The 134,221-nt window shown below is 41.7% G+C and overlaps 2 protein-coding genes and 2 pseudogenes across 2 annotated transcripts; 2 read left to right on the plus strand and 2 right to left on the minus strand.

Annotated features, from left to right (window-relative positions):
* The first annotated feature begins 16,700 nt into the window (after positions 1–16,700).
* On the plus strand, positions 16,701–56,795 carry PPP2R1A (protein phosphatase 2 scaffold subunit Aalpha). Its single transcript, XM_063090266.1, has 15 exons — positions 16,701–16,912; positions 31,517–31,607; positions 36,250–36,350; positions 40,866–41,098; positions 41,995–42,142; positions 42,274–42,429; positions 44,150–44,264; positions 44,375–44,445; positions 44,919–45,053; positions 51,001–51,174; positions 51,473–51,533; positions 52,251–52,405; positions 53,599–53,741; positions 56,069–56,160; positions 56,320–56,795. Exons 1-15 carry the CDS (start codon positions 16,835–16,837, stop codon positions 56,334–56,336), a joined length of 1,770 nt encoding a protein of 589 aa, XP_062946336.1. The 5' UTR covers positions 16,701–16,834; the 3' UTR covers positions 56,337–56,795.
* A 10,530-nt stretch (positions 56,796–67,325) lies between these two features.
* Positions 67,326–68,190, plus strand: LOC134372938 (large ribosomal subunit protein uL10-like; annotated as a pseudogene).
* Positions 68,191–71,110: 2,920 nt separating this feature from the next.
* Positions 71,111–72,030, minus strand: LOC134372937 (vomeronasal type-1 receptor 4-like; annotated as a pseudogene).
* Positions 72,031–92,508: 20,478 nt separating this feature from the next.
* Positions 92,509–93,453, minus strand: LOC134372941 (vomeronasal type-1 receptor 4-like). Its single transcript, XM_063090284.1, has one exon. The coding sequence runs from the start codon at positions 93,448–93,450 to the stop codon at positions 92,509–92,511; it is 942 nt and encodes a 313-aa protein (XP_062946354.1). The 5' UTR covers positions 93,451–93,453.
* Between the last annotated feature and the right edge of the window lie 40,768 nt (positions 93,454–134,221).

A 134,221-nucleotide genomic window follows, 5' to 3' on the forward strand; every position in this document is an offset into this window, starting at 1 on the left:
TTGAGTGAGAATGGATGAGATCCTGATAGTGTAAGTCCCTGGAAAGTATTGAAAATTACTGGGAAAAGTTCAGAATTTCAGGGCTATGTAATTGATGGGGTCAAAGCTGAGATCTGTAAGGGGTGAAGAAAGACACAGCCAATATCCGGGTATGTTTATAAAAACTAGAGAATCATTCCACAGTATATGTGCATGATGAGAATGTGTAGGTGGAACAAACACAGGTCAAAGAAAAGTAGGGGGATTAAGCTGGCCCAGGATTGATGGAGGGTCTGCTTCACAGGCTGTTGGGGGGAGGGGCAGTGGGTTCACCTCCAAACTTTACCCTCCCCAACTCTAAACAGACTTTGGGACTGCTCTATCACTCCGTGATGCAGACGTGAAACTCTGCTCCAGAGTATTTACTTTCAATTTTAAGCTCTTTAAGCCTAAAAGTAGAGTCTTTCAAATAACGGAGAAGGATTTGTTGTTGTCGTTGTTGTTCTGAGGTCACTTAGTACACTGGGACTGAACTCGAGCGGGATTCCATGTAGCATTGATTCCATTTTCTGCTTTCTGTGTGAGTTGGTGCTCTTCCTCCTGCTTCCCTACCACCTTGAGGGGAAACCATTTTAGTCAATATTTGATAAAATCAGAGACATAAATCAGGCAAAGAAAACCTAGAATCTGTCCCATACAGGGTCTGACCTTTGCTTGTTTCTCTTCCCATTTCATAAAATCATTATGTTAATGCTGAATCACACAGTGAGATGAGAAATCTCAGGAGACAGTAGAACATTATCCTTCTAGAGAACCAGGTTGGGCAGTGCAGTTATCAGATTGAGAAACAGGGCTTTCGTCCCAAACTTGCAAGTTATTTGTGTGTGGTAGATGGCTCCAGGAAAATCCTAAAGAGTGTTTCAGTGGCTCTGAATGAGCTTAAGAGAGTGCAGGATCCCTACAGGAAAGAGTCTAAAAGCACTTAACAAGTCAATCTCCCATATGAAAGGTCTCTGGGGCCTTTGTGATAGGGCTGATATGAAGAGCAATATAGAGTCCTAAAAGGCTATGATTGCAGGATGAAGCCCTGGCCTCCTTGATATTTATCTGAGGTAGCTGAGAGGTTATAACCACAAAAAAAACCCTGCATATGAATGTTTGTAGCAGCTTTATTCATAGTTGCTAATACTTGGAAGCAACCAAGGTGTCCTTTGGTAGGTGATGAATAAATAAACTGTGATACATCCAGACAATGGAATAGTATTCAGTGCTAAAAAAAAATGAGCTATCAAGCCATGAAAGGACATGGAGGAACCAAAAATCCATGTTACTAAGTGAAAGAAGACAATCGGAAAGGGTACATACTATGATTCCAACTATATGACACTTTGGAAAAGCTAAAACTATTGGAGACAGTAAAACAATCCGTGGTTTCCAGAAGTTGGAGATGGGGGAGGGATGAATAGGCATAGCACAGAAGATTTTTAGGGCAGTGAAAATACTCTGTATGATACTATAACAATGGATACATATCATTATGCATTTGTCCAAACCCAAAGAAGTACAACACAAAGAGAGAACTTTAATGTAAACTATGAACTTCGGGTGACTATAATGTGTCACTGTAGATTCATCTATTATAACAATTGTACCATTCTCATATTGGGGAAGGCTGTGCATGTATAGAGGCAGGGAAATCTCTGTACCTTCCTCTCAATTTTGCTGTGAACCTAAAACTTCTCTAAGAAATAGTCTTTAAAGAAATGAATAGATAAGGGCTGCCTGGTTAGCTTAGTTGGTTAGAGCACGGTGTTATAACACCAAGATCGAGGATTTGGATCCCCCTACTGGCCAGCTGCCAAAAATGAATGAATGAATGAATGATTTGACAATCCATACAGATAACTTTCTTTATCTGAGTTTTTCAAGGAAGGAAAAATATAAAATATCTTTATCTGCCTTACAATGAATAATAGAGAAGGAACATAGACCTCCATTAGTTTATTGGAGAAAGACAGAGTATTCACGAGTGATAAATGTCTACAACTTGCCTAGAGAAAGGAGAGTGAGAATTGGGTCTTACTCTTGTTTTTTCTTTTCTTGTCTTTCAGTGCCAATCAGAGGCAAAAAGAATGAAACCTTGGTATTGTTTTTTCTTAGCTAGAGTCTTTGGGGTCCAACTGCCGTCTCATCTCTTATCATTTTCTTCCATTGCTCAACATGAAGTTAGCACTGTGTTGCCCTTTTGGGCCCCAGGATAGTCCCACTCTGCTAGATTTTGTCCACAATACTGGAAGTGAAGTGGTGGAAGTCTCTCTGCTCTCCTCCCTAGTCTGAGGGCCTCTGTGACCCCATGAGCTATGTCAGAGGAAATCACTTCAGGGTCCTTCAGCCCTCCTCACCCACAGGGAAGGGTACAGAGAAAGGACTATCAGTATGAGAACTGAGATGTCTAGGATCACCTAGCTTCCTGACCTACCTGAGGGTTTTCTCCAAGGAACTTGATAACATCCACTCTGGAGTCAGTCTCAAAATATGGGTGGGTGAGGAAGGAAAAGTAGATGGTGGAATGGGCCAGAATCGTCCTCTCAAATTAAAGTTTATATATTGTATTAGTCAGGGTTCTCCAGGGAGACAGAATCGATAGGATATGTTATAATTATATGAGAGGGATTTATTAGGGGAATTAGCTCACGCGACTGTGAAGAAAAGTCCCACGATAGGCCATCTATAAACTGGATGCCAGTAGCGTGGTTCAGTCCAAGTCCAAAGGCCTCAAAACCAAGGAAGCTGATGGTGTCCTTGGTGTAAGTCCTGGAACCCAAAAGCTGAAGAGTCTTGAGCTCTGATGTCCATGGATGGGAGAGAAGAGTGTATCCCAGCTCCAGTGGATAGAGAGAGAGCTTCACCTCTTTCCTCTGTTTTTTGTTCTCTCCAGACCCCCAGAGTCCACTCAGACTCTCATACTAATCTCTGCTGGAAACACCCTCACAGATGCTCCTAAAAGGATAGCTTTACCAGGTTTCTAAGCATTCCTTCATCTAACCAAGTTGGCACCTAGAATTAACGTTCACGTGTATTAAAGCACTTGGAGAGATAAATTCCACCTTTGCCACACACAGCACTATAGTTTGCTTCTAGCACCTGTCAAAGGGAGTGAACCAAGGAAGGGGAGTTCTGAAGAGGCATTAAAATAATATCACTGACCTGCAGGGGGAGCCAAATTTCGGGCTTCCAAGAGGGGATGAAACGTCCCAGAAAGGGGCAATGTATGTTTTACAGCAAGCCCTGAGTGATGCATAACCAAAGAGACCCCACCCTGATGAGTTGTCACAACTTCACGCCCAAGTGCACCTTCTGGGTGTCCTTCAGGTGCTTCTGACATATTTCTCCTTTGAGCTCCTTGCTAAGTCATTCCCTTAGTGACCAGTCAAGTCACTCTTTGTCTCCTTCTCAGAGTCATTTCCCAGACTCTTCACTAGGTAGGTTAATCAATCTCTTGATGAGTTATCTAATGGACCCTTCCCAAGGGGGGGAATGTTCTAAGCCCTTTCTCAGGTTCTTCCCTAGCTGGAAATTTGCTGCACTTCTCACATGGAAGCTTCCTGGGTTCCTTCACCCATTCTTCTTTAGATACTTGATGCTTCTGCCCTGAAACACACAGGGTCATGGTTACTTTCCCTGAGGTTGTATAAGTGCCCAAGACTCTTGGATCTTGCTGACCTAACCCCTCTGGTGATGAATGTATTACTCTTTTGAAAGTAATACTCCAGCTGCTTCCAGATCTCCTTGCTGATATGAAAGAGTACAGACAGGAAGAGTGGATATTGGCATAAAGATTGGGAGGCCCGGCTGTACTGGGAACAGTCAGCACCTGGAGGACTAAAGGTTTTCTGATATTTTTGGACCACAGAGAGTGAACCCCATAACTTTTCAGCTGCTTCTGAAACATTTGCCATTCCAGGTGTTAAATTTCAGTTGTGAGAGAGTCTTCTTCATTCTGTGCTCTAGGGAAAGATACTTCACAGGTCCTGAATGGATAGAGAAGTTAGAGGGAGTGAGACAGAGGATCAAAGGTCTATACCTGAGTTTGATGTAGAAGCTGTGGCAGTGGCAGTATTGTAAGCAAGAACTGGAGCTGCAGTTTAGAGTAAGGCAGGGCTGGGATTGTGAAAGTACTGGGTGGTTACTTAGCCTGTATTAGGACTGGGGGAATATTAGATATGGAATAGGGGAAGACTTCAGTGGAGAACAGTTACCAGAGACTAGGATGGTAGCCACCAATGACTTACTATGTAGAGGAAAGAGACACCTGAAGTTCTGCTATTCACAGTCTATAAGATTTTGGGACCTTGGAGTTACTAAGGACTGTGCAGCTGCTCTGGTTTTTCTAGGATTCTCCAGAAAGGTTGATGGCTGTGATGTCCAGCTCTTTGGTAAGTGACTCTAAATTATTTTCAGAATTCACATACCCTCAGTTGTTTTGCAAATAATCTCTCTTTCTATTATTTCCCCTTAAAAATCTGAAAATCCCTTCCCTTTATGTTTGTATTTCCAGGTGCTACTGGACAACAGAGTAAGGAAAAAGGAGTTACCAACTTTGATATGCCTGGTTGTAGCATCATTCCATAAAGAAGCCTCAGATGGACAAAGAATAAGAGCTGTTGCGGGCAATCACAGTGTATACAAGTGAGAAGGAACAAATCCTCGCTGATGCCTGCATCCAGGAGAAGGCTGAAATGGTCAGGCATTGATGGGCAGAACAAGGAAAATCAACAGGGGTTCTCAGGAGATAAGAGTTCAAGGACAATGTTCTGCAGGTTTGGAATCAAGGCAGACTGTGTCAGAGTTAAAGTGTGCCTGGCGATGGTGAAGCAGAGACTATTAGGGCGGTGAAAGGAAAAACCAGTCAGTGGGACCTGAGTGATAGGTCAGGTTGGGAAGAGATCAATATCATCAGAGAATGAAGAGTCAGGTGAAGAGGTGGGTCCAGAAAACAACGTGAGGTTTGGTTGGGTAATCAGATCCAGCAACTGAATGGACTCCCGAGGTAGAAGATGCTCTATTAAAATATGAGATCCAGTGTCAAAATGCGTTCTGATAGCAGAGAGGTGCCTCATGGTGAGCATAAATAAAAAGGAAATGAGGAGGTGATTTGGTCTTTGGCATTATAAAAAATATATATTTGGTCTTTGTCCCCAGTTCCTGGCATAGAGCTCCTAAAACTCTTGGAATCTCTTGAGTGATAAGAGTCTCTTTTGTATGCCAATGAAATGATTCATAAAAAGGAGGTCTAGATAGCCTTAAGATGGGGGCTGGTCACCAGAAAGACCAAGCCGTGATTAGAGGATTGGAACCTTCAGTCCCCACCTCCATCCCTTACCCCCAACCACTGGGGAGTGTAGGCAGCTGGAGATTGAGTTCAATCACCAGTGGACAACAATTTAATCAATCATAATGAAACATAATGAAACCCCCCATAAACCTCCTAAACTGCTGGGTTGGGAGAGCTTCCAGGTTGATGAAGACACCCATGAGTGCCCTGAGAAGGCATGGAAACTCCATGCACCTCCCTCTATCCCCATCCTTTAGTCTACGAATCTCTTTCATTTGGCCATTCCTGAGTTGTCCTTTATAATAAACCAGTAGATATAAGTAAAGCATTTTCCTGAATTCTGCGTGTCATTCTAATGAATTATCACACCTGAGAGGGGCTTGTGGGAACCCTTCCTTTATTGCCTGTTGGTCAGAAGCATGACTGGCCCCTGGAACTTGCTATTGGCATTGAAGTGGGGGCAGTGTTGTGAGACTGAACCTTTAACCTGTGGGATCTTGTACTAACTCTGAGTTAGTGTCAGAATTGAATTGAATTTTTGGACACCCAGTTGGTGTCACAGAATTGGAGGACTGGTGTAATAAGAGAGGGAAAAAAAAAAAAAAACCCACACAGGGTCTATAAGGGCAGATGACAGAAAGAAGTCAGAGTTACAGACAACCCAGACAGAGGAGCTGTGGAAGCCAAAGGGACACAGAGCATCTTGCGCTGGCTCTCCAAGAGCAGAAGATAAACTTCCCCAGACACCTACTGACCTCCTCACAGCAACAGGTGTCTTGCTGCAACTGTTGTGAAATGCCTGTCTCAACAGAAAGCTTGCCAAGTAGACTGAATGACATAAGAACAAGCTGCAGCCAGGAAGCAGAATGGAAAAGAGGGCCTGGCACACCCGCCAGAAGTCAATGTCCCACATCCTTGACCTCATGTGTGCCTTTTATCTATAACCTCAAGCTAACTCTCACTTTCTCTTTCCTGTAGCACCTCACCTAGGTTCCTCTCCCATGTCGACCCCAGGCTACAAAGAGGCCCTAGAACTGCATAGCCCCTGGTAGGTAAAGGGAAATAGAAGAGAAGTAGGAGAGATTAATCAGCTTTTTCATAGAGAAATCAGGTCCCTTGTTACCTCAGCTTTTTTTCAGCAAGCTCTCCAAGGTAGGATAAAGGGGCTCTGGTTACTTGTAATGAAGTTAGTGTTGGAGTCAGCAGGACTGAAACCATGTTGGGACTTAAAACCACTTGGGCTATAGGCAAATTTTAGAAAAGGCAGTTTTTTTTTTTTTTCTCCACGCTTTCTTCCCACCCCCTGACTTTCTTATCTTGCTTGCTAAATAGGAAAACAAGGCTGAGAAAGCTAATTAGTACTTTGCAAAGCTAACAGTTCTTTCTTTGAGACTTGTAGAGTATTGAGAAGTGATCAAGGCCAATGACTGGAAGCTTACCTTGGGTACCAGCCATGTCAACGAGAGCTCTGTGAAGCGAAACTATGCAAAAGACTGCAGAAAAGATGATTTTACTCCAGAGCAAATCAAAATCTTGCAGGGCCCTGAGATAACAGTGAAGATGAGAACAGAAAACCAGATGAGGCCTTGGCAAGACCTTGTACCTGACTCATAGACACAGACCCCTCGTAGCTGACATCTCCTTCTCTCCTGCTTTTCACTTCCCCTGTTCCATTTCCTCTGGCTCCATCTCCTCAGTAAACCTGAGTCTTTGAGATGGCTTTAGTCTGGCCATTCTCCTTCAGGTTTACGGGAGAGATGGGTTAGCCTAACATCTCTCCTCAGGTCAGCAGTATTCCTGAATAAAAGCTGACTTCTATTTTCACCAACATCTGGCTTTTGATTGGTTTGCTTTTGTCCGGGGGCAGGCAACCAGACCTGTGAGTTCAATATCAATTTTGGGGAGCCTCAGCCAGGAGCTAAGAGTGCCCTGTAACATTAGCAGCAAAGGAGTCTTATAAGAAAGTAAGAAGAATGGCCTTTTGGGAGTAGATTCTTGCAAGGTTAGACTTTGAGGGTCTGAGGAATTAGGATGCATCAAATGGTCTACACCTATAACAGGAAGGCTCACCCATGTACAGTGATTTATAGTTACTAAATTCCATCATATGTGGTATCCCCTGTGAGACTCACATTATGCCTGTAATTATACAGGCCAGGAGCCATATCAAAGGAAGAGTGTATGACTTAGGAGGTTAAACAATGTGCCCAAGTAAGGTCATGGAAGTTCTTTCTCCAGAACTAACCAATAGCCCTCCCACTACATCTCATGCTACCTGCTGACTCGTAAGACACATTGCAGGCCTCCATCATTCAGTTCCCATGGATGGGCATACCGCATAATGGGAGAACTGTCTCAAGTTCTGACTCCTTTCTATGGTCTGCCCTTTAAGGCTCTGCTTTCTGAGAGGGTCAGATCCAGAAGCTGACATCCTCAGATACAGGGAACCTGTGATCCCAGGAAAAGAGCAGATAAAGGGATAACCTTTGGAGAGCCCAGGGCCGAACATGCAGATCCACCTTTGTCATTCTGTTTTCCTTTTGTTGACACTGAAAGACAAGCAAAGAATAAAAAGCCGCAACCCAATTTTCAATTTCCTCTCTCTAAGCAAACTGCAGATTTATTATTTATAAATACACTGCTTTTCTCCATCAAAGTAATGAAGGTCTGTATTAGTTCCATATTATTTGTTTTCAAAGTAGATTTAAAAAATTTATCGTTGTCCTTCCTTGAGAAACTCAAATAAAAAGGCTGATCTGTATGTAATCCTCAATTGATTTTTCAGTCAGTGGTCCTTTGCTGTGACCAACAGGAATGCAATGCTCTGTAATATAGAATGATTTTCCCTGAGACCAGAGCTTCATGTTTCACATGTAATCATGGGCTTTAAGAGGTTCTGCATTGCTCCTTAGATCAGCACCATCACAGAGGCTTAGCCTAGAGACCCCTGACATGGAAAGGTGACTTATGAATAAATGGTGTTGGGCTCTGCTCTCTTGCAAGGATCCTGTACCCCCTTGCTAATCTTCTCCGGGAACCACTGAAACACTCTGAATTTTTCCTGGAGACGTTCTCTGCATATACATAAATTGAAAGTTTTGGACAAAAGCTCTGTTTCTCACTCTGAACCATGTCCTGCCCAATCTTATTCTCTAGGGGGATGATACTCTACCTTCTCCTGAGAGTCTGATCTCAGGTGTCTCTTGCACTGACATTATTAATTTAGTAAAGTAAGAAGAAAAACAGGTAAATGTCAGTTTAAGCTGGTTGCAAGGCACAGTGTTCTCTTACTTGACTGATGTCTCCAATTTTCTTGAATATTGATAAAAATTGATTCCTCTCTAGATGGTAGAAAAACAAAAGGAGATCCATCCCAGACATAAGGTAAAAAATGGAATATATACTACATGGAATCCAGATTGAGTTCAGCCATGGGGCACTAAGTGTCCTAATAGTTCTCCATTATCTGAAGTGCACAGTTGTTGGCTCTGCTGTGTGAAGCAGCCACACCCTGAAAGTGAGCATTCCAGGCTAGAGTTCCAGGCCTGCATCACAGAGCAGTGCAACAGTGAAGAGTTCTTCAGGGTGGGAGAAGAGATAAGAAGGAGAACGTGAGCCCTGCCTGACTCTCCTCCTGCCGTTGAGTCTAGCCAACCCCATCACAGTTCTGAAAACAACTCAATTCCTCCACTCTTCTCTGGGCCTCCATTTGTTTCACTTCCATCCTCTTATCAAACATATTCTTTGGTACAATCCTATTCCATGTATATAGCAAATATCATATAGGTCTGGCACTACTCTTAGAGAGCTGGCCTTTAACCCCTTCAATCTACAACCTTGAAAGTCTAGAGTTTTCTCACCAATTTTTACTATTTCCCAGGGATTTATACTCTCATGATCTACTATGTCCTCTATGCAGGCTTCCTAGTACATTATGTCTTTGCTTTAATTTAACACAGTCCATCCTTCTAATGTCCCCAAAAGAAACCTCTTTCATAGAAAAGATTTAGTGAGCCATGTAGGCTTTATTAAAGATCCTGTATGGCTGACAGAGAAAGAGAGAGAGAGAGAGAAAGAGTGAGAGAGAGAGATGCCATCCAGTCCCACGCAAAAAATTTAATAACGTCATAGTAATTATTTTTCTTCTAAATCTCTTCTGGGCTACTCTGCCAGTGAGAACTCACCACTCTTCCCCCTCTATGTATGAAGTCCCTCACCCTGCTAATCTTGCTCTTCTCTCTTCCATCTCTCCCCCAACATTTTATATTCTCCATTTTTATAGGTCAATTCTCTCCCAAATCCATCCCACAATCTGTACACTTAAACCCACATTGATTTGGAGAATGAAGGAGTCATCAACATAATTCAACCTCTTAAGAGTGCAGTTAGTTATACATGGCAGTATAATTTTGTTTTCTTTGAGTTTTTTTTTTTTTTTCTTTTTTGTGACTGGATCGCAACCCTTGGCTTGGTGTCGCCTGCACCACGCTCAGGCAGTGAGTGCACCAGCCATCCCTATATAGGCTCCGAACCCATGGCGGGAGCGCCGCTGTGCTCCCAGCACCGCACTCTCCTGAGTGAGCCATGGGGTCGGCCCTTCTTTGAGTTTTTTAAAACCACTTTATTGATGTATGATAGACATACAAAAAGCTGTAGATACTTAATGTGCATAACTTGATATGTTTGGAGGTAAATATACATCCACAAACCTATTATCACAATCAACACCATAAACTTACCAATCACTTCCAAAAGTTTCCTCCCACTCCCTTTGTTGTTTTAGTTTTGACAGACAAATAGTTTATGCTGGTGGCAGGATCTATACTTTTACGTGACTTATGTCTCTTCCTCATATATTGTTAAAAATCTCTTCTTCTCTAGATGATAAAAAAAACACAAGGAGCTCAGCCAACAGAAAAGATAGAAAATGGAATCTATGATATATGGAAACCAGCTTGAGGTCAGCCAACTTGAAAGCTCGTTTTTCCTTAACAACAATCTACCACATTAGAAAAATTTTAAATTTACGATACTATTATTAAGCATAAGCTCTATGTTGTACAGTAGATCTCCAGAGCTTATTTATCTTTCTTGACTGAAACCTCACCATTTTTGACCAACACCATATCATTTGCCCCTCTCCCCAGCCCCTGGCAACCACCACTTGCTTTCTGCTTCTGTGAGTCTGACTATTGTAGATTCCAAAATAAGTGAGATCATACACTATTTGTCTTTCTGTTTCTGTCTTATTTCACTTTGTATAATGTTCTCCAGGTTCATCTACGTTGTTGCAAATGACAGAATTTTCTTTTTTATGGCTATTCAATAATATTCCCATATTTATGCACAAGTAGACTCCAAAAAGTTTGTGAAAAAATAAAGTTAAAAGATAAAAGTAAGGGGCTGGCCTATGGCTCACTTGGGAGAGTGTAGTGCTGATAACACCAAGGCCGCGGGTTTGGATCCCTATATAGGGATGGCCGGTTAGCTCACTTGGGAGACCGTGGTGCTGACAACACCAAGTCAAGGGTTAAGAGCCCCTTACCGGTCATCTTTTTTTAAAAAAAGATAAAAGTAAAAATGTAAACTTTATTTCTCAACATAAGCTCCATCAAGTTCAAGACACTTTTCTAAGTGATGATAAAAGCCGTTTATTTAGTCTATCACTAAAGAACTAAGGGTCCTGGGAATTTAACCATGTCAGTGCAGTCTTTTTTACATTATTAACTGAATAAAAATGGGTGCCCTGTAAATATTAAGAATAAGAAACAAGAAGTTAGAAGAAGCCAAATCAGGACAGTGAGGTGGATGACTAATGATTTCCCATTATAACTCTTGCAAAATTGCCCTTGTTTGATGAGAGGAATGAGCAGGAGCATTGTCATGGCGGAGAAGACTCTCTGGTGAAGCTTTCCCAGGTGCTTTTCTGCTAAAGCTTTGGCTAATTTTCTCAAAGCACTCTCATAATATGCAGATGTTTTCATTCTTTGACCCTCCAGAAAGTCAGCAAGAGAAATGCCTTGAGTATCCCTAAAAACTGTTGCCATGATTTTGCCCTTGACTGGTCTGCTTTTGCTTTGACTTGACTACTTCCATCTCTTGGTAGCCATTGCTTTGATTGTGCTTTGTCTTCAGGACCATACTGATAAAGTCATGTTTCATTTCTTGTTAAAATTCTTTGAAGAAATGCTCCAGGATCTTGATCCCACTTGTTTAAAATTTCCATTGAAAGCTCTGCTATTGTCTGCAGATGGTCTGCAATGGTTTTGGAACCCATCAAGTGGAAAGTTTGCTGACTGTAAGTTTTCAGTCAGAATTGTGTAAGCTGAACCAATGTTGTGTCTACTGTGATGTCTACTGTTGAGATGTCTACTGTGTTGGCTACTGTTTCTGCTGTTAATCGTTGGTCCTCTTCAATTAGGACATGAACAAAATTATCTTTTTCCTTGCAAATTGATATGGATGATCTCGCTCTGGGGCTGTATCTTCAACATCGTCTCTTCCCTTCTCACAACAAGTTATCCATTTGTAAACTGCTGAATTCTTTGGGGCATTCTCCCCATAAGCTTTTTGTAAAGCATCATGATTTCACCATTCTTCCACCTAAGCTTCACCATAAATTTGATGTTCTTGCTTCAATTTTAGCAGAATTCATGTTGTTCTGATAGGGGCTCTTTTCAAACTGATGGCTTATTCTTGTTAGTGCCTCAAACTAGATCCTGTTCAGAGATGTTGTAACAAGTTAGTACGACTTTATTTTGGTGCGAAACATTTTTGAAACCTATGCACAGTTTTTTCATAATATGCATTTTCCATGAACTTTTTCAAGACTCCTCGTGTGTGTGTGTGTGTGTGTGAGAGAGAGAGAGAGAGAAAGTGTGTGTGTGTGTATTTTTTTCTTGACTCATTCATCCATTGATGAATGTTTAAGTTTTTTCCCACATTTTGGCTAGTGTAGCAATGAACATGGGAGTGCAGATATTTCTTCAAGATTTCTTTTCCTTTGAATATATACCCAGAAGTGGGATTGCTGAATCATATGGTAGTGAGAAGAACATGAGCTTTGGGGACCAAGGGTGGAACTTCATATCCCCTAAAGTTTCAGGTATTAGAAACTTAATCTCCACTGCGACAGTGTTAAGAGGGTGGGAAATCCTATTATGGTAATTGAAAGATTGGACCTTTAAGAGGTGATTAGATTGTGTGGACGGTACCCTTGTGAGTGGATTGATCCATTCACATATTAATGAGCGTGGTTCTAATGGCTTTATAAAAGCAGCGAGTGAAGAAGTTAGCTCTTTCTTGTTCCTGCCATTCTTGCCCTGTGATACCCTACACTGCTGTCACCACCCACCAACAAGGCCCTCCCCAGATGTGTTCCCTGGACTTTGAACTTCCCAGCCTCCAAAACTGTAAGAAATAAATTTTTATTATTATAAATATAAATTTATAAGTTATTTCTTTATAAACTACCCAGTTTCAGGTATTCTGTTATAAGCAAAAGAAACTAATACAATGTCTTTTAAAATTGTCCACACATACCTGATATTGTAAGAATATCGGCTAGTACATCTTTCTGTGCTATCCTTGGCTCTCCTCCAGTTCACTGTGGCTGGTTTTACATGAAAATGTTTTAAATATGCTAATTTCCCTCCATAGAATCATATTTCAAATGACTGCTATCACTTTAACGTGTAACATACAAAATTCATACCATGTCCTTCAATGCATCTACTCTCTGAAACTGAATAACTCTCCAGGTTCACGTCAGGCCACTTCATTATTCTGTGGGACAGTTTTTTCTTCCATTACTTGAATGACTATTTCACATGTAGTTCTATTTTTATGAAACTTTGTCCATGTCCAGTTAATTTCAGAAAAAATTTAATAAGTTAAATTTAAAGTTATATTCTCCAAGATTCCTCTGTAATCTCCAGATTGTTTCTGGACCTACTCTATTATTATGGTATAGACTTTATTATGAACTTCTTCATCGCAACTAACAGTAAAACTTCAATTATATAAGCAATTTCACAATAATTACATAATATTTCATTTACTATTGCTATTTGATGTTTATTATTGGGACAGAAGCTTAGTCTGTCTTGTTCTACCACTCTCTTGCGATGCGGCTGGTTCACAATTATGCTTAAGACTCAGATGAGCATGAGTGAATAAATGACTGAACATCACGCAAAACAGACAATTTATGTATTTTTGATAAGATTAGGGGATTTTGCATCCCTTATCCAAGCAAAGTAGATCTTGGATATAGTGGGGTCATAGCTCATGAGAAGAAAGGGGCTGACTGTTGGGAAACAAGTAGCGATTGGTACAGAGGTGTCCACCAGCCACTTTCTGGGATTACCAAACTGTATCCATCAGTCCAGATCCACAAGAATAATCCTCTTCTCTCCCATTCATCTGTGATTCTGTCTTTATCACATATGAAGTTATATACAATAGGGGGTGTTTCTGGGATTTCTTTCAATTCCCCTCTACACTATAGCCACAAATAAAGTGTATTAAAGAGACAAAAGTAAAAATATAATCATAATCATAAAGATTATAAAAAATATAATCATAGTGAAACTAGATGATAGAAAAAATATTTATCAAACACCTAAGGTGAGGGAGGAATTCCTAAATTCGTAAGCAACACAGAATATAAGAAGGGAAAGTGAAAGGGATACGAATAGGGAAAAAAAGATTTGTGTACAGGACAATAACAAAAATACCCAATATTAAACTGGTAACAACATATTTGCAGCAAAAGGGTGGTTAATGTTTTTAATGTATATCAAGAGTTCATGGAGATTGTTTGTTACTTTATTGAATTTTGTTTTAATTACAAAAGCAATATTTGCTTATTGTAAATGTTCAGATAAAGTAAAAATAAAATGAAGCTTTAAAAAAACAGAGCAATTTTTCCCTCAACCTTTTCAATTCCCACCACCATTACCCCCAAAGTAAGCAATACTATAATACCATGATTCGTAGTCTTCTGGAGCTGTTCCCATTATTATGGAAATATACACATGTACACACACATACATAATCCTTCATACCAGTCATTATTCTGTGATATAGACTTAGTGTTTGCATCTCTTAAAACTTTATATATTGAAGTCTAATCACCAACGTTGACGGTAATAGGTGGTGGTGAGACCTTTGAAGGTGATTGGGTCATGAGAGTGGTGCCCTCATGAATGGGATTAAGGTCCTTTTAAGAATCCTGAGAGATCTTAATTCTTCCTTCCATCATGTGAGGCCACAGCTAGAAGGCACCATCTATGAACCAGAAAGCAGACACTCAGCAGACATCGAATTGCTGGTGCCTTGATCTCAGACTTCCTAGCCTCCACAACTGTGAGAAATAAATTTCTGTTGTTTATAAGCCATCCAGTATGTGGCATTCCATTATAGCAGCCTGAACTAAGACACTCTGAACCTTCTATTTTTTCATTTAACATATATCGTCAATATTCCTTTTATTCTTCAATATTCCTCTTATTCCATACATATGGATCTAACTGGTTCTTATAAATAGTTGTTTAATAATCCATCATTGGCATGCTCCACATTTCACGCAACCATTTCTCATATGGTGGACTTTCCCATTTTACACACATAGAAACTGAGGATCAGGAAAGGAAAGCCCGAGACCTAAACTTAGGAAAGTTTCCTAGTCCCAGAATCTCTTGCTTTTGTGCAGCCCCCTCCTCACACACACACATGAACTCAGGCATAGTAAAACAATCTCAAATCCCACATTAAATATAATTTTTATATCATTATATAAAATTTGCATTTTAGTCAAGCAGGACTTTGGAGTCGGACTGCCCAGGTTCAAATCCTAGCACTGCTATTACTATCTATGAGATCTTGGATAAATTCTCCAACTTCTTCATGCTTCAGTTTCCTCAGCCATAAAATGAGGTCGATACTGGTACTTCACTTACCACACAGAGTTGTTGAGAGAGTTAAATGAATTAAATTCATTGAGTACATTTTACCATAGCTATTATCATCGGCGTTGATGATATACTTGTGCAGATATTTCTTAAATATTTATTAAGGTTTAGTTTTGTTCTGGCACTTTGGAGCCAATAATTTGTTCTTTTTGTTTCTGAGATAGTAAAACCTCATAGTCCCTTGAAAATTCCTAGGCCCTAGGCACTAAAAAGTCCCCTAGCACAAGATCCCAAGCAAACTGACACCAGAGCGGTCAACTTAGTTAACAAGATCCGTAGCCTCACTGGGCTGGGGTAGGAGTGGGTAATCCTTGAATATAGAGGGCAGGGACTGAAATATCCCAACACCCTCCCCGCTTTTATGTGAAGTAGTTTCGTACCTGGAGTGGGTAACGGTGATTGGAATAGATGCTTGAGATATTCAGACCTGCCAAGGAGTTCTAATTCAGCCCAGCCTTTCAAGTGCCGCAGTAAAGGGGAAAGGAGCATCCCAGACCTTCCCATCCCATCCTCTAACCCCCTCAGTTAAGGTTGTCCTAAGATTACGGGTGGGGGGCTGGGTTGAGTGAGGCTTGGAACAGACTAGTCAGATCCGTGCTACCACTCTGTGGAGGAGATAGGCATGGTTACAGCTCCAGCCTCAGTGATAATTTTGGGAGAAGGAGAAAGAAGAGGCCTCTGTGGCTCTGGAGGCCTAGAAGACAGGATGAAAAGAGGCAGGGAAGGCAGGGAAGGGGAGATATTTACGTAGAGATCTGACAAGTGAATAGGGGCTGCACTCCAAGCAGTTAAGTACGGCTTGGGCAAAGAGGTTTGTTGGCATGAAAAAGCAAGACGTGCTCAGGCAACTCTAATTTTCGTGGACAACTGAAGTGTGAAAAGGGGAGGTGGGAGATGTGTCTAGACAAAGACCAGCCCGAGAGGCTTGCCTTTTATCCTGAGAGCAAGCAAGTTACCCCCTTTTCTGGGTCTCAGCATAAACCAATCATAAACCAAGGACTCACTCCGTCCTCCTCCCGCACAAAGGTGCCAGGAGTCCGTCCACCAAGCACTCGAGCCACTGCCTTACAAACCAGAACCTGCAGGCCGTCCCACTCCCCGCATGACGTCACGTAGTACGAGCGACGCACGCGCAGAAGCCTTCTCCCGAACTCGCCGAATGGCAGGCTTCGATTCCTCCCAATTCCGCCCCTCATTAGATAGAATCAACTGCTCGTCTCGACTGTTGTTAATGGCAACGTAGGCGGTACAATCTTGGTTGCTAAGATACCGCATACTTCCGCTTCTTTCCCTCCTCCTAGACTCTGGCAAACCAAATCTCGTTCATTCGACCAATGGCAAATGGGCAGTGGGCGGGACTTCATTTTTCCGGACCAAAGAAACACGGGCTCTGCCCGGAGTTGCGTGGCCAATGACTGTGGGGCAGCCCCTGTAAAGAGGCTCGGACACCCCCACGCCTGTCTTTCCTTCTCACAGCCCTGCCCCTCCCTATCGCCGTTTCAATACAGTGCTGGCCGCAGTCTGACAGGAACGGGACGGAGCCAAGATGGCGGCGGCCGACGGTGACGACTCGCTGTACCCCATCGCCGTCCTCATAGACGAACTCCGCAACGAGGATGTTCAGGTCCGGAGGCTACAGGGAACTTGGGGAAGACAGGGAGGGGTACATGGGGGCACAGGAGGCCCTCGCGGAGAAAGCTCAGCGTTCGCTGGGAGAGGCGGAAGGGGATGGCGGCCAATCAGCGTCCTGCTCTCATCTCTCCGCGTCCTAGGATTCTAAGAGATGGCACCCCTGATTGGGTGTCGGCCCAGGGGAGGGCGGGGGCCAGGGCGAACCTCGAGGGTCCCGGGCCTGCAGAGTTCGCGCGGCGACTCCTGACTTGGTAGGCCACGGCCAGGTCGGGGGTCGGTGGGCCGGGTGGGGGAGAGGAGAGTGTCCATGATTGGCGGCGGCCTCCAAATGGCCCCTTGGGTATGGGAAAGGCGTTTGACCTGCTCCGAGTGGGGGAGGGGCCTCCTGTTTGGTACGGAACCGGATAGGTCTACTCTTTTCTGGGTTTCGACAGCTGGGCCAAATCGGGACTGAGAGGCGAAGGCTGCCATCCCAATTTCTGCCCTACGTCTCTAATTTTGGTGTAGATACTTTAAGGGGGACGCGAAACACTTCCTCCCCCAAGGGGGAAACTAGCCAGATTTAGGAGCGAATTAAGTTGTAGAAACCTGCCTCCCTCCCCCCCACCCCCACTTTGGGATCCTCCAATTGACTAGGGGCTGGGCAGTTTATCTAGCGCGCTAACATATTCCTGGTGAGTGAGACAGGGTTGCCCAGGGCCCTGAGACCGCCTGGCGTAGGATTGAGAAGAGTTAGGACTGCAGGTCCTCATCCCACCCGCTGCCTGACCTTGTGCAAATTACTCACTGCTCTGGGCTTCTGTATTACACGAAATATGGGTTAATAATAGTCCCGGTCTCGCTGGGTAGTTGTGAGGGACTGGCCGAGTTAATAATACAAGTAAAATAGAACGGTGTCTGGTCTACTGTAAGAATCCAATAAATGTTAACTGTAATTGTTGGGAGTGGTGATTTAAGAGCTCTCGTCCTCCTTTTAGGCCTCAATTTCTCTCTATATAAAATTGAGCTTGATGCACTGAGAAACCTTCCGAACCTGGGTGCACCCTCTGAGGTTCCGGTGTATGACTCTGGTTCTGGTGTCAGACAGGTTGTGGTTGTACTCCTGGCCCTTCCACGTCTTGCTGATTGACATGGGCAAGTTAGTTAATCTCTCTAAGCCTTGGCTTCCTCTTCTCTCAAATGGGGATAATTATCTAGTTCGTAGGGCTGTTGAAAAAATTCATTCGTTCAATAAATACCTGCCAGGTGTCACGTATGGTGCTGGGGATATAGTGGTGACACCAGTTGCTATACAGGACCCAGGTGTGAAACAGCTAAACAGAGCTAAATGTTATTAACATGCATAAGAAATGGTGGGAAGGAAACAAACAGGATGTTGTGAAAAATCAATATTTATTGGGCCTCTACTCAGCAAGACGCTGTTCTAGGCACTGGTGGATAGCAGGCAACAAGACAAACCAAAACTCCTGGCCTCAGAGAGTTTACCCTGTAGTGAGGGGAGACACAATAAACAAGACTTTAAGTAAAATGTGTACTTTGTTAGGTGGGGATCAGTGTTACAGAGAAAAATAATAAAAATAAGAGGGATGCACTTTTATTTTTTTATTATTTATTTATTTAAAAAATGACTGGTAAGGGGATCTTAACCCTTGACTTGGTGTTATCAACACCACACTCTCCCAAGTGAGCCACAGGCTGGCCCAGAGGGATGCACTTGTAAAGAGTGGTCAGGGGAGGCCTTACAGGGAAGGAGATGTTTGAGAAAAACACCTGATGGAAGGCAAGGAAAGGATCTAATGAGACTTGCTGGGCTGAGGGCACAGCAAGTACAAAATGGGGTAGGGAAGATCCATTTTAAGAAGGTCATTCAGGGAAGGTCCCTCTGAGGACGCAAAGTTTGAGACCAGATTGGAAGAACATGGGGAAGAAGGTGGTTGCCTTCCAGGAAGAGGGAGCAAATGTGTAATGGCTGTAGCTCTCAATGTAGGATGATTTTGCCCACCAGGGGACATTTGGCAATGTCTGGAGACATTTTTGGTTGTCATAACTGGGGATTGCTGCTGGCATCTGGTGAGTAGAGTCAGGGATGCTGCTAAACATCCTACAGTTGACAGCACAACACCCACACCAGAAAATGATCAGGCCCAAAATGTCCTTAGTGCTGAGGTCGAAAGAAGCTGTTTCAAGGGAAAACCTGAGGCAGGAACAAGCTTGGTATCTTTGGTCAGTGTATTAGTTTTCTATGACTGCTGTAACAAGTTGCCATAAATTTAGTGGCATAAAAACCCCACAGGTTTATTATACTACAGTTCTGGAGGTCAGAGGTCTAACATGGGTCTCAATGGTCTAAAATCAAGGTGTTGGGAGGGCTATTTTCCTTTCTGGAGGCTCTAGTGGAGAATCTGTTTCCTTGACTTTTCCAGCTTATAAAGGCTGCCCACATTCCTTGGCTTGGGGCTCCTTTATCTTCAAAGACAGCAATGTTGCATCTCCCTGACCATTCTTCCATAGTTACATCTCCTTCTGACCACAGGAAAGGGTCTCTGATTTTAAAGATCCATGTGATTACATTGGGTCCACACATAATCAAGGATCATTTCCCCATCTCGAGGTTCTTAACCTTAATCACATCTGCAAAATCCCTTTTGCCATGTGAGGTAGCATATTCACAGGTTCTGGGGATTAGGACATAGATTTCTTTGGGGGACATTATTCTGTCTACCACAGTTGCTGTGGTTGGAAATCAGAGATTGAGGGGGGAAAGTTGTAGGAGGTTAAGGATGGTGGTGAAGTGTTTTTTTGTTTTAGTTTCAAGTGATTTAACTTTCTTTTTGTTTATTCTTTTATTGTACTGAGGTCAGTGAAGGGGTACTACTCACTCAACAAATATTTATAAGTATCTACTGTGTGCTAGCTATTGATCTGAAGGATGAGGCCAAAGCAGTGAACCATAGGCAAAAATCTGCCCTCCTGGAGCTCACTTTCTTGTGGAAGCAGACAAGAAACAAACTAGTACAATGTAGATGACGGTAGATAGTGATAAGTACTATGGAGAAAAATAAAGCAAGGATGAGTATGGGGAGTATGGGAGAATGTATTACAGTTTTAGATAGAATGGCCAGGGAAGGGGACATTTGAACAGAGAAGTGATGGGAGAGAGAAGGCCCCCATGGATATCTGGGGAATAGCATTCCAGGCAGAGGAAACAGGTGCAAAGGTCACGGGGCATGAATATGCGGAGTGGGTTCTGGGAACAGCAGGAAAGCCATTGGAGCCAAGGGAATGAGCTGTTGATGCTGGGAGATGAAATTGAAGAGAAAGTCAAGGCCTTATCTCGGAAGGACCTTGGGATCTGTAATTTAAACCAGGGATTGGCAAACAGCTGCCTGTGGCCCTAGGCTTGCTTTTTTAAATAAAAGTTTTTTGTTTTTTTAAAAAAAACTCAGATAACACCCATTCATTTACTTATTGTTTATGGCTGCTTTTGTGCTACACAGCAAAGTTGAGTAGTTGTAACAGAGATGATCTGGCGCTCAAAGCCTGAAATATTTACTGTGTGGCCCATTGCAGGAAAAAATTTGCCAACCCCTGACTTAAACCATCTCTCTACCAAATTATTGGGTGCTTGCTCTATACTGGGTGCTGTACAAGGGCATAACATTTATGATCTTATTGAATTCTCACAACCATCCTTTGAAATAGGTCCCGTACTTATTTACATTTTCCAGATGAGGAAACTGAAGCACAGCAAAGGTAAATAACTTTGGCCAAAGCCATGCAGCTGAGAAGTGGAAGAGCCAGGAAAGAATACCAAAGGAAGTAGGACCTGAGGGTGGAATAGAATTTGGGGTGGGGAAAATCATTGCTGACTATATCCATGTGCCAGATGTTTTAATCGTGTCTTAATGTGACAGTTCAGGATACTAGAAAGAACATGGGATATGAAATGCTGTAGTCTTAATTTATTCTTTCTGCAGATATTTATTCAACATCTCCTAGGTGCCAGGCAATGTTTGAGATACTAGAGAGAGGTACAGTAGGGAGCAAAACGGTTAATCTGCTGCCCTTGTGGGGCTTACATTCTAGTAGGAGAGATAGATAGTAGTTCTATAACATGCCAGTAGCAGTAATTGTTAAGAAGAAAATAAGGCAGGGACAGGGAGAATAGTGAGCTCAGGGCTGCTGTTTTATTTTTATTTTTTATTTTTTTGGCAGTTGGCTGGTAAGGTGATCTGAACCCTTGACCTTGGTGTGATAAGCACCATGCTCTACCTGTTGAGCTAACTAACCAATCCCAGTGCTACCGTTTCAGATAGGAAGGTTAGAGAAGGTGTTTCTGAGGCAGTGATGTTGAGCAAGGACTTGAATGAAATAAGAGAGAATGAACAGGAGGAGGAAGAGCAGTCCAGGCAGAAGGAACAGTTGATGCAGAGGCCATGAGTGGGAGCATGCTTGATATGTTCAAAGAATAGCAAAAAGTCTGGTGTGGCTGAAGCAGAGTGATTCGAAAAGTGGTGGGAGGTAAGGACTAGGTTGAGGTCTGTAGGCCAGGGCAAAAACTGGCAAGAGGGGGCAGGGGTAGAGGAAGCCATTGCAAAGCTTTGAGTAGAAGAATGAGGTGTTCTGACTGAATTCTTAAGGATCCCTCTTGCTGTTAAGTAGGGGTTGGGCAGGAACAGGTAGAACCTATTGAGATGCCATTACAGAACACCCAGGATCCGTGTTAGCATATAGGTGGGGAAAGGTGGTTGGATTCAGGATGTATTGAGAAGGAGGGCTGATGGGATTTGCTGAAGGTTTGGATGTCATGTGGTGGGTGATGTAGAGGGAGGAGTTGAGAATGACTGAGGTTTGAACACCAGCTTTGCCAGTTCGGCCCCGTGTGCCCTTGGAGCAGTACGTTTCCTTCTTTTTTCCCCCATCTGCAAAAAACAGATAATGATGAGGAATAAGCGCCTACCTGGTTGTGAAGATACAATGAAATTGGCATGTTAAGTGGCTGCCTCAGAAAAGGCATTCAGTAAGTGATGACCTAGTTCAGTCGTCATGATAGGTAATGGTCTTATACTTGGGAAAGTGTGGTAGAGGATGATGGTGAAGAACATGGGTTGAGCTGGCCGTTCCCAGCTCAGTTGGTTAGAGCATGGTGTTGTAAAACCAAGGTCAGTGGTTTGGATCGCTGCACTGGCCAGCCACCAAAAAATAAAAATAAAAAGGAACATGGGTTCAGTTCTCCACACTGCCACAAATTCATAAGGTTTCCATCTCTTGCCTAAGCACTCCATCCCCCAAGCCAATAAGAGGCAGAGGCCAGATTGCAATATCCCAGGGGTGTTTTGGGGTGTTGTGTTTCTTAAAATGGGATCCACTGGTTGAGAGGCCAGGTTTCTGTGTTACTTACACTCTTTGAGCCTCAGTTCTCTCATCTGTAAAATGGGGATAATTTTGTAATTTAGCAGCTCCTGGGATTGTTGTGAGGCTTAAATGGGTTATCACATGTAAAGTGCTTAGATAACAGTGCTTGATATATTCTGTGTTCAGTAAATATTGGTCAGTAGCAGTTGTGTTGATGGTGGTGGTGAAATAATGGGGGCTTCATCTGTCAAAGGTACCTGGCGCATTTTTAAAAAAACGATTTTAATGCGTTACTGGAGAGCAGTGGTTCTCAACCTGGGGTAATTTTGTGCCCCGGGGGACATCTGACAATGTCTGGAGACATTTTTTCATGATCTTGACTGGTGAGGAGTGTTGCTGGCATCTAGTGGGTAGGGGCCGGTGATGCTGTGCAGTATCCTGCCGTGCGCAGGACAGCCCCCCACAATGAAGGATTATCCAGCCCCAAATGTCAGTAGGACTGAGATTGAGAAACCCTGCTATATGTTGAACAGGCTACTTTGTATGTATTAATTTTTTTTTTTATTTAACAGTTTAATTTGAGCAGAACAATTTGCAAATCAGGCAGCCCCCATTATCAGAACAGATTTGGAGCAACTCTGCTATTGCCACGTGGTCAGTTAAGATTTATAGGCAGAAAAAAGGGAAGTGACATACAGAAAATGGAAGTGAGGTACAGAACAGTTGGCTGCCTGTAATTGGCCGAGACTCAGCTGCTTGTTACAAGAGTAGGTTATAGTCTGTTTGCACAGGTTAGTTTACAAGAGTAGGTTAGTCCGGTTACACATCATTATGTCTGAAGACACCTTTAGGCCAAACTTAGCAATTCCCCCCCTGTTGGTTAACTTCACAATTTTGAGAGATTGACCAACCCTTAGGCACTGACATCACTCTGTCATCATTGTAAATGGACTTATTTGGTCTCAAATTCCACTGGGAAATAGCAGAACGGTAGGTTTTATAAGGTGGGATCAGGAAAACAACAATAGAAAAAAAAACAGATTAACATCAAGTTGTTTTTTCATAAGCATTAGAGTAGAGGGACCTTTCTTGTTATGCTGGACTCTCCTGTTTTCAGGAGAAAAAAATCGGTCTGTTTTGAGATCTGTCTGCCCTCTTAAAGTTTTTGTTTGATGATTATGTACCACTTAACATGAGCGACTCCATTTTGGTTTGGTCTGATGTGTTGGGGACTAGTGCAGTAGCTCAGTCCAAAACAATGGCTTTCCATAATTTTTATTTAATAATTCCCCCCTTTTGGTCAGGTTCTCACCTAGGTGAGAGTGTGACCAAAACTTAGGGCATTAGCACCACTCTCAGTTACCATCATTGTAGGTTTCCAGTCTCAACATGTCTTTTTTAGGGTACACTGTCCTCATAATCATGCTTTCTTTGACTTTTTGTCATTCCATTCAAAGAAAAATCATTTGACATTCCACAGATGGCTGCATGCAAACATTTATAATGCTAGAGAGAATACAGTATACCAGGGAGACTACTATTTTGACCATCAGGAGAATAATACCAAGGGTTTGGGGTATGCTCCTTAGCCAGGGTCTCTAGGGAGCAAACAAACCAATATCAAATAGATTAAAGAATAAGGCAGATGAAGAGTCTACTCATTTTAACCATTTTTCAATCCCCTGCAACTGAGTATAATATCCAATGTATTCATCCATGTGTAACAAGAAGTGTCAGCAACTGCACAGATTCTTACCTGTTTATTCAGTGGGCAATCTAGCACAACGTTTGTATTTATTAATTGATCCTCACAAAAGGCATCTGAGATAGGTGCTAATTCTTTTTCTCTTAATTTTTTTTTTTGTTAAATTTCAAATATATCCCTAATTTTAGAAAATAGTACCAAACACCCAGATTCAGAATTTTAAAAAATTTTGCTACATCTGTTCACTTGTTCCTCACTCTGCCTGCCCCTCTCTCTTTAATTTTGCTGAAGTATTTTTAAAATCTTACCTTCAAACATTTTCTCCTACATTCTTCAGTATGCACCTCTAAAACAATGGACATTTTTATAACTACACTGTCATGTTCCCACCTAACAAAGCGATTCCTTGGTATTGTCTAATATTCAATCCATAATCAGATTTCCGTGATTATTGATTATTTCAGAAGTGCCCTTTTACAGTTGGCTTGTTTTAAATCAGATTCTGGATTTAGCCACGAATCTTCAGTCTGAAATTCTTCCCATGTGTAAATGTCACACAACCTAGTAAGTGGTGAAACTGGGATTTAGCAGGGCACTGGGCTTCAGAGCACACTTCACCACTGAGCTACAGGCCCCCTGTAGAGACAGAATCTAGGCCTGGAGGTGACACAGAAGAGGCAGTGCCATGGGTGGAAGCAAACCAGGGTTCAAATCCTGGTCTGGTCACTTTAGAAGTTACTCAACCCTTTTGGGTCTTGGTTTTCTTATTAAATGATAAAAGGATGGAAGACATACCTGACAGGGTTGTGAGGATTAATTGCTGTAAAGATACAGCAGTTATGGACTACTGTCTAAGACATTGCAGAATGCCCCTGTGTCTACATCTTGGAAACATGATGTTATAAGCTCTGGCTTTTTGTAGAGTGTGTAGTGATTTAGTGAAGCAGAACTTAGGAATAAGGTTGTCCTCTGAGAGCTTACAAAAAAGAAATTGGTAGAGGACGATGGTAAAGAACATGGGTTCAGTTCCAGGCTGTGCCATAAATTGACTGAGTGACCTGCCTTCCTCTTTCTGTGCTTAGTTTCCTCGTCTGCAAAATGAATGTAGAGGTAGTATCTGCCTCATAATGTTTGTTATAAGAAAGAATATGTTTAAATACTTAGCTTTGTACCTGGCACATAGTAAGCACTCTCTAAAATGGTTGTTGGGTTTTTTAAAACCTTTAAAAATTGTTTATTTTTATGTTTTTTAATGTGCCCAGCCCTGTACCAGATTCTAGTTCAAGAATCCCCAGTTAAGGGACTGGCCGGTTGGCTTAGTTGGCTAGAACACATCCCAGAGACAAGTCACCTTCCAAATGGGGAAACAAGCACATCCATAAATAATTTTTTTTTTTTTTTTTTAAAGATGACCGGTAAGGGTATCTTAACCCTTGACTTGGTGTTATCAGCACCACGCTCACCCTATATGGGGCCATCCCTATTTGGGATCCAAACCCATGGCCTTGGTGTTCCATCACCACATTCTCCCGAGGGAGCTACGGGCCAGCCTATCTATAAATAATTATAATGCCAGGCAAACTATGAGAAGCATTTCTTATTGCAGTGGTTCCCAAGAGGATGGGGAAATTACTTTTTTTCCCCTTCTATTTACATTTTTCTTTCAGTACAAAAACATGAGAAATAATAACAGCTGACATTTGAGTGCTTGCTACGTGCTGTGTGTCTGTTTTCCTTATTTGATCATCCCAGCAGTCCTATGAAGCAGGCATTTTTGTAATTCCCATTTTACAGTGAGGAAACTGAAGCTCCAAGATGCTTAGGACTTGCCTGGGACCCTTAGCTAATAAGTGGTAAAGTCAGAGTTTAAAAAAAAATTTAAATGATTTAAATGCCGCAGAAATAAGAGATTGTGAGGCCCATTCTTCTCAATGATGCTAAACAGTTATCAGGTGGGTGATTAGTTTTTCAGACACATCTACACGTTATTTTCTTTAAAAGCGTGATCCTTCATGGAAGGAGAAGGAGGGTTTATAGACTTTAGGACTTTATGGGAAGTAGAGAGACACTTCTGTCATTCACTGAGTGTTTCCCTGGGCCCTTGTCAAAGCACACACATTACAGACCCCCAACCCATCCCCCTATTATCAGCTACTAGCTATACCAAACAGTAACTGTTTGCTTCTAGGTTTTTTTCCCCCATATATAACATCTATATTATTTTTATTTTACAAAAAATTAATCCTGCAAATGTTTATTGGGCACTTATTTTGTACCAGGCATTGTCCTAGGTTCTTGGGGCACAGAGTGAAGAAGACCAAACCCCTTGCCCTTGTGGAGCTCATATTCTAGGGGGGAAGGAGAAATAACAAACCAACATATACATGTTGGGAAGAAATAAGAGTTAAGATGTGCAGAGTGAGGGGGTGGGGGGTGGGAAGGAGGGTGCTGCTTTACCTATGATAGTCATATGGTGAAGATTGAGCAGAGACCTCATGAAGTAAGGAAGGGGCCCTGGAGCATCTGGGAAGAGTATACCAGGCTGAGTAAACAGCAAGTCAGCAAGTGTGAAGACCTGACCTGGGAATGCACAGGGCTTTTGTTTGTTTTGGTTGCTATCAGGGAAACCACTGTGACAGGCTCAGTGAAGGGGAATGGCAGGAAGTGAGAATGGATCAGTAGACAGGGGCCAGATCATGTTGGGCCTTGGCTTTTATTCTGATTTTGAAGGGAAGACATACGACTTGCAGGATCATACTGTGTACACTTATAAGGGAAGGCTCTGTGGATTGAATGCCAGGTGGGCCTCAGCACAGATGCATGTAGTGGGGAAGGGGAATTTTATTTATTGAGTCTCTGTGTACTAGACTCTGTGCTGAGGCCTGCTAGGGACACAGACAGTCCCCATCCAGGATGATGAGTGCTGTCATGGAACCATGTGGGTGCTTAGTTGGGGGCACACTTTGGAGATAGTGCACAGGGAAATCTTTTCAGGGCATGACATGATCAGGGACAGTAAAGGTTCTTACTGATGTTATTAATAGCTTATCTGTCAGGAATGTTAAAGAGAACCCATCCAAGAGTAGTTTAAATAAGTAAGAGTTCATTTTTTTCCCCTCATATAACAAGTTCAGCAGCTCAAGGATATCACAGAATTGGGTCAGAGTATGTCGTTCTTTTGACCTGCCTCATGTGGTCATAAGATTGCTGCAGCCATCTGCTGTCCTCTTGGAACCACACTGAAAGCAAAGGGCAAGCCTAGGACAGAGAGGTTCTTTCTCCTTTTATCAAGGAGGAAAATCCTTGAAGTTCCTCCGCTGATTTGCCCTTATGTCTCTTTGTCCAGAGCTAGGTAATGTGCTGAGTTAATTGGGATTAAGTTTGGCTGTAAGTAATAGGAAAACTTTAAATAAGAGAGCTTAAATGAGCTTGAAGTTTATTTCTGACTGATGATCAAAGTCTGGTGGCAGTCCAAGCTGCCGTGGCACTCCATGGTGTTATGGTCCCAGGCTGTAAACATTGTACTCTGCTTGCATATCTTCTATCCTTCCAGCTCTACCCCCTTGCCCCCCAGGTTATCTCAAGGCCCCAAAATGGCTGCTGAAGCCCAGTCATTACAGGCTCATTCCAGACAGGAAGGAGTGAAGAAGGGGGTGACCCCATCCCACCATAAGGACATTTCCTACAAGTTGCACATATCATTTCCACTTGGATTTCACTAGCCAGATGTTAGTGTCATAGTCACATCCAAATGCAAAGGTGATTTGGAAATGTCTTTTCCAAAAAAAAAAAAAAAAAAAAAAAGGAAATGTCTTTTCCAGGGGGTCATGTGCATAGCTGAAAACCAAGGTTTATGAATGGCAGTGTAGCCCAGTGCAGGAGCTCTTAATCTGGGGCTCATCTGTAAATCCCAGGCAGGTCTATGAATTTGGATGGGAAAAATAACATCTTTATTTTCACTAACCTCTAACTTAACATTAATTTCCTTCTATTATGAATTATATAGATATATTTTTATATTATGAATTATAATATCACAGTAGCATATTATCAATAGTGTTAGCAAAACCTATGACTGTCTCCAGTGTAAATAATGACTGTGTTCATGTCTTGTTTCAGCTGTTGTATATATTGCTTATGGTCACCTCTATTTGAAAATTGTGGTCATTATTAGATCTGCTAAAGGGGTCCATGGCACCACCACCCTCCCAAAAATTAAAAAAAAAAAAAAAAAAAAATTCATGGTACTGGTTAAGAGCCTGGTGGCTTGGGTTCATATCCTGGCTCTGCCACTGTGAGCCGTGTAAGGTTACTTAATTTCCTTGTGCCTTTGTTTTCACTGGCATAGATGGGTGATCCTGTATTTCCCTCATGGGATTGTAAGGATCAAATGAATTAAAACATTAAAGCATTCAGAACAGCTCCTGGAGCATAGTAAGTACTATGGAAATATGTGCTTTTATTGTTCTGTCATTGTGAAAGAAAGGAAAAGAGACATTGGTGGACAACTAGCCAGCTGCCACACATATCCTTGGTAATCCAAGCAAAATCAGGATGCTGTCAACAGGATGAAGTTGCCACAACATCCATTATTGATGTTCCTCTGGTGTTAGGGTGTGGCCTGTAGTATGTCACTTTGTACTCATGATAACCCTCTATGGGTAGGTATTACCATCATCCCCATTTCACAGATGAGAAAATTGAGGCTCAGAAAGTTGCAAAGATTGCCCAACATCCCATAGCTAATATGTAAACAGCTTAGCCTTGAACCTTGATGGCATGGCTCTAAATCACCACTTGATGCCACCTTTCTAGAGCATTCACAGTGCTGTCTGGTTCAAGAAACCAGTGGTCATTATTAATGAAACCAAAACTAGAATCTGCAAGGACAGCAGTGGAAGGAGGCTCTCCACCATGGGAGAGGCAGCCCGATTCTTATGGGCTCACCCTTTGGGCATTTTTCCTAAATGACTGTGTGATGTTGAAATTGAGTCAGACTGCCTGGTTTTGGTTGTGGCCCCGTTGCTTCCCAGCAAGTGACAGTTTCTCTGTGTGTCAGTATCCTTCACTTGTGAAATGAGGATTCTAGGAGCAATACCTCAGAGCATAGTTTCCAAGGATTAAATGTGTTAATTATTCATGTCAAGCACTTGGAATGCTGCCGAGCACATAGTAAACAATCAGTAAATGTTCGTTGGCATTGTTACTGGCATTATGATTATTATTATGATTATTCCCTGCCACCATCTCATTGTCCTCAGGGCTGCTGCTCACCTTTTCTGGCCCTGGCCCATGTGTACATTTCCTCATAGCCCAGCTGAGAGAAGAACACAAAGATGCAACTTGGAGAGGACAAAGAAGAAAGAAATAGGCAAATAGGTCAATATTCCCTGTAATATTTTCTTATGAAAATTTTCAAACATACAGAGCACTGAAAGACTAGTACGAGACTCAACAAACTACAGCCCATGGACCAAATCCAGCCCACTGCATGCTTTTGCGAGTAAAGTTTTATTGTAACACAGCCATGCTTGCTTGTTCACATATTTTCTCGTTCTGTAACTGCTTTTGTGTCACAAGGGCAGGGTTGAGTAGTTGGGACAGAGACCATGTGGTCCATGAAGCTGAAAATATTTACTGTCTGGCAATTTATATAAGTTTTACTGACATCTAGTGTAATACAGTGAGAACCTGTATATTTACCACCTGTGTATACCACCTGAATATTTACCACCCAGTATTTGTTAGTGTTTGCCCTATTTAGTTTTTTATCTCTATATATACATTTTATTTTTTGGCTAAAAATAAGTTGCAGATCTTGTAGTACTTTATCCTGAGTTCCTTTTACTGCCAGGAAGGTTAGTTTTTGGACCATCTGTATTCCAGGTGGTCCAAAAAGCCCAGTGACAATTGTATGAAAATTTTGGCGTGTGCTTTTTTTCTGAGGAGGGACCTCTATAGCATTTCATCAGATTCTCATCCTCGTCTGTGATCCCAAAGATATTCTTAAACCCCCAGACCCGAGAACCCAACTCATGTAGGAGCTCAGTCACTTGCACACCTCTAATCAGTTACATGGGACCCGGGGAAAAGAATAGGCTGAGGAGCTCCTGCCTGTCCCCTCCCTCAAGTCCCTTCATGTTCTGCTTCTCTTTCCAGGGAGAGGATTTCCCCTATGTGATCCTTGCTCATTTGCAAGGGTGTTTCCTCCCACTCTCACATGCATGATCTCATTACATTCTTGCGACAGCCCTGGGAGCTAGGTAGGAGAGGCCTGTTGTGGAGATGAAGAAACAAGAGGGGAGGGTTTCACAGCCTGCCCTGCAATCAGAGCAGCTGGATTTGGATCCCAGGTTCTCTCAGGGCTTGCTTCGGCCAGTGTCTTTACATCTCTTAGCCTTAGTTTCTGCAGTGATGAAAAGAAATTAGTCATGCTTTCCTCCCTAGGATCGAGAGGATCAAATGAGGTCTCAATATGTAAACACTTAGTGTGAGATCTGTTATGTGTATTAGCCAAATATATTAGTTCTCTATGGCTGCTGTAACAAATCACCACATACTGTGTGGCTGAATACAAATTCATTCTCTCACAGTTCTGGAGGCTGGAAGTCTGAAATCAAGGTGTTGGTAGGATTGGTTCCTCTGGAGGATCTGAGGGAGATCCATTCCATGTCGCTCTCTCCTGACTTCTGGTGGCTGCTGGCAATTCTTGGTGTCCCTCGGCATTACTTGATTTCTCCCTCTGTCTTGACGTGGTCTTCTTGTCTGTATATCTCTGTGTCTTCTCCTTTTCTGTCTCTTCTTAGGACACCAACATCAATTCAGGATGTTCTCATCTTGAGACATTTCACTTAAAGATATCTGCAAAGACCCTATTTTCACATTCACAAACACTGAAGGTTATTGTTTTTTCTTTTACCATCACTGTTAGCCAGCAGTCCTGGGTTTAAATCCCTGCTCCATGCCATTTTAACTCTCTGACCCTAAGAAGGGACTTTTGCTCCCTAAGTCTGTTTCTCTCTCTCTGTAAAATAGGACTTATAATAGCTTTGACATCATAGGGTTATTGTAAAAATTAAATGAGATTATGGATGTGAATGCTTAGCCCAGGACCTGGCACAGAGTAAGCATGCTATAAATATGGCTGCTGCTATTAAAGTACAGAACACATCATGTTACATGGTGCTAAGTGCAAGAGAGGGAGATAAATCAGAGAGGAGGAGAGGGAGTCCTGGGGAAGTGTGGTATAATTTTAGACAACATGGTCTTGGAAAGTGCAACTGAGTAGGTGTTGGCTCTGTGAGATTCAAAGGATGCTTTTGCTTTTTTTGTTGCTGCCACTGATTACCATTGTTGCTATCTAATGATTCACTCAAGGTCACAGAGTCTCTTGGTAGGTGTTTGCCAAATTACTATTAAGCATCTTCACACATACTTAGCAAGGCTTCTGGGGGCTGACTGGGTCCAGAGCTGTCAGAACTCCCTTGAGTCTGAGATTTCTAACATTCTCCCGTCCTTTTCTTACTCTCTCATTAGCTTCGCCTCAACAGCATCAAGAAACTGTCCACCATCGCCTTGGCCCTCGGAGTCGAAAGGACTCGAAGCGAGCTTCTGCCATTCCTTACAGGTAACAAGGTGGACTCCTGGTACCCAGTTGGAATGGGGACTACTGGGGGGATTCCTGCTAGATAAGAGAGAGCCGTCACTGTGGATTCAACAAATTTTAAGTGTCTGCCCGGCGCTAGACATGGAGTGGGGATAGGGATTTGGAGGAGAAATGCAGTTCTGCTCTGAGAGAATGGTCTGGAATGATGGAGGCAGGCATTGGTGAAAAGGTCCTGGAGGCAAATAGAGCCAAGTTTGGATTGCAACAGTTAGAAACGGGTGCCTTTAGACAAGTTACTTTACTTGACTATTTCTTACATTTTTCATCTATAAAGTGAGGATGATCATTCATGTGCTATAGTGTTGATGTGATGTGAGCATTAAATATTAATAATAATTGTTAACATTTATTATATGCTTACCATGTGCCAGGCAGTGTTCTAAACCATTTCTTGTGAGGATTGAGTGAGTTCACATAGTGTTTAGAATGGTGCCTCTACTCAGTTAATCTGTGTCACCATCATCATTAACCGAGTTAACCTCACAGCAGATTAACTTTAAGATTAAGATTGCCTTAAGGGTGATAATACTACTGTCCCCATTTTATAGATAAGAAAACTGAGGCATAGAGAAGTGAAGTTATTCACTTATTTGCCAGAGGTCATACAGTTAGGAGGTGACTGAGGGGATATTTATCTAGTTATTCTGGTTCCAAGCTCAACAGCGTTGGTTAATGATTAATAGCACAGACCCCAGGTCCCAACTATTGATTTCAAATCCCAGCTCTACCACTTTCTAGGGCTGTGACTTTGGACAAGATATTTCATACCTGCCCGCCTCTGATTCTTCATGGGTAAATGGGCATAGTAGTATAACCTAATATGAAGAATAAATAAGATACCTGTAAAGTACTTATAACCGTGGTAAGTGCTGCTTAAGTATTTGCTATTAGACTGTTACTAAACACTGCTGTCTGTGATGATGTATGTAAAGAATTTAGTACAATGTCTGACACAGACAGACCACCAATTAATAAATCCTCTGTTATCATTATTCTCATTACTACTTTATGCTTTATACGTAATACTAGTTAAAATCACATCTTGAGATTTAGAGTACTTTATCACTAATGACACTCTTTCGTAACTGATCATCTCACTTGGATCTAGTGATGATCCTGGGGAGGAAGGAGGCCGAGATTGTTACCCTCTCACATATGGACACATGGGGAAATTGAGGCCTAAAGAGGTACAGTGACTTGCCCACAGTGACACAGTGAATGACTAAAGGGCACGGGTGTGTCTGACTCTGAATGCTATATAAGGAGTAAGTATCTACACATGTGACTCTGAACAGATGATCCCAAACCAAGTAGCTTCTACTGGTAAACTGTTGGAGAAACTTGGAAGTTTTAGAATGCTGAGACAGGGAGAACTTCTGGGGCAAGGGAGATGGCATGGCAGGATAATAAAGTGGTTAAGAAGTTGCAGAGAAAAAGAAGTTGGAGGGACCTGGGTTTGAAACAAACAACTGTGCCACCCCCCCTGCTGGGAAAACCCGGATATGCCACTCCACCTCCCTTAGCCTCAGTTCCCTTCATTGTAAAGGGGTACACAAGTACTACCTAACTCAAAGGGTTATTGGGAGGATTAAGTGCTCCACACAGAGCCTGGTCTGTAGAAAATGCTCAGCATGTGCTACTGGTGATTCTGTGGTGTGGTAGTGGGGAAGGCAGCCAGGTGCGGAGGACTGGCATGAGTAAATAGCAAATAGAGGCAAGGATGACCTGGGTGATTCACCAGGATGAGAGATACAAAGAGAGCCTTGCGGGAGGTGGGTGACGGTCGGCTGGAATTTTGCTGGCCTTAAGTACCAGATGGAACAATTTAGGTTAAATTCAATAGATGAAGCAGGTCAGCCATTGTAGATAGCTGCTGGAGGGAAGAGTTTAGATGTAGAAAAATAAACCTTACATGCTTACAGAATTTGTGCTGAGGGTGTGGGGTGGGCAAGAGAAGGGCAGAGGCAGGAAGTCTGCTTGAGAGACAGCGGCCAAGAGCAAAGACCCTTGGGTCAGCTTGCCTCAGTTCAGTCCTGCCGTGGTGTACTTTGTTTCCTTGTCTGTAAAATGGTAATAATCATGTAATATTTATTAGGGTCATTGTGAAGATTCAGTGAGTTTAATACATAACTTATCTTCATTTTATTATAGAATCGCATATAATATTATAATATTAAAAATACAAATGGGAAGAACTGTGGTGGGCCAGAGTAGTTTGGGAGCCATAAGATTGAATAAGAGCCAGTGATTCAGAGAAAGATTTCTTTGAGCTGTTGAAGTAATGAGTAATGTCAGATATTTCTGGGCTTTGGGCTTCATTCAAGCCCTTGTAAAATGTTCAGAACAGGAAATGGCAGATCCACTGTGTCTTTCAGAAAAGATGGTACTGTTTCAGACAGAATAAGCTATAAAAGCCCTCTGACTTCACACCTACATTCAGAATCAGTTTTATGAGGGGAAGATTGCCATGTTATATTAGTTTGTTAGGGCTGCCATGACAAAATACCACAGACTGGGTGGCTGAAACAATAGAAACATTTCCTCACCATTCTGGTGGCTAGAATTCCAAGTTCAAGGGATCAGCAGCAAGGTTAGTTTCCTCTGAGAACCGTGATGGAAGGATTTGTTCCAAGCCTCTCTTCTTGGCTTGTAGATGGCCACCTTCTTGCTGCTTTGTTTTCTCATGGTCACATTTCTGCTATTCTCTGGGTGTCCTAATATCCTCTTCTTGTAAGGAACACCGGTCCTATTGGACTAGGGCCCACCCAAGTAGTCTAATTTTAATTTAATTACCTCTTTAAAGGCTCTGTCTCCAAATACAGTCACATTCTGAGGTACTGGTGATTTGGGCTTCAACATATGAATTTTGTGGCTACACTATTCAGCCGCATAATACAAGTATTATCCCCACTGGGTTAAAAAGACCAGGTCTTTCTATTTATAATTTGCGAAATGTGGGTAGGTTCCACAGCGAGTCAGGTCATCTGTGTCTGCAGTCAGTATGTAAAGGAGCCTGCCATTTCAAGACTCAAGTAAACACTGATGAAAAGTAGTCTCAGAAGTCTCAGGTTTGCCCTTGTGGTTTTGCTCCAGAGGCCTCTCAATGCAGGTTCCCTGAGCTAGAAGAGAGTAATTTTGAGATGTGTCTTTAACTTTGCTGTGATGTTTTTTCAAGTTCAGGAAAAAGGAGTCTGGATTAGAGATGAAGTTGAATAAGAGTTGAAGCTGTGGATATGCATGAAGTCTCCAGGAGATAGGCGAAGAAAACAGGGAGGGTGATCTTAACTGTGTGCAGAGGGAGCCAGGGAAACAGGCTGGGAGGGAGCCCAAGAGCGTGGTGTACATGTAGCCACACTGGTGAAAATTTACTGAAGGAAGAGTAATAGGTGCTAACCCTTTTTCTGGGTCATGGGCTGTGCTCTTTACAGAAGCGTTTATTTCCCTTCAGTCTCAGAACAACCCTGTGAAGTGAGAACAGCCCTGTTGTGATTTGGGGGATGAGAAAGCAGGCTCAGAGAGGTGAAGTGAGTAGCCATACAACCAGTCAACAATAGAGCAGGATTTCAACCTACCATAAAACAGGGAGGACGATGACTACACATAATGAGAAGTTGTGGTAAGAAAGTGACCCAGCAGTTGAATCCACTACTTCCACTCACATCCCATTAGCCAGAGCATGGTCACATGGCTGTGCCGGCTGCAAGGGAGCCTGGGAATGTAGTCTGGCTGGATTGCCATATTCCCAGCTTAAACTCAGGAATTTTAAATGTTAATAGATGCTGGGGATTGTAGTATCTTCTGCAGCAGAGATCAGCAGTTCCCATCACCTTAGGGAAGCTTTAGGAGAAAGGCCTTTGGATTTAGGCACTGGGACATAGCATTAGTTCTCCCTTCATACAGTCATTCATTGTTTCAGAATTGAGCTCCAACTGTGTTCATCTCTGGAAGGGACTAGGGCACAGAAGGGATCCAGTCCTGGTCTCAGGTAGTTATAGCTTATGATAAAGACTCTGGTAAAGGTGGCATGGAGGGAGATGGAGAGTGAGCCCAGAGAAGGAGATTAACTTGGTCTAAGCGGCATCCTGGAAATCTTCCTGGAAGCAGTAGCTGAACCGAGTCTACAAGGATGAAGAGGAATTTCTCAGGCAGAAGAGAAAGAATTTCTTGGCAGAGAGAACAGTGCTAAGGATCGGAACTGAACAAAAACATAAAAGCTCCCATTTATCATGCTCTGTACTCTGTACACATGATCTTAATTGTTCCTACTTCAATTGCCATTAAGGAGTAACTCACTCAGAGGGAGAGATGATTAGCACTATTTTGAGGTACAGAAATGGGCTCAGAGAGGTGATATTACTCACCTAGTATTGCGTATCTAGCAAAGGACAGAAGTGGGACTTAGGGGTCTATTATCCCACCCCAGCCTGTGTCTTTATTTCTTTGCCAGACCAGGTAGAGGGTGGGGAGGGGATGGGCAGGTAGGGAGACTGAATGCTGACAGCTTGGGAAGCAGAGTGGAGCTTGCTTCTTCTGAGCTTGGGTTACTGAGGGGCTGGAATCAGGCTTTGTTGGGACTATAACGGAGTCTGTCTTGGTCCCACAGACACCATCTATGATGAGGATGAGGTCCTCTTGGCTCTGGCGGAACAGCTGGGAACCTTCACTACTCTGGTGGGAGGCCCGGAATACGTGCACTGCCTGCTGGTGAGTGTAAGGCGGGGAAGTCCCCTCGGGGTCAGACCCGTGGTCCTGAAAGCCCAGGGCAGGGAGGGGAGAATGTTGAGAACCTGGGGATAACCTCGCAAACAGATGGGCCTTGGACATTCACTTTCATCCAACAAATCAATAGTTGGCATTTAATACAATAATGCTGAAAATAGTTACCTTTACTGTTTACCGGGCTGTTTGACTGTTACCTGACCAGTGACAGGTCCCACCTAGGACTGACTCTACACATGAGGCGTTGGGTTTGGAGGCAGGCTAGGTTCTACTACTTATTTGCTGTGTGACTTGTAAGATAATTGCTTAACTTCTCAGTGCTATACTTTCTCATCTGTAAAATGGGAGTCATTAAGCAGTCACCCCATGGCTCACTTGGGAGAGTGTGGTGCAGATAACACCAAGGCCACGGGTTCAGATCCCTATATAGGGATGGCTGGTTGGCTCACTTGGAAGAGTGTGGTTCTGACAACACCAAGTCAAGGGTTAAGATCCCCCTACCAGTCATCTTTAAAAAAAAAAAAAAATGGGAGTCATTAAAATCTACCTTTACAATTGACTTAAAAAGCCCTAGCATAGTACTTGGCACTTAGTAAGTACTAACAGATGTTAGCTGCAATTGCCATTATTGTTATATTGAGTCATGTCCACCTTTTGGGTAGGGAGGATTCACTTTTTATAGATGAGCCACCTGAAGTGTCAAGAGGTTAAGCATTTCAAAGTTGCACGGCTAGGAAGTGGCAGAGCTGGGATTCCAGGTCTGTCCGTTTGACTCTTCTCCAGGTACCCCCCCCCCCCCCCCCAGTGCCCACTGCATGTTTGTGTGTCCCTGTGCTGGCTGATAGCTGGGGACACAAAGATGGGTCTGATACTAACAGTAACTGCTGTTTGGGGGAAGATAAGGGAAGGCTCCCTGTTATCATCAGGAAAATACTCTAGTGCTGTGATCTGGGAAGAATGAGCCTTGGAGGTTGCCCAGTTCCTTGGTTTTCACTGTTCTTCAGAGCCCTGGGCCACTACAGCCACCTCCCACCCACCCACCTGACCTGTAGCAATTCTATAGTTCATTGTTTCAAAAGACACAGTGTTTTCATACTTTGGCATCTGCAGCCCCTCTTTGTTTTAGTGGTGTGTAAAATAGCAGTGCTCCTGATAATTGTTGGGATCTTGAATTTGAACAATTTTTTTTTTCCCAAACAGCATTAAGTCTAAGGAAACTTTATAATTACCATTAAACTCTGTTATCTCAGCTTTCATCTGCGCATGTGTGTATGGTTTATGTGTATTATACACACAGAAAATTCTGTGTAAATGAGGTCATTTCATACATTTTCGACAGAACAGATCTTGTTAACATGAACATGATGAGGTCTGTGGACCAGCCTGAAAGGGATCCCTTGAATTTCATGAAACTGTCTGCAGCACCTAGTGTTTGTCAATTAAAATTTCTGAAGAGAGAATCATAGCTTTTAGCAGCTTCTCAGAGGACTCAGAAGCAGAAAACACCTTTAAGAACCCCAGGGCTTCAACAAGAGGTCCCAGGGCCCACAGATTGGGTCAGGATTCAGGCTTGCTGCAGAGCCAGGGCTGGAACCCAAGGATCCTTCTCCCACTTAGGCCAGTGTTTCCCCACAGAACATTCTCAGTGAGGGAAATCCTAGTCAGCCCACATTTCCTACTGGGCAGCAGTTCACATGACCTCTGAGACTGATGTTCGTGATGTTCACATCAGCCAGTAGACACATCCCAAGGCCCTCTATGGGCTGGGCAGTGCTGGGAACCCAGAGGTGAGTCACATCAGAATAGCTGGTGCTCACTCAAAGCCTGCAATGCACATTCCTAGTGCCTTACACACAGTTGTGTGCTGGTGTTGGCCCCATTTCACAGGTTAGGAAACTGAGGCATATGCTGGTTTATGTGAATTGCCAGTGCTGGGAAGAGGCAAAGCCCAGATTCTAACCCAGGCTCCTGATTCTTAACCACTCCTCTGTACTGTCTTCCTAGTTGCTGCACAGGCTGACTAGAGCTGTAAACAAGGGAAGTATGGGGGCTCTTAGAACCCAGAGGAGGCACCTAACTTGGTTTACATAGGATAGGGAGTTGTCAAGGAACACTTCCTGACGGAGGTGGCAGTTAACTTGTATTTCAACAAGTAATGGGAAATGGAAAATGGTTATTGTGCAGTCTGTTCATTCCACAAACATTGAGCAAGGTCTCCAGGCTGTGGGAACTCAGAGATGTGTCAGTCTTAATCCTGGCCCTCATTCTCTGCAGTGGTGAAATGGAATTGTTTACACAGGGACCTGTGTAGCTGCAGCTTGAGGATCTTTTATGTATCAATAGCTCTTAACTCTTTGTGAATTGTGGATGCCTTTGAGAATCTGGTGAAAACTCTGTACCTTCTTCTCATAAAAGTACACAGGATTTTAGGAAGTTCACACTTCTTCCCCTCCCCTGTGTGGTCGTTAGGTATGAGAACCCCTGCCCTCCTGACTTCAAGAGAGGGCTCACATCAGTGGGTCTTCGCTGTGCAAAAGCATCACTTGAAGTTTCTTAAACTTGCCCGAAGAGGTTCTAATTCTTTGTGTCCATGCTGGGATAGGCTTCCTGGGTGATCCTGCACGGGGTCATCCAGGGACTGCACTTTGGGAACCATTCCTTGCAGTAACCACTGGGAAAGAGACCCTTGGGTCACATAACTGCTGCTCAGCTTTGGCCCCCAGGCCTCCATTATAACAGATTACCATAAGTTCCACCACCTACAGTCACTCAGCAAGTATTGATTCAGTGCCTCCTCTGTGCCAGCCGACATAAAAAGAGAACAGAGATGAATAACACGAACTCAGTCTCTTCAGTAGCCCGGTATCACTAGACCTAAACAACCACACCCCATGAACCAGTCCTGAACCTGAAACCTTAATAACAACATGAGGTCCTATGACAGAGGCCCCACACTGGTGGCCCCCTGGCTTACATAGCATTAAATTTTTCTTTTGAATCATTCATTGCCAACCCTTTTTTTTTTTTGACAGCTGACTGGTAAGGAGATCCAAACCCTTGACCTTGGGGTTATAAGGAACCTTTTTAAAATGAGATTTTTTAAATTCCTGTTTTTGTTTTGTTTTTTATTATGGTCAAATATACATAAAATTTGCTATTTTAATGATTTTTTAAGAGTACGGTTCAGTGGCATTACGTACATTTACAATGTTGTGCAGCCATCACCACCATCTATTTATCTCTAGAACTTTTTCGTCTTCCCAGACTGAAACTCCATACCCATTAGGCATTTACCCTCTGTTCTCTCCTCCCGTAGCCCATGACAACCACTGTTCTACTTTCTGTCTCTGTGCATTTGACTGTTCTAGGTACCTCATGTAAGTGGAGTGATAAAGTATTTGTTCTTTAATGACCACTGGCTTATGTCACTTAGCACAACATCTTCAAGGTTCATCTGTGTTGTAGAATCTGTTAAATGAGACTTCTCATATATCAGACTCTGGGGTTTTTTGGCTGCTTTTGGAAAACCAGATTTGCTTTTTACTATCTATGTTCACCCTTAGTGGAAGTTGATGGAGCTGGGAAGCAGCTGCTGTCCTCCCAGGGTCATGTGCTCTCCAGTTTGCCAAAGTTCCTGTCTCTCCCTTTGGTTCCCCACCCCTCTGTCTATCACCTTTGCTCATTGTTTCCTTCAGTTACCTGCCTGGGGCCCTGGAGGCATATCTATATATGATTTCTTTCTGCCTTAAATACCTGTCAGGCTAAGTTAGATTTCAGACCAGAGACCTCCACACCTTTATTTGAACCTGTTGGTATAAATTGAGTGTCCCTTCATTAGGTCAGTAATTACTGAGTTCTTGCTCTGGCTAGGAATGCTGCTGGGCTCTGGGGACACAATGGGGAACGACTCAGATGTCTGTAAAGGAACACAACCATCCCAGGGTCCCCCAGTAATGTGAGGTCCTGATATAGTCACTGAAACTGTGTCAGAAACCACAACTGTACTTTTCAGTTGGAGGCTCTAGAGCCGAGTGGCCTAGTTTTAGATTCTGGCTTGTAGCTTGGGTAAGTTACTTAGCCTGTCTGTGCCTCAGTTTCCTCTTTAAAGTGAAGACAGTAACAGGACCTGCTGTATAAAGCATTCAGTGAGATAGAATGAGCACCCCACAATTGTGTGACGCAGTGGCCTGCTTAGAACACATAGTAAGTAGATGTTCCAGTCAAAGTCAGTGATGATGATGGCACTTTGAAAAGCCAAGGACAGGTGGGGCCCTCTCCTCAGAAAGTGACATTTATAATTTTAAGGTTTTTGGTTGCCAGTGAAGTTCTTTCAAAGACCCCTAAATAAGAACCTTCATGGAAGGCACTCTGGATATGAAGGCTGGGATGGGATGATCAGAGAAGGTTTTATGGAGGAAATGACCAGGGGGCACAGGGTGAGGCTCTAGGGCTGAGATGGTGGGGAGGGAGCTGTCCAGTGACCTCATGTTCTCTCCACAGCCACCCCTGGAGTCACTGGCCACGGTGGAGGAGACAGTGGTACGGGACAAGGCAGTGGAGTCCTTGCGGGCCATCTCACACGAGCACTCACCCTCTGACCTGGAGGCCCATTTTGTGCCACTGGTGAAGCGGCTGGCAGGTGGTGACTGGTTCACCTCCCGCACCTCAGCCTGTGGCCTCTTCTCCGTGTGCTACCCCCGAGTATCCAGTGCTGTCAAGGCAGAACTTCGACAGTGAGTCCCCAGCCTCTGCCCCCTTGGAAATCCCAACCTTCTCCCTTTAACATGTTCCCTTTCTCTAAAGCCCCAGCCCCCTTTAGGTCTACCCAGGGCTCTCCCAGCTCCCACTCCCGCCTTAGCACCCATCAGAGAGGCTGTGTCCTCGAGAGTGTGGTCTTTGGACATGGTCGGGTGTAAATTTACCCAGCTCTGCATCTTGCTCATTTAGGAAATAAGTTAATGATAGTTCTTTCCTCCCATTGGTTATTGAGAGGATTTAAAAGAATTATCATGTATCAAGTGCTTAGAACAAAATCTGGCACATAAAAACACTCAAGAAATGATGTCTGATGTTATCTCAGGCCTGGGCCAGGTCCAGAACTCTCAGCAGATATACCTTCTCAGTTTTCAGCCTCTTCTACCACTCCCCAGACTGTTAAGCATCAAGCCTAGGCCCTGAGCTATTACTCATTCCAGAATACTGGTTTACAACTGTGCACACATGCTTAGATATTTACATTAGTCCCCACACATCTCTAACTAAAGCAATTGCTACTGAAAAATAAAACCTTTCAGTGGCTCTAGACCAGCATCTTAGTTAGGCAGTTGTATATTGTCGTAATGTAATCATTGGCATCGACCATTGACTGTAGATTTATTATGTGCAGATGGCTGCCAAGTGTCTCACACACATTATCTCATTTAAACCTCACAGTGACCCTGTGGGTAGGCACTGTTAGTATCAGCTCCATTTTAAAGGTCTGGGAAGACTCAGCGAGAGATCGTCACCTGCCCAAGGTCACCCAGCCCCCACATGACTTCAGATTCTGTGCTTACTCCCCTCCACTGTGCTGCCTCCTGTCTTGGGACCCCAGGGGTTCTTCCTCCTGAGCCTCATCCCTGACTCTCAGGTACTTCCGGAACCTGTGCTCAGATGACACCCCCATGGTGCGGCGGGCCGCAGCCTCCAAGCTGGGGGAGTTTGCCAAGGTGCTGGAGCTGGACAATGTCAAGAGTGAGATCATCCCCATGTTCTCCAACCTGGCCTCTGACGAGCAGGTGGGTTCTGCCCTCTCCACCTTCCCTTTCTCCACCATCCCCTTCCTCTGGTGAACTCTGCACCGAAAAAGGGTATTTCAGCACTCAGCAGGGCCTCTGCTGCCCTCTCTCTTCTCCAATCCTCTCCCCAGGACTCAGTGCGGCTGCTGGCAGTGGAGGCATGTGTGAACATTGCCCAGCTTCTGCCCCAGGAGGATCTGGAAGCCCTGGTGATGCCCACCCTGCGCCAGGCTGCTGAGGACAAGTCCTGGCGCGTCCGCTACATGGTGGCTGACAAGTTCACAGAGGTAGGGACTGTTGACTTTTTCTCCACAGGTGAGGACGCTGAGGCCCTGAGAGGGGAATGGGTGGTGCCATGTATGGGAGCTGGGGCTTTTCATTAGTCCGGTGGAATCAGGCATTTGAGCAGTAAGATCTCTGTGATTATCCAGTTGTATTTCACTTCACATGCCAACCCTGTTTGAATGATGTGGCAACTTGAAGTGTTGTGTTTAAAGGGATTCTGAGGCCAAGTTTAGGCCCTGTGGAGGAATGTGCCACAGGAGCAGAGAAGGGTAGCACGTGTGGGGTGTTCCTGACCTAATTGAGCTTTCTTTACTTTTGCAAAAGGGAAGACACAGCCTGAAAAGTTCAGTTAAGTGGTCAGAGTGACACTACCAGCCAGAAAGAACAGGGACAAGATCCGAGGTTGATGTCTCTCCCAGGACAATGCTCTTTCCATGGGGATTCAAATGTCCTTATCCCACAGACATATTTGTTGAGCATCGACTACTTTCTGGGCACTGGGAGTGCAGTGAATTCAGCAGATTCCTGCTCTTCAAGGAGCAGGCAGTCAGAGGGGAAGGCCACCTTAGAGATTTAATGAGGTGTCACAGGTGTGGGGGCAGACAGATGAACATGGGGCCTTGAAGCATTGAGGAGAGCCTATGGTGCTCCAGCTGGTTCTAGATGTGTGAGTGAGAGCTAGGACAGGACCTGTGTTCCAGCAAAAGGACAAAAAACCCTGGGAGGCAAGAGCAAGCACAAGCAGGAACGAGCATTCAGGGCTGATCTTGGGGCCCCAGCAAGAGAGAAGGCAGGAGAGATGGGCAGGGTCCCATCAGAGGCCTCAAGTGCCACTCTGTCCTGTGGCTCCCTTTTCCTGTGATTATGCTTATTTCCACTGGTGGTTGCTGGAAGGACTCAGTGCCTCAGGATACCATTTCCCTGGACCATTTGTTTTCCCTGTGGCAATGTTAGAGAATGGTAGCTGTGCAGACATGGATGTGCCTAGGATGCTCAGCATGATAGTTAAGGACAGTTCTTCCTATCCCTGTCTTTTGAGCAGCATAAACTGGATCACACTGGATCTTAGAATAAAATCTCCATGAGGACAGGGGTTTTAGGCTATTAAAATGGTTCTTGACACACAGTAGCATTCCTTAAGTACTTGTAATGTGAATAATATTTGTCCAGGATAACTTCAAGGTTTTTGTTTATTCCCTTCTTAGTAATAAACCGTCCTGCTTCCTACTATGTCTTCAGGAATCAGCTTTGCAGAAGGACCTTGGGCACCTTTCCTTGCTGGTCCCATGAGACAGGCAGGGCCTAGTGTGCCTTCTTCCCTCTCAGTCTTTGTTGTTATATTTTACTTTTAAAAGTAACATATCTTTCTGGTAACCAATCTTAAAAAAGTACAGACATATATAAATCAAAAAGTGAGAGCCACTGTATCATTAGAATGTTTTTGGATCAGGTAAAAGAAAACCCAGCCAAATAGCCAGAACAGGAAGGAGGTTATTATGCAGTCAACACTGTGAAGTAGGTGCCCTCGTGGTTCTCATTTTGCTTCCAAGAAACAAGGCTCAGAGAGGTGAAGAGTCCCAGTAGTGGGATTATATCTCAGCAGTGATTCCAAGGCCTGTGTTCTGGCACCAATTCTGGTGGCTTTATTTTGATTTTGGCCTCATTAGCCCAGAGTACCTGCTGAACTTCTCACTCTCTCCACCCCCCTCTCCCTGTCTGCAGCTCCAGAAAGCAGTGGGGCCTGAGATCACTAAGACAGACCTGGTCCCTGCCTTCCAAAACCTGATGAAGGACTGTGAGGCCGAGGTGAGGGCCGCAGCCTCCCACAAGGTCAAAGGTTGGTGCTGGTGACCAGAACACAGCAAATTGAGTGGGTGTCTGAGGGGCTGGTGGTGCAACCAGGATATCAGGTCTCACCTCCCCCTGCTTCCCTCTCCCCACCCACAGAATTCTGTGAAAATCTCTCAGCTGACTGTCGGGAGAATGTGATCATGACCCAGATCTTGCCCTGCATCAAGGTAATGGTGAGGTTGGTGGTAGGAATGGAGCAGATCTGAGCATGCCAGAAAGAGGGCATGGAGACTGGGTTTTGGGGACAGCCAGATGCAGGCTAGCTTTCCAGCCCTCAAGGTTTGGGCAGCTCTTGAATTTGAAGTAATTAGGGGTCCAGACTTCAGGCTAAATCTAAGGCTTGGGGCTGACTTTGGAATTGGGAGTGCTTCCTGGAACTTCAGAGGTCACTTAGTCCCCTCATCCACAGAGCTTTGGGATTGGGGTAGGGCTGCTGGGAGCAGGGGTCACTTAACTCTAAGCAGGCAGGACACTTAGGGAACTACAGTTTCCCCCGTACCCTAAATTGTCCCCTGCTCCATGAGTGAGAAACAGGTTGTTGTCTCAGGGCTTCTTAGGAGTTGGCGTCTGCTTGTCTTCTTGCTGCTGCCAGGGTTGTCCTGACCCCATTGCCACTCACTCACTACCTTCTGTCTTCCAGGAGCTGGTGTCAGATGCCAACCAACATGTCAAGTCGGCCCTGGCCTCAGTCATCATGGGCCTCTCTCCCATCCTGGGGAAAGACAACACCATTGAGCACCTTTTGCCTCTCTTCCTGGCTCAACTGAAGGATGAGGTAAGGGCACTAGAGGGCTCTGAACTCTGGGTTCACAGAGCTGACAAATGGGCCAGCTGCTTACCCAGATTGGCTAGGAATCTCCTAGAATCTCAGCAGATTCCCAGGTTTCCACCAAGTTGAAGGTGGGCGCAACTGTCTATGCATTCCCGCATTCATTTAGCAAGCATTGTTTTGCATGTCATTAACTGTGCTAGTCCTTTTCCTGGGCATTAGGGATACAGAAAAAAAAAAAAAAGAATAAGACAGTTTTGATCCTTAAAGACCTTCAGAGACTGGCATGATTCCATTAAGATGCTATAGGTGTTAGGATGAATGGGTTCCTGTTTTTTAGGGTTCAGGCTAAGATGCTATATTAGAGATCCCAAAATATAGTTGCTTGTATAAGGAGGTTTATTCTTCTCTCACAACAGTCCAGGTGGTCCTACATTACTGGGTTAGCCCTGTCAACATCAACTCTCTCAGGGTCTGAGGCAGCTGCTCTGATTTTTATCATCTTCCAGGCCCCATGAAGGGGGGGAAGGCACCAGACAATAATAGGCCTACTCCTCTTAAGGACGAGACACATCATGTCTGCTCACACCCCATATACCCATTGACCAGGGCTAGTCACATGAATACACATAGCTGTTCTGGTTGCCTGAACTATAGTGCACAAGAGAGGGTGCTGGATAATGATTAGAGAGGTCACTGGGGTGACCACTGGGGAAAAAGTTTGGACTCATCTGTGAGCACATGGGAGGAGCTGGAACAGATGTGGGTGTTAGAAAGGAACCCTAAGCCCGGTGTGAAGGAAAGATTGAACTGAGATGGCCAGAAGAGGTGCAGGAGACCGAACTCAAGGCTGCTATGCTACAGGAGTCTGGGAGAGAGCATGAGGCTGAGCTAAGTAGTAGAGATGAGGCTGCAGAGATGTGGAAGGATTCAAGATCAGTCTGGGGGTGGAAGGGCCATGTGCATGTGTGGGTCTGATTTTTGCCTTGGTGGTGACTGGGAAGATGGTAGGATCCTTTGTTGGTGTGTATGACCTGTTTTGTGTGCCTTCTGTGTTCCCAGTCAGTATCTCTTGCCACACTCTTTCTGACTTTCTCTCTTACATACACAAACACATATATAGTGTGTGATAGGAAGTTGGAGGAAACACTGTAACAGAAAGTGTTGCATCATGTTTGAGTCCCCTCTTCCCCCCCAAAAAAATCACATTATTTTGCTATAGTGTGATGATCTCTTAGCCCCAGAATTACCTACCAATCAAGGTTTTTTTAAACAGCGAACCTTTTAAAGAAAAACTTAGTAATCTTATTTTTGATCATTTATTTACATTATTTGCTAACAGTTTGAACCATCATTAATTTTCATAATCACCAAAATTTTGTGACCTAAGTAATTTATCTGAACTCTGCTTCACAAAACACACATTTTCTTTTATAATCATGCTTTAGTAGGTGCGACTTGTTATAAATGTAATTTTTAAAAAATTTTTGATGCTTAAATGGGTGTAACTTGGCTGGTGAGAGCCCTTCAAGTTGTCTTTTATGTCCTTTAACACTGCTCCAAGGTCTTGGATAGCATTTTGCTTTCTGGCATCAAGAAAGGATCCAAGTTCAGCCTAAGTGTGAAGATGAGTCCATATGTGCTAAAAAACAATGCTAGGACCGGAGCGTTTTTCTGCTGGAGTTTCACTTTTAGCAAGCACTTTAGGGTGTCCATAGCCACAGTCTGTCTCAGGGCAGCTTCTCTTGCAAAGAAGAAAAGAGAAGGACCAGCATGGTTTTCTTGATGTGAGATACTCATCTGACGTATATTTGGAATTTCAGTTTTAGATCTATAAACTTTATATTTCACATTTTGTCTATGACCAAGATGTATAGACTTGTCTAAATAAAAAGGGCTTACCTTTTTCTTGGTATACCGAAACAGAAGTCTTTTTAAATAGATTGGGCATATTCTTTGAGCCTTCTCTTAAGCGCTCAGCACACTGGCTTACATACCAAGCGCTTAGGAGTGATCTCCTGTAGCCAGGCAGGGACCTGTCCTGTCTTTGAAATATGCCGGGGTTTGAACAACCCAAGTCTGCTTAATTTATATTTTGTTGCTCACTTGGTTCATTGTTTCATTTCAGTGCTCCTTTTTCTTTTTTCTTTTTTTTTTTCCTTTAAAGACCAGAATAATTTCAACAAGGGGCTGGCCTGTGGCTCACTTGGGAGAGTGTGTTGCTGATAACACCAAGGCCATGGCTTCGGATCCCATGTAGGGATGGCCGGTTTGCTCACTGGGTGAGCGTGGTGCTGACAACACCAAGTCAAGGGTTAGGATCCCCTTACCGGTCATCCTTTTTTTAAAAAAAAGAATAATTTCAACAAAGAAATAATTTTCTTCCCTCCCCTCTCACCGTCCCTGAGGTGATTTCTGGGAAAGCCATCATCTGAGAAATGCTTCCCCTTTTGGTCCCTGGCTGACATTCACTGAGATTGTGCCTGACTTTTTCAGATGGCCCCAACAAAGGCTGCTCTTGAGGTATGGTCCAGAGTTACTCATCTGGGCTTTGTGAGCCAGCAGGGCTCCCTCAGTTGCCCTACGCCAGTGAGTTAGCATTGCAGCTTGGGAAGTAAGCCTGTTGAAACAGGAGGCTTTGTTTGACTTCTCTGCTGCTTCAGAGCCCTATCCAAATGGCCAATGTGCTTTTCTGGGAACATGGTTTTCCCTTCTTTTCAGAAGTGAGACCTCCACACAGGTACACACAACATTTCCCCCATCTGTCTTGCTACCCTTCTCCTTCAGGGAAAGGAAAGAGGCCCATTCACTGTGGAGAACACTTGGACTCGCAGTCCTGGGTGTGTGCTAAGTCATTCTTCACTCTATTTGAGAAGTGAGGCCAGCTCAGCTCGTGGGTCTTCAAGCAGTTCAGAAGGTCCATCAAATTGGTTTTAAGTGCACTTAAGATGGTTTTTTAATCCAATTATGCTTCAATCCAGTTAATTTTCTTTCCTTTTTTTTTTTTTTTTAATTTTCTTTTTCTTTTTTTTGATGGCTGGCTGATACAGAGACCAGGGATCCAAATCCGTGACTTTGGTGTTATCAACACCATTATTCTCCGAAGTGAGCTAACCCGCCAACTCCTCAATCCAGTTAATTTTCATATTATTCAAGAAAGAAATCTCCCTTCGGGTATTGTGGTTGTATTCATACAGTTCTAAGGGAAGAAAGCATGTTTCCTTCAGGCCCTCTAATCTGACAGCATCTGAGCCTGCCCAGTTTGAGTCATCTTTTAACTCTAATTGAGTACTTTCATTACATTACTCAGTTGTAGAGTCTGACACATAGACATGCACCTTAATTCATTTTCCCATACTGGGGTTAAGATGGTAGACATAGGCCATCTCCCACCCCAGAAATCTTATCTTAGAGAAAGAAAGAAGAATGGGTAAACAGCTCTTATTTATGATTGTGGTATTTTTTTCTAAGAAGAATCAGTCTTCAGAGCACCTCTCTTGAGCCCAAGTCCTGTAGAACCATTAGTCATGGAAGCCAAGGTGGAACTGACCAAAAAGGATTATGTTAGGTTTTGGTTTTGGGGGTAAAACTACTGGTGGAAATCATTTTATTAAAAGGTTTTGCTTTAAGAGGACGAGAACACTGAGATGGCTCTTCTGATACCATTATGACAGTTGAGGGTTTTGTAAACATTGGATACAATGTCCCTTTTAAGAAAAGCTAAGTAAGATCACAGTTGAATCTTTTATATCAGTTTATGTAGCTTATGTGAACATTGTTTCACAAACATTTGAAGCAACTATATCTAGTGGAGTGTTTAAAGGAATGTAATAGAAAACTAAGTTGATGAGCACTTTGACACCTTGGTGTTATCAGCACTATGCTCTCCCAAATGAGCTAACTGGCCAGCCCTGAAGGAGAATCTTGTTATTTTGATAAGGAGGGACTTACATGTTTTTGACAAAGGAATTGTTGGGGAAGGGGGGCATTTTGGGGAATTTACTTTGGGGTTGCCAACTGTATTAGTCTATTTTTGTTGCTTATAACAAAATACACAGAACTGGGTAATTTATAAGAAAATGAAATTTATTTGCTTACAGTTTCTGAGGCTGGGAAGTCCAAAGTTCATCTGACAGTGGCGACAGCAACCCAGGGGTCTCACATTGCAAGACAGTAGAAGCAGAGAGAGAAGAGAGAGAGAAAGGCAGACTCTCCTCTTCTTTTAAAGCCCTCAGAACCACGCCCTTGACCACCTTTTTTAATCCATTCACTACTGTACAGTCCTACAATCCAATCACCTCTTTAAGGCTCCACCTTTCAATTACCATAACAGGATTTCCCACCCTCTTAACAGTCACAGTGGGGGCTAAGTTTCTAATACATAAAACTTGAGGAACACAATTCAAGCTTCAGTGAGTTTCAGGGGGGTACATAATTCAATACACTACACCAACGGAGGCCATCTTGTCCTCCCAGCAATTGCTAGTTGTGTTATTCGTTGCTTGCTGTTTCTGGCTCCTTGATGATTTGCTAGAACAACTGTAGAACTCAGAAAAGCTGTTATATACTCACAATTCCTGTTTATTACAGTGAAAAGATAGATTAAGATCAGTAAAGGAAAAAGGTGCATAGAAGAAAGAACAATTGTGAGTTTCCAATTATCTTCTCCCAGTGGAGTTATATGGGCAGCACTTAATTCTCTCAGCAATATAACACAAAGTATTGCCTGCCAGGGAAGCTTACCCAAGCCTTGGGGTCCAGGGTTTTCATTGAGGGTTGGTCACCTAGGCATGGAGTGCCTGCATGGCTGACCTCAGTTACTGTCTCCAGACCCTCAGAGATCAAGTTGATACTATGTGGCCCAAGACCATCAGCATAAATCACATTGTTAATATAGACTATCCAAAGTCCCTAGGTAAACCAAGTACTCTTATCAGGCAGGACGTTCCAGGGACTTAGTGGTTACCTCCCAGGAACTGGTCAGGGGCCGGTCCTGCCTTTGGAATGTGCAGAATTTGAACAGCCTACACCTGCTGACCCTTTACTACACACTTGCTTACTTGGTTCAGTGATTCATTTCAGTGCTTGCTCCTTCACCCCGCAGCTCCTGAGGGAGTAGTAGAGAGGAGTAACTTAGGGTGTCTGCCATTGGGAATATGTTAGGATAAGGGTCTTATAGAGCTCGTGTTTCAAGTAACAAGAACTAACTGTTTATGTACCTTTTCTTATAAATTTCTTTGTATGCTTTATGGAAGTAGATGGGGTGGGTATCTATATATATTGTAAATCAGAGCTCATAATACTGGTAACCAAAAGCAGTTCAAAAAAAACTTCTATATTCCTTCATTCTTTCTTTCAGCAGACATGTATTGAACACCTACTATGGGCCAGAGTCTCTGCTGGGTACAAGAGACATAGGATGAATGAGAAGTGCTCAGAGACTAGCAGAGAGAATAAAAGTAATAGAAATGATAAAAATAAGCTCCCACACATCATTCCCTTTGTGTGTCAGACATTGTTGCAGGCACTTCACTCTAAAAGCCTCAACTACCCTTTGAGGCTCAATGGACACTTCCATGATAACGTTTGATACCCAGAAAGGAACCCATGCCACAGAGCTCCGGCTAGCAAGCAGCAGAGCTTGGATTAGAATCATGTTTGCATGACTCTGTTTTTTCCAAGGAACCATATTTTCCCTCAGTGAATCCTGAAAGTCATTTCAAAATGGCTAAACATTTCTTGTGATGCTGTTATAAGATTTAAAAAGCTGCTTCACTTAATAATCCATGTTGTTTACTTTGTGTGTGCCTTTAATGTGTCTCCAGGTTCGGGAGCTGGGCTTGGGCAGTAGTAGGCCTTCAGGAGATGTTCATTGTACAAAGTACTCTTTTCACCCTGTCCTGGGTTGCCATGTGCAGTGCATTCTCTCAGAACTCTCCTGTCCTGTCCCCAGTGCCCTGAGGTACGGCTGAACATTATCTCCAACCTGGACTGTGTGAATGAGGTGATTGGCATCCGGCAGCTGTCACAGTCCCTGCTACCTGCCATTGTGGAACTGGCTGAGGATGCCAAGTGGCGGGTGCGGCTGGCCATCATTGAGTACATGCCCCTGCTGGCTGGACAGCTGGTGAGTGCAGAGACCTGGGGGCCAGGCATTGCTGCCACAGGGGAGGTAGACTGCAAGTATCCAGGACTGTGATCAGGAGACTAGGGGACTTGAGGACTCAGTGGAGGCTGTGATGATTGCCTGGGGAGTCAGAGAAAGGGACCCAGGAGATAGAGTCTTAAAGGATGAATGGAACTCAGTAAGAGAGAAGAGGGAAAGAAATACTTCAGGTGATGTTGGGAAATGTCTAGTATCTCTGGGGTGTTGCTGGCAACTCTTCCTGCCCACTCTCCCTGAGCCCTAACCTTTTCTCCTGCAGGGGGTGGAGTTCTTTGATGAGAAACTCAACTCTTTGTGCATGGCCTGGCTCGTGGATCATGGTGAGTACCTCCAGCACGACAACAGGAGGAGACTGGAGTTCCAGAAAGGATGGGTGGGGTGGGGCTGGTTGGATGGATGGGGGTGGTTGGGGAGGCTGGAGTTATTCCCCACACCATTGGATGCTCACATGGGCCAGTTTCCCCGCTTGTTAGAATTGTAGAGGAGTGTAGAATAGGAGGGGGCTGTAGCAGGTCACAAAGGGGCTTCCTGTTATAGCAGTGTCAGAGGGCCACTGAGTAGACAGACCGGCTACCCTCTTGACTGTTGAAGCTTAAGCAGTTAGCTTGCCATCTTTTACCCACACTCATAGTGCAAAACATGGGACTTTTCATGCCAGTCTCTAAGGACCATTGTGAGGATTGCTCATTGTTTTCGTTAAGAGTGGTAAAAAATAAAAGTTCACATTTATTTCTGTCAGGTGCTGCTCAGTGTACTAAGTACTGTGTAATTTGCTCAGGTAAAATCACTTCTTAGAGCCTCAGTTTGTCCATCTGTAAAATGAGGGCAACAGTGGAACCTACCTCTTGGAGCTGTTGAAAACAAAACACTAGGTATAACACAGTGAGCCCTTTATCCTCTTTGGCTGGAATTTATTGGCTCCTGTGTGGCTTGGCACATGGAAGCTACTCAGTAAGTGGTAGCAAGTATGATACTCCCCACCCATGTCCTTCACCTCTGGAATCACTGCCCCTCTCACCCTCACCCTGCTTCTGCAGTCTATGCCATCCGCGAGGCAGCCACCAGCAACCTGAAGAAGCTGGTAGAGAAGTTTGGGAAGGAGTGGGCTCATGCCACTATCATCCCCAAGGTCTTGGCCATGTCTGGAGACCCCAACTACCTGCACCGCATGACTACACTCTTCTGCATCAATGTGAGGACCTCCACCTGCCTGCTGTCCCATCTCTGGGGAACTGGAGTGCCTGGGAGTTGGTGCTGGGTCACCAAGGGAGACCATAGCTTGGAAGGAGAAATGACAGGGTTCTGTGGTTATAGAGTTGAGTCCCTGGGGAAACTGCAGGCCAGGGGTGGGGTTCCTAGGGTCAGGGTCATAGGGCCTCTGGGGGTGGGGACTTGCATGGTGGGAAACCCAGGGCTGGCTAGGGAGATTTGAACTGTTCAAGCAGTGATCTCTAAAGCTTTTTGAGCTTTCCCTGCAAAATATGTATGTATGTTTATGAGACAGTGGTTAAGTGTGTAGGCTCTAGAATCAGACCAAGTTTTAAGTTCTCTCTCTGCCATAGATTAGCTGTGGACCTTAGGAAAATTACCTAACCACTTAACGCTTTTGTTTTCTCACCTCTAGGGACTTCATACTGGTAATCATGGTACCTAATTCATCAGTTGTGAAGATTAATCTAGTTATATGAGGGTACTTTAAAAAATTCATGGAAAAATGGAATTAAAAGATAATATGAATCTTTTCATGAATTTTTTGAAGTACCCTCCTACATAAAAAGGACTTGCTTTTATTTTCATTATAATTATCTCATGTACTACTGTACTTACATATAAACCACACACATAGCTAGAAATTAAAGGAAGAGATTTAAAAATAAAACTAGTTTGGGCCGGCCCGTGGCTCACTCGGGAGAGTGTGGTGCTGATAACACCGAGGCCACGGGTTCGGATCCCATATAGGGATGGCTGGTTAGCTCACTGGGTGAGCGTGGTGCTGACAGCACCAAGTCAAGGGTTAAGATCCCCTTACCAGTCATCTTTAAAAATAAATAAAAATAAAACTATTTTGATAGTTTCTTCCCATGCCACACTTTAGAGACCACTGTGCTAAGGAGGGATCACAGAGAATGAAGGGAAGTCTGAGGACAGAAATAATTAGGATATCCCAGAATGGAGACATGGTGTTAGGAAGGTGTTAGGGGACTTAGGAGCTTCTGGAGGTTAGACTATCCTGTGGTGGGTGAATCTGGACTCAGAGTTCCCCGTATTGCCCAGCCACCCCCTATGGCCTAATGATTACTGAGGTGGCCTGGTCAGAGGCAGGTGGAAATAGGTGTTAGCCACAAACTTTGCATGATCACTTCTCTGCCACTTACCGGCCCCCAGGTGCTGTCTGAGGTCTGTGGACAGGACATCACCACCAAGCACATGCTGCCCACGGTCCTGCGTATGGCTGGGGACCCTGTAGCCAATGTCCGCTTCAACGTGGCCAAGTCCCTGCAGAAGATAGGGCCCATCCTGGACAACAGGTGAGGCCTGGGTACTTTCACACCAGCTGGGTCTTGTTCTGGGCATCTTAATTTTTGCCTTTGAAGATAGAGCCCAGGGTTTGAGGCCCTGCACTGCTTTTTGCTTGCTCTGTGACCTTAGCCTGTCCTTCCCCCTTCCCAAGATCTCAGTTTTCTCAACTGTAGAATGAAAATTCACATGGCCTACATCACAGAATGGAATGGAAAAGGGACAACAAATCATTAGTAGATGAAATTTTTTGTGTGTATGCACGTCTGCAGGCATGTGCGCGTGTATAATTTATAATTGCACGAAAAACATCAAAAAGCAAGGAATAAATTTAATGAAAGATGTTTAACACCTCTAGTGAAAACTGTAAAACATTGCTTGGAGAAGTTAAAGAAGACCTACGCAATATTCATGGATGGGACATTTCTTTGAATACATTTGTAGATTCAGTATAATCCCATTAAATCTCAGCAGGCTCTTCAGTGGAAAGTGATTCTGGAAATAACATGGAAATGCAAAGATCTGAATTAGCCAAGGCATTCCTAAAGAACAAAGTTGTACAACTTATACTACTAGATTTCAAGACTTATGATGCCACATTAATTAAAATAATGAGGTGTTAGCACAAGAATATTCAAATAGCCCAGTGGAACAGAATCGAGGCACAGAAAGAGACCCACACACATGTAAAAATAGGCACCACTGTAGTTCACTGGGGAAATGTACATATTTTCTAGAAATGGCTGGGTCAATTGGATATCCATGTAGGAATAAAAGAACTCCTGCTTCAGTATATAAACAAATTAATTTGAAGTGACAGACCAGAACCATAACAATAAATAAATAAATAAAGCTTCTAGAAGAAAATGTAGGCAAATATCTTCATGATTTAAGGTAGGCACAGATTTGCAGCAAACCAAAGGAAATGATTGATAAGTTGGCCTTTAGTAAAATGGAGAACTGTTGATCAAAAGACATTTTGAGAGTAAAATGGCAAGCCTCTGACTGGGATGAGGTATTTGCAATACATATATCTGATAAAAGACTCATCCAAAATATTCGTCTGTAAATCAGTAAGACAAGGAAACCCTAAGAAAGAGATGGCAAAAAGACTTGAACGGGCACTTCAAAGAGAGAATCTCCGAAGAGCTAGTAAGCATATGACAAGGTGTTCAACCTAATTAGCCATTAAGAAAATGCAAATTAAAACTCAGTGAAGAATCAGTATGCACACCCCAGACTAGCTAAACTTAAAAAACTCAGCGGAGCAAGTGTTGGTGAGGACGTAGAACAGCTCTGTAACTCTCATCCATTGCAGGTGAGATCCAGTCACTCTGAAAACTGGTGGAATATGAAGAAGCCAGTTACGTGTACACCCTGTGAAACAGTCCTTCCACTCCTGGGTCTGTATCCAAAAGAAATGAGGGCCGTTTCTGTTAAAAGAATGTTCATGGTAGTTTTTATTCATAATAGCCATAAGAAAAAATAACCCAAATGCCTGTCAGCAGTACAGTAGATAAATTGTAGCTTATTCATACAATGGAAAACTATTCAGCAATGAAAAACCAGATGCCTGCTATAAGCAACAGAACAGGTGATTCTCACAGACATTGTGTTGAGTGAGAAGTCAAACCCAAGAGGCAAAACAATTCTGGATGATAGAAGTGAGAGTAGTGGTTATTTGGGGGTAAGGAGAACTGTCAGCTGGAAGGGATTTACAAAACCTGCACGTCTTATTTCTCTCTCTGTCTGTGTTCAAGGACACAACTTCACACCTTCAGTTTTTCTCTGAAGTCCACATTCATTTCTGAAAACAATTGACTTTCAGTGCAAGTGGGTTTCCCTGGGCCCCTTAGGTGAGAGTAGATGTCTCCTCTGGGTTCCTGCAGAGCCAAGAATTTATCGTTTGAGCCACTTACCACGCCCCTGTTACTTATTACCAGTTTGGTCTGTATCTTCCTCCTGGCCGCCCAAGCACCTCATGGGCAAGAATCAAGAATGATTTACCACAATATTCACACGTAATACCAAAACGATATCCATTTGCTTGGCCTCAAGAGACTTGTGAGTTCTGTGGGTCCATGTTCCATTTCCCAGACTGCTCTGACCTCCCTATTTTGGACCCCAAAGACGTCTGTGTTTGTCAAACTTTTGGCCTTCAAAGTAATTGTATCCTGGGTCTCAGAGACTTCTGATTTGTGTGTATGTGTCCTGGATTCTTGTGACTCCTGCCACCTTGTGTTTGTTTACACCTCCTTGCTCAGGAGCCTGCTGTTTGCCTGTTGCCCCCAGCCCAGCCTGATTCATCCTTTCCTGACCCTTCCCCTTTTCCCTCCAGCACCCTGCAGAGTGAAGTGAAGCCCATACTAGAGAAGCTGACCCAGGACCAGGATGTGGACGTCAAGTACTTTGCCCAGGAGGCTCTGACTGGTAAGGCCTTGAAAGCTCAGAGCCCCCAGCTGGAGGGTGGTCTGCAGGGACAGGCACTAGGCCTGTGGGCAACAGCTCCTGGGGAAGGGGAGGTATCACAGCAGTTGTGGGCAGAGGGAGAGCTGTGGTATTGATTCCTGTATGTTCCTCTTTCCCTAGTTCTGTCTCTCGCCTGATGTTGGAGGAGGAGCCATTGCCGGCCTGTGATGTCCACCCTCCAGTCCCAATAAGTTCCTCCCTGGGGAGACAGTGGGGAGCATTTGGCTGTCACTCCCTGTGCATGGTCTGACCCCAGGCCCCTACCCCCAGCACGGTTCCTCTTCTCCCCAGCCTGGGAAGACTTCTCACTGTTCACCTCCCAGGGGGCTGAGGGAGCATGAGGTGGGACAGGGCAGCGACCCTGGGAGGAAGGGGCCACTCCTGCCCATGTCAGAGGAGCGATGTGAACATCCCAGGTCACTGGCTTCTGCTGCTGTTCTGGGGAACCCCTTCCCCATCTACATCTCCACCTCCCTTTCTCCCTTCCTTCTCAGTGATTTTTTTGTGTCAACTGTGCTGTTTGTATTTTATTCCTTCCCCGCCCCTCTGCCCCCCCCCCCCCTTTTCACAGAGAAATAAAGGTCTAGAAATAGTTATTCCTCTGGTCTTAGTCATCATCATGGAGGGGGCGCCACCTCAGGGCCATGCTCTCTGCCTTTCTGTCTGGGGAAGACCTAATTTACAGGACCCATTAACATCCATATGTCCCTAGAGTGAGAAGGATTGTCTGGGGAGCCCTAGGAGTGCAGCTGGCCTATGGGGTAGAGGGCCCATGAGGTGTTTCTGGCCAGCAGAATCCTATGGTGCAGTTTAGTTTCACAGACAGTGGCTGGGTGTTTGGTGGTTAAGAGCAGGTGCCTGAATCTAAATCCTGGTTTCTTCAGTTAAATAGCTGCATGACCTTCAGTAGGTTACTCAGTCTTCTGAACTCCTCTGAACTCTATTTTGTACTCTGTAAATGGGGATGACAGTAGTACTTAGATTGCAGGGCCACTTGTGAGGACTAAATGTGTTAATCCTGTAAAGTGTGTAACAATGCATGGCATACGATAAGCAATCACTCAACTCTAAATTGCCAGGGACCCCTCTGTGAGCCAGCCCCTGGATGCTGGGAGAAGACTTGGAGTTGGGCTCTGTCTCTGAGGAGGTCTCAGGGCTTCTCACTCAGGGCTATAACAAGGAGCAGTAAAGAGGACTGTAGCCACAACAACATGAGCCTAGGTCAGTTTATTTTTGTGTGTGGGTGGTGAAGATGAGAATGATGGGGGTATTTCCATTTGTTCCCACGGGTCTGGCTATTCTTTCCCCTCTTCATTTCCCACTCATCCTACCCCAACCTCTTCCTCACTGTCTGCCTCCTTTGTCCTGAGGCAGCATGTGGTTGCACTACAAACATTCCCACCATCAATGTAGAGCTGTTTTGCACTGCCATGAAGCCACGAAGCCAGGCACTAGGTGGAGCCTCCATAGAGATGGTGTCATCTTTCCCAGGTGTCCACCGTGAGGGAAATGTCAGTGTCAAGTTCTTCTTTCCAGACAAAGTAACACCATAGACAGGACAAATCTGCCAGCAGCACCTGCCATATTTCCAAGCCTTTCCCTGTTGTTCCCAGGGTCCACATCAAAAAAATCTGTAAATACATACCTCTACCCAATGCTCTTCCAGTTCTACTTCCACTGGACACTGATTAGTTTCTAAACTGCAGAAAACGGCCACTGTTTCCAAGAAAATGTTTCTGAATCTTTCTTCAGAATTGGGCTGCCTTGTGAAGGGTGGGAATGTGGAGAACTTGCCCAAGCCAGTGGTCGGTTCACATCCCCAGCTTGAAAGCCAATTCCATCTGGTAGCTAGAGAGAGATGTGAGTGCTGCTTGAACATATGGAGAGACTCTCTGCTCAGGCCTGAGGGTAGCATGTCCTCCTCCCCTCCCGACAGTGGTAAGGCCTGCCTTGGCCATAGCGTTCAGATAGCGTTCAGATAGCTGAGGTCACTACAGACATATTCATGCACTGGTACTCGTCTCTCAGAACTGTTTGCCCACACTCTAGGTTCTGAGAAAGGAAGGAAAGGGAAATAGCACATGAACATTTTTCATTTGGGGTAGGGAGGTGAGTAAAACCCCTAGTAGTGTCCCCAGTAGCCACTCCACTTCCAGTCACTCAGGGAAGGTCTTTTTTCTCTGTTACTCTAGAATATACAAGAATAGAGGAACAGTGGAGTGGGTACTAAGGCCAAGACTAAATTAAAGAATGAGGAGCAGTTTCCAGCTCCTCAGCCTCCCTTGAGAAGGGAAGGTGCTCTTGGGGGCAGGGGGGCAGCTAGCTATTCCCCATGAAGACCCAGGGTCACAAGTTTCTCCCCACTCCTGAGGTCAGCATCTAGCCAATCTAAACTTCCAGTTCCCACTTTTGTGACTTGTATACCTATTCGTCTCTTACTCTTGTCGTAGGATAAGAACTAACACATTTTTAGTCTTTCTGGAGGCTGATTGGGGAAAATCCAGCCTTGTGAAGCTTGTAATGCCCTTCACTCCACATCTCTAATGTTTAAGACACTGAGGGAGCAGGGGAAGAACTGCTTAAGTCAGGTACCAGGTTGTGTTTTCATTGGGTTTTCTCATTTTGACAAGTCCCCAAATGTTTTTATTTATTTTTATTTTATATATATAAAATATATATAAACATAGTTTAATGGGACATCTGAGCACATGAACACTAAGGAAGCTGAAGTGCGGATGTATGTGCCACTGTCAACCATAGTCCATGGCCCTGGGCAGCATTTAGAAGCAAGGGCAGGGTCTTCTGTATATGCTGAAGTTGACCTCATCCTTTCCCTAAGGCCAAACTCCTGGGATGCCCTTAACCTGCACCCCAAATCCCAAATATGGCCCAAGCAGAAGACTCCACTCTCTTTTTGGAAATAATTAGATATATATTTCGGAAGAATAAACATCCTTGGTTATGAGAAACAGATGCCTTCCTCAGAAGATGTCCTAGGATGAGAACTAATAGATTTTTCTCTGCCCGGACTGAATCTTTTTGTGAGAAATTTGTCTTCCTAGGAGGGGATAGAGGAGGACTTTCTGGATGACCAGAGTATGGAGCAAGATGCAGGTGCCTGGGGGTCATACTTGAATCTTACCGTGTTTCAGAATGTCTGTCCCTTTCTCTGGTCTGCCTGTCAGTAAACAGGCAGATATCATGGCCCTCAGAGGTGATTGGCTGGTTGCAGGATTTGGCATTTGTCACAGGTCATTTGGTCTTTGCTGAAGGTGGAGAAAGAACTATAGTTACAGGCATGTCCGCTGATGGACTCTGCCTGGGCTGGGATTTCCACCTTGTGCTGACGACTCGTAGGCCTGACGTCTAGACTAAGCCCCATTTTCATCTCTAAGATTGGGATCTCCTGATCTTCAGAGTCCCCACTGCTCATGAAGACAACTCTGGTTTGAGCATGTCCTGGGATCTCTCAGAGGCTCACACTGACTTTAATTTTTGCAGGGGATCTTTTTGCCTTTTGTCTCTGAGTTGAACCCACTGAAACAAATCATTTTCCTCCTTTGGACAAACCTTTCCCTTCTGTGGCAGGAACTGAGTTGTCTCGTTCACAAGCATTTCTGAGAATATTCTCTTGGCTCTTCATAGTGGGGTCAGCAGACCCCAAATCTTGTATCCCTCCTCAATGCTCTCCAATTCTTAGGGTCCCCTCTCTCCTCACTTGGGGCTAAATTCTTATTCTGGATCTTAGGCCTTATCTAAGTCTGTTTGGGCTACTATAACAAAATACCATAAACTGGGTAACTTATGAACAACAGAAATTTATTTCTCACAGTTCTGAAGGCTAGGAAGTCCAAGATTAGAGTGCCAGCAGATTCAGTGTTTGGTGAAGGCCTGCTTCCCAGCTCACAGATGGTGCCTTCTGCCTGCGTCCTGAAGTGGTGGAAAGGGTGAATGAGTTCCCTTTGGCCTATTTTTATAAGGGTATTTGATCTCATTCGCGAGGGCGAAAAAACCATCCAGGGTGAGACTGAAATTTTTGTGATCACCTGTCTTACAGACACACCTCAGGGTTTCCTCCATGGAAACTGACAACCTTGAATATGGAGACAGTCCCAGGAAATTGGTGGCTAGGTAGGAAAAGTGGACTGGTGAAGAAGCCAGGATTGAGCCCCTCTTGACTTCAATAGCTTATGGAGTCATGGCTCTTGAGTAATAGGCCCAACTTTTGCCACACTCAAAACTGTGTAATTGGGGTTCTAACACTAGAGTCCGGATCACTAAAGGAGAACTCTTGAGATGCATTATATTCCTGACCCACAGAGCTCCCTCTGTAGAGTTCAGATGTCCCAGAGAGATGTGACTTACCAGTAGGAGACAATGCATAGTAAGCAGCAAGCCCTGAACAATTTTCACCCACAACGCCCCACTCTGATCAATCTGCCCATAACTTTTCTTGTTGACCTAAAAATAAACAGGCCAAATATATATAGCAATGAGTTTACTTGAGCATATATAAGGAACTGCAGTCCCTGAAGACACAACCAGGTTGCTTTGAAATGTTCTTTGTAGGAGCTCAGCAGAATTCAGCATTTTATAATTATACAAAGGGAGAGAATCAAAGGGGAGAGGAGAGGACAGCCTCCCAGTCATTACATCAGTTTTTGTATTGATTTTACATGATACATAGATTTGGAATAGTTACTAGATTACATCCTACATGCTGGGATCTAGGGTAAGAGTTACAAGAAGCATTCCAGGTTATTTTATTACTTCTGGCGCCAGTATGTCTGCTTTTAAGTAAAAATGGTCTTGTGATAACATTTTCCAGGACACAGGACATGACTACTGACTCATCTGAGATTTCCCAAGACACTACAATTTAGCTTACCTGGTCAGAGCAGAGTTTTGTTAGTTTTGTTTTGAAGTACAACCTCTGGTTGTTCTCCAGTTGCTTCTGATCTAGTTCTCCCTGGGCTCCTTAATAACTCATTAAACCACTCTTGGTTTCCTCCTCGGTCATCCTCCAGAATCTTCACTAGTTACATTTGTGAGCCTCCTGGTAGGTTATCTTGTGACCCCTCTGCAGACTATGCTCCAAGACCTTTCCCAGGACCTTCCTTAGCTGGAACTCTGGTGCACTTCTTTCATGGTAGCTTCCTGGGTGCCTGAGTCTACTACTCATCCTTAGACCCTTGCTGCTTTGGCCCTTAAACACGGGGCCATCAAGTCCCATATTTGCCCTTTGACTGAGCTGACCTTGGTGATTTTCCCTGAGGTTGTATGAGTGCCAGCGACTCTTTCAAAGGTTGTGCTCCAGTTGCTTCTAGAACTATTCACGGATAGAAAGTTTTCTAGGAACAATGAAAACGGATTCCAGGCTGCAGTGCAGAACCAGGCTGCAGTGCAGAAAGGTGGGAGCTCAACAACTAAAGGCTTCCTGAGATATTTCAACCACAGAGTGTGAAACCTGTAAGTTTCCAGCTGTTTCTCCAACATGCACCACTGAAGATGTGAATTTCAAATAAGGTAAGAGACACTTCCTCCTGTGCTGTAGTGTGGGCTACTCCACAACCTCTAAACTGAAGTGTAGAAGTTAGGAGTGGGAGACAGGATTGGAGGTGGCTGTACCTGAGTCTGAGAATGAAGCTCAATTGGCACCTCAAAGTGAGGAAGGGCTGGGGCTTCTATTGGCACATTGCATAAAACAATGTAGATACGTGTGGGGAATAGCTAGAGATCAAGCCATGAGCTTCTCAGGACTCACTGTACAGATAGAGGAAAACCCCAGAAATTCTGCTACAAATTTCTGTGATCTGGGAGCTGATGAGAACTGTGCAAGCCTCTGGTTTGTCTTCAGTTCTCCAGGATGGTTGGGGGCTGTGACATCCTGTTCATTGGCAAGTGACTAAGTTATTCCTAGAATTCGATTGCATTCAGTTATCTTGCAAATTGTTCCTCTTCCTTGAATATCCCTTTTTGAATCTTCAAATCGATGACTCTGTTACTGTATCAACAGGTGCTCCTTGATTTCAAGGCTAAGACAAAAGAGGAAAAGAGAGTTCACTTGCCAGTTGTAGTATCTCTACGTATTGAAGCCTCAAGTGGACAGAGAGCAGGAAGCTCTTGTTGGATAGCTGAGTGTGAGATGGTGGAGAGGAACTAGTGCTTGGTAGATGTTTGCATCCAGGAGAAGGCTGATGTAGGCAGGTATTTTGGAGATAAAAATTACAAACCAATGAGACCTATCTGGGATGAACTCTTGGGTACTGTCTTCAGTGGGATTGGAATCAAGGCTCACCAATTAGGTGAGCGTTAAAGTGAGTCTGCAGGAGTGGAGCAGAGAGCATCAGCGGTGGGAGCAGACCAGCAAATGAGTCCGTGGATCCTGGAAGTGGATCAAGTTCAGTGAGAGGTTGACAGCCTCACAGAGTGATGGGTCAGGGAGAAGGCATGTCCTGGCCCAAGGTGAGGTTTGCTTGGGTAATTGGATCCAGTATCTGAGTGAACTCTGGGGGTGAAAACTGTCCATTAAGAATGTGAAATCTAGGGCTGGCCAGTTAGCTCAGTTGGTTAGAGCATGGTGTTGCTATCACCAAGGTCCAATCCCTGTTACTGGCCAGCTGCCAAAAAGTAAAAATTAAAAAAAAAAAATGAGAGAGAGAGAGAGATCTAGTATCTAAATGGGCCCTGGGGCAAAGACATGTCCCATGGTGAGGGTGAATAAAATGGAAGGAAGTGGGGCTAGAACAAGTGAGAGGGTGAGAACCAGAGCTGAAGAGGCCAGGGTTACAAAAGACCTAGAAGGAGGAGTTGTGGGATGTAAAGGGACATCGAGGGAGTAGTGTCTTCCAATAATTTCCCAAAGAACAGAAGGTCAGCCTCCTCAGTCCCTCCACTGCACACACTCAGCAGGGAGATTGCCTAGAAGGCTTCGGGAGACAAGAGGAACAATTTCAGCAAGGAGTAACAGGAGTGGAGGGCGTGGCTGGGATCACTGTCCCATAGCCCTGAATTCAAATCACACCTTTTATTCTGCCACCCAAAGCTTTCTTTCAGATTACTTTCATTATTGGTTCTCTCTTTTATGTTAATTCTAGGCTGCTCTTGGGCCTTGAAATTGCACAGGCCAGTCTGGGAAATGGAATGAATGAAAGAAGAGGAAAAGAATATTCAGCTTCTCTAAGGAGAAAGCAGGACCTTTACTTAATCACATTTTTTTCAAGCAAGCTCTCCAAGCTGGGGAAATAGGAATCTGGGAAACATGTGGTGAAGTTAGAAGCAAAAGGATCTTATAGGAGGCAGAGAAGGATGGCCCTGTGAGGGTAATGCTTGCAAGGTTGGACACAGAGAGCCCCAGGAATTTAGGACACAAGGTGAAATGGTTTATGACTTAGTCAGTAGGCTTGTATATAAACAGCATGGTGTATATACCAAGTGAATTCATCCAGGATCTCATGCAAGTCTCACATCTTTGTGGAGTGGTGCAGGTGGGTGCCATCTCACAGGAAGATTCTGATGTCCAAAGTCAAGACCTGGAAGTTCTGCCTGCAAAACCAACTAGTACTCCTGCCACTACAGCTCACACACCCCCAAAGTGAATAGACCCAATGAAAACCTCCATCATCTTTTAATTTACATGGAAGGACAGATAATAGAATAGGACAAGTGACCCATAGCTGGGTCTCTGATGAGCCTTCCCCTGAGGGCTCTACATTCTGAGAGGGAAGGACTACAGCTTCTCTCATGCTCAGACTGTGGACCCAGGACCTCAAGAAGAGATTACAGGTCACTCTTGGAGCCCCTGGGGTCAAACAGACCCTTAATTTTCACTGTTCCACCTTTACCACCCTTCTGGCCTCTGCACTGATGCTGAAAAATAAGAAAAGAATGAGGGGCTGGAACTCCAATCTCACTCTCCTTCCTACTTAGGCAAATGGCAGTCATTCATTATTCATGAATACTCTGGCTTCCTATACAGAGTTAATTAGGGTATGTGCTCCTCAGCTTTTATTCATTTTTAACATGGATAAGAATATTTTCTTTTTCTTGTTTGGGAAAATCAAATAAAGGATTTGTGATCCTTAACTGATTATGCAATCTCCACATTACTCTCCAGATCAACACTATCTTGGAGGTTTGGTCCAGAGGCCCTGACATGGAAGGCAAATGATAAACAAATGTCAGGGAGCTCTAATCTCCAAGGATCCTGCCCTTTCTTAATCTGCTCTAGAGCCACAGAAATACTCTGGGATTTTCCCAGGAGCCATCAAACACACACAGATAAACTTTGGACAGAAACCATAGCCCTTACTCTGATACCTGTCATGCCCAAACTAGTCTCCTCAATGGATAATATTCTGATATTTCCTTAGACATATTTCAGTGTGTCTCTGTGCCAACATAATTCATTTAGTAAAGTGGGAAGAGAAACAGGCAAAAGTCAGGCTGTGCTGAGGGCTGGGTCTAGGGTTCACTTACCTGATTTATATCTCTTATTTTCCTGAATAGTGATAAAAATGAACTCATCTCTAGGTAGTGGAGAAACAGGAGGAGCCCCAGACCACATGTAAGTAGAGAATGAAATCAATGCTGCATGTCATTTAGATTGAGTTCAGCCATGAGTTGCTGTCTCTTCACAACAAAGAAACAGTTCTCCTTTATCTGAAGCACGCTGTGGCCTTGGGAGCCTGGCATTGAGAATGTGTGCTCATCTAGAGTTCCATGCCTGCATCACAGAACAATGGAACAGTCTCAAAAGACTTTTAAGGGCAGAGAAATGTGCAGAAAGGATGAACCCATAGCCCCTGCTATACCATCTGGTCCTGGCCCTGCTCGATCTTTTCTGGGCCTCTTTATTTTGTATCTTCATTCTCTTACCATATTTTATAATACTTTAGGATAATTCCCCTGCTAGTCTATTGTAGCCCAAATATCAGATGTGTCCTTCTTCACCTCTTAGGAATCTCGGCTCTGATCCCACCAAAGCCATATCCTTGAAAGTCTTAAGTTTTCCCAGGATTTTTTGCTAATTCCCAGGGAATTACACTCAGGCTGTCCAGTGTGCTCCATTTAGGCTCTCCTGCAATATCTGTCTTTGCCTCATGTCAGCGCAGACATAGAACTCAGTTCCTGTTCCTTAGTGATCCCACAAAGAATCTGGTTTTACAAATAAAGCCTCACTTCATTTGTGCCCCTTTGAAGACAAGAGCCTCATGAAACCAGCAACTCTGTTTTAGGCAGCAGATGTCCACCAACACTACCTACCATTTTTTCCGTCAAAAACTTTTCTGGGGCCAGTCTGTTTTTTTCTGAACATACCATTTCTTTTTGACAAGCAAAGTTTTGGGGGCAATTTCATACCCCATTAGTTGTGGAATTCCAGTTGCCATACCAAAATGGGAGTGTCAAATCAGAGAGTCACATGGCTTGTATGGTTCAGGATTCAATTTTTTTTTTTTTTTTGAAGCATTTTGGAAAATATAATTTTAATAGTTATTCAACCAATTTGTTTTTTTTTTTTTTTTTAAGTTTTATTTTGTCGATATACATTGTGGCTGATTATTGCTCCCCATCACCAAAACCTCCCTCCCTTCTCCCTCCCCCCCCAACAATGTCCTTTCTGTTTGCTTAATTTTGACAAGAGCTCAGTAGTAAGCTAATCACTGACTTTCAAAAGCAATGTACCTACTTGTGTCAGGATGGTTATGAGTCCAAAACCCAAGGAGTATCTCTAGGGGAATGCTGCCTCCCTTTGCTAGATGCTCCAAAATGTGAAATCATTATTTTAGAGTTTTCTTCATTGTTGGAAGAATTGAGCATTGTAAATCAGAGATGTGATAAATTCAGTCAGAGCCCATGAGACTGAAGCTTCTCACTCACCAACAGGGCATCATTTACATGGTAAAAAATTTGGACATAGAGGATAGAGGCACTCATGGCAAATGGCATAGGAGTTTTAACACCTTTCTACCTGCATTTTCTCTAGATCAGGATAACATAAATTAGGAGTTGGAATTGATTCTTTGGATTTTTCTACAAACAAATTCACAATTCGATCCAGGTTCACTATTCAATCACCCCCAATATTCAAGTCAGGGATTAGAGCTGCAACGGTAGGCAACTCAGACTACATACCCACCCAAACTCATTTACACACTAATACGGAGATGTAAACACACATGGGCACAAACTCAGATACACAGTCACATTCACTCACGTATTTATGGACATACACAGTCACTCGTGTATCATACAATTTCAGTTGCACACTTGCATTCATGCACACACTTAGCACATACACACTCACACTCATTCATAAATACTCCTAATGATACACACTCCCATAAAATCAACTTACACAGTCATGGTGTATGTATCTTGATGACATATTTATATACTGCCAGAGAAGAATAGTTGTATCTCTATATCTCTGGATGCCAAAAAGGGGGGCCCTTTACATCATTTGTAATCCTTCCAAGTCCATACAATAATCCACCAAGACAACATTTATAATATGCAGCTTTAAAAATCGCCGCAAGTATTACCACTTTACATTGGGATGCATGGCGAGGAATTTGGAGTGTTCAGAGGACTGACAGTGCCTGGGTTGTATGATAGAAAGGGGTAAGAAAGAGGGGAAAGGGAGACATATAAATAAGATGGTGGTGCAGAGAGTCTGGAGGCATGGGGGAATACAAAGTGTGGGAAAAAAAGAGAAGGTAGAGGGATAAAAGGTAAATGGATGTTGAGAGAGGTTAAAGTGCATTGCTGGATTGAGGGTATAAGGGGGCAAAGTGTGCAGGGGAGAAGTTGAGGGTATGGGACATTTGGGGTTCTGAGGATGCAGGAGTGCAGGGTTTCATTGAACGGGAAAACAGAGATGGGGAATTATTGGGCAAAAGTGGTAAGGTCAGTGGTCGGTAAAAGTCACAGAAGACTTAATGTCTACAAGGAGGTTTAGAAACTAGGTGGGGTAGGGGGTAGGGAAATATGTGTGCGGAAGGCAGATCTTGGAAGTAGATAGTGGTCCAATGCAGATTAAGAGTGTGGTAGGTTCTCACCAGGTATCCTTGTGAAAGTGACATCGTTTCTAAACCCTGCATGGCAATCCCCGACGCACCGCTGTGATGCCCAGGGAAGACAGGATGACCTGGAAGTCTTCCTTAAGAACATCCAACTTTTGGATGATTATCCAAAATGTTTCGTTGTGGGAACAGACAATGTGGGCTCCAAGCAGATGCAGCAGATCCACATGTCTCTCTGAGTAATCAGAGGGCATCTGGAAAACAACCCAGCTCTGAAGAAGCTGTTGCCTCATATCTGGAGCAATGTGGGCTTTGTGTTCACCAAGGAGGACCTCACTGAAATCAGGGACATGGTGCTGGCCAATGGGGTGCCATTGCCCCATGTGAAGTCACTGTGCCAGCCCAGAACACTAGTCTGGTGCCCGAGAAGACCTCCTTCTAGGCTTTAGGCATCTCTATTAAAATCTGCAGGGGCACTATTGAAATCCTGAGTGATGTGCAGCTGATCAACAGTGGAGACAAAGTGGGAGCCAGTGAGACCACACTGCTGAATATGATGGACATCTCCCCCTTCTCCTTTGGGCTGATCGTCCAGCAGGTGTTCAACAATGGCAGCATCTACAACCCTGAAGCGCTTGACATCACAGAGGATACTCTGCATTCCCACTTCCTGGAGGGTGTCCACAGTGATGCCAATGTTTGCCTGCAGATTGGTTACCTGGCTGTTGCATCATTACCCATTCTTCATCAATGGGTACAAGCAGGTCCTGGCTTTGTACAGACTGATTACACCTTTCCACTTGCTGAAAAGGTCAGGGCCTTCTTGGCTGACCTATCTGCTTTTGTGGCTGCTGTCCCCGTGGCCCCCACCACCACTGCTGCTCCTGCTGCTGCCTCAGCCCCTGCCAAGGTTGAAGCCAAGGAAAAGCCAAAGGTGTAGGACAAAGATATGGGATTTGGTCTTTGACTAATCCTCAAAAAGCAACCAACTCAGCCAGCTTAATTTGCAAAACAAGGAAATAAAGGCTTACTTGTTTTAAAATAAAATTTTTTAAAAATGTGGGAGGAGGAGATGGAGCCTGGGGGAAATAAGCAATATGGGCAAGGAGGCAAAATGGGCACAGGACAGTGAAGGAGCTGGGGAGGACAATGGGCTGGAGTGAGCCAAAGAACCCAAGAGAAAGTGTTAGGGATTATAGGATTGGGCATACTGGGTACTCGGTGTGGATTGTGTTCATGTTGTAGTTGAGGCTGCCTGATAGTTGAGGATGGGGCATTTGATGGTATGAGTCACAGAAGACTCAGGGAAAGGCTGAGTTATTAGAATTGCGAGTGGATGCAGGACAAAACGGAAGTTGCTTGCAGGTGTGACAAAGCTGAACAGGGTATCCCTGAAGTCCCTAGAACAGTGGTCCCAAAGTAGTGGACATCAAAAAGGTCACAGGACACAGGTGGAAGGCGCAATGTAGAAAACAGATCCCTGATGATTGCTGGACAGTATCCTTACTGCTCACCATGGCTCCTGCAAACAGCTTGCAAGCTGCTCCAGGAACGTGTTCATGGCTGCCTGCCATGGAGCTGGGGGCTGCATAGCTGCTACAGTGTTCAGAGCTGAAATTGACCTAAATTAACTGCAATTTACCCTCCAAGATTTTCCTTGGAAGTCTCAATCCTTGGGAAAGACTCCAAAGTTCCAAAATAGTTACACAGGATAGGTAATGCCAGTGCAATTGTTGTGTAGGTGAGGATATGAATTCCTGTTTCCTATTCCACCACCTTGACTCAGCTGGTTAGAGTGTGGTGTTATAACACCAAGGTCAAGGGTTTGGATCCCCATACTGGCCAGCCACCAAAAAAATAAATAAAGTTCAACCTATTCTACAACCTTCCTAGAATCCCCCCCCCCAAGGGGATTTTTGACACCAAGACTAACCTTGACTGTGTGATGCAGTGGGATTGTAAAGAAACACTGAAAGAGGCAAGAAAAAAATAGAATGACCAGAGGACTTAATATAAAAGTCAACTCCGAAGATGAGGTGATGTTAACTTGGATGAGGCAAGGACAGGTACAAAAAGTAAAAAGAAAGCCAAACACAACATTATCAGAAAAAATTAAATTTATTAGCTTAATGGGGTAAAAAAGATTTAAGTCACTACCATACATAAAACAAAATGATCCTGAGTGGATTGCTGATTTTAAATTTTAAATATATAAAATGTTTTTAGAAGAAAGCAAAGAAGAACATCTCTGAGATCACAGAATAGGAAAAGAGTTCTTAAACGCAACAAAACATGTTAACTAAAGGGGCACATGTCAAATGATATTGTATTAAAATAAAGAGCTCAGTGTGAAATGCATACAAAAACTTTGGAAAACTGACTGAAAGTATTTTCTAAAGCTGGGTAGATGTAAACCTGTAAACCTGTGACCCAACAATTCCACTGCTTACATACATACCCAACAGAAATTCATATATATCTCACCGAAACTTCCATCCCAGGACTATTCATGATAGTCCCAAACTGAAAACCACTCACATATGTATCAGGAGAGGAATGATTAAATTAATTGCTGGATATTCATCCAGTGGAATTCTATCAGTAACAACATGAAAAATGCAGATAAATTCACAAACATGGAATTTAAAAAGCCGAACACGAAAGAGTTCATGCTGTATGATTCCATTTATATAAAGTACAAAAGAGATGAAAGGGATCTGTGCTATTAGATGTCACTCTTGGGGACAGTGACTGGAAGGGGCATGAAGAGGCAGCTGAGAAGCTGACAATATTCTGGTTTTTGGTACAAAATCTCCATATAGGGATGTGTTCAGTTTGTGGAATCTTATTGAGCAGAGTGTTCATGACCTGTTCATAAGCACTTTAAAAAATACGTATCAGCAATTAAAAATAGGTTGAAAGAAGGTAAATAAATTAGTAGGCAATACCTGATATTGTCAAGGTGGAGGTTAAGAGTTTTAAATAATTCTGGGTCAGTCCGTGGCTCACTCGGGAGAGCGTGGTGCTGACAACACCAAGTCAAGGGTTAAGACCCCCTTACCGGTCATCTTTAAAAATAAATAAATAAATAAATAAATAAATTTCAGTGTGATTAGTTTTCAAAAGTGTAGTGTAATTTCTAAGTTGAAATCTAGGAGACAGTAAATATATACCACCCAAAGGAAAGGGGTAAAATGTAGAAATATGATAATAAGGTATCCAGAAGAAATCAAGACATAAAGAATAGTAAAATAGAACAGGTGTCATAAGGACACACACTATGTTGGTAAATGCTTCCCAAGTATGTCCATTATTATATTTACATACTTATAAAACACTAATTACTCTTTGTAAAGTCAAATATTAGTTGACTATATTCATTTGGATTTCTTTTTCCGGAAAAAATAGCTAAGACATTAGAATTAAAGTAGGTAAATGAAAAACACATTTCATATATTTTAACAAGGTAATCAGCTAGAATAGCAAGAAAATATAAAAATGTAGATTTTATGTTAAAGCAGTTTGTCATTGTTGTAATTAGTAATATTTTTACATCTGATATTTACATTTCTTATGTCCGATTTTCCAGTTTTACTGCTTGGTGAATAATAAACAATTTGAATGAGATGCTTATACCACACACACGAACACACATACATACGAGGGGACTTTAAAAAGTTCATGAAAAGATTTGTATTAACTTTTAATCTAATTTGTCCACAAACTTTTTGAAGCACCCTTGTACGTATATAAACATGCACATGTTGATAATATACAAATGTATGAGTGTACCACCGCTTCCTGGTGATCTGACTGTTTCATAACTGTGCTTACAGTTCTGTGCGATAAGTGAATAAACAACTGAATACTGTGCAAAAGGCTACTATTTACATGTTTCTCATAAGATTAGGGGGTTTTCTATTTCTTATCCAGACAAAGCAGAGCCTGGATACACTGGAGCCCTGGCTTATGAGAAAAAAGGGACTGACAGTTGGGAAACACTCAATGACTATTGTGGTGGTTTTCACCAGGAATCAGTTAGGAATCCTAAAAAGAGACAAACTTGAAAGATGCAGGAAAGGCTGTAAAAACAGACAAATGTGCTTACCATGAGAAAAATAGATTTAGTAGCTCAAGACTCAAAAGAGGATCTGGGGGAGGCGTTGGTCCTGTGAATGTGTTGGACGTGCTCCTTGTGCCTGTACAGGACAATAACCATGGAGCTGCTGGCCTAGAGCATGAGCCCCGATTACAAAACATCAGGGAATGACAGCAATGCTGCATACAGTTACTCTGTGGTTTTATCATGATGAACAGAAGAACAGTATACAAAGTATTTTTGGCTTGTGCTGTTCTTGTTCCTCCATTTTCCAGTCATACACATGCGAAAAATGACATTTAGAAGCATGTACAGGATCCAGGTTAGGTATATGGAGGAGCCAATGTACTTGGGAGCTTTTAACTCTGCCAACCTGGAGATACTGGGGCTGATTGTGATGGCCTGGAAAACACTCAACAGGCAGGTGCTGCCCATGGACACTCCCCCGCCCACTCTGTGAAGAGAGAAAAGAAGTTTTCCTCAAAATCACTGAGGAAACCTTCCAACCCAAAAGCTGCCATTGTCTCTCCTTTACAGAGGAGCATTAAGAAATTGGCTGAGGTGCTTTAGAATCATATCTGTAGACCTTAATGTGCACCCAGTGAAGTAAAGGAAGAGAAAATGGTAAAGAAGATGAAAGTTCCCCAGAATTCCAACCATCTTCTGGGATAAGAAGATGATTCCTATTGCCACATCACTGGTGGCCATCCCATCAGTTCCCAGCCTTCTGAGCCACAGGGTCCTGCACGTGAAGAGGCAGGGGCTAGAGGTATCATGCGAATGGAAATCCAATAGTCTCCATTTACCATTAGTTTCCACTGAGAAATATTTACTTAATGTTTTTATTTTACTAACAGTTTCCAAGAGTTGAATGTATAACTTTTAAAGAGCAGTAATAATGTATAATTCAGTGCTATGAAGGCAGATCACATGGTAACATCTTCCTTCATAATCTATGAGGCAGGCAACACTAGGAGTTTAATTATAAAGATGAGGAGAACTTAGGCACAGAGAGGTGAAGTATTTGTCTAAATTCATGTGCTGATTAGGGGTAGAGCAGATACTTGGAACTATTCAGGTGGTAACAGAGAGAATGCAGAGGAGCACCAAGGTCTAGTAAAAAGCGACTTAGCTTTGTTCTTCAAATAATTCATATCTATATTTAGTTTTGTTTTATACATTGTCATTTTCTTCTAGACTGGTGGTGTTTTATACTTTCTCTTGTAGCAAGTTTCCATTTCTACAGATTTATAATCTAATATCAATTATGGGTGACGCTTTAGATATCTTAATAAATGTAGATGCACTGCCAACAATATAATACTGCAGAAACCTGCCTTATGACAAGTTTTGTGTAATAATGCAACAATGGCTCAATATTAGTATACCTACAGAAGGACTCATTTGCTTTTATATTAGGAACACAAGTACAATGACACCTATCACAAGAATTATTGAATAATCACATTCTATGTCCTAAACTTTGGAACATGAAATACCAATACATGATAAAATAGTGCAGTGTAGAAACAAAATGATTATTAAAAAAGATTTCAGGACAAATATTTATCTGATTATTAATACCTAAGTAAAACTATTAGCATTGAAGCAGGATTTGAGAATGATATTAAAATAGAAGCCATATATGCAAAATGGCAAACGTATGGCACCTAATCTTTTGCATTTAAACAAACCTGAAATTTTAGGTTTTAGGCTGCTATTAGAATACATATATTTAATAGACTATTGTTTAGAGCCGTTTTAGGTTCACAGCAAAATTGAGCAGAAGGTAAAGAGATTTCCCATGTACCAACTGCGTACACATAGACTCCTTCACTATCAAATTCCCAAAACAAAGTGATACATTTGTTACAAGTGAAGAGAATATTTTTTAGAAAGTGAAAACAATATGATATATATGTGGCAGATTCTATCAGAAAAACAATTATCATGTTGTCTTTTCCTTAAATGTCCTTTAACTAGTTTTTAGAGGGAACTGGCCTCATCATAATCACACACTAGTGATGTTTTCAGTATTGATATAAAATTATTATCTTCATTAATTTCATCATATGCCCAGACTCAGAGACAACTTTCTATTTAAGAAATTACCATTCAGACACACTTTCTACACAGGACTAGATGATTCCTGCAGATTCTAACTACTCTTTAGTACAAGCATGGAGAGAATATAGGTACATGCCTCCAGTAATCCTGAAAATTTAGTCTGGGTTCCCTATAATGTAGGCTGATCAGCAGATTGATTTTAGAACATCATCAAGCACCTTAAAAATCAGGTTTACTTATTACTGGAATTAAACCACTACAATCACTGTCAGTGAGGATTACATTAAGGTAGGAGCCATCGGGGATTGGTGTAGGGTCTAGGACCTCCATTTCTCATTACCAGGTCAGCCCATTTCCCAGGAACATTTTCTCCTTCCTGTGTGGCTTTAGCACTTGACCAGGTTCAGTCCAGAAAAATCTCTTTTCCCATATGATCACTTATTCAGGCTCTTGACACTGGTTTTATTTTACAGACTTTGCCTCTCACATACAAAATAGAAATACTCACCGACTCTATTTTAGAATAGCGAGCTCTGTGTGATGGTCACTATGGCCAGTGAGTGTGTGGCAAGGAGGCAGCCAGACCCTGAAATATGGCTTTTGTGATTCTGTGACTTCAACTCCCTTCAGAACTGCAATTATCATTCACCTGTGGCAACAATGGGAGTGCAGGCTCAGGAACTGAGAATATTTTTGAAAACTATTTTTCCAGTTGGTAATTATGAAAACCAATTAAAGCTTTCTCGCTAGCATATCTTAAGGTCTATTGGAGTATTTGTGAGAGGTTCTTACTTTTTAAAGATTCCTAAAGGCATACAGGGTCTCACATGGAGGGACGCAGGAAATACTGAGGTGGCAGGTGAGGGACTGGCAGTGAGGTATTGTAAGTCCCGTTGTATTCTTTGCCTCCCTGAGAAATTTTTCTGCTAGAAGTGTACCTCTTGACTAAACTTTGTTTTGCTGACCTGCACCATCATACAAGTTAATAGCCAAGAAATGGGTTGAGAAAATACCTGGGAAGGATGTTCAAAGAGATGCAAGTAAATAAAAGAACGTGATGCTAATAATTTGCGCTGGAGGCCATTGGACTCTTCTGAACAAATCCAAGTCGATTGATTTGGACTCATTTTTCAAAATTCAATGTCAATTAATTTGGGAATTTGGTAGGAAAATTTTTTACCATTTTTATTTTATTTGCATGTCTATATTTTATTTTCTGAATGTATGTATGAATAAGTCTATTTGAACTCAAATAGTTTAACGTGATAACATACATGTAAACTTTAAAGACTCTGAATGAGAATGTTAATTGACACTCAGCTAATGCAATTTTGAACAGTATCTTTCATCCCTATGCGTTAAAATGGCAATAATATCATTTTTAATAAACAAGACCATGAGTAATAGACAAAAACAAAACAAACAAAAAAAACCCTTAAAGTCTTAATGTCTTTTTATATAGAGCCCACTTTTTAAATTCATATCTGCTTCAAAAAGTATCTGATGACATTTAGTGGCTAGATGACAGATAGAAAAAGAATAAAAACTTCCTTGATCACTGAGATTTAGAAGTGAAATCAATGAAAATCTATCAAGTACTCAGGGTGATTTAGTGGGCATCAAAAACCATAATGACAGGTTTCAAGATGGCGGTGGCTACGGCGGCTGGCGCGGAGTAGCTGAGGTGGAAAAGGCGGCCGCTGGGCCTCAGGCAGCCGGGAAACTTGTGGACCTTCCTCTTGCCATCTCTTAAGGGAGGACTGCTGCTGCTGGCTGGTTGTGGGGGGGTGACTGCCACTTTGCCCCCGGCAGGAGAGGCTGCCTCATTTACAGGCAACAGCTTCGAAGTGTGGAGCAGGAAAAGAACTGTTTCTTAGCTGCAAAAGCGAGTCTCTAAACAGGGAACACGGCGCCAGGGCTGCTGTGGATGCAGACAGGATCCCTGAGGCCGGGGCCGCGCTGAAGGCGGCCAGCTGCCCTATTCAGGATTCGAGGTTTCAGGCCAGCATTAAAGAAGATTCCTGGGAGCGCCCAAGCCACGCCGCGACTGAACAGCCCGAGGCGGCAGCAGCCGAGAATGGGGAAGGTGGGAAATCAGAGACAGAGAGTGAGCGCCTGACCTGGCACAGCCCTGTGAGTGACCCCTGGCCAAGCCCTGTTGGGGGGCTGACGCCCACCCAGCTCCGGCCTGCATCACCGGTTCACTCAACACCCTGGGGCTGCCTCCATTTTCCCAGGTGATGGCAGCTCCACCTGGCTCGGCCGTCACTGAGCCGTCACACTTGCTTACCCCGGCACGGGGCTTTCCGGAGCCTGCAGGCTGGCCTCCCCTCCCACTCCCTCTGTGGTTCTCTGGCGGGGCTGGTGGCATGGGGCATCCCAGGCCAGTGTCGGGAGGGCAAGGAAGTACGGGCGGGCTGACTGTCACTCCACCACACCCTGGACTCTGCCCCCGGTAAACTTCCTGTTACTGGGAGGCAGTTACCATCTCTGCGGCCACCAGTTTGGAAAAAAGCCTAACCAATTTCTGGTTGGGAATAGTGTGGTAGGAGAGTTCCCAGGTCCGCTTGAACTTGCCGGAGAGCTGGCTGCATGTGGGCGCTAGATTCGGTCTATGCCCGGGGGATACAAAGGTGAACAAGACCTGAGAAAGATCTACACAGTGCTACAAAGGCACCCAGAGGGACCGGTCATCTGTGCCTAGCAGGAACCTGGCAGACTTCCTGGGCGAGGTGGTGCCGAGCAGGGTCTTGAAGGCCCAGCTGACAGACGAGGGTTGCAGAAGACATGTCCCAGCCCAGCACAGTGTGCACAGAGTGGGGAGACGTGCGACCTGGGAGACGGAGACTTGACAGAAAACACACACCCGGTGGGGGCGCCACTGCACTATGCAACAGCCTGGGCCTGAGCACAGGGAACAGGGAGAAGTCCTGCACAAGAAGTGAAAGCTCAACAGAGATCACACACCCTGTGGTATGTGATCCAGCAGCCCAGCAGAGTCCAAGCTGACCAGAAAGGTGGCTCCCTGGAGAAGCCCAAGACCCGAGGCAACCATACACACAAGGCACTAGAGGCCAACTGAGCAGTCACGGAGGGAGCCATACGAAATAGGCAACCACAGCAACATCCTAGTTAGTCATTAGTCTCAAACCGGTGGACTGTGAAACCCCCAGCCACAATGAATAAACATAAAAAAAAAGATACTAGAAATACAAAAAATCAAGAAAATACACCACCAAAAGTTAATAAATCTCAAACTCTGGATCCTATAGAACAAGAAGCCCTTGAAATGACTAACAAGGAATTTCGAGTGATAATTCTAAGGAAACTGAATGAGATACAAGAAAACTCAGCTAGACATCATGATGAAATGAGGAAAAGTATACAGGATCTGAAAGAGGAAATGTACAAGGAAATCAATGTCCTGAAAAAAAATGTAGCAGAACTTGCGGAACTGAAGAAGTTATTCAGTGAAATAAAAAACACAACGGAGAGTTTAACCAGCAGGCTTGTTGAAGTTGAAGAGAGAACCTCTGAAGTTGAAGATGGGCTGTTTGAAATAACACAAGCAGACAAAAAGAAAGAATAAAGAATCAAAGACATTGAAGAAAATCTGAGAGAGATATCAGACAACCTTAAGCGCTCAAATATCCGAGTCATGGGTATTCCAGAAGGGGAGGAAAATGGAGATTCCAATGAAAACATATTCAACAAAATAGTGGCAGAAAACTTCCCAGGTATAGGAAAAGTCACAGATCTTCAGATCCAGGAAGCTCAACTATCTCCAAACGTATTCAACCCAAAAAGGCCTTCTCCAAGACATGTCATAGTCAAATTGGCAAAACTCAGAGACAGAGAATCTTAAAAGCTGCAAGAGAGAAGCATCAAATCACCTATAAGGGAGCCCCAATCGGGCTAACATCAGACTTTTCATCACAAACCCTAAAAGCCAGAAAGGAATGGGATGATATTTTCAAAATACTAAAAGACAAAGATTGCCAGCCAAGAATACTCTACCCTGCAAGGCTATCCTTCCGAAATGAAGGGCAAATAGTATATTTCTCAGACAAACAAAAACTGCGGGAGTTCACTACCACACGACCACCCTTACAAGAAATCCTCAAGGGAGTACTGGGTTTGGTTCCTGAAAAATAACTACCAATGAATAAAAACCCAAGAAAAATCAAAACCCACTAGTATAATAAAAATGGCATTCATGAAGAGAAAACAATCAAACAAAAACGCTATCTACAACCAAAGGAACCAATAAACACAGAAACCAAACAGTAAATCAGAAAGCAAGGAACAAAAGACACCTAAGACAACCAAACAACCAATAAAATGCTAGGAATAAATCAACACCTATCAATAACAACTCTTAATGTAAAAGGCTTAAATTCCCCAATCAAAAGACACAGACTGGCTGACTGGATCAAAAAGGAGGACCCAACTATATGCTGCCTACAAGAGACCCACCTCACCCATAAAGATTCACACAGACTAAGAGTGAAAGGATGGAAAAAGATTTACCATGCAAACAGAAAAGAAAAACGAGCTGGAGTAGCTGTACTTATATCTGACAAAATAGACTTTAAACTAAAAACCATAAAAAGAGACAATGAGGGACACTACGTAATGATAAAAGGACTGATCCATCAAGAAGACATAACAATCATAAATATGTACGCACCCAATGTTGCAGCAGCCAGATTTATAAAACAAACTCTATTAGACCGAAAGAAGGAAATAGACACTAATACCATAATAGCAGGGGACCTGAACACCCCACTGTCAATATTAGACAGATCATCTAGGCAAAGAATCAGTAGAGAAACACAAGATCTAAACAAGACTCTAGACCAATTGGAATTGGCAGATATCTACAGAACATTCCACCCAACAACCTCAGAATATTCATTCTTCTCATCAGCACATGGATCATTCTCCAGGATAGATCACATATTAGGTCACAAATCAAGTCTCAATAAATTCAAAATAATTGGAATTATCCCATGTATTTTCTCAGACCACAATGGATTAAAACTAGAAATTAACAACAAATGAAACACTGGAAACTATACAAACACATGGAAATTAAACAGCATTCTACTTAATGACATATGGGTCCAAGAAGAAATCAAGCAGGAAATCAAAAAATTTATTGAAACTAATGAAAACAATAATACATCATACCAAAACCTGTGAGATACTGCAAAAGCAGTATTGAGGGGGAAGTTTATTGCATTAGACGCTCACGTCAGAAGAATGGAAAGATGGCACGTGAACAACCTAACACTTCACCTTAAAGAACTAGAAAAACAAGAACAATCCAAACCTAAAGTTGGCAGATGGAAAGAAATCATTAAGATAAGAGCAGAACTGAATGAAATTGAAAACGAAAAAACAATTCAAAAGATCAACGAATCAAAAAGTTGGTTTTTTGAAAAGATAAATAAAATTGACAAACCATTAGCATGGCTAACAAAAAAAAGAAGAGAGAAGACTCAACAAAAATTAGAAATGAAAAAGGCGATATTACAACTGATTCATCTGAAATACAATGAATCATTTGAGACTACTATAAACAACTATACACCAACAAATTTGAAAATCTGGAGGAAATGGATAAATTTCTGGACACACACAAGCTCCCAAAACTGAACCATGAAGGTGTAGAAAATTTGAACAGACCAATAACAATAAAGGAGATTGAAGCTGTAATCAGAAGGCTCCCAGCAAAGAAAAGCCCAGGACCAGATGGATTCACAGCACAATTTTACCAAACATTCAAGGAGGAATTGACACCGATTCTTTACAAACTGTTCCAAAAGATGGAAACGGACGCAAATCTCCCAAACTCATTCTATGAAGCAAACATCATCCTGATACCAAAACCAGGTAAAGATATAACCAAAAAAGAATACTACACGCTGATATCCTTGATGAATATAGAAGCAAAAATCCTCACTAAAATACTAGCAAATAGAGTACAGCAACACATACGTAAAATTATTCACCACGATCAAGTGGGATTCATCGGAATGCAAGGTTGGCTCAACATATGGAAATCAATAAATGTGATACACCATATTGATAAAGTCAAACACAAGGACCATATGATCATCTCTATAGATGCTAAAAAAGCATTTGATAAAGTTCAGCACTCATTCATGACAAAGACCCTCTATAAGTTAGATATAGATGGAAAGTATCTCAACATAATTAAAGCCGTATATGATAAACCCACTGCCAATATCATCCTGAATGGGGAAAAGCTGAAAGCTTTTCCTTTAAGAACAGGAACTAGACAAGGATCCCCACTCTCACCACTCTTATTCAACATAGTGTTGGAAGTACTAGCCAGAGCAATCAGAGAAGAGAAGGAAATAAAGGGCATCCAGATTGGAAAAGAGGAAGTCAAACTGACCCTGTTTGCAGATGACATGATCCTATATATCGAACAGCCTAAAACCTCTACAAAAAAACTGTTGGAATTGATAAATGATTTCAGCACAGTAGCAGGATACAAAATCAACACACAAAAATCAGTAGCATTTCTTTTCTCCAATAGTGAACATGCAGAACGAGAAATCAAGAAAGCCTGCCCATTTACAATAGCCACCAAAAAAATAAAATACTTAGGAATTGAGTTAACCAAGGAGGTGAAAAATCTCTTTAATGAGAATTACAAACCACTGCTGAGAGAAATTAGAGAGGATACAAGAAGATGGAAAGATATACCATGCTCTTGGATTGGAAGAATCAACATTGTGAAAATGTCCATACTACCCAAAGTGATATACAAATTCAATGCAATCCCCATCAAAATTCCAATGATATTTTTCTCAGAAATGGAAAAAACTCTCCAGTCATTTATATGGAACAATAAAAGACCATGCATAGCCAAAGCAATGCTGAGCAAACAAAATAAAGCGGGAGGCATAACACTACCTGACTTTAAGCTATACTACAAAGCTATAATAACCAAAACAGTATGGTACTGGCATAAAAACAGACACACTGACGAATGGAACAGAATAGAGAATCCAGAAATCAACCCACACACTTACTTCCATCTGATCTTTGACAAAGGCACCAAGCCTATTCACTGGGGAAGGGACAGCCTCTTCAGCAAATGGTGCTGGGATAACTGGATATCCATATGCAGGAGAATGAAACTAGATCTATACCTCTCACCGTATAATAAATCAACTCAAAATGGATTAAGGATTTAAATATACACCCTGAAACAATAAAACTTCTTAAGGAAAAGATAGGAGAAAAACTTCAGGAAATAGGACTGGGAAAAGACTTCATGAATACGACCCCAAAAGCACGGGCAACCAAAGGAAAAATAAACAAATGGGATTATATCGAACTAAAAAGCTTCTGCACAGCAAAAGAAAGAATTAACAGAGTTAAAAGACAACCAACAGAGTGGGAGAAAATATTTGCAAAATATACATCTGACAAAGGATTAATATCCAGAATATATAAGGAACTCAAACAACTTTACAAGAAGGAAACAAGCAACCCAATTAAAAAATGGGCAAAAGAGCTAAGTAGCCATTTCTCTAAGGAAGATATACAAATGGCCAACAGACATATGAAAAAATGCTCAACATCACTCAGCATCGGGGAAATGCAAATCAAAACCACATTGAGATACCATCTAACCCCAGTTAGGATGGCTAAAATCCAAAAGACTATGAACGATAAATGCTGGCGAGTTTGCGGAGAAAAAGGAACTCTCATACATTGTTGGTGGGACTGCAAAATGGTGCAGCCTCTATGGAAAATGGTATGGAGGTTCCTCAAACACTTGCAGATAGATCTACCAGACAACCCAACTATCCCACTGCTGGGAATATACCGAGAGGAATGGAAATCATCAAGTCGAAGGTATACCTGTTCCCCAATGTTCATCGCAGCACTCTTTACAATAGCCAAGAGTTGGAACCAGCCCAAATGTCCATCGTCAGATGAGTGGATAAGGAAAATTTGGTACATCTACACAATGGAATACTACTCAGCTATAAAAACGAATGAAATACTGCCATTTGCAACAACATGGATGGACCTAGAGAGAATTATATTAAGTGAAACAAGTCAGGTACAGAAAGAGAAATACCACATGTTCTCACTTACTGGTGGGAGCTAAAAATTAATATATAAATTCACACACACACACACACACACACACACACACACACACACAACCAGGGTGGGGGGGGAAGAAGATATAACAACCACAATTACTTGAAGTTGATACGACAAGCAAACAGAAAGGACATTGTTGGGGGGGGAGGGGGAAGGGAGGAGGGAGGGAGGTTTTGGTGATGGAGAGCAATAATCAGCCACAATGTATATCGACAAAATAAAATTAAAAAAAAAAAAAAAAGAATAGGATGTCTCATCCAAGTTGTAAACACCCTCTTTAAGGCCAGGAAAATTTAGAGAACTACTTTTATACAGAAGACGTTATTTCCCCCTTTATGATCAAGGCATTTGTCATAAAGGCATTGATGATCAATATCTAGATTGAAAAGGTCTTACTTTTTGTTGCATGAATCTCTTGGTGTTGGGAAGGCTCTTTCCCAGATGATGATAGAAAGAAGCATCTCAGCTCACTTTCTTTCAGTGATCTCTCTCACATTGATGGGAAGACTGTTTCCTAGGTGAAGATCTGTCTGTCCCACATCGGTGGGGGGGGGAGATGAAAAGCACGATGAAGCAGCAGCTTGGCCAAATTTACAGCAACATAAATAGAGATCAGCAATTTGGAAATGAAACATGCTGTCTTATAATCAAAGTTATAAATTATATCCTGTTATAAAGAGAGAGAGTTAATTTTCATTGAACTTATAAAAACAGCCACATTGCCGTAATGATCATAAGGATACTTAATGTTATTAAATTTGGGGGGGGATCAAATAAGGAGAAAACAAATACTTTTATCTCTGTTTTAAATAACATTTTACCAAACTGTTGTTAGTTATAGATAGCTTAAGAGAGAGTGAGTTTTCTTACATTTGGAAAACATTAAAAGAACCAGTAGTGTTTTACAGGAAGAAAATTATAAGAACCCATAATACATTTTAATTAGTTTACCAGTTAACTTTTTTTTCTTTCTTATTTTATTTTGTCGATATACAATGTGGTTGATTATTGTGGCCCACTACGAAAACCCCCCTCCTTCCTCCCTCACCCCCCTCCCACCCAACAATGTCCTTTGTGTTTGCTTGTCATATCAACTTCAAGGAATTGTGGTTGTTAAGTCTTCTTCCCCCACCCCGGGTTTTTTGTGTGTGTGTGAATTTATTTATTTATTTTTAGCTCCCACCAATAAGTGAGAACATGCGGTATTTCTCTTTCTGTGCCTGACTTGTTTCACTTAATATAATTCTCTCAAGATCCATCCATGTCGTTTCAAATGGCAGTATTTCATTCGTTTTCATAGCTGAGTAGTATTCCATTGTGTAGATATACCACAATTTCCATATCCACTCATCCGATGATGGACATTTGGGCTGGTTCCAACTCTTGGCTATTGTAAAGAGTGCTGCAATGAATATTGGGGAACAGGTATACCTTCGACTTGATGATTTCCATTCCTCTGGGTATATTCCCAGCAGTGCGATAGCTGGGTCATATGGTAGATCTATCTGCAATTGTTTGAGGAACCTCCATACCATTTTCCATAGAGGCTGCACCATTTTGAAGTCCCACCAACAATGTATGAGAGTTCCTTTCTCTCCGCAACCTCGCCAGCATTTATCATTCAGGGTCTTTTGGATTTTAGCCATCCTAACTGGGGTTAGATGGTATCTCAATGTGGTTTTGGTTTGCATTTCCCCGATGCTGAGTGATGTTGAGCATTTTTTCATATGTCTGTTGGCCATTTGTATATCTTCCTTAGAGAAATGCTTACTTAGCTCTTTAGCCCATTTTTTAATTGGGTTGCTTGTTTTCTTCTTGTAAAGTTGTTTGAGTTCCTTATATATTCTGGATATTAATCCTTTGTCAGATGTATATTTTGCAAATATTTTCTCCCACTCTGTTGGTTGTCTTTTAACTCTGTTAATTGTTTCTTTTGCTGTGCAGAAGCTTTTTAGTTCGATATAATCCCATTTGTTTATTTTTCCTTTGGTTGCCCGTGCTTTTGGGGTCGTATTCATGAAGTCTGTGCCCAGTCCTATTTCCTGAAGTGTTTCTCCTATGTTTTCTTTAAGAAGTTTTATTGTTTCAGGGTGTATATTTAAATCCTTAATCCATTTTGAGTTGGTTTTACTATATGGTGAAAGGTATGGATCTAGTTTCATTCTCCTGCATATGGATATCCAGTTATTCCAGCACCATTTGCTGAAGAGGCTGTCCCTTCCCCAGTGAATAGGCTTGGTGTCTTTGTCAAAGATCAGACGGCAGTAAGTGTGTGGGTTGATTTCTGGATTCTCTATTGTATTCCATTGGTCAGTGTGTCTGTTTTTATGCCAGTACCATACTGTTTTGGTTATTATAGCTTTGTAGTATAGCTTAAAGTCAGGTAGTGTTATGCCTCCCGCTTTATTTTGTTTGCTCAGCATTGCTTTGGCTATGCATGGTCTTTTATTGTTCCATATAAATGTCTGGATAGTTTTTTCCATTTCTGAGAAAAATGTCTTTGGAATTTTGATGGGCATTGCATTGAATTTGTATATCACTTTGGGTAGTATGGACATTTTCACTATGTTGATTCTTCCAATCCAAGAGCATGGGATATCTTTCCATCTTCTTGTATCCTCTCTAATTTCTCTCAGCAGTGGTTTGTAGTTCTCATTAAAGAGATTTTTCACCTCCTTGGTTAACTCAATTCCTAAATATTTTATTTTTTGGGTGGCTATTGTAAATGGGCAGGCTTTCTTGATTTCTCGTTCTGCATGTTCACTATTGGAGAAAAGAAATGCTACTGATTTTTGTGTGTTGATTTTGTATCCTGCTACTGTGCTGAAATCATTTATCAATTCCAACAGTTTTTTTGTAGAGGTTTTAGGCTGTTCGATATATAGGATCATGTCATCTGCAAACAGGGACAGTTTGACTTCCTCTTTTCCAATCTGGATGCCCTTTATTTCCTTCTCTTCTCTGATTGCTCTGGCTAATACTTCCAACACTATGTTGAATAGGAGTCGTGAGAGTGGGCATCCTTCTCTAGTTCCTGTTCTTAAAGGAAAAGCTTTTAACTTTTCCCCATTCGGGATGATATTGGCAGTGGGTTTGGCATATATGGCTTTAATTATGTTGAGATACTTTCCATCTATACCTAACTTATAGAGGGTCTTTGTCATGAATGAGTGCTGAACTTTATCAAATGCTTTTTTAGCATCTATAGAGATGATCATATGGTCCTTGTGTTTGAGTTTATTAATATGGTGTATAACATTTATTGATTTCCTATGTTGAACCAACCTTGCATCCTTGGGATGAATCCCACTTGATCATGGTGAATAATTTTACGTATGTGTTGCTGTATTCTGTTTGCTAGTATTTTAGTGAGGATTTTTGCATCTATATTCATCAAGGATATCGGCCTGCAGTTTTCTTTTTTGGTTATATCTTTACCTGGTTTTGGTATCAGGATGATGTTTGCTACATACAATGAGTTTGGGTGATTGGTGTCTGTTTCAATCTTTTGGAACAGTTTGTAAAGAATCGGTGTCAATTCCTCTTTGAATGTTTGGAAAAATTGTGCTGTGAATCCATCTGGTCCTGGGCTTTTCTTTGTTGGGAGCCTTCTGATCACAGCTTCAATCTCCTTTATTGTTATTGGTCTGTTCAAATTTTCTACGTCTTCATGGTTCAATTTTGGGAGCTTGTGTGTGTCCAGAAATTTATCCATTTCCTTCAGATTTTCAAATTTAGTGGCATATAGTTGTTTATAGTAGTCTCAAATGATTCCTTTTATTTCAGATGTATCAGTTGTAATATCGCCTTTTTCATTTCTAATTTTTGTTATTTGAATCTTTTCTCTTCTTTTTTTTTGTTAGCCATCCTAGTGGTTTGTCAACTTTACTTATCGTTTCAAAAAACCAAATTTTTGATTCATTGATCTGTTGAATTGTTTTTTGGGTTGCAATTTCTTTCAGTTCTGCTCAGATCTTAATGATTTCTCTCCATCTGCTAACTTTAGGTTTGGATTGTTCTTGTTTTTCTAGTTCTTTAAGGTGAAGTGTTAGGTTGTTCACTTGCCATCTTTCCATTCTTCTGAGGTGAGCATTTAATGCAATAAATTTCCCCCTCAATACTACTTTTGCAGTATCCGACAGGTTTTGGTATGATGTATCATTATTTTCATTAGTTTCAATAAATTTTTTGATTTCCTGCTTGATTTCTTCTTGGACCCATATGTCATTAAGTAGAATGCTGTTTAATTTCCATGTGTTTGTATACTTTCTAGAGTTTCGTTTGTTATTAATTTCTAGTTTTAATCCATTGTGGTCTGAGAGAATACATGGGATAATTCCAATTATTTTGAATTTATTGAGACTTGATTTGTGACCTAATATATCATCTATCCTGGTGAATGATCCATGTGGTGATAGGAAGAATGAATATTCTGAGGTTGTTGGATGGAATGTTATGTAGATATCTGCCAATTCCAATTGGTCTAGAGTCTTGTTTAGATCTTGTGTTTCTCTACTGATTCTTTGCCTAGATGATCTGTCTAATATTGACAGTGGGGTGTTCAGGTCCCCTGCTATTATGGTATTAGTGTCTATTTCCTTCTTTCGGTCTAATAGAGTTTGTTTTATAAATCTGGCTGCTCCAACATTGGGTGCGTACATATTTATGATTGTCATGTCTTCTTGATGGATCAGTCCTTTTATCATTAAGTAGTGTCCCTCATTGTCTCTTTTTATGGTTTTTAGTTTAAAGTCTATTTTGTCAGATATAAGAATAACTACTCCAGCTCATTTTTCGTTTTCTGTTTGCATGGTAAATCTTCTTCAATTTTTTCACTCTTAGTCTATGTGAATTTTTATGGTGAGGTGGGTCTCTTGTAGGCAGCATATAGTTGGGTCCTCCTTTTTGATCCAGTCAGCCAGTCTGTGTCTTTTGATTGGGGAATTTAAGCCTTTTACATTAAGAGTTGTTATTGATAAGTGTTGATTTATTCCTAGCATTTTATTGGTTGTTTGGTTGTCTTAGGTGTCTTTTGTTCCTTGCTTTCTGATTTACTGTTTGGTTTCTGTGTTTATTGGTTCCTTTGGTTGTAGATAGCGTTTTTGTTTGATTGTTTTCTCTTCATGAATGCCATTTTTATTATACTAGTGGGTTTTGATTTTTCTTGGGTTTTTATTCATTGGTAGTTATTTTTCAGGAACCAAACCCAGTACTCCCTTGAGGATTTCTTGTAAGGGTGGTCGTGTGGTAGTGAACTCCCGCAGTTTTTGTTTGTCTGAGAAATATACTATTTGCCCTCCATTGTGGAAGGATAGCCTTGCAGGGTAAAGTATTCTTGGGTAGCAATCTTGGTCTTTTAGTATTTTGAATATGTCATCCCATTCATTTCTAGCTTTTAGGGTTTGTGATGAAAAGTCTGATGTTAGCCTGATTGGGGCTCCCTTATAGGTGATTTGACGCTTCTCTCTTGCAGCTTTTAAGATTCTCTCTTTGTCTCTGAATTTTGCCAATTTGACTATAACATGTCTTGGAGAAGGCCTTTTTGGGTTGAATACGTTTGGAGATAGTTGAGCTTCCTGGATCTGAAGATCTGTGACTTTTCCTATACCTGGGAAGTTTTCTGCCACTATTTTGTTGAATATGTTTTCAATGGAATCTCCATTTTCCTCCCCTTCTGGAATACCCATGACTCGGATATTTGAGCGCTTAATGTTGTCTGATATCTCTCTCAGATTTTCTTCAATGTCTTTGATTCTTTATTCTTTCTTTTTGTCTGCTTGTGTTATTTCAAACAGCCCATCTTCAAGTTCAGAGGTTCTCTCTTCAACTTCTGCAAGCCTGCTGGTTAAACTCTCCATTGTGTTTTTTATTTTGCTGAATAACTTCTTCAGTTCAGCAAGTTCTGCTACATTTTTTTTTCAGGACATTGATTTCCTTGTACATTTCCTCTTTCAGGTCCTGTATACTTTTCCTCATTTCATCATGATGTCTAGCTGAGTATTCTTGTATCTCATTCTGTTTTCTTAGAATTATCACTCAAAATTCCTTGTCAGTAATTTCAAGGGCTTCTTGTTCTATAGGATCTAGAGTTTGAGATTTATTAACTTTTGGTGGTGTATTTTCTTGATTTTTTGTATTTCTAGTATCTTTTTTTTGATGTTTATTCATTGTGGCTGGGGGTTTCACAGTCCACCGGTTTGAGACTATTGACTAACTAAGATGTTGCTGTGGTTGCCAGTTTGGTATGCCTACCTCCGTGACTGCTCAGTTGGTCTTTAGTGCCTTGTGTGTATGGTTGCCTCGGGTCTTGGGACTCTCTGGGGAGCCATCTTTCTGGTCTGCTTGGACTCTGCTGGGCTGCTGGATCACGTACCACAGGGTGTGTGATCTCTTTTGAGCTTTCACTTCCCGTGCAGTACTTGTCCCTGTTCCGTGTGCTCTGGCCCGGGCTGTTGGATCATCCAGTGGCGACCCCACAGGGTTTGTGGTTTCTGTAGAGTCTCCGCCTCCCTGGCCGCCCGTCTCCCCGCTCTGTGCGTACTGGGCTGGGCTGGGACGTGTCTTCTGCAACCCTTGTCTATCAGCTGGGCCTTCAAGACCCTGCTCATCACTGCCTCACCCAGGAAGTCTACCAGGTTTCTGCTAGGCACAGACGACCAGTCGCTCTGGGTGCCTTTGTAGCACTGTGTAGATCTTTCTTGGGACTTATCACCTTCCTCCTGGTATCCCAGTTATGTGTGTACTTGTCTTATCTCCCACACCAGAGCATGGGCTCCTTGCGGGAGGAGCCCGCAGCACACGGTTCACCTTTGTATCCCCCCAGCCCAGAAGAGTCCAGTGCCTGCCTGCAGACAGCTCTCTGGCAGGTTTAATCGGACTTGGGAACTCTCCAACGACACTATTCCTAACCCAAAATCGGTTAGGCATTTTTCCGAACTGGTGGCCGCTGAGATTGTATCTGCCTCCCAGTAACAGGAAGTTTACTGGGGGCCGGATTCCAGGGTGTGGTGGAGTGACAGTCAGCCCCGCCCGTGCTTCCTTGCCCTCCCGACACTGGCCGGGGATGCCCCACGCCACCAGCTCCGCCAGAGAACTGCAGAGGGAGTGGGAGGGGAGGCCAGCCCGCAGGCCCCGGGAAGCCCCATGCTGGTGCTAGCAAGTCGGAAGGCTCAGTGTGGAGCCGAGCCGGGCCGGAGCTGCCACCACCTGAGAAAATGGAGGCAGCCCCGGGGTGGTGAGTGGCCCGGTGATGCAAGCAGAAGCTGAGTGGGCGTCAGCCCCCGAAGCAGTGCCGGGCCAGGGGTCACTCACAGGGCTGTGTCAGATCACGCGCTCACTCTCTGCCTCTGGTTTGTCACCTTCCCCGTTCTTGGTTCCCGCCACCTCAGGCTGCTTGCTCGGTCCCGTGGCACAGCTCGTGCGCTCCTGGAATCTTGTTTTATGCTGGCCTGAAGCCTCGAATCATGAATAGGGCAGCTGGCCACCTTCAGCGTGACCCTGGCCTCTGGGATCCTGTCTCCATCCACTGCAGCCTGTGTTCCCTGTTTAGAGACTTGCTTTTGCAGCTACACAACAGTTCTTTTCCTGTTCCATACTTCAAAGCTGTTGCCTGTAAATGAGGCAGCCTCTCCTGCCGGGGGCAAAGTGGCGGTCACCCCCCACGACTGGCCAGCAGCTGCGGTCCTCCCTTAAGAGATGGCGAGAGGAAGGTCCACAAGTTTCCCGGCTGCCTGAGGCCCAGTGGCCGCCTTTTCCACCTCAGCTACTCCGTGCCAACCACCGCAGCCACCGCCATCTTGAAACCACTTATATGTTAGTGTTCTTAATGGTGTCCCACAGGTCCCATAGGCACTTTTTATTTTTCTTCAGTCTTTTTCTGTTCTTCAAACACAATTTTCACTTGCCCTTTGTTCAGGTTTGCTGATTTTTGTTTTTGTCTGCTCAAATATGCCTTTGTATCCCTCCCATGAATATTATACTTAAGTAAATGTACTTTCACCTTTAGATTTTGTTTTAGGTTTTATTCTCTAATATTAATATTAATATAAAATATTAATATTTTATTAATATTTCAATTTTATTCATACACTATTTTATTTACTTTCTGCATGTTTTCAATTAGTTCTTTGAACATCTTTAAATGGTTTTTAAAAAAATCTTTTTCTACTGGGTTCACCATCTGGTCTTTCTCAGAGATGGTTTCTGTTGGTTCATTTTTTTTTTTTTTTTTTTTTTGTCTTTCAATGTGTCATACTTTCCTATTTTGTTATATGCCTTAGAATACTTTTGTTAAAAACTTGACATATAAGTGCTGGCTGGTTAGCTCAGTTGGTTAGAGTGCAGCCTTATAACACCAATGTCAGGGTTCAGATCCCTATATTGGCCAGTCAACAACAACAAAAACTGAAACCAAAAAAAGAAAACAAAACAAAACAAAAAAACCAGCAACCTTGTCATTTGAATCTAATAATATAACCCTGAAAATCAGATCCTTCCTCTTTCCCAGAGTGTGCTGATTTTTGTTTTTGTTTTTTGAGTTTTGTGTGCTGTGTTTTTACTGGGGTTTAGCCTGGTGAGTAAACTTAAGGTCCCCTCACGTCTTTTCAGAACTTTGCCTTCCCTGTGCATGCACAATGATGTTTCAAATTGTACCCTATATGTAATTGCTTTCGAATGTCTGAGCTCTTTCATGGCTAGCTGCCAAAGGCTGAAAAGGGGAAAAAATGGAAGGATGACAGGAAGAAAAAGAGAAAAAGACACTGGCCAATTAAATTCCAGAGGAATTGAAGAAGGCACTTGTAATGGTGTGAGGAGAGGTGTAACAATGGCTTTCTGCCTCTGTTGGCACCTCCAAGACCACAAGGAGCAATTAGCAATCAAAACACAGGTCCCCAGTATTTGGAACAAAGAGTTTTTATTGCCCACCACGACTCCTACAAGATGTGTGCAAGCTGCTCCAGAAAAACACACATGGCTGACTGTCATGGGATAGAGGGTGGGTAATGGATAGATTCTACCATGCTAAGAGCTTAAATTGACTGTGTTTAGCATCCAAAATTTCTCCTGAAAGTTGCGTGCTTTCGAGAACCTCCAGAGTTATGAAACTGTTCCATCAGACAGATTCTGCCCATACAATTACTGTTTCAGGAGAGAGAGAAAAATCCATGGTGCTTCCTGCTCTACAATGTTCTTAAAATCCCCAACCACTGAAGATTTTTGACACTATGACTACCTTTAATTGTGAAGTTCAATGACATTGTATAGACAAAAGGCAAGAAGAGATAAAATAAGCAGGAGACTTGACAGGAAGTCTCCAGAGGGTCAGGTGGTGGTGTCCTCAGTGAGGCAATGACAAGTGACAGCAAATAAAAGGAAAGCCAAATACAACAATTTCAGAATATTTTGAACTTTATTGCTTGATTTTTTAAGAGAGATTAATCACTATCAACACATACAACAAGTTGAATCTGGATAAATTGTTCATGTAAATTTGAAAGTTATAATTGATATTTCAGAGAAAAACAAAGAACATCTCTGAGATTTAATCATAGGAAAGTCTTTTTAACAGAACAAGAAATATTAACTATAAAGGGAGACTTGTCAAAAAATATGTTACTAAACTAAGAGCTTCTACTGGTTTGTAATTCATTCATACATTTTTAAAAGCTGTTAAGCAATATCTCCTAAAGCTGAGTATATGTAAACTATGACTCACCACTAAAAATATATCCCAACAGAAGTTCATCCACGTATCATCAAAACATGTTGCAGAACTTCAGTGAAAGCACTATTCATGACACCCCATATTTCAATATGCTCACATGATCATCAAGAGAGTAATACTTAAAAATTAATTGTTTGATATTCACACAATTGAATTCTACCACCACCAATGTGTGAAAAGGCAAGTAAGTTTTAAAACAAGGAATTTTAAAAGCCAGATATAAAACAATTCATGCAGTGTATTTCCATTTATATAAGGTGAAAGTGATCTATGCTGCCGGTTGTCATAATAGTGAATATTCCTGGGGATAGAATTTGGGAAGGGTAGAAAAAGGCATCTGGAAGGCTGACAATATTGTTTTCAGATATAGGAGCTGCATACAGAGGTGTGTTCATTCTGTGAATTTTATTGAGCAGTACAGTGCACACCTGACTAGTGCATTAAAATTTTTTAAAAATACATGTCAGCAATTAAAAAGTCAGCTTGACAAAAGTAAGTAGACTGGTATTCAATGCCTTATATTATCAGGGTGGAAGTTAAAGGTATTAAATAATTTTATACTGTGATTAGTTTTTCAAAATATGTTATAATTTCCAGGTTGAAATCTAAGAGATACTAAACATACATCACTCAAACAAAGAGGGAGATACAGAATTGTGTAAGTAAATTAACACAGAAGACATCAACATAGAAAGAAAAGAAAAGAAAACAGATGTCATAAAGAGCACATAAGTTGGTAAATCCTTCTCAAATATGCCTATAATTATATGAAACATATAATATTACTTTCTCCTGTTAAAGTCAATTATTGTGTGAGTATATTCATTTGGATATTTCTTTAAAATATATAGCTGAGACCTAAAAATAAATGTAAAAAAATACTTTCCATGTATTTTCACAAGTTAATCAGCTAGAACAGCAAGAAAATGTAAAATAGATTTTATGTTAAAGCAGTTTGTCATTGTTGAAATTACTATTATTTTTTATTCTGAAATTTACATTTTGATGTCCAATTTTCCAGTATTTTTGCTTGATGAATAATAAACATATTCTAAATAATACACCATGTACATGCACATATACATATACATATATACACATGCGCTTATTTATAATATACAAATGTATGTGTGTATATACCACTACTTTCTTGTGAAATGACTGTTCATAATTACAATTACAATTATGTGGGGATGAGTGAATAAAGAACTGTACAATATGCAAAAGCTTTCAATTTATATTTTTCTTATAAAATCAGGGGTTTTTCTGTTCCTTACCCAGGCAAAGCAGAGCCTGGAGGCACTGAAGTCACACCTCTGGAGCAGAAAGGGGCTGACAGCTGGAAAACACCCAGCAAATAGAGCAGCACTATTCACCAGGAACAAGTTGGGATTATTAATAACAGACAAACAAACCTGAAACATGCAGGAGAGGATATAAAAGTAGACAAAGGTGCTCACCAGCAAAAGGATGTTTTTGGTCGCTCTAGACTCAGGGGAGGACCTGGGGGAGATGTTGGTCCTGTGAATGTGTTGAACCCACTTCTTGTGCCTGAACAGGATGAAAACCATAAAGCTGGAGGCCCAGAGCATGAGCCCCAAACATAAAACATCGGGAAATAACAGCAGTGCTGCATACAGAATGTCTCTGGTTTTGCCATGAGAAATGGAAGAACAGTATCCAAAATCTTTTTGGCTTGTGAAGTTTTTATTGCTCCATTTACCAGTCACATACAGAGGAAAAGTAACATTTGTAAGCATGTACAGGATCCAGCTTAGGTATATGGAGGACTCAATGTACTTGGGAGCTTTTACTTTAAGCTCTGCCAACCTAGAGTTACTGGGACTGATTGTGATGGCCTGGAAAACACTCAACAGGCAGGTGCTGCCGATGGACACTCCCCTGCCCACTCTGTGAAGATAGAAAAGAAGTTTGCATCCAAAATCACTGAGGAAATCTTTCAACCCAAAAGCTGCCATTGTCTGGGTCACTCCTTTACAGAGGAGTGTTAAGAAATTGGCTACACTGAGGTGCTTTAGAATCAAATCTGTGGACCTTAACTTGCACCCAGTGAAGTAAAGGAAGAGAAAATGGTAAAGAAGATGAAAGTTCCCCAAAATTCCAACCATAGTCTGTGATAAGAAGATGATTCCTATTGCCACATCACTAGCAGCCATCCCATCAGTCCCCAGCCTTCTGAGCCACAGGGTCCTGCACGTGAAGAGACAGGGGCTAGAGGTATCATGCCGATGGAAATCCAATAGTCTCTATTTACTACTAGTTCCCTTTGACAGATATTTACTTATTTTTTTTAACTAAGAAGAGTCCAAGTGTTGAATGTATAACTTGTAAAGAGCGCTAATAACGTATAAAGTGTTATGAAGGCACTTCACATGGTCATTTCTCCATTCTTCATAATCCATGAGGCAAGCAACAGTAGGACCTCTCTCCTAAGGAGAAGGAGAATTTAGGCACAGAGAGGTGAAGTATTGGTCTAAATTCATACACTTATTAGGGGACGTGGGGTCTTGGACTATCCAGGTGGTACCAAAGAGAATGCAGTGAACCACCACGGTCTAGTAAAAAGCTAGTTGTCTCTGTTCTTCAATAATCCAAATCTATATTTACTTTTGTTTTACACATTGACATTTTCCTTTAGATTGATGGTAGTTTATACTTTTTGTTCAAATGAGTTTCCATTTGTTAAGATTTATTCTAAGGCCAATATCAATTATGAGGGTAGCTTTAGACATCTCAATCAATGTCGATGCACTGATGACAATATAATAACTACAGTAACCTGCCCTATAACAAGTTATCTGTAATGACGCAATAATTGCTTGACATCAGGATAGCTACAGAGTCATTTACTTTTACGTTAAGAACATATTTAAAATGGCACCTATCACAAGAATTATTGAATAATCACATGCCATGTACAGAACTTTGGCACATAAAACACCAACCAGTATGTGATGAAACAGCATAGGGTAGAAACAAAGTGATTAATTTCAGGACACATATCTATCTATTTACTAAGACATGAGTTAAGTAAACTATTAGCAATGAAGCAAGATTTGTGAATGATATTAAAATAGCAACCATATATGAAAAATGGCAGATGGATGGTATATAATCTTTTGCATTTAAAAATTTGAAACAGCAGATTTGGGGCCATTATTAGGATATATATATATATTTAACAGACTTATCATTCAGAGCAGTTTTAGGTTCACAGTAAAATTGAACAGAAAGTAATTTCCCAGGTAGCCCCTGCAAATACACCTTCACTTTCAAAGCCTCCTTCACTTTCATATTCCCATACCAGTGTGGTACAATTGTTACAAATGAGGAACATGTTATTAACAGGTGAAAACAATGATATATTTCTGACAGGTGCTGTCAAAAACTCAAAAACATGATATTACGTTTTCCTTAAATGATCCTTATCTAGCTTTCAGAGAGAAATGGCCTCACCGTAATCACACACTAGTGATGTTTTCAGTATTGATATAAAATTACTGTTTTCATTAATCACATCATAAACCCAGACTCAGAGACAACTTTCTATTTAAGAAATTACCATTCAGACACACTTTCTATATAAGACTAGATGGTTCCTGCTGATTCTATCTACACTTTACTAAAAGCAAGGAGACATCATAGGCACACCTCTAGTAATCCTGAAAATTTACTCTGGGTTCCCTGGAATGTAGGCTGAACAGCAGATTGATTTTAGAACAACATCTTTAAAATCTTAACACCTTAAAAATCAGTTTTTATTATTAATCAGATTAAACCACTACAATCATTGTCAGTGAGGATTACATTAAATTAAGATAGGAGCCAACAGAAATCAGTGAAGAAACTAGACCCTCATTTCTCTTTAGCAGCCAAGCCCCTTCCCCAGGAATATTTTCTCTCTCCAGTGAGGCTTTAGACTTGATAAGGTTTAATCCAGAAGAATCCCTTTTTCCCATATGATCATTTATTCAGACTCTTGACATGGGTTTTCATTTACAGACTCTGCCTCTAACACCAAAATAAAAAATACTCACCAACCCTTTCTCTTTAACAGAGTGGTGATGAGCTCTGTGTGATGGCCAGTGATTGTGTGGGAAGGAGGCAGCCAGACCTTGAAATATGGCTTTTGTGATTCTGTGACCTCACCTCGCTTCAGAACTGCAATTATCATTTCACCTGTGGTAGCAATGGGAGTGCAGGCTTGGGAGCTGAGAATATTTTTGGAAACCATTTTCACAGTTGGTAATTATGAAAACCAATTACAAGTTTCTCGCTAGTATTTCTTAAGGGACTACTGGAGTATTTGTGAGAGACTCTTACTTTTTTGTGATTCCTAGAGGCAGACAGGGTCTCACACGGAGGGATGCAGGAAACACTGAAGTCTGGCAGGTAATGGACTGGCAGTGAGGTATTGTAAGTCCCATTGTTCTTTGCCTCCCTGAGAAGTTGTTCTGCTCAAAGTCTAGTTCTTGACCATTTTTTATTTTACTGACCTGCACCATCATACAAGTTAACAGCACAGAAATACAATGAGACAAACACCTTGGAAGGATGTTCAAAGAGATGAAAGTAAGTAAAGAACATGATTCTGACCATTTATACTGGATATCATTGCACTCATCTCCACAAATCCAACTCAATTAATTTGGATGCGTTTTTTATAATTCAACGCCAATTAATTTAGAAATTTTGTAAGAAATTTTTTTTTTTGTCATTCTTGACCCCCATTAGTAACAGGAAGTAGATGGGACAGTATTCATAGAAGAAACAGAAAGTTATAAAAGAGTCACTCACCAATAAATACAACAGGATCAGATGTTTTAACAGGTCAAGTCTACCACTTCTCTATCAGATAGGATACCACTACTTAATTTAAGAGTATCAAATGGATACCACAGAAAACAGACTCCTTTCCATGATTTGTAATTCTTCCAACCCTGCAATAACCTAACAAGGAAAATATTTGCAATATATAGTCTTAAAAGTTAATGTGAGCTTCACCAACTTGAGTCAAAACCTGTGGTTAGGAAGTGAGAGTGTTTAGGGGGAGTTACATATCGTTGTGTAAAAGAAAGAGATGAAAAAGAGAAAACAGAAAAGGGTGGCTTAGGAACAAGATGGTGGTGCAGATCTTGGGTTGTTGAGGGGACAGAGAGAGCAGGAGAAGAGAGAAGGCAGAGAGATAAACAGAAAAATGTTGTTTAATACCAAAAAAGGGCCAAAGTGTATTGCCAGGTTTGAGGAGACAAGGGGGCAAAGTGTCAAGGAAAGTTAAGGGTAAGGGGCCTAGTAGGTGCTGGGGAAATAGGGGTGAATGGTGTCATGGGAATGAAGGGGCCAATCGGGATAGGAAGCTGTGAGGAAAATGGAGTTAGTTTGGTCACGCCCCCTCGCCTCATATCCGGCTGGGTGTGATTCAGCACATCCTCTGTAAACAAGTTACGTGAGAGTAGAGTTAGTGCGCATGCACGCCCAGGTACCCCTTGGCATGTTGCCACCATTTTGTGTACCCTTCGGTATGGAAGGCAGCTGCTCTGAACCGCTGGTCGGCAGAGCTCGCATCTAAAAATAAAGCACGTCCACTTTGCCAGCAGCTGCTCAGTTTGTCTTTCAAATACTTGGCTCAGGACCTGCACAGGATGGGGTAGAAGAGTCTGTGATCCAGCCAGAAAAGAAGTCAATGGGCAAAAGTGGTAATGGTCAATGGTTGGTAAAAGTCACAGGAGGTTTAATGTCTATGAGTTATTAAAAGACATGGTTGGGGGGACTAAGGGGAATATATGCGGAGTAGGGAGATCCTGGAAGTAGATTGTGTGGTCCAAGACAGATATAGAGTGTGGGAAAACAAGGTACAGCCTGGGAGAGATAAAGAGGATGAGTGAGCTAAAGTGCCCAGGAGAACTAAGAGTAGCAAAGGCAATCCAAGAAAAGCTGAGTTAAAGGATGTGTACTACGAGATTTCAAGACTAATTATGAGGCTACAGTGACTAAAACCATGTGGTATATGAGTAGGTGCAGAATAGGCAAAGACATCGGAGGAACAGAAGAAAGAGTCTTGATTTAGGTCTACACATATAAAAAATAATAATTACTACTGTTATTATTATATGTCCAGGAGAAAGAGTCAGAAAAAGTAAGGTTGGGTGTAATGAGTTTGGGGTGTGGATTGGGTTCGTGGGCAGTTGAAGACGCTTGAGAATTGAGATTTGGACATTTGGTGGTGTGAGGCATAGAGGACATGAGGAAGTACTGAGATATTGAAATTGGAAGTGAATGTACAGCAAGAGGATAAAGGTAATGAATGATTTGCAGGGGTGATGGAAGGCCAGAGGGTTGCACTAAGGTGCTTGGTATAGGGATCACAGAAGGAAAAATTTTGAAAAAGTCACAGGGTTGAGGTGTGTTGTGGAGGGGAGACAATATAGAAGTCTAGGATGGTTCGATGGAGGTGAGGAGTGGGTGGGATTTAGTAGATGGCTAAAACTCACAGGTGGAGGGATGGAGGATGCAGAGGGAGTGATAAATGTTGAGGGAGAGGAGGGATGGTGCTGATGATGATGAAGGTGGCAGAGGGCAGGTTGGAGGCCACTATTTGATTTCCCTGTTGATTAATTTGCTCATTTATGGTCAAATCTCAACAGTCATGGACAGTTTCTATTTGCAGCTCAGGAGGCAAAAATCTTGCTTGTACAAAAGTCCCCTGAAACCCCTAAAATAGAACATACAGTAAGGACCAACATTTAAAATTTTGGGTAAACAACACTCAATAGCATTTTTTCTCTTCCTTCAGTATGGCTGTCCAGGATGAGTCATTGGCAGGTCTGGCAGAACAGGTTGTTTATTGGTATCTTGTATGCATGTGTAGGAAATAGGTGCCAGTCCATCCTGTCCCAACTTCTGCATACTTTTGAAGAAATTTTACACCTCAACAACTTTTGAATCCCAGCACTGACAGAGTGAAAATGTATATATATTTTTTGTTTTGGAACATATAAAGTATGACATAGGTGGAGTGACATTAGCAAGATGGTGCAATAGGAGATTGCTGCCTTCATCCTCTGCAAAAGCATTGGTTTTTTAAAAAGAAAATGTAATTTTATTAATATTATTTTTTTACATTCTAGGATGTTCTTGTGGAGCAGTTGGGAGGGAAGAGGAGAGGAGAAAAGGGAAGGAAATGGGACGAAAGAAGGAAAAAGGAGGAAGAGTGGGATCGAGGCATGTGACACCTCCCTCATTCCCACATGGGAGACTAGGGGGCTTCCAGCAGTGGCTTGGTCATTGCCAGGCTGTGTGCAGATGTCAGGGGGGTGTGGCAAAAGCCCCCACCCCCCACCACCCCAGCTCGGGAACCCAGGGCCCTTCTTGGTGTAGCTTGGTGGTCATTGCTGGGCTGGTTGCATGTGTCAGGGGGGTGTGGCCGAGGCTCCAAGGCCCTCCACGTCCTGGCTCGGGAGAGCCCAAGGAGCTTCCTGCTTGTCACTGGGCTGGCTGCAGGTGTCAGGGGGTGTGACCAAGGCCCTTGGCCCCCTACCACTCCGGCTTGGAAGAACCTGGGGCACTTCCTGCAGTGGGTCACTGATCATCGCTGGGGTGGTTGCAAGTGTTGAGGGTGTGGCCCAGGCCTTCAGCCCTCACCCTCGGGACTGGTTGTGGGTATCAGGGGGCATTGCTGAAACCCCCAGGCCTCCCCCTTTCTAGTTTGGTAGTCCAGGGAACTTCTAGTCCTTCTAGGTGTTATAGGTTTTCTTTGGTGAAATGAGACCTTTACTAGTTAGTATCAAACTTTGTCTCCAGTTGTGGGTACTTAGTTTTTTCTTTCAGTTCTGTGTTGGATTATTTGCTGTTCCCATCACTTAAACTCTGTGATGGAACTAATTTGTTGTCCTTTGCTTGCTTCTAAAATGGGGGAACTTCCTGTGGGGACCAGTACTTGAGCTGTGTGGTTGAGCTAAATTGCTGCTTTGCTGCTGATTCCCTGGGGAGGGCTTTTTGTACAGCTCAGGTTTTAATGGTTGATTTATAGGTACCTCTGGGTCTGGGTCTAGAGAAATCTGGTACACCTGGGTTGTGTAGAAACTCTGGTCTGGGAGAACACGGAAGGCAACAAACCAGAGACAGAGCGAGCGCCCGACCTGGCACAGCACTGTGAGTGATCCCTGGCACAGCTCTGTTCGGGGGGGTGGATGCCCACGCGGCTTCCGCCTGCACCACCAGGCCACTCATTGCCCCGGTGCTGCCTCCATTTTCCCAGGTGCGGGCAGCTCCGCCCTGCTCGGCCATCACTGAGCCCATTTGCTTGGCCTGGCGCGGGGCTTTCCGGACCCTGCGGGCCGACCTCCTCTCCCACTCCCTCCGCGGTTCTCTGGCAGGGCTGTGGGTGTGGGGTGTCCCGACCAGTTTTGGGAGGGCTAGGAAGTACGGGCGGGCCGACTGTCACTCCACCACACCCTGGACTCCGCCCCGGTAAACTTCCTGTTACTGGGAGGCAGATACCATCTCTGCGACCACCAGTTTGGAAAAAAGCCTAACGAATTTCTGGTTGGGAATAATGTGGTAGGAGAGTTCCCAGGTCCGCTTGAACCTGCCGGAGAGCAGGCTGCAGGCGGGCACTAGACTCGGTTTATACCGGGGGGATACAAAGGTGAACAAGACCCGAAAAAGATCTACACAGTGCTACAAAGGCACCCAGAGAGACCGGTCGTCTGTGCCTAGCAGAAACCTGGTAGACTTCCTGGGCGAGGCGGTGCTGAGCAGGGTCTTGAAGGCCCAGCTGATAGACGAGGGGTGCAGAACACACGCCCCAGCCCAGCACAGTGTGCACAGAGGGGGGAGAAGTGCGGCCAGGGAGGCGGAGACTCGACAGGAACCACACACCCGGTGGGGTCGCCACTGCACGATCTAACAGCCTGGGCCAGAGCACACGGAACGGGGAGAAGTCCTGTACAGAAAGTGAAAGCTCAACAGAGATCACACACCCTGTGGTACGTGATCCACCAGCCCAGCAGAGTACAAGCTGACCAGAAAGGTGGCTCCCCGGAGAAGCCCAAGACCCGAGGCAACCACACACACAAGACACTAGAGGCCAACTGAGCAGTCACGGCGGGAGCCATACCAAATTGGCAACCACAGCAACATCCTAGTTAGTCATTAGTCTTAAACCGGTGGACTGTGAAACCCCCTGCCACAATGAATAAACACCAAAAAAAAGACACCAGAAATACAAAAAATCAAGAAAGTACACCACCAAAAGTTAATAAATCTCATACTCTAGATCCTATAGAACAAGAAGCCCTTGAAATAACTGACAAGGAATTTCGAGTGATAATTCTAAGGAAACTGAATGAGATACAAGAAAACTCAGCTAGACATCATGATGAAATGAGGAAAAGTATACAGGATCTGAAAGAGGAAATATACAAGGAAATCAATGTCCTGAAAAAAAATGTAGCAGAACTTGCTGAACTGAAGAAATTATTCAGCGAAATAAAAAACACAACGGAGAGTTTAACCAGCAGGCTTGTCGAAGTTGAAGAGAGAACCTCTGAACTTGAAGATGGGCTGTTTGAAATAACACAAGCAGACAAAAAGAAAGAGAAAAGAATCAAGGACATGGAAGAAAATCTGAGAGAGATATCAGACAACCTCAAGCGCTCAAATATCCGAGTCATGGGTATTCCAGAAGGGGAGGAAAATGGAGATTCCATTGAAAACATATTCAACAAAATAGTGGCAGAAAACTTCCCAGGTATAGGAAAAATCACTGATCTTCAGATCCAGGAAGCTCAACGATCTCCAAACGTATTCAACCCAAAAAGGCCTTCTCCAAGACATGTCATAGTCAAATTGGCAAAACTCAGAGACAAAGAGAGAATCTTAAAAGCTGCAAGAGAGAAGCGTCAAATCACCTATAAGGGAGCCCCAATCAGGTTAACATCAGACTTTTCATCACAAACCCTAAAAGCTAGAAAGGAATGGGATGATATTTTCAAAATACTAAAAGACAAAGATTGCCAGCCAAGAATACTCTACCCTGCAAGGCTATCCTTCCGAAATGAGGGGCAAATAGTATATTTCTCAGACAAACAAAAACTGCGGGAGTTCACTACCACAAGACCACCCTTACAAGAAATCCTGAAGGGAGTACTGGGTTTGGTTCCTGAAAAATAACTACCACTGCCATAAAAACCCAAGAAAAATCAAAACCCGCTAGTACAATAAAAATGGCATTCATGAAGAGAAAACAAGCTAACAAAAACACTATCTACAACCTAAGGAACCAACAAACAAAGAAACCAAACAGTAAATCAGAAAGCAAGGAACAAAAGACACCTAAGACAACCAAACAACCAATAAAATGCTAGGAATAAATCAACACCTTTCAATAACAACTCTTAATGTTAAAGGCTTAAATTCCCCAATTAAAAGACACAGACTGGCTGACTGGATCAAAAAGCAGGACCCAACTATATGCTGCCTACAAGAGACCCACCTCACCCATAAAGATTCACACAGACTAAGAGTGAAAGGATGGAAAAAGATTTACCATGCAAACAGAAAAGAAAAACGAGCTGGAGTGGCTATTCTTATATCTGACAAAATAGACTTTAAACTAAAAACCATAAAAAGAGACAATGAGGGACACTACTTAATGATAAAAGGACTGATCCATCAAGAAGACATAACAATCATAAATATGTACGCACCCAATGTTGGAGCAGCCAGATTTATAAAACAAACTCTATTAGACCTAAAGAAGGAAATAGACACTAATACCATAATAGCAGGGGACCTGAACACTCCACTGTCAATATTAGACAGATCATCTAGGCAAAGAATCAGTAGAGAAACACAAGATCTAAACAAGACTCTAGACCAATTGGAATTGGCAGATATCTACAGAACATTCCACCCAACAACCTCAGAATATTCATTCTTCTCATCAGCACATGGATCATTCTCCAGGATAGATCACATATTAGGTCACAAATCAAGTCTCAATAAATTCAAAAAAATTGCAATTATCCCATGTATCTTCTCAGACCACAATGGATTAAAACTAGAAATTAATAACAAACAAAACTCTGGAAACTATACAAACACATGGAAATTAAACAGCATTCTACTTAATGACATATGGGTCCAAGAAGAAATCAAGCAGGAAATCAAAAAGTTTATTGAAACTAATGAAAACAATGATACATCATACCAAAACCTGTGGGATACTGCAAAAGCAGTATTGAGGGGAAAATTTATTGCATTAAATGCTCACTTCAGAAGAATGGAAAGATGGCAAGTGAACAACCTAACACTTCACCTTAAAGAACTAGAAAAACAAGAACAATCCAATCCTAAAGTTAGCAGACGGAAAGAAATCATTAAGATCAGAGCAGAACTGAATGAAATTGAAAACCAAAAAACAATTCAAAAGATCAACGAATCAAAAAGTTGGTTTTTTGAAAAGATAAATAAAATTGACAAACCATTAGCTTGGCTAACCAAAAAAAGAAGAGAGAAGACTCAAATAACAAAAATTAGAAATGAAAAAGGCGATATTACAACTGATTCATCTGAAATACAAGGAATCATTCGAGACTACTATAAACAACTATACGCCAACAAATTTGAAAATCTGGAGGAAATGGATAAATTTCTGGACACACACAAGCTCCCAAAACTGAACCGTGAAGACGTAGAAAATTTGAACAGACCAATAACAATAAAGGAGATTGAAGCTGTTATCAGAAGGCTCCCAACAAAGAAAAGCCCAGGACCAGATGGATTCACAGCAGAATTTTACCAAACATTCAAAGAGGAATTGACACCGATTCTTTACAAACTATTCCAAAAGATTGAAACGGACGCAAATCTCCCAAACTCATTCTATGAAGCAAACATCATCCTGATACCAAAACCAGGTAAAGATATAACCAAAAAAGAAAACTACAGGCCGATATCCTTGATGAATATAGATGCAAAAATCCTCACTAAAATACTAGCAAACAGAATACAGCAACACATACGAAAAATTATTCATCACGATCAAGTGGGATTCATCCCAGGGATGCAAGGTTGGTTCAACATACGCAAATCAATAAATGTGATACACCATATTAATAAACTCAAACACAAGGACCATATGATCATCTCTATAGATGCTGAAAAAGCATTTGATAAAGTTCAGCACTCATTCATGACAAAGACCCTCTATAAGTTAGGTATAGAGGGAAAGTATCTCAACATAATTAAAGCCATATATGCCAAACCCACTGCCAATATCATCCTGAATGGGGAAAAGCTGAAAGCTTTTCCTTTAAGAACAGGCACTAGACAAGGATGCCCACTCTCACCACTCCTATTCAACATAGTGTTGGAAGTACTAGCCAGAGCAATCAGAGAAGAGAAGGAAATAAAGGGCATCCAGATTGGAAAAGATGAAGTCAAACTGTCCCTGTTTGCAGATGACATGATCCTATATATCGAACAGCCTAAAACCTCTACAAAAAAACTGTTGGAATTGATAAATGATTTCAGCACAGTAGCAGGATACAAAATCAACACACAAAAATCAGTAGCATTTCTTTTCTCCAATAGTGAACATGCAGAACGAGAAATCAAGAAAGCCTGCCCATTTACAATAGCCACCAAAAAAATAAAATACTTAGGAATTGAGTTAACCAAGGAGGTGAAAAATCTCTATAATGAGAACTACAAACCACTGCTGAGAGAAATTAGAGAGGATACAAGAAGATGGAAAGATATTCCATGCTCTTGGATTGGAAGAATCAACATAGTGAAAATGTCCATACTACCCAAAGTGATATACAAATTCAATGCAATCCCCATCAAAATTCCAAAGACATTTTTCTCAGAAATGGAAAAAACTATTCAGACATTTATATGGAACAATAAAAGACCACGAATAGCCAAAGCAATGCTCAGCAAAAAAAATAAAGCTGGAGGCATAACACTACCTGACTTTAAGCTATACTACAAAGCTATAATAACCAAAACAGTATGGTACTGGCATAAAAACAGACACACTGACCAATGGAATAGAATAGAGAATCCAGAAATCAACCCACACACTTACTGCCATCTGATCTTTGACAAAGGCACCAAGCCTATTCACTGGGGAAGGGACTGCCTCTTCAGCAAGTGGTGCTGGGATAACTGGATATCGATATGCAGGAGAATGAAACTAGATCCATACCTCTCACCGTATACTAAAATCAACTCAAAATGGATTAAGGATTTAAATATACACCCTGAGACAATAAAACTTCTTAAAGAAAACATAGGGGAAACACTTCAGGAAATAGGACTGGGCACAGACTTCATGAATACGACCCCAAAAGCACGGGCAACCAAAGGAAAAATAAACAAATGGGATTATATCAAACTAAAAAGCTTCTGCACAGCAAAAGAAACAATTAAAAGAGTTAAAAGACAACCAACAGAGTGGGAGAAAATATTTGCAAAATATACATCTGACAAAGGATTAATATCCAGAATATATAAGGAACTCAAACAACTTTACAAGAAGAAAACAAGCAACCCAATTAAAAAATGGGCAAAAGAGCTAAGTAGGCATTTCTCTAAGGAAGATATCCAAATGGCCAACAGACATATGAAAAGATGCTCAACATCACTCAGCATCCGGGAAATGCAAATAAAAACCACATTGAGATACCATCTAACCCCAGTTAGGATGGGTAAAATCCAAAAGACTATGAACGATAAATGCTGGCGAGGCTGCGGAGAAAAAGGAACTCTCATACATTGTTGGTGGGACTGCAAAATGGTGCAGCCTCTATGGAAAATGGTATGGAGGTTCCTTAAACAATTGCAAATAGATCTACCATACGACCCAGCCATCCCACTGCTGGGAATATACCCAGAGGAATGGAAATCATCAAGTCGAAGGTATACCTGTTCCCCAATGTTCATCGCAGCACTCTTTACAATAGCCAAGAGTTGGAACCAGCCCAAATGCCCATCATCAGATGAGTGGATACGGAAAATGTGGTACATCTACACAATGGAATACTACTCAGCTATAAAAACGAATGAAATACTGCCATTTGCAACAACATGGATGGACCTTGAGAGAATTATATTAAGTGAAACAAGTCAGGCACAGAAAGAGAAATACCACATGTTCTCACTTATTGGAGGGAGCTAAAAATTAATATATAAATTCACACACACACACATACACACACACACACACAAACGGGGGGGGGGAAGAAGATATAACAACAACAATTATTTGAAGTTGATACAACAAGCAAACAGAAAGGACATTGTTGGGGGGGAGGGGGGAGGGAGAAGGGAGGGAGGTTTTGGTGATGGGGAGCATTAATCAGCTACAATGTATATCGACAAAATAAAATTTAAAAAAAAAAAAAAAAAAAAAAAAAGAAACTCTGGTCTGGGCTTGAGTCTTTTCATCAAACTGCACTCCATGCAATTCTATATTCCTGACCAGTCTCCTCTGAGTGTTCCTACACTGAATGGAGTGCAGATCAGCTGTCCTTGCTGTGCCCCGGTGTTCTCCTGGTGGGTCCGTCTCCCCCACTGCCTGTGCTGCAAACACTTCCCATGGGATGAGCCATGCACTGGTCCCCTGCAGTGACTCACCAGCTTCTGAGTGGCTCCTTTTTTTCAGCTGTTGTGGCTTCTCGCTCCTATGTGAGTTCACGGGAACCCTATTAGTGGTCTTGCTGTCTTGGGGGCCACCAAGGCCCTCTTCTCCCCTGCCGCCTCCATGCAACTTCACCTGAAGGGCACAGCTGCAGCTTTTGCCAGCTCTTGCTCCATGTGCTCCAGCAGCTCCAGCCTGGAAGCAGCTGGGGATCAAAACCGTCAGAGGATTTTTTTCTTTCTCCCACCTTCATGCACTCCATAGGTCTCTCCTCCTCTTCCCCTGAGCTCCAGTGGCACCAGCTTGGCTGTCGTTGCTTTTTTATAGTTGTAAATTGGTTGATTTATGGGAGAGTGACACTGAGAACTGTCCATTCTGCCAGCTTGACCAGAAGTCCACATTGATTTTTTTAAAATTTTATTTTATTTTGTCAATAAATAATGTGGTTTACTATTGTGGTCCATTACCAAAACCTCCCTCTCACCTCCCTCTTCCCCCTCCCTCCCAACAACCTCATATCTTTTCGCTTGTCATAGCAACTTCAAGGAATTGTAATTGTGTCTTCTTCCCTCCTCCCCCCAGTTTATTTGTGTATTTATTTATTTATTTTTAGCTCCCACCAATAAGTGAGAACATGTGATATTTCTCTTTCTGTGCCTGACTTGTTTAACTTAATATAATTCTCTCTAGGTCCATCCATGTTGCTGAAAATGGCAGTATTTCATTCGTTTTTATAGCTGAGTAGTATTCCATTGTGTAGAAATACCACATTTTCCATATCCACTCATCTGATGATGGGCATTTGGGCTGGTTCCAACTCTTGGCTATTGTAAAGAGTGCTGCGATGAACATTGGGGAACAGGTATACCTTTGACATGATGATTTCCATTCCTCTGGGTATATTCCCAGCAGTGGGATAGTTGGGTCATATGGTAGATCTATCTGCAATTGTTTGAGGAACGTCCATACCATTTTCCATAGAGGCTGCACCATCTTGCAGTCCCACCAACAATGTATGACAGTTCCTTTTTCTCTGCAACCTCATCAGCATTTATCATTCACAGTCTTTTGGATATTAGCCATCCTAACTGGGGTGAGATGGTATCTCAGTGTGGTTTTGATTTGCATTTCCCAAATGATGAGTGATGTTGAGCATTTTTTCATGTGTCTGTTGGCCATTTGTATATCTTCCATTAATTTTTTTAAGTGTTGTGTATCTCCTATTACACTGGGATTCTTTACTTTTACTTTTATTTACTTTTGGGGGGTGTGTGCCCAGCCTTTATAGGAATTTGAATCCTGGACCTTGGTGTTATAACACCACACTCTAGCCAACTGAGCTAACCAGCCAGCCCCCAAAGTATTGATTTTTGAAAATTATCCACACAGGTATGTGCTTCTAGAAGTTCAGCAGAGAAGTTCAACACACCGTTGGAGCAAATATTCTGGGAATATACACAGTGAAAAGGGTACAAAGTACATTTCCAGTTTCCTCAAGTCACCCTTTCTTACGGTGGCACAGCTCAGTGCCTACAGGAACCCCATGGCCCTCCGTTCCTCCTATGAGGGGAAACGAGAGGGTAGAGAGTAAGCACCTGGCCTTCCCATCCCAGTGGGACACTCTCATAGAGGCCCACTTATTTCTCTGGCCACTCAAAATACTGAAGTGATCAGCTGGGCTGAGTGGTTGGGGAGACTGGGAACAGGGAAGAGAAACCTCAAACTCTAAAAAACACTCTGTAGACTTCATCTAGAAGTCCTTCCACAAGCTGCTTAGGATATCTTGTCTGTGAACTCTCCCCAGTGGGCACCTAGGCACCCCAAATGTCCCACACACTCCCTTCACAAGGACAGCTCCCTGAGAACCACCCCGTAGAGAACAAGTGAGAGCTTCTCCAGCAGACAGCTGGCTGTGCTCTGCAGGACAGGGAAAAGGCACTCAGACCACTGCATTTCAGGGCACAACCATAGGGAAAACAAAGAAGAGACTGTCTGAACTATTCCTGGCTTTGCAAGATAAAGAAAGAGTATAACATCTCTTCCCCCTAGTTTTATTGAGGTATAATTGACAAATAAAATTGCGTATATTTACGGTGTACAATGTGATGATTTAATATATGTACATATTGTAGAATGATTACCACAATCAACCTCGTTATCATATCTATCACTTCACATTGTTGCCTTTTTTTCCTTTGTGTTAAGAATGTTAAAGATCTACTCTTTCAGCAAATTTCAAGTATGCAGTACAGTATTATTAACAGTAGTCACCATGCTGTACATTAAATCCTAAGAACATATTCCTGTTACACCTGAAAGTTTACATCTTTTAACCAATATCTCCTTCTTTCCCCCACTCTCCAGCTCCTGGCAAACACCATTCTGCTCTGTTTTTATGAGATTATACCCCAGTACCTCAGAATGTGACCTTATTGGGAAATAGGGTGATGGCAGAAGTATCTCCACTCCACTAATCTCCACACTGTACCTCACTCCAGCTCTACAGCCCCCCTGACCTCCATGCTACCCCCCTGCCGGTCTTTATTCCTTGGTTCTCTCTCTGCCCCCATCACCCTCTAGTCCATTGACCTGCATCTGTACCCACCCGCGTCTCCACATGACCTTCTAGATTTCACTGTCCCATCTCCATCCTGCCCTGACTTTAGATTCCTTGCTCTGTCAACTCTATCTTCTGCACAGTTGCAGGGACCTCAGCCCAACACTCCTCAACTTTAATAACCTCCACAGTCTCCTTCTTTCTAGACTTTTATTTCCATTGTTCTCCATCCCCATTATCACCTTATTGCCTCAGAGATTCATAAGATGCACCCCTTTTCCCTCAGAGATCTATACGTTCTTTTCCATTAACTTTCTTGCACACTTTGTCCCCTTGTGCCCTTAAACTCTATGGTGCACTTAAGACACAACACACCCTTTCAACCCCATGTGCATTTAACCCTCTGCACTCTCTCCCCTCCTGCACTGTCTACCCCCACATCCTCATGATCTCTGCACTGCATCTCACTCCTTTCCACTCTTTCCCTGTAGTTTCTTTCTTACACCACTATTTCACTTCTACTCTCAGCCCTACCACCATACTCCAATTTTCTAATCACATTTTCCCTCCACCTCATGTAGAAGAGCTCATGGCATTTTTTAAATGCTGCACACTTAAAATATTTTCCTTTTGGGCTGTAGCAAGTTTGCAAGGAACATAAAGTGTAGACTAGGACTCTTCTTTCCTGGCATTCATTGGCTTAGAGAGATGCATAGTTCTTCCATATGTGAACATGTTATTGTGATACATGCACAACTGGTGACTACATGAGTGATTTCAGTAAGTGAATGACACTGTAGTTTTTGTGAGTACGTGTATTGTGAGTGTGTATGAATGTGTCAATCTATATGTGGTGAGTGTCTTCATGAGTGTTTGTCAGTGTGCAACTAAATTTGTGACTATGCCACTGATTGCATATATAAGTAGATATTTGACTGTTTCAGAATGTAAGTGTGCATACAACTGTGTGCACATGTCTGTGCATGTAATGTGTGGGGTATGGGTGGTCAGTCATATGGCTTCATTCCTTGACTTGGAAATTAGGTGATATCGTATTCAAGGTTCTCCAGAGAAACAGAACCAATTGGAGATTCAGGAAAAGATATAGGATATCTCCTTTTGGTTCTGTTTCTCTTGAGAATCTTGAATACTACACCCGTTATGTTACTGGGGTAAGAAATATATATGATATATATGTCATAAGGTATTGACTCCTGTGATTGTGGAGGCTGAGAAGTCCTCTGATATGTTGTCCGCAACCTGCAGATCAAGGAATCAGTAATACCAGTGGTGAAGCTGTGGCCTAGTTAAGTTGACATATTAAATTAACCATCACAACAGGCATATCATGAAGAATTAGCCTTATGCAAAGTGAGGCCTGCAGGTCAGGGTAGGCCAGTAGGTCATTTTTGAATTTAAAGTGGGTGCAGAATGAAGGCAGGGTAGAAAAATCTAGACGGGTTGTGTGGAGGTGTGGGAGCAGCAAGTGCAGGTGAGAGGATAAGGGTGATGGGGCACCGAGAGAGCTAGGGAATGAGTTAAGACCTAAAGGGCAATGGCATGGTGGTCAAGCAGGTGATAGAGGTGGAGAGAGGGACAGTATGAACATCTGGGGTCTGGAGACACATCAGCAATTATCCTATTTACACATAAGGTCACATTCTGAGGTATTGAGGGTTAAGAGTTTAACATATGAATTTTAGGGGGACACAATTCAACTTATAAGACAAAGTGCATACTGATGCCATAAAATAAACATATTCTCAAAATGCAGATGTGATTTTCCAAAATAATGAGAAAGACATTTGAGGGGAAGAGAAGGAAGTACATATTCCTCAGACAAATGTTAAGACCCGGGTCAGACACTGTGTCCTTTCTTCTTCATGAAATGCCTTATTTTTATAATGTGAAGACAATTATTTCTCTGATTCTGGGATACTAAGCAAAGAACAGGATACATTAGGGGTGTGTGTGTGGGGGGGTGGGTGTAGAGAGAGAGAGAGGGAGAGAGCAACTTCAGACACGATTACAAACATTCTTGAAACAACGGAGAAATGATATATCTTCATGAAGATAATTGTTACATTACACAGATGTAAATAGTATCAGTCATGGGTTGTTAATAAAAAATGTGTGAGGTGCAGCAAGATGCCTGACTAGAGGTGCCTGGTGTCCTCTTACCTGCAAAAAATGAATTAAAACAACTAATAAACCACTAAAAACTAACTATCTGTGGGAGAAAATAGAAGTGCACAAAGAGACTGGTGAAGTCAGGATGGCAGCATAGAGAGGTGAGAAAGGTGCTCTGCCTTAGCTACCACATCTTTGACACCAGGATCAGCACAGGGGGAACTTTCCCTTGTGGAGTAAAGGTAAGCAGAATGCCTCCATCAGTCCCCATCCACACCACAAACCCAGGCCATTCCTACTACACAAGATTCTCACAGCTCTTACAACCCAAGCCAAGTGTAGGGAGCTGCCTAGAAAACATGCACTGCATTGCTCCAGAACAGAAGCACAGATTGCGCACTTCCCACCTCCTACCCTCCTGATTCCAACTGATGCAGTATTGCACCATCTTGAAACCAGAGCCACTGTGAGAGCACACCCTACCCTCGGCCCAGTAGCCACTGCTCTTCCCCAGCGTTAAGACTCTGCCAGCATCCTGACATACTCATAGGAGTGGCTACAACGCCGTGATCACAGTGGCATAGAGCTCGAGGCCAGGAGTGGCTGTGACTCCAGTCCTTTCTTTTTTTTTTTTGACCACTTATTTATGATTATTAGCATATTAGTTATTACAAATCATGACTTTTCTTTATGCCCTTTACCCGGACTGTCCCTACCCATGCCCCCTCCCTCACTCCCCCCATCTCCAGTAACTTTAGGTTTGTTCTCTCCTTCTACAAATGTTCAGTGAATTGTTGTGGTCTTTTCCTTCTCTCTTTCTGTCTCTCTCTGTCTCTCTGTCTCTCTATCTCTCTCTGTCTCTCTGTCTCTCTCTCTCTCTCTCTCTTCCTCTCTCTCTTTCTTTCTCTTTCTCTTCCTTTCCTTCCTTCCTTCTTTCTTAGCACCCAGTTATAAGTGAGAACATGTGGTATTTCTATTTCCAAGTTTGGCTTATTTCACTTAACCTAATTTTTTCCAGACTCATACATGTTGCTGCAAATGGCAGAATTTCATTCTTTTTTATGACTGAGTAGTATTCCATTGTGTATATATACCATATTTTCCTTATCCAGTCATCTGTTAATAGACACTTAGGTTGGTTTCATATTTTGGCTATTGTAAATAGAGCTGCAATGAACACGGGAGTGCAGGTATCCCTTCAACATGATGATTTCCATTCCTTTGGATATATATCCAGTAGTGGGATTGCTGAATCATATGGTAGCTCTATCTGTAGTTGTTTGAGAAATCTCCATACTTTTTTCCATAATGGCTGTGCTAATTTATAGTCCTACAAACAGTGTAGAAGTGTTCCCTTTCCCTGCATCCTCACTAGCATTTGTTATTCTCAGTCTTTTTAATCATGTCCAATCTAACTGGAGTGAGATGATATCTTAATGTGGTTTTGATTTGCATTTCTGTGTTGACTAGTGATGCTGAGCATTTTTTCATGTACCTGTTGGGCATTTGTATGTCTTCCTTTGAAAAGTGTCTGTTCATCTCCTTTGCCCATTTTAAAAATTTGATTATTTGTTTTTTTTACTGTATAGTTGTTTGAGTTCTTTGTATATTCTGATATTAATCCCTTGCCGGATGTATAGCTTGCAAATATTTTCTCCCATTCCATAGGTTGTCTTTCTGCTCTGTTGATTGTTTCCTTTGCTATGTAGAAGCTTTTTAGTTTGATATAATGACATTTATTTATTTTTTCTTTTGTTGCTTGTGTTTTGAGGACCTTATTCATAAAGTCTTTGCCTAGTCCTATTACCTGGAGTGTTTCCCCTATATTTTCCTTTAGTAATTTTATGGTTTCAGGATTAATATGTAAGTCTTTAATCTATTTGGAGTTGATTTTGCTATATGGTGAGAGGTACAGATCCAGTTTCATTTTTCTGCATATGGATGTGTGACTCCAGTCTTGCACATCTGGGAAGTCAACCTCAGACCAGCTGAACTACTGTACCCCCATGCCCTTGGCTAGAGATTGGACAGGTGGACTTTCCTCTGCCATACTGCTCCACCACCACCAGCCAGTGGAGCCTCTCTGTGACCACATCCACAACCAGAAAAAACAGCTCAGGGGTCCCTACCCTATAAAACATGCCTCTGAGCTTGTGGAGCTAAAAAGAGCTTGTGACCTCTCACCAGAGAAGGAGTTGGGCAGTTTGTCCTTGATATACCTGCCTCTGTGACTTTGCCCTCAACTTGAGAAGCAGCTCAGCAGCTCTACCCTTGGCAGACCCTCTCCAAACCACAGACAGAAGCAAAACTTTGGCCCCTACCCCAAGAAGCAGCTCAGTGAACAGGATCATTGAACTAGCCGCCAAAAGTCCCTCACCAAGCTAGCTGAGCCAAAGCATTTTCATGTCCCTTGACCTGAGAAACAGTCCAAATGTCACACACCTTGTGGACCTGCCCCTGAGTCTTTGAGTCATCATACACCCATGCAACTGAGTCAAAAAGAGCCTAACTGATGTGCCCCTTCATGAGCCCACCCCGGTCAGAGAATATGCATCGAGATTCTTACACTGGCATACCAGTCTCAGAGACTCTGACATGCCACAAGACCACATCCCCAGCCTAAGAATTAGCCCAGTGGCCCATCCCTTGTGAGCTAGCTCCTGAGATGAATGATACACAGTGTGCATGTGCACATACCTGGCCTAGAACCAAGCCAGTTATCCCACCCCTGGCGACACTGTACCACCACCACCACAAACCCCCATGCCTAGGTCGCTGAAGCACTTGCAGACATAGCAAACATGGACTATAGCTGATGAAACTACACAGAATCTACACTACTGCACCCCCTATACACAACTCAAAATGGCGACTGTTTTACCAGATGCACAGATATCACTTCAGGGAAACATGAACCATGAAAAAACAAGGAAACATGACACCACCATAGAAATACAATAATGCTTTAGTAATTGATCCCAAAGGATCTGAAATGCCGCTTGATGAACAAAAATTCAAATTAATAACCTTAAGAAAACTCACTGAGATACAAGAGAACAAAAAACAACAACTCAACATAGTCAGAAAAACAATTCATGATCTGAATGAGAAATTCAACAAAGTGATAAACATCATAAAAAATGTCAAACAGAAATCATGGAACTAAAAGATTTATTGAATAAAATAAAATATACATCCAAGAGTCTCAACAGCAAACTAGATGAAGCACAAGAATGAATTTCTGATTTTGAAGATAACTCTCTTTAAATAACCCAAGAAGACAAAAATAAATAAATACATAAAGAACAAAAAAGAACAAACATATCCTAAAAGACTTATGAGACACCATTAAGTGAACAAATATTAGAATTATGGGGATTCTAGAAGGAGACAAAACAAACAAAATGTATCCAAAACTTATATAATGAAATGACAGCTGAAAACTTTCCAAGTCTTGGGAGAGCTATGAACATCAAAGTCCAGGATTTTCAAAGTCCCCAAGTAGATTCCATCCCAAAAGATACTCTCTGAAGTAAATTATAGTCAAACTGTCAAAAGTTAAAGACAAAGAGAATTCTCAATATGGCAAGAGAAATTCATCAAGTCACATATATGGAACTCCCCATTAGACTAACAGGAGACTTCTCAGCAGAAGCTTTACAGACCAGGAGAGAGTGGGATGATATATTCAAAGTTTCAAAGAAAAAACCCCTGCCATCCAATAATACTATACACAGCCAACCTATCTTTCAGTTATGAAGGAGAAATAGTCTTTCTCAGACAAGGGAAAAACTAAGAAAGTTCTTCACCGTCAGTCCAGCCTTACAAGAAATGCTTATGAGAGCCTTATATCTAGAAGAGGAACAATGACAACAACCATCATAAAAACACCAACAAAATGACAGAAGTAAGACCTTACATTTCAAAAAATAACATTGAAGGTAAACAAATTAAATATCCCAATTAAAAGGCATAGACTGGCTGAATGGATATTTTAAATGACAAATCTATATGCTGCCTACAAGAAACACATCTTACTTATAGTAAGATACACACAGAGACTGAAAATGAAGGGATAGAAAAAGATATTTTACTCATATGGAAACCAAAAGCAAGCAGAAGTAGATGAGAAAGACATTTGAGGAGAAGAGAAGGGAATGCATCTTCCTCAGGCAAACGTTAAGTCCCAGTCAGCTTCTGTGTCCTCTGTTCCTTGTGAAATGGCTTATGTTTAATAATGTGAAGACCACTACTTCTCTGACTTTGGGATACTAAGTAAAAAACAGAATATGTTAGGAGTGTGTGTGTGTGTGTGTGTGTGTGTGTGTGTGTGTGTGTGAGTGTGTGTGTGTGTGTAGAGAGAGAGAGAGAGCAACTTCAACACAACTACCAATATTTCTTGAAACTGCAGAGATAGGATGACACACCTTAATGATGAAAAGTGTTACATCCAGAGATTTAAATAGTATAAGCTATAGGTTATTAATAAAAAACATGGTAGGGTGTGTAGACAAGATGGCTGACTGGAGGTGCCTTGTGCTTATCCATTCACAAAAAAGAATTAAAACAACTAATAAACAGCTAAAAAGTAATGGGAGCATCTGTGAGAGAGAGTAGAAGTGCAGGAAGAGACTGATGAGATGGCTGTGGAGTATGAAAACCCAGGATATCAGCAGAGAGAGGGCAAAAAGGTACACTGCCTCAGCCACCATGTTTTTGCCACCAGGATTGGTGCCAAGGAACTTTCCTTTCTTGGGAAAAGGTAAATAGAAAGCTCTCACTGACCCCCATCAGCACCACAGAAATATGCAATTTCTACCACAACAGAATCTCAGCTCTTTCAACCCAGAGCCAAATGTGGGGAGCTGCCTAGAATATATATGCTGCATAGCTCCAAAACAGAAGCATATACTGTATACTCCCCACCTCCAAACCAAAATAACAATAAGAGGGAAAGAAAGGAACAAAAGATATTTAAAACAACCAAATGAAAATCAATAAAATGCTAGGGGTAAGATAATATATTTTAATAAAAGCCCTAAGTGTAAATGGATTGAATTCCCCACTCAAAGACATAGACTGGCTGATTGGATTAAAGCCCTTAATCCAACTATAACCTGCCTTCAAGAAACTGACCTCACCTGTAAATACTCAACACAGACTAGTAGTGAAGCGATGAAAACAGATACATGATGCAGATGGAATCCAAAAATGAGCATGAGTAGCTATTCTTATATCAGATAAAATAGACTTTAAATTAAAAAAAACATAAAAAGAGACAAATAAAGCCATTATATAATGATAAAGGGATCTATCCAGCAAGAAGACATAACAGTCATAAATATATATGCACCCATCATCCGAGCACCCATTTATATAGAGTAAACCCTACTAGACCTAAAGACAGGTCTACAATACCCCCATACAATAATAGCTGGGGACCTCAACACCCCTCTATCAACATTAGACGGATCATCTAAGCAAGAAACCAACAGAGACACACAGGATTTAAATTACACTTGAGACTAATTGGACATGGCACATATCTAGAGAACATTTGACCCAACAACTACAGAATATACTTTCTTCTCTTCAACACACGGAACATTCTCCAGAATAGATGACATGTTAGGTCACAGATCAAGTCTCAACAAATTTTTAAAAATTAAAATTGTTTTAAAAATCTTTTCAGACCACAATGGATTAAAACTAGATATCAATAGCAAGTGAAACTCTCGAACCTATACAAAATACATGGAAATTAAACAGCATGCTCCTGAATGACCTGTGGGTAAAAGAAGAAATTAAACAGAAAATCAAAAAATTTCTTCAAACTAATGAAAATGCAGACATGTCATACCAAAACCTGTGGTATACTGCAAATCAGGATTAAAAGGGAAGTTTATTGCAATGAATGCTTACATCAAAAGAATAGAAATATTTCAAATAAACAACCTAATGTTATACCTCAAAGAACTAGAAAAATAAGAAAAATCCATACCAAAATTAAGAACAGAGCAGAACCAAATGAAATAGAGACCAAAAAAAGATACAAAAAATCAATGAAACAAAACAGCTTTTGAGAAAATAAACAAAACACACAAACCATTAGCTAGACTAACTAAAATAAATAAGAGAGAAGACCCAAATAACAATAACCAGAAATGAAAAAGGAGGCATTACAACCATTACCACTGATGCTATTATAAACAACTATACATCAAAAATTTGAAAACCTGGAGGAAATGGAAAAATTTCTTGACACATACAAACTACCAAGACTGAACCAGGAAGAAATAGAAAGCCTAAACAGACCAATAATGAACAATAAGTTTGAAGTGCTAATCAGCAATCTCTCAACAAATCCCAGGACCAGGGAACTTTACTGCTAAATTCCACCAAAACTTTAAAGAGGGATTGATACCAATTCAATTCAAACTATTCCAAAAAATTGAAACAGAGGTCATTCTTCCAAATGAATTCTATGAGGTCATGAACATCCTGATGATAAAATCAGAAAAGGACACAACAAAAAAAGAAAACTATATGCCAATACCCTTGATGACCATAGATTCAAAAAACCTCAACAAAAACACTTCAGGAAATAGGACTGGACACAGACTTCATGAATACGACCCCAAAAGCACGGGCAACCAAAGGAAAGATAAACAAATGGGATTATATCAAACTAAAGAGCTTCTACACAGCAAAAGAAACAACAGAGTTAAAAGACAACCAACAGAGTGGGAGAAAATATTTGCAAAATATACATCTGACAAAGAATTAATATCCAGAATATACAAGGAAATCAAACAACTTTACAAGAAAAAAACAAGCAACCCGATTAAAAAATGGGCAAAAGAGCTAAGCAGGCATTACTCTAAGGAAGATATACAAATGGCCAACAGACATATGAAAAAATGCTCAACATCACTCAGCATCCGGGAAATGCAAATCAAAACTACACTGAGATTCCATCTCACTCCAGTTAGGATGGCTAAAATCCAAAAGACTCTGAACGATGAATGCTGGCGAGGTTGCGGAGAAAAAGGAACTCTCATACATTGTGGGTGGGACGTCAAAATGGTGCAGCCTCTATGGAAAATGGTATGGAGGTTCCTCAAACAATTGCAGATAGATCTACCATATGACCCAGCTATCCCACTGTTGGGAATATACCCAGAGGAATGGAAATCATCAAGTCGAAGGTATACCTGTTCCCCAATGTTCATCGCAGCACTCTTTACAATAGCCAACAGCTGGAACCAGCCCAAATGTCCATCATCAGATGAGTGGATACGGAAAATGTGGTACATCTACACAATGGAATACTACTCAGCTATAAAAACGAATGAAATACTGCCATTTGCAACAACATGGATGGACCTTGAGAGAATTATATTAAGTGAAACAAGTCAGGCCCAGAAAGAGAAATACCACATGTTCTCACTTATTGGTGGGAGCTAAAAATTAATATATAAATTCACACACACACACACACACACACACACACACACACACACACACACACACACACAAAGAAAACCGGGGGCGGGGGGGAGAAGATATAACAACTACAATTACTTGAAGTTGATACGACAAGCAAACAGAAAGGGCATTGTTGGGGGGGGAGGGAGGAGAGGGAGGAGGGAGGGAGGTTTTGGTAAGGGGCAACAATAATCAACCAGAATGTATATTGAAAAAATAAAATTTAAAAAATAAAAATAAATATAGAAACCTGAACAAAATATTAGCAAACAGAATACAACAATACATAAAAGAAATTGTACACCATGATTAAGTGGGATTCATCCAAGTGATGCAAGAATGATTTGGCATACACAAGTCAATAAATGTGATCAACATTAACAAAATCAAGGACAAAAACTATATGATTATCCCAATAGAAGCAAAAAATCAGCATCTGACAAAATCCAACATCCCTTCATGGTAGACTCTCAACAAATCAGGTATAGAACGAAAATATCTCAGCACTATAAATTCACTGCCAACATCACCCTGAATGGAGGAAAGCTGAAAGATTTTCCTTTAAGAACAGGAACAAGACCAGGATGCCCACTCTCACCACTCCCATTTAACATAGTACTAGAAGTGTTAGCCAGAGCAATCAGGCAAAAGAAAGAAAGAAAGGGCATCCAAACTGGAAAAGACAAAGTGAAATTGTCCCTGTTGCAGATGACATGATCCTACATGTAGAAAAACCTAAAGACACTACAAAAAACTCTTAGAGCTGATAATTTCAGTAGAGTTGCAGGACACAAAATAAACATGCAAAGATTAGTGCCATTTTTATCCTCCATCAACAAACTAGCAGGAAAAGAAATAAAGAAATCAAGCCCATTTAAAATAGTCACCAAAAAATAAAATATTTAGGAATAAATTTAACCAAAGAGGTGATAGATCTCTACAAGAACTCCAAATCACTGCTGAAAGAAATTAAGAGGACACAAAAAAGGTGGAAAGATACTCCATGCTCATGGATTAGAAAAGGTAACATTGTGAAAATGCCCATTATACCCAAAGTCATCTACAGATTCGATGCAAACCCCATCAAGATATCAATGACCTTCTTCACAGAAATAGATAAAATAATCCTAGCATTTAATGGAACAAGAAAAGACCCCAAAGCAATCCTGAGTAAAAAAGTAAAGCCAGAAGTACTACACTATCTGACTTCAAATTATACTACAAAGCTGTATAGGATATTGACATAAAAGCAGACACACGGACCAATGGAACAGAATGGAGAACCCAGAAAACAACCTACATATTTACAGCTAACTTATCTTCAAAAAAGTCACCAAGAACATATATCGGGAAAAGACAGCCTCTTCAATAAATGGTGCTGGGAAAACTGGACATCCATGTATAGAAGAACAAAACTAGACCTGTACCTTTCTCCATATCCTAAAATCAACTCAAAATGGATTAAAGACTTAGATGATAAGACTTAAAACTATAAAACTCCCAGAAGGAAACATAGAAGAAACACTGCAGGATGTAGGACTGGGCAAAGATTTTATGAATAAGACCTCAAATGGACAGGCAACAAAATAAAAAATAAACAAAAGGAATTATATCAAACTAAAAAGCTTCTGCATAGCAAAGGAAATAACCAACAGACTGAAAAGACTATTTACAGAATGGGAGAATATATTTGCAAACTATGCATCCAACAAGGGATTAATATCAAAATATACAATGAACTCAAACAACTTAACAGTAAAAAAACCAAGCAACCCAATTAAAAACTAGGCAAAGGAGGTGAATAGACATTTCTAAAAAGAAAATATGTAAATGGTCAATAGACACATGAAAAAATGTTCAACATCAGTAAGCATCACAGAAATGCAAATCAAAATCACATTGAGATATCATCTCACCTCAGTTAGACTGGATATTATGAAAAAGATAGAGAATAACAAATGCCAGCAAGGATGCAGAGAAAGAGGAACCCTCCTACACTACTGGTGGGACTGTAACTTAGTGGGCCCATTATAGGAAATAGTATGGAGGTTTCTTAAACAACTACAGATAGAACTGCCATATGATTCTGCAATACCACTGCGGGGTACGTACCCAAAGGAATGAAAATCATCATGTCGAAGGGACACCTGCACTTCCATGTTCATTGCAGCTTTATTTACAATAGCCAAGAGTTGGAACCAACCTAAAAATCCATCAATGGATGACTGCATAAGGAAAATGTGATATATATACATAGTGGAATATTACTCTGCCATGAAAAAGAATGAACTTTTACCATTCACAGAAACATGGATAAACTTAGAGAAAATTGTGTTAAGTGAAATAAACCAGACACAGGAAAAGAAATGCTGCATGTCCTCACTCATAAGTGGGAATTTAAAAATACACAAATAAAGAAAGAAAATGCAACAGTCACAATAATTCATTGAACTTTCAGAAGGAGAGAATAGAACTGTGGTTACTAGCAGAGGAAAATAGGGAGGGGAGGTTAGTGAGAAATTGATAAAGGGCCACAAAAAGTGGTTGCATAATGTAATGTTGAATATACTTACTATCCTGATTTGAGCATCACTTATTGCATGTGGGTATTGATATTCAAAGCTGTGTCCCACAGATACATACAATCAATTATGTTTCAATAAAAATAAATAAGAAAAATAATTTTTTTAATGAGTATTTATTGGTTTGTATTATTTGTTTGTTTGTTTTTTGTTTTGTTTTGTTTTGTTTTGTTTAGATTTATTTATTTATTTATTTATTAGAAGATGACCGGTAAGGGGATCTTAACCCTTTTTTTTTTTTTTTTAATTTTATTTTGTCAATATACATTGTAGCCGATCATTGCTCCCCATCACCAAAACCTCCCTCCCTTCTCCCTCCCCCCCTCCCCCCCAACAATGTCCTTTCTGTTTGCTTGTTGTATCAACTTCAAATAATTGTGGTTGTTATATCTTCTCCCCCCCCCCCCCGGTTTGTGTGTGTGTGTGTGTATGTGTGTGTGTGAATTTATATATTAATTTTTAGCTCCCTCCAATAAGTGAGAACATGTGGTATTTCTCTTTCTGTGCCTGACTTGTTTCACTTAATATAATTCTCTCAAGGTCCATCCATGTTGTTGCAAATGGCAGCACTTCATTCGTTTTTATAGCTGAGTAGTATTCCATTGTGTAGATGTACCACATTTTCCGTATCCACTCATCTGATGATGGACATTTGGGCTGGTTCCAACTCTTGGCTATTGTAAAGAGTGCTGCGATGAACATTGGGGAACAGGTATACCTTCGACTTGATGATTTCCATTCCTCTGGGTATATTCCCAACAGTGGGATGGCTGGGTCGTATGGTAGATCTATTTGCAATTGTTTAAGGAACCTCCATACCATTTTCCATAGAGGCTGCACCATTTTGCAGTCCCACCAACAATGTGTGAGAGTTCCTTTTTCTCCGCAGCCTCGCCAGCATTTATCGTTCATAGTCTTTTGGATTTTAGCCATCCTAACTGGGGTTAGATGGTATCTCAATGTGGTTTTGATTTGCATTTCCCGGATGCTGAGTGATGTTGAGCATTTTTTCATATGTCTGTTGGCCATTTGGATATCTTCCTTAGAGAAATGCCTACTTAGCTCTTTTGCCCATTTTTTAATTGGGTTGCTTGTTTTCTTCTTGTAAAGTTTGAGTTCCTTATATATTCTGGATATTAATCCTTTGTCAGATGTATATTTTGCAAATATTTTCTCCCACTCTGTTGGTTGTCTTTTAACTCTGTTAATTGTTTCTTTTGCTGTGCAGAAGCTTTTTAGTTTGATATAATCCCATTTGTTTATTTTTCCTTTGGTTGCCCGTGCTTTTGGGGTCGTATTCATGAAGTCTGTGCCCAGTCCTATTTCCTGAAGTGTTTCTCCTATGTTTTCTTTAAGAAGTTTTATTGTTTCAGGGTGTATATTTAAATCCTTAATCCATTTTGAGTTGGTTTTACTATAAGGTGAGAGGTATGGATCTAGTTTCATTCTCCTGCATATGGATATCCAGTTATCCCAGCACCATTTGCTGAAGAGGCTGTCCCTTCCCCAGTGAATAGGCTTGGTGCCTTCGTCAAAGATCAGATGGCAGGAAGTGTGTGGGTTGATTTCTGGATTCTCTATTCTATTCCATTGGTCAGTGTGTCTGTTTTTATGCCAGTACCATACTGTTTTGGTTATTATAGCTTTGTAGTATAGCTTAAAGTCAGGTAGTGTTATGCCTCCAGCTTTATTTTTTTTGCTCAGCATTGCTTTGGCTATGCGTGGTCTTTTATTGTTCCATATAAATGTCTGGAGAGTTTTTTCCATTTCTGAGAAAAATATCATTGGAATTTTGATGGGGATTGCATTGAATTTGTATATCACTTTGGGTAGTATGGACATTTTCACTATGTTGATTCTTCCAATCCAAGAGCATGGGATATCTTTCCATCTTCTTGTATCCTCTCTAATTTCTCTCAGCAGTGGTTTGTAGTTCTCATTATAGAGATTTTACACCTCCTTGGTTAACTCAATTCCTAAGTATTTTATTTTTTTGGTGGCTATTGTAAATGGGCAGGCTTTCTTGATTTCTCCTTCTGCATGTTCACTATTGGAGAAAAGAAATGCTACTGATTTTTGTGTGTTAATTTTGTATCCTGCTACTGTGCTGAAATCATTTATCAATTCCAACAGTTTTTTTGTAGAGGTTTTAGGCTTTTCGATATATTGGATCATGTCATCTGCAAACAGGGACAGATTGACTTCATCTTTTCCAATCTGGATGCCCTTTATTTCCTTCTGTTCTCTGATTGCTCTGGCTAGTACTTACAACACTATGTTGAATAGGAGTGGTGAGAGTGGGCATCCTTGTCCAGTTCCTGTTCTTAAAGGAAAAGCTTTCATCTTTTCCTCATTCAGGAAGATATTGGCAGTGGGTTTGGCATATATGGCTTTAATTATGTTGAGATACTTTCCCTCTATACCTAACTTATAGAGGGTCTTTGTCATGAATGAGTGTTGAACTTTATCAAATGCTTTTTCAGCATGTATATAGATGATCATATGGTCCTTGTGTTTGAGTTTATTAATATGGTGTATCACATTTATTGATTTGCGTATGTTGAACCAACCTTGCATCCCTGGGATGAATCCCACTTGATCGTGACGAATAATTTTACGTATGTGTTGCTGTATTCTGTTTGCTAGTATTTTAGTCAGGATTTTTGCATCTATATTCATCAAGGATATTGGCCTGTAGTTTTCTTTTAAGGTTATATCTACCCGGTTTTGGTATCAGGATGATGTTTTCTTCAGAGAATGAGTTTGGGAGATTTACGACTGTTTCAATCTTTTGGAATAGTTTGTAAAGAATCGGTGTCAATTCCTCTTTGAATGTTTGGTAAAATTCTGCTGTGAATCCATCTTGTCCTGGGCTTTTCTTTGTTGGGAGCCTTCTGATAACAGCTTCAATCTCCTTTATTGTTATTGGTCTGTTCAAATTTTCTACGTCTTCATGGTTCAGTTTTGGGAGCTAGTGTGTGTCCAGAAATTTATCCATTTCCTCCAGAATTTCAAATTTGTTGGCGTATAGTGGTTTATAGTAGTCTCTAATGATTCCTTGTATTTCAGATGAATCAGTTGTAATATCACCTTTTTCATTTCTAATTTTTGTTATTTGAGTCTTCTCTCTTCTTTTTTTTGTTAGCCATGCTAATGGTTTGTCAATTTTATTTATCTTTTCAAAAAACCAACTTTTTGATTCGTTGATCTTTTGAATTGTTTTTTGGTTTTAAATTTCATTCAGTTCTGCTCTGATCTTAATGATTTCTTTCCATCTGCTAACTTTAGATTTGGATTGTTCTTGTTTTTCTAGTTCTTTAACGTGAAGTGTTAGGTTGTTCACTTGCCATCTTTACGTTTTTCTGAAGTGAGCGTTTAATGCAATAAATTTTCCCCTCAATACTGCTTTTGCAGTATCCCACAGGTTTTGGTATGATGTATCATTGTTTTCATTAGTTTCAATAAATTTTTTGATTTCCTGCTTGATTTCTTTTTGGACCCATATGTCATTAAGTAGAACGCTGTTTAATTTCCATGTGTTTGTATAGTTTCCAGAGTTTCATTTGTTGTTAATTTCTAGTTTTAATCCATTGTGGTCTGAGAAGATACATGGGATAATTCCAATTTTTTTGAATGTGTTGAGACTTGATTTGTGATCTAATATGTGATCTATCCTGGAGGATGATCCATGTGCTGATGAGAAGAATGAATATTCTGAGGTTGTTGGGTGGAATGTTCTGTAGATATCTGCCAATTCCAATTGGTCTAGAGTCTTGTTTCGATCTTGTGTTTCTCTACTAATTCTTTGCCTAGATGATCTGTCTAATATTGACAGTGGGGTGTTCAGGTCCCCTGCTATTATGGTATTAGTGTCTATTTCCTTCTTTCGGTCTAATAGAGTTTGTTTTATATATCTGGCTGCTCCAACATTGGGTGCGTACATATTTATGATTGTTATGTCTTCCTGATGGATCAATTCTTTTATCATTAAGTAGTGTCCCTCATTGTCTCTTTTTATGGTTTTTAGTTTAAAGTCTATTTTATCAGATATAAGAATAGCTACTCCAGCTCGTTTTTCTTTTCTGTTTGCATGGTAAATCTTTTTCCATCCTTTCACTCTTAGTCTGTGTGAATCTTTATGGGTGAGGTGGGTCTCTTGTAGGCAGCATATAGTTGGGTCCTCCTTTTTGATCCCGTCAGCCAGTCTGTTTCTTTTGATTGGGGAATTTAAGCCTTTTACATTAAGAGTTGTTATTGAAAGGTGTTGATTTATTCCTAGCATTTTATTGGTTGTTTGGTTGTCTTAGGTGTCTTTTGTTCCTTGCTTTCTGATTTACTGATTGGTTTCTGTGTTTGTTGGTTCCTTAGGTTGTAGATAGCGTTTTTGTTTGCTTGTTTTCTCTTCATGAATGCCATTTTTATTATACTAGTCGGTATTGATTTTTCTTGGGTTTTTATGGCAGTGGTAGTTATTTTTCAGGAACCAATGCAGTACTCCCTTGAGGATTTCTTGTAAGGGTGGTCGTGTGGTAGTGAACTCCCGCAGTTTTTGTTTGTCTGAGAAATATAGTATTTGCCCTTCATTTCGGAAGGATAGCCTTGCAGGGTAGAGTATTCTTGGCTGGCAATCTTTGTTTTTTAGTATTCTGAAAATATCATCCCATTCCTTTCTGGCTTTTAGGGTTTGTGATGAAAAGTATGATGTTAGCCTGATTGAGGCTCCCTTATAGGTGATTTGACGCTTCTCTCTTGCAGCTTTTAAGATTCTCACTTTGTCTCTGAGTTTTGCCAATTTGACTATGACATGTTTTGGAGAAGGCCTTTTTGGGTTGAATACCTTTGGAGACCGTTGAGCTTCCTGGATCTGAAGATCTGTGATTTTTCCTATCCCTGGGTAGTTTTCTGCCACTATTTTGTTGAATATGATTTCAATGGAATCTCCATTTTCCTCCCCTTCTGGAATACCCATGACTCGGATATTTGAGAGCTTAAGGTTGTCTGATATCTCTCTCAGATTGACTTCAATATCCTTGATTCTTTTTTCTTTCTTTTTTCTGCTTGTGCTATTTCAAACAGCCCACCTTCAAGTTCAGAGGTTCTCTCTTCAACTTCGACAAGCCTGCTGGTTAAACTCTCCGTTGTGTTTTTTATTTTGCTGAATAACTTCTTCAGTTCAGCAAGTTCTGCTACATTTTTTTTCAGGACATTGATTTCCTTGTACATTTCCTCTTTCAGATCCTGTATGCTTTTCCTCATTTCATCATGATGTCTAGCTGAGTTTTCTTGTATCTCATTCAGTTTCCTTACAATTATCACTCGAAATTCCTTGTCAGTTATTTCAAGGGCTTCTTGTTCTATAGGGTCTAGAGTTTGGGATTTATTAACTTTTGGTGGTGTACTTTCTTGATTTTTTGTATTTCTGGTATCTTTTTTTCGTGTTTATTCATTGTGGCAGGGGGTTTCACAGTCCACCGGTTTGAGACTAATGACTAACTAGGATGTTGCTCTGGTTGCCAATTTCGTATGGCTCCCTCCGTGACTGCTCAGTTGGCCTCTAGTGCCTTGTGTGTATGGTTGCCTCGGGTCTTGGCCTTCTCCGGGGAGACAGCTTTCTGGTCAGGTTGGACTCTGCTGGGGTGGTGGATCACGTACCACAGGGTGTGTGATCTCTGTTGAGCTTTCACTTCCTGTGCAGGACTTCTCCCTGTTCTGTGTGCTCTGGCCCAGGCTGTTGGATCGTGCAGTGGCGACCCCACAGGGTGTGTGGTTTCTGTTGAGTCTCCACCTCCCTGGCCACACGTCTCCCCACTCTGTGCGCACTGTGCTGGGCTGGGGCGTGTCTTCTGCATCCCTCGTCTATCAGCTGGGCCTTCAAGTCCCAGCTCGGCACCGCCTCACCCAGGATGTCTACAAGCTTTCTGCTAGGCACAGACGACTGGTCACTCTGGGTGCCTTTGTAGCACTGTGTAGATCTTTCTTAGGACTTGTTCACCTTTGTATCCCCCCGGCATAGACTGAATCCAGTGCCCACCTGCCGCCTGCTCTCCGGCAGGTTCAAGCGGACCTGGGAACTCTCCTACCACACTATTCCCAACCAGAAATTGGTTAGACTTTTTTCCAAACTGGTGGCCGCAGAGATGGTATCTGCCTCCCAGTAACAGGAAGTTTACCGGGGGCTGGAGTCCAGGGTGTGGTGGAGTGACAGTCGGCCCCGCCCATACTTCCTTGCCCTCCCGACACTGGCCCGGGACACCCCATGCCACCAGCCCCGCCAGAGAACCACGGAGGGAGTGGGAGTGGAGGCCAGACCGCAGGCTCCGGAAAGCCCCGTTCCGGGCCAAGCAAGTGGGAAGGCTCAGTGACGGCCGAGCCAGGCGGAGTTGCCAGCACCTGGGAAAATGGAGGTAGCCCCGGGGCGGTGAGTGAACCAGTGATCCAGGCGGGAGCCGGGTGGGCATCAGCCCCCGAACAGGGCTTGGCCAGGCGTCACTCACAGGGATGTGCCAGGTCGGGCGCTCACTCTCTGCTTCTGGTTTACCGCCTTCCCCGTTCTCGTCCGCTGCCACCTCAGTCTGTTCAGTCATGGCGCGGATTGGGCGCTCCCAGGAATCTTCTTTAATGCCGGCCTGAAACCTCGAATCCTGAATAGGGCCGCTGGCCGCCTTCAGCGTGGTCCCGGCCTCCGGGATCCTGTCTGCATCCACAGCTGCCCTGGCACCGTGTTCCCTGTTTCGAGACTCGCTTTTGCAGCTAAGAAACAGTTCTTTTCCTGCTCCACACTTCAAAGCTGTTGCCTGTAAATGAGGCAGCCTCTCCTGCCGGGGGCAAAGTGTCGGTCACCCCCCATGACCGGCCAGCCGCTGCGGTCCTCCCTTAAGAGATGGCAAGAGGAAGGTCCACAGGTTTCCCAGCTGTCTGAGGCCCAGTGGCTGCCTTTTCCACCTCAGCTACTCCACGCCAACCGCCGCAGCCACCTCCATCTTGAAACCCTCAGTAGCTATTTTAATGGCATTGTCTTCTCAGTTTCTTTTTCTTTTTCAGATAATTTGTTGGTGTATAAAAATGCAACTGATTTCTGCATGTTGATTTCATATCTTTCAACTCTAATGGATTTGTTATTTCTATAAGTTTTTGATGGAGTCTTTAGAGTTTTCTATAGATCATGTCATCACTAAACAGAGACAGTTTCACGTCTCTCTTTTCTATATGCATGTCTTTGATTTCTCTTGCCAAATTCCTCTGGCATTGACATTTAGTACTATGTTGAGTAGAAGTGGACTAGAGTGTGCAACCTTGTCTTGCTCCTGCAAATATAGAAAAGCTGTCAACTGTTGCGTAGAATGCTTGGTGTGGGCTTCATATATATGACCTTTCTTGTGTTGAGCTACGTTCCTTCTATACCTCATTTGTTGATGGTTTTTAATCATAAAAATACGTTGAATTTTGTTAAATGCTCCTTATGCATCTCTTGATATGATCACATGAATTTTATTCCTTATTCTGTTAATGTGGTATACCACATTTATAGATTTGTTTATGTTGAATCATCCTTACATCCCTGGGATAGCTCCCTATTGACTATAATGAATGATCTTTTCCATGTGTTGTGTAATTTAGTTTGCTAGTATTTTGTTAAGAATGTTTGTATTTAATGTTCATCAGTGATACTGGCCTGTGTCTTTCTTTTCTTGTAGTGTTCTTCTGTGGTTTTGGTATCAGGGTAATGCTGGCCTAATAAAGGCAATTTGAAAGCATTTCCTCCTCTTCAGTTTTTCGGAAGAATTTGAGAAAAATTGGTATTAGTTCTTCTTTCAATGTTTTATAGACTTCTTCAGTAAAACCATCGGGTCTTTACCTTAGAGGGCTTTACCTTGCAGGGAGACATTTTATTAATGATTCAATTTCCTTTCTCTTTATTGATCTGTTCAGATTTTATGTTTCTTCATGATTCAGTCTTGGGAGGTAGTATGTTTTTAAGAATGTATCCATTTCCTCTGGGTATCCAATTTGTTGGCATTGTTCACAGTAGTATCATAATATTTTTATATTTCTGTGGTGAGTTCTATTGTCTCCTATTACATTTCTGAATTTATTTATTTAAGTCTCTTTTTTCTTGGTCATCTAGCTAAAGGTTTGCTAATTTTAAAAGTTAACAGTTTTATAAATATTTTCTACTGATTTTCTACTCTGCATCTTATTTATTTGTGCTCTGACTTTTTTTTCTTATAACTTTGGGCTTAGTTTGCTCTTTTTTCCTACTTTCTTAAGGTGTAATGTTAGGTTACTTCCTATCTTTCTTCTTTTTTTATTGAGGTATTTATTGCTATAAATGCCCCTTTCAGAACTGTTTTTGCTGCACTCCATAACTTTTAATATGTTGTGTTTCCATTTTTGTTTGTTTCAAAATATTTTTTAATTTGCCTTTTAATTTCTTTTTTGACACATTGGCTGTTCAGGAGTATGTGGTTTAATAGCCACATGCAAGGGACTTCAAAAGTTCATGCAGTGATTCATATTATGTTTTAAGTCTATTTTTCCATGAACTTATTAAAGTACCCTTGTATTTTTTTATTTTCCAAATTTTCTCCTGGTATTGATTTCCAGTTTTTTGTTTTTTGTTTTTTTTACCATTGTGGTGGGAGAGATACTTGATATGATTTCAGTGTCTTCAAATAGGTAAAACTAGCTTTCTGTGTGTCTGGAGGATGTTCCCTATATGCTTGAGGTGAATGTGTGTTCTGCTTTTGAATGAAATGCTCTGTATCTGTCTGTTAGGTCCATTTAGTCTAAGACGTAGCTCAAGTCCAATTTTTTGTGGTTGATTTGCTCTGGAGGATCCGTCCATTGTTGGAAATGCAGTGTTAAAGTTCCCCACAATTACTGGATCTCAGACTCTCTCTCTATTCAGATTTATCAATTTTTTTCACTATTATTTATTTATTTATTTTTTTATTGGAACATAGTTGATTGTACAGGTCTGTGGAGTAAGCACTGAACATCACAGATCTATTAATATTTGATTTTATATTTAGGTGTTCTTGTATTAGATGAATCAATATTTACAATTATTATATCCACACACTGAATTGAAACTTTTGTTATCACATAATAACATTGTCTCTTTGTACAGTTTTTGATTTAAGTGTATTTTATCTGATATAAGTATGACTATCCCTGCCTTTTTTTTTTTTTTTTTTTTGGTTTCTATTTGCATGGAATATCTTTCTTTGTCCTTTTACTTTCAATCAATCTGTGCTTAAAGGAAAAGTTACTCTCTGGAAGGCAGCATATTTTGGAGTATTGTTTATAAAAAACAAAACAAAACAGAAAAACCCATTCAGCCAATATATGTCTTTTAATTGAAGAATTTAATCCATTTACAATGAAGATGATTATTGAAAAGAACTCACTACTGCCATTGTATTAATTGCATTATGGCTGTTTTGTAGATTGTTACTTTTCTTCTCTCTTACTCTCTTCTCTCATGATTTTATTTACTGATATGTTTGATGCCTTATTTCTTTTATCCCTTGTGTATCTAATATAGGTCTTTGCTTTGTAGTTACCACGAGTCTTACATAAAATATTTTACAGTTATACCAGGCTATTTTAAGCTGATAACAAGTTAATTTCTAACACTAACAAAAACTCTACACTTTTACTTCCTGCCCCCACATTTTATATTTTTGTTGTCACATTGGTATCTTTTGTATTGTATATCCTTTAACAAGTTATTGTAGCCATTATCTTTAATAATTTTGTCTTTTGAGCTTCATATAAAGATATAATTGATTTACACAATACCATTACATATTAGAGTATCTTAAATTCCACTACATACTTATTTTTACTAGAGAGTTTTATACTTTTATGTTTTTGTGTGACTTAGTGTTCTTTTCTTTCATCTTGAAAAACTGTTTAGCATTTTTTGTAAGATTGTGGTGATGATAAACTGTCTTAGTGTTTGTTGGTCTGGGGAAGTCTTTACACCTTCCTTTATTTCTAAAGGACAGCTTGTTGTGTAAAGGACTAAGTACTGCCAATTTTTTTTTCATTCTGTACTTTCAATATATCAATCCATTCTCTCAACCTATAGGATTTTTGCTGAGAAGTCCTCAGATAGCATTATAGGAATTCCATTGTATGTAACACGTCACTTTTTTCTTGTGCTTTTAAAATCCTCTTTTTGCCTTTATTTTGGAAAGTTTGATTATAATATGTCTTGGTGTAGTCTTGTTTGGATCAAAACTTATTGGAGACCTTTAAGCTTATGGAATTTAGATATTTAGTTATCTCTTTATATTTAGGAATTTTTATGCACTGTTTTTTAAAATAAGCTTTCTGTCCTCTTTTCTGTCTCTTCCCCTTCTACAAATCCTAAAACCAAAAAGTTATCTCTCTTAATGCTGATCCATAAATTGTGTTGGCTTTCTTCATTCTTTTTCATTGTTTTTTCATTTTTTCCTCTGATCATATATTTTCAAATAACCTATCTTTGAATTTATAGATTCTCTCTTCTGCTTGATCAATTCTGCTATTAACACTCTATATAGCATTTTTCAGTTGACTCATTCTTTCCCTCAGTTCCAGAATTTTGGAATATAGGGTTTTATTAAAGATTTAAATCTCTCATTTTGTTTGTGATTACTTTACTGATTTTGTAGAATTGTTTTCCTGTATTTTGTTTGTGTGTATTTCTGGGCTACCTTAAAAACAATAATTCTTTGTTAGGCAGTTTATAGGTCTCCAGTTTTGTGGGGTCAGCTAGGAAAATTATTGTGCTCTTTTTGTGGTGAGATGATTTCTTTGTTTATGTTTCTTGTTGTCTTATATTGATGTCTGTAAATATGGCAGAGCAGTCACATCTTTCAGACTTTTCCAGCTGGTTTTGATGTGGAATGACCCTCCCCTATGGGAGGGTGGAAAGGCAGTCTCAGTGGGGTGAAAGTACAGAAAATTTTGCTTCAAATAACCACAGGGGTCCTCAGCCTCCAACACTGTGGGTGTCTACAGAGGTTGTGAGGGCCATTGGGGACATCAGTGGCATTGTCTGTTACATCCTCCCAATCTCTTTTTCACACCAGAGAAGTTTTGCCTAAGGATACCCCTCTGGGTATTGCTTGCCAGCCCACTCATGTTGGTGGAGACACCAGTGTCTGATGGGTGGTGCCTGTGGAGCAGCCATGGAACTAAGGGCTGAAACAAGGGCACATGTGGAGGGACTACAGTTTGGGGTTCACAATAGTGATGGCACTGGTACCTGAGGTGTGAGCACCCCTGCTGTGGTGTTGATAATGGTTTGTGAGGTGCTGGTGCTTCTGAAGCAGCTGGGGAGCTGGGGCCCAGAGCATAGAAGTTTCCAGACCTGGCCTTAATTTTGGAGCACAGGCTAGCTCTCTGTGGCAACTATGCTAATGTCTGGAGAGACATCAGGTGGAAAAAGAACTTGGCTCTAGAGTATGGGGTGCTCACTAAGATAGTGGTCTTGGTGTCTGAGACATGGGCACATGCAGCCACAGAGCTAGGGTCTATAGCATGTGTGCATATAGCTACAGTGCCTTTATGGTCCCAGGCAAGTGTTAGCTTTTTATCTCAGCATAACTGCTGTCTGAAACAGGTCATGCACAAAGAGACATTGGGTCTGAGGCTTAGTGTGCAGGTTAGCTTTCTGTGGCAGCTCACCTGGCATCTGAAAGATGAGTATGCATCTTGATACCTTGACTCTGGAGTCCCAAATGCAAGCTAGTATACTAAATTGGAAGCTCTTATGTCTGAGGCATTGGCAGGCATAGTGCAGCCAAGGATCAAGGGCCTGCAGTTCAGCTTTCTTGAGGCATCTATGACTTGAAGGTCAGTGGCACACACAGTGGGGAGAGGTGGTGGCTTGAGTTTCATGGCAGAACAACAGTGGCTGCTTTTGAGGGAAGGAAAATGTGAAGCATGTCTCCTTCTTTTGGATTTGTGGTGGGAATGGCTCTTTTTTATTATAGTGGCAAAAGATTCCAGTGTTTTCTACAGAGCAGGCTGCTGGGGAACACTATCGTTCCTACTATGTGGCTGATACCCATAGCCTACATCTTTCTTCTTTATTTTTAGCCAAATACAGAATCTCAGCTATGCTGATCTCACCAAAAAACATTTCTGTAAAGATAGCCTTTGTTTTTTAGCTCCACTGTCATGCTGCAGATTTATAAAGGGGCCCAGGGTTATTTTGTTTTGTAAATATCTGTCTATACTTGTGGGGGGTTTTTCTAGGGGGGAATAAAGTCTGGTATCTCCTACTCTGCCATCTTCGTGTCATCACTTCATATGTTTGTCATGTTGTGTTTTTGGTTTCACTCATCTGTAAGTATTTTCTAATTTCCTTTTTAATTTCTTCTTTTATTTATTGATTATTTACAAATATGTCGTTTAATTTTTACAAATATGTAAATTTTCCAGTTTTTCTTCTCTTATTGATTCTAACTTTATCATGTTGTGCTTGGAAAAGGTACTTTGTGACATCTATCGTTTTTAATCTGTTGAGACCTACTTTGTGGACTAATATATGGCCTATCATGGAGAACGTCCAACTAGCACTTGAGAAGAATGAATATTTTATTGTCATTGTGTATTTTATTGTTATAACAAAAACTATTCTGTATGTCTTTGTTATATCTAGTTGGTTTATTCTGTTGGTCAAGTCCCCCTTTCCTTACATATCTTCTGTCTAGTATTCTATTTAGCATTGTGAATGCTGTATTAAGGCCTTCAACTATTATTGTAGAACTCCTTATTCTTCTCTGTAATTCTCTCAATTTTTGCTTCACATATTTTGATAGTCTGTTATTAGGTGAGTAAACATTTACAATTTGTACATCTTTGGACTTATTATTGAAACTTTTATTAATATCTAATGTTCTTTTTTGTCTCTTCAAAACACTTTTGATTCGAAGTCTCTTTTGTCTGTTATTAGTAGAGCCTCTCCTTCTCTTTTGGTTACTATTTTCATGAAATATCCTTTTCCACCCTTTAACTCTGTTGTGCTCTTTTTTCTAAGATGAGTCTCTTGTAGAGAGCACATACCTAAATCTTTTTTTTTTAAAGTTCATTCTGCTAATTTCTGTCTTTTGTTTGGAGAGTTTAATCCATTTACTTTAAAAGTAATTATAAATGAGGAGTGGTTTACATCTTTCATTTTGCTATTTATTTTCTATGTGCCTTTAGCTTTCATTTCTCATTTTCTGAATTACTATCTCCTTTTGTGTTTAGTTGATTTTTTCCTAAAAAACACCTTTATTCCTTGCTTGTTTCCTTTTGTGTATATTTTACAGGGTTTTTTTTTTTCTGTGTGTTCAGCATGGGAAATACATTTAATATATTAAAGTTAAATGATTCTAATTTGAATTTATACTAGCTTAACTTCACTAACACACAAGAACTCTGTTCCTATATGGATTTGTACCATTTTTTTCAGTTAGTCAGAATCACAAAATTAACAATTTTCTACACTGTGCTCAAAAACATAAACTAACAATTTT

This window comes from Cynocephalus volans, chromosome 3 (assembly GCF_027409185.1).
Source record: "Cynocephalus volans isolate mCynVol1 chromosome 3, mCynVol1.pri, whole genome shotgun sequence".
NCBI classification, from domain to species: domain Eukaryota; kingdom Metazoa; phylum Chordata; class Mammalia; order Dermoptera; family Cynocephalidae; genus Cynocephalus; species Cynocephalus volans.

Bases quoted from the DNA above. Each gene is read 5' to 3' on its own strand.
- LOC134372941 (XM_063090284.1), bottom strand. From the start codon at position 93,450: ATGGCTGCTAGTGATGTGGCAATAGGAATCATCTTCTTATCACAGACT.
- PPP2R1A (XM_063090266.1), top strand. From the start codon at position 16,835: ATGGCGGCGGCCGACGGTGACGACTCGCTGTACCCCATCGCCGTCCTC. The intron at 31,608-36,249 runs GTAACAAGGTGG...TTGGTCCCACAG, and splicing joins GCTTCTGCCATTCCTTACAG to ACACCATCTATGATGAGGAT. The intron at 51,534-52,250 runs GTGAGTACCTCC...CTGCTTCTGCAG, and splicing joins GGCCTGGCTCGTGGATCATG to TCTATGCCATCCGCGAGGCA.